General features: G+C 39.7%; 3 protein-coding genes, 3 long non-coding RNA genes and 1 pseudogene across 8 annotated transcripts; 3 read left to right on the top strand and 4 right to left on the bottom strand.

Moving 5' to 3' along the window:
• Positions 1–1,200: 1,200 nt before the first annotated feature.
• LOC105043845 (protein NRT1/ PTR FAMILY 7.3) lies at positions 1,201–6,699 on the bottom strand. Of its 2 annotated transcripts, none has more exons than XM_010921563.4 (5): positions 6,572–6,699; positions 5,597–5,786; positions 4,461–4,678; positions 3,695–4,254; positions 1,201–2,457 (listed from the first exon to the last, which is right to left on the bottom strand). In XM_010921563.4, the coding sequence occupies exons 1-5, from the start codon at positions 6,608–6,610 to the stop codon at positions 1,605–1,607; spliced, it is 1,860 nt and encodes a 619-aa protein (XP_010919865.1). In that variant the 5' UTR covers positions 6,611–6,699; the 3' UTR covers positions 1,201–1,604. The 2 variants fall into 2 exon arrangements, with proteins under 2 accessions (XP_010919865.1, XP_010919866.1); XM_010921564.3 differs by having other exon boundaries at positions 6,584–6,667.
• A 48,667-nt stretch (positions 6,700–55,366) lies between these two features.
• Positions 55,367–63,858, top strand: LOC105043849 (uncharacterized). The gene is made up of 6 exons (XR_003800700.2): positions 55,367–55,593; positions 57,757–57,916; positions 59,702–59,878; positions 60,002–60,081; positions 62,743–62,875; positions 63,671–63,858. It is a non-coding gene; the product is annotated as an uncharacterized lncRNA (long non-coding RNA).
• A 323-nt stretch (positions 63,859–64,181) lies between these two features.
• LOC114914091 (uncharacterized) lies at positions 64,182–66,049 on the bottom strand. Its single transcript, XR_003800702.2, has 2 exons — positions 65,913–66,049; positions 64,182–65,819 (listed from the first exon to the last, which is right to left on the bottom strand). It is a non-coding gene; the product is annotated as an uncharacterized lncRNA (long non-coding RNA).
• On the top strand, positions 65,939–70,819 carry LOC105043847 (probable protein phosphatase 2C 26). The gene is made up of 4 exons (XM_010921568.4): positions 65,939–67,429; positions 68,033–68,146; positions 68,251–68,515; positions 70,167–70,819. Exons 1-4 carry the CDS (start codon positions 65,939–65,941, stop codon positions 70,289–70,291), a joined length of 1,995 nt encoding a protein of 664 aa, XP_010919870.2. The 3' UTR covers positions 70,292–70,819.
• A 292-nt stretch (positions 70,820–71,111) lies between these two features.
• On the bottom strand, positions 71,112–72,903 carry LOC109505756 (uncharacterized; annotated as a pseudogene).
• A 958-nt stretch (positions 72,904–73,861) lies between these two features.
• LOC105043850 (uncharacterized) lies at positions 73,862–84,782 on the bottom strand. 2 transcript variants are annotated; one of them, XR_012140627.1, is made up of 5 exons: positions 84,554–84,782; positions 84,379–84,461; positions 79,381–79,618; positions 78,853–78,982; positions 73,862–74,197 (listed from the first exon to the last, which is right to left on the bottom strand). It is a non-coding gene; the product is annotated as an uncharacterized lncRNA (long non-coding RNA). The 2 variants fall into 2 exon arrangements; XR_831783.3 differs by lacking the exon at positions 79,381–79,618 and having other exon boundaries at positions 84,554–84,756.
• Positions 84,783–97,175: 12,393 nt separating this feature from the next.
• LOC105043851 (NAC domain-containing protein 96) lies at positions 97,176–100,489 on the top strand. The gene is given in 6 exon segments (XM_010921570.4): positions 97,176–97,504; positions 97,506–97,567; positions 98,625–98,902; positions 99,021–99,332; positions 99,514–99,787; positions 99,886–100,489. Coding segments are annotated over 6 exon segments (1,131 nt in total). The 5' UTR covers positions 97,176–97,415; the 3' UTR covers positions 100,002–100,489.
• The last annotated feature ends 27,038 nt before the right edge of the window (positions 100,490–127,527 follow it).

Genomic DNA, 127,527 nt, shown 5'->3' with positions numbered 1-127,527 from the left:
GCAGCGCAAGTAGTTTCTTTTAAGGTAATAGTTTGTACTGCCAGACCTGTCTCTAAGCATAGAAGACCATCACAGTCTTTGCTTATCTATCTTTAATTCGTCACTAATATAATGCAAAGCTTGAGAGCAGAGCTCCATCTCCAAGCTACTCTATTGATATTCTCAAGTGTGCATGTTGCATGCATGAGATCTGAATCGCTACTTCAAATGTGTATACTTTGCCCGCTACCATTAACATAGGATGTGACAAAATACATGAAAACTCGGTGGATTCTAAGTAATTGAGTGATGATGTTGGATTCGGCATCTGAAATTTGCCCCCCTTTCATCATGCTTTAACGAATGTCAAGGTTCTCATGTAGCTTTGCATGCTTAGCTTCTAATCCGTCATGAATGGCTGAAAAGAAAGGAATGGGGCCATAGAAGCAATTTTTTCTGCATGTGTGGTTCAGCATAAATAAGCATCAAAGTGTCCAATTTAGGTCTTGACTTCGCGAAAAGTGCAAGGTGACTTTCATTGGTGGTGGTCTGAAGTCACCTTTTTTAAAGTTGCAGCCCTTGTTTCCTGCCATCTGAAATGAACCAAAAACAAGCCAAATTGCTTCCTGTTTATTGAGCTATGAAACCACTATGATTTTTCTCTTTTCCAAAACAAAGCATCGAAGAAATTGCTGAGGATGGAAAACCAGCTTTTCTATGGCAATGGTCCAAAAAAGTAGCAATGTGGTGCCTAAATTTGGAATTACAAAAAAATCCATTCTTATGTAATTATGTTTTAGATGGTGTTCGATTGGTGAACAGACTAGGTGTGATGCCCAGATTAAACTTCCATCTACCAAACAGCTTTCAGAAATAGATGTGAACAAGCAATAGTCATGCTAGAAAAATTCGCTTATACCAACAAAACTATTCAAGAGAAAATTTGTCACAAGTTATTTTCGGTTTATACCAGCATTTTATTTTTCTTAAAGTTAAAAAATACGGTATCCAAAAGTTGTTCTAGAGATTATAGTCAAAAGAAATAATTGGCATAACTGGCATAAGTATTCTGGTAAGTATGAATTGCAAAACAAAGTTTGATCAGAAAACTGCTTTACATGGAAAAAGAAAACACATCGATGTAATTACCAGTGCTTAGGCTCCAGCCTTTTTCAGCAAATAAATAAATAAAACAAAGGACAAGCATGCAAAGTCATTGCATTTAATGAAATTAAGTATTATAGGTTCAATATGTTCAGAGAGATACATGAGTGGGAAACAAAAGGTAAGAGGTGCATGCTAGGCTGTTGGTGTTTTTCTCTCTGCCTCCAAACCTCTTGCTTACCCATTTCGTTTACCCTAAACCCAGAAACCAAAACAGCACCGGCTAGCTTTATGACTCCAATGTTATGCAATGCCCCAAGCAACCTCAGTTTCCACCGTCGATCCCAACCGAGCCCTCGTCATGGGAAGGTCAGGAAAAAATATGAAGAAAGGAGGGCATCACGTTAACATAAATGTTCCAGAGACTGACTTCCAGTCCCACGTTAATTTATTCTTAAATGACCATAACTCATGTAATGAGTGATGACTGCTGACTCCTGTGTTTATCATAGACTTTATTATCAGACCCCGGAACCCCCCTTCTCCTCCCCGGATTTCCCCTCCAGCTTGATGCATTTGTACCACTTGGCGCAGGCCACATACACCACAAAGTCTACACTGGTCAACACCGCCAGCAGGAAGTAGAACCTGTCCATATGACCGTTGTTAAGGTTTCCCGGAATCCACCCCGGCCGGCCGCCCTTCGCCGTGATCTCCATGACGATGGTCACGAGCACATCGCTGACGTAATTCCCCAGCGACATGGACGTCATGCACAGCGCGCTCCCGAAGCTCTTCAATCCGTCGGGCGCCTGCCCGTTGAAGAACTCCAGCTGACCCACGTACATGAACACCTCCGAGGCTCCGATCAGCACGTACTGCGGCACCTGCCACAGTATGCTCAACGAGCTACCGGCGTTGCCGCCGGCGTGCTTCAGCCTGAAGTGCTCGACGGCGCAGGCGGAGACCATGGCCATGACGGCGATCACGAGGCCGACGCCCATCCGTTGGAGCTCGGTGAGTCCTCTGGGGCTTTTCTTCAGACGGCAGATGACGGGGTTGAGGAGCCTGCGGTTGAAGAAGATGACGGTGGCGACGCTGAGGATGTCGAAGGCCGACATGCTGGCTGGGGGGATGCGGAAGCCATGGACGTTGGTGTTCATGGCGGCGCCTTGCTCGACGAAGAGGGAGGCCATCTGAGTGAAGACCACAGAGTAGAGGATGGTGCAGAGCCATATGGGGAGGAGTCTCAACACGCATTTGACTTCTTCCACTTGGGTGATGGTGCAGAGCCGCCAGGGGTCCCGGAGGATGGACCTCTCACCTTGGATGGTGAAGTCGTTGGAGTCCACGTATGCAGCACGGTCCAAGAAGCTTCAGTAGTAACACAAATTAATGAGATCATATATACTTCGATGAAATTTGCGATATATATGTATATTAATTCAATCGATCATATGCAGTGCAAGTGCTGGATGCTGGTTTAATTAATTAATTAGAAGTAGTTACATTTACCAAACTACTTAGCTGTGCAGAGTCTGTTAATTAAATTCGATTAGGATGCGTTATTCATGTAGAAACGATACTAGCTGGTTCTTTTCTGTAACCTCTATGGCTCTATATATTTTTCTGTAATTTTGGAGAGCATGTACGGGGTTATATATGCCATGTACACCAGTCACGCTATAGCACTTCAAATTTTTGCATGTTTAGACACATTGTACTTTGATCATTTAGATGTTTGAATCTATGGCATAAAAAAAAAAAAAAAAAAAAAAAAAGAAAGGGAAGAAGAAAGAACGAGTTCATTCGAGTAATAATCAATAAGAAGCAAAAAAGGGTGAATCAAGTATTTTTGAACAGTAGATTGAAATCTAGAAGATGTATGTTCGTTCGTTGTGAAAATAAAAATTCTAAGGACATCACATAAAATATTGGTGGCCTAGTCAGAGCTGTTCATTGAGTCACATCTCCCACAAGGTTCATTCAGGTAGTGGAGACAGGCATATCTTGCCTTCCCCATTGCAATAGGAAATATGTCCTAGTAACCAAGTGTCCATTCGATGGGACATCTCATGGACAAGCACTTCCTGAGGGGCTAGTGACTCTTGTTATTGGAAATGAGTCCAATCAATCAATTCTATGAGACAAAAACACCACAAACTTTCCCAAGCCCCACCAAACAAGCTCCCAGAAAACACACTAGTCCTCATCACGATTATTTTATCCTTGGAATCTTCTGCTGTCCACGTTAGAAATCGCGTGATAAGACCCTGGAAACCAATTTTGGCGACCCAGGAATCGAATGCTGTGCCACGATGTGCACTTGCAGCCACGTAAAAGAAAGATGGCATTAAGAAGAATAAACAAAAAGAAGAAATCCATGGAGCATGTTTCACCAAATAGGAAGCGTAGCTGAACGAAAGCCTCAGGTCTCAAACTTAACCTTGACCATAAATTTCATGAGTTTCATGATCTGCCAATAAATTTGCAATAACTTGTGGCTATCATATATATATATATATATATATATATATGAAAATAAACCTCAACAAACAATAGAAGATATATGTGTATATGTATGTATGTATAAAATATTTTGAAAACTTACTTGAATCCCTCAGTGTGAAGAATCTTTCTAGTACCACTAACTTCTGCACACTCCCCACCCACATACAAATCTTCTCCACCTGGCGGCATCCTGACCCTCGATTTTCTCGATGCGGCGATGACCACCTGGCAGATTCTCGACAGAGGATTCCCCCCTGGCTTGAAGTGTCTGTACCTGAGAGTCCAAACAAGGAAGAGGACCAGCGCCAACAAGGCAGATGCCCCAGAGGCCCAGAAGCCCAAGGCCCACATGCCCTGGTCCTGTAGGTAGCTTAAGAAGGTGTTGGAGAATAGGGATCCCAGGTTGAGGGCCAAGTAGAAGTAGCTAAAGAAGGAGACCTTGGAATGGGCTTCCCCTGGGTCTTCCTCATCAAACTGGTCAGCGCCAAAGGTGGCAATGTTGGGCTGGTAGCCCCCATACCCAAAGGCAACCAGGTAAATAGATACATAGAACACTCCAACTTCTATGCTGGAATGAGACCCACAAGGAGCGTGCCCATCACCACACCCTGAGGGTCTGAGTAAGAATAGATGTGCGCACAATGATAGTAGCACCAAACCCTGTTAAGCAAAAGATAAAGAGTCACAGAACTTTAGAAACATGTGGTATACCGTGGAAAAATAAGGTGTCCTATTCTGGTATAGGAGCATTTAGAAGATGGATGTCCGTCTAGGCCTAGTAGCTCATGCTCTCTTTTGACTAATTGTTTCTTAAACTTCCTCTATATAATTCATCTCCGCATGATAGTCTAGTATAGATGACTTACCACGACAAAGATGACTTGGAAGATGGCACAAGTCTTGTATCTTCCCCAGTAGGAGTCACTGAGGAAGGCACCAAAAAGAGAGAAGATATAGACGGTGCCTGTCCATTTACTGACGTTGTTGGCTGCGTCTGCGTTGTTCTGCTGCAGAACTCTCGTCAGAAATAGCACCAGGTTGACACCCACCCCGAAGAATGCTAGCGTTGCTAGGCCTTGATTCACTGGAATACAAATGATAATTTAACTGAACAACAGGAAGCCGTCGAGGAAATAACTATCACATCATCCATGAAGAGCTTAGGTATTTGTTACAACTCATGTGTTATATGTTCTGTTCCCCATTTTTATATGCACATGTAGTTATATATGTATGGTACATAATTTTGTATGAAAGTACATGAACCACCAGAGGCATGCTTGAGTTTTATGCGCGCACAAGTATGATAGATCATCATCGTGCCAACAGGAGAGTGTAACTTTGTCTCTGTCGCACTACAGAATATGGAAGAGCTTTCCGTGATATCACGTATATATCAAGACCTCGATGCCAATATTAAACAACATAAGTGCTGCTTTGATATCATGCACTAAAGTTATAACCTATATCAGTTACCTATGGATGTTATAAGGCAATAATTAATATTTTTTAAAACCAAAAACTATTGAGTTGATGGGAAAAATTGCTTTATCGTGCAATTATCTTTGAAGACCCTCCGAGTCCGAGACTCATATTCCAGTCTTTCTTGAACTCCTTTCTTTTTGGTTGCTCCAACCAAAATCAGAATAAGTCCCTTCCTCTTCTAACTTGGCCAGCAGATACGCATGACCAACCTTGGCCCAGCCAGAATCAAAGAAGAAACAAGGAAACTTCCCGAACCCACAGCTTCTATAACTAATTAGGTTTCTTTCCACCAGACGTATTGTCTTTTTCTTTTTTTTAAATATATATATATATAACAACAAGGTGGGAAAGTGTCTGTCAGTCATCATATCATACTTGAACCTAAAACAACCTTGTTATATGATCATTCCACCTCTCTTTCTATAGCATATTAAGACTATGTTCTTTATCCCTCCCTTTCTCCTCAGAAAAGATAATATTCTATAGATGGATAGATAAATAGAAAAGTGAGAATTACCAAGCAATAGGATACCGGTCACCCATCCACCAGAGCTTCCTTTGACTGCAGGGCGCCCTCTGAGGTCCACAGAGCCATCCAGTGTATAGTCACAACATTCTTTTCCTCGTGCCTCTGTTCCACCATCTCCTTCCATAGGCACCACTCCGACCCTCATCTCACCTTCTCTTGCTTCTTGTTCCTCCTTTGCCTGCAGTAATACCAACCCAACTCTGTTAGTCTAGTTTCAGTATCGCATGCAATCTCTTATATATACCAAATGGAGGGTGGTATATGCTAACGTTCACTAGTGACCATTATTCATAAGCATATCCACATCCAAAGAATACTTTGCGACTCTATTATAGCATTAGTGATTCATTATGTTCTTATTCTTTCGATAAATAATTGCACTTTGCTTTAATAGGAGTGCTTTTATGGATGCTCGGGTGGTTAATTTATGCCTTCTGGAAAGCAGACTAACTAGGTGTTCGGTTTAGCAATATGCTATTGGACCCAAACGATGTATCAAGAAAAGCTCCACGCTATATGGCATGAGGGAATTGATCCAGTTGATGGGTTTGGTATGATACAGCGTCTGGTCATGACCATGCGACGAGCAGTACTGGGGATGGAATGATAATTTTCCTGATCTTGATATTGGTGGAACAAGTAGGCCCTTATGAAGGGACATTTATGAAACATCATGGATAATATGATCAATCTGTCATGACTTATTTCACTTTTGTACAGCCAATAATTCTATTACTTATGCAAGTGAATGCAACTAGAAAAATATAAATTAAACTCCTTCCTTTTTGAAAGCAAGATATGTGAATGAATTTCTTAATTAGTGCAATCAGCAAAATCAGCAAAAAGATAGTTTATATTATCAAAGAAGGTTGATGGTTTGGATATGCTCTTCTGAGAACATAGGGTGTTGCAGGAAAAAAAAAAAAAAAGCATTAAGAAGAAGGAATACAGAAGCAAACTGACCATTTTGGATACCTCAGAGTTGGCCATTGCACCAACCATCGGAACGCTAGAGTGATACAAGAAGCTGAAAACAAGAAGAGGAGAGGGAAGTGCTGGATGGTTGGTGATAGAATGAGGGAGCAGCAGACGCATTTATAGGACAAGGAGAGATCAATGGATGGTTGGGATTCAAGGAGATGAATAATATGATATCTCCATATGGCAAAAGGAAGACCAGAAAAGAGGGAAAATAGAGGGTAGAAACTATTTCTTGGAGATGGGTGGGGGTGTCTTAGTTGGATCCATCTAACCGAGGGTCCACATCAGTGATGACGAAATAATCCTTGTTTAAGAAGGAAGAAATTTCCTTGAAGTTTGCTGAAATAGCCAGTAGCATAAAGACTAGCAGCATTGTAGTATATCTTTTGAGACCACCCCACTCACGTACTTCATTAATGAATTCTTGTGAAAAGAATCCTGCGAAAGCTAAGCATATTAAAATAGCTAAAGAAAAATCTTTCAAATTCCCCAGAGCAAATAAATAATGCTATATTATTTATCTTTCTCATTTCTGGTAGATTATAGCGAAAAGAAAGCTAATTAAGCTAGTTCCTCTAGCCAAGTAGGAGGGGAACGTACTAGCCCGTTCTTCCTACTCCGATGGAGTAAGCTATAGGCAATTTGAGAATACGTAATACAATCCGAAGGGAATAACCACATGCTTTCATTTATTTATTAGCCGTCTGAACTATTATATGCATATAATTGTCCAAGAGTACGTTCTACTTCACTACTTTATTTTAGTGCCCCCATTTGGTGTTTAACACCCTATATATCTCGCGTGGACCTTAAAATACTCGCACGTCTGAAGCACATAAAACAAAACACAGAGTCGGCTGTAGCTCAAAGTTGGGTCTACTTAGCCCTAAGAATTGATTCCCAAGTACTATTCTGCTCCTTAAAAGATTTGGTATCCTTTTCTCACCCATTTTTTCATAAAACAAAAGACAGCGTGCAGGGAGTCAGTACTAGCTAAAAGTTGGGTCTACTTGGCCCTAAAAGAATTGATTCCAAAGCACTATTCTGCGCCTTAAGAGATTTGGTATCCTCTTCTTATCCATTTTTCAATAATTTCGGCACCATCTCTTATCCTTATATGATCCATATCTAAGCACCTGATTCTTGTTGTAGTTACTAAGAGCATTGAATCCTTTCTTCCTTCACTCATTTCTAGGAATAATGGATCTTTGAAAGCTTTCTCCAGGGTGGGATATTCTAGTCTGGCTTTAAGGAGGTCAAGCAAAGAAAATAACCCATATACCCTTGCTAGCTAAAGTAAAGCGCCAATTTCTTTTCCTTAATTTTGGATTTTATATTTCTTCCAATCACAACATCGGTTCATATAAGTTCTTTGTGAGAGACAGCTATCTCCCACATGGTAGAATCCAATAGTTACAAATAGTGATAACTATGCACGCCAACTTGCATCTAATGTCATGCATGTAGATATATCAGCTGGTTAACCCAAGATTTACAATAGCCTATCAGGAAAGGAAAAGCACTATTCTGCTCCTTAAAAGATATGGTATCCTTTTTTCATCCATTTTTCAACCATCTCTTATCCTTATAATCCATGATCTAAGCGCACCTGATTCTTTTCTTAGTCACTGAGAGAAATCCTTTCTTCCTTCACTCTTTTTTTTTTTTTTTTTCTCGATGATCAAATACCTATGTTTAATTAGAATCTAAAACACACCCATTTAATATAAAAAGGTACGAAAGGCCTTCTGCAAGATTGTTTAATTAAAAAATTCAGTGTAACACTGTGACTATTAAAAAAAAAATTAGAAATAGGTAGAAGGGCTCCCCGAGAAGAGCCATTGAACTGATCATAATGATCAGACAAGTAGAGTCCTTCTATCATTGGGATCTATAAAAAGCTTGACTGCTCAGAAGTTTCTAAGTGATTAGACAACAAAGGAAACTCCATTTTAGGCACGAGTGATTGGATAGATATTTAGGACCAGTATGAATCATCAATGAACAACGATTTGTTCTACAGTTCCACTGTATGACCTAAATTCTGTGGGGCAATGTCCAACTATAGAGATCACCTTTTCTCTCTTTTCTTCTTTACTTATTATTTAAATGAGATAAAAATTCGATCAACTCCAATATACCTACTCGATAAGATCTGTAGCCATTGATAGATAGATAATGCAACTTTTTTGAGATAGAGCCGGGCAAGCTGAGAGACTGCTTAGATGGAAAATAGTCTTATCTTGGAAAGCACTCGTAGGCCTACTTTTATTTTGCCATGAGAACAAAAGCTTAGTTTTCCTTCTGCGACACATGGAACACTGCTATAGTGATATTGAATATTGGTGGACAATGGTGTGGCCATCAACAATGACATTTGCAACAGCAATTAGTTTCTTAAAGTCTTAACTTTTGGGTCATATTGCATTCTCCCCTACCATCCAAAATGCCTATAGCTTTCATATCATAAAATGTCAAAACATGTTCATATGCACCTCTAGTTTGTTGCTTAGCACAGTTTGACAGGTGAACAAGAAACTAATGTGTGAAATGGGCAGTGAAGTTCAAAATTCTTAGGAAAAATGGGCACAAGTCATGCATCAGCTCTGCCTTGATGGATGATGTGCTTAAATTAATTCAGATGGACCAACCTGTGTGGCGCTGAAATGGTATGCACATGAGATATAAAAACACAAGCAATATTCCCCCAAAACAAGGGAAATGACATGGATTTAGTTGTAGGTTGGCCAATTGCTTCGAGCAACAATCTCCTGTTTTCTAAGAAAAAGAGTGAGATGGAGACAGAGAAATTAAGAATTGGAACCAGTTTCTTTCAGGAAAAGGCTTTCCCTTCACAGAAGCAACCAATAAGATTCACATAGCCAACCCTGACTGGATGCAGCAAAGACTTCTTGCTTGTGTGTGTTGCCTTGAAAAAAAGAAGTAATTTCCTATCACGACCCAGCACTATTCCTGAAAGTCATATCAATTAGTTTTAATGGTCCCCAAGAAGCCAAATCCCCTACTTTCTCACAACCATCTGGTGGAATGGAATGCAACCAAGCGATGGTTAGGTGCAGCCGCTGTCCTTGTCGATGCGCCAAGGTCGATCACTACAAACAACAGTGGAAAGCAGATGCTCATATTGGCACACGCCTTATCAAACGCCAGCCTCTGCCGTCAACTTCAAACCTTTGCAAACATTTTTTGCATCAGCGAACAATGCATGTATAAGTGGAGAAGAATATCAAAAAATTTTCCACCTGTTGTTGGCTTATCGCTCGTGAGCCATGTCTCCTTCTCCCTGTCACATTCCACTTCCGATGTGAATCATCGGTGTCATGCCACTTATTCTTGTCCATAGAATGTCGATGCCTGAGATGGTGTTGCTCCGATGCTGACACCGATCATGGTCAGCTCCAGAGAACAAGCCTGGCTGCTGGCTGTCCTGCGTGACAGCTGAATGTTGGACTATTGCTCTATAGCTTCACTCCTATCATCACTTTTTGACCCCCTCCATTGCTTAATTTGGTCTTCTCTCTGGCGGCCGAAGAATAGTTGGTGAGGTAGAAGCATGCAGGTGTAGAAATTCCATCATCTATGAGCCCAGGATGGCAAAAAGAGAGTCTTACAGAGAGAAAAGACATTATGATGGGTGGTGGTTGCTTCTTTCTATCAAAATCCTATTCTCATGGATATACATATGTGGATCACATTTTTTTGAACTGGTCGTGCAGTATATGAGATAATCATCATGGCAGTAGCGTATCGGGACATGATATCATTTCATGCTTATGCTGCTCCTGCTCCGTAGAAACGCGCATAGTTTGAAGGACTGTGACCTGCCATGGTGGGTCACAAACAATACTTTGTCATCATAAGTTGAAGAGATCATTCGAGTTTTGAGATTTCTCATTGAAGTAGAAGATATCAGTGGCACAAAGTTAGGACAAACTATGCAATTAATAAACAAATTAGATTGTGTGACAGTGATGGCTACAAATCAATAAATTCTGGAGGCATTTGGCTTCCCCCATGTCAAAAAAAAAAAAAAAAGAAAAGAAAAGAAAAAGACGGATGGTTCCAAGTGCTTCTGATGTCGAAATCCTACTTACTAGTGCAAACTCTGGCATCTGAAATGCATAAATCTTCAGAAACCTGGATGCTCATCATTAGTGCACGATGCCATCTGACGTGCGAAGATCTTGTGATGTCAAAATCCTCTTCACTCGTGTAAATTAGGCCATTTCATACGCATGCGTCTTGTGATGTTGAAATGCTCGTCTACAAATTAATTGTATTAGTTTAGCACGAAGAGGTCATTATCTTGGCAACTTTAGTTTTACGTATGCTTTATGCTAGTTAGAGACATACCTAATTTTCGGTTTGCAGTGATCATCTGGGTCCGGTGTCCTAACATGTTCGGTGAACAAATGTCATCCCATATTAGTTTGAAGCTTTCAATCATCCGAGAGCTTTTCGATGTCCAATTTTGATTACCCACCACTACTGCCAGTATCTTCTCTGACTTGTAGCCTTCATGGAAGGATCGTTGCACAAACATCACGCCAAATGGCTCTCATGAATCGTTCAATCAATCAATTTTTTTATAGATGGTTGGATAAGTTGGAGACTGGTGTTGGAAAAAAGAAGCACATATGATGGTAACGGCCATGCTCTGTGGTGGGTTGGATTTGAAGCTTTTGCCCATCCACATAATGACCATGCTCGATCTGGTTAGTGGTATGCAGGCGTGGTTGGTGTTGTGGTTTCCCAAAGCGAGATAAAGCCTTCTCCAGATATATCATAATGGCATTGTAGTGGGTGTTATTTTTTGATTCTTTTTTGAGCTTCTTCCGGTTTTTCTGTCTCAGTGGACGGGCAAGTGCCAAATGTAACTAAAGAAGTTCAATGTAATTAGCTGGGATCTCATTTATCTATCTAATGATTAGGCCCATGGCTCTTCCACATTTACACCACTTTCTATTGGCCAAGTCGTACACATTGTGAATCAATAATCCTATAACATTAACCTTGGATCTCCTTTAACAAGTGGTCCGAGCCTTGGAATGCACTAGAGAAAATGAGTCACAAGTTCAGAAAAGACCAAAAGGAAACCCTCTATAAGCTAAAAAAACGTTTGTTATCGTATATATTAAATGTTCCATTTGTTTTTTTTTTGCCCCCTGTCATGAAAGGCTACGAAAACTAATAAAGCTGTATAAAGCTAGGCTTTACTCCAAAATAAAGAAAAGTGATAGAGCTACAGCAATACAAGAATCTCACAACACAAGTGATTCGTAACTCACCATTGCCCCTTTCCATGAAGGTGTCATGGTACAACTTGTTTGTGAACCTCGCAACTGGACGGCTCACGAACTAAGCCCAGGTGATAAGTGTGATGGTGGGCCTAATGGGTGTGCTTAGCCTGAGCCTTCTCTACGGAGCACGGTAGGAGTTACGTTAACATTCTTCGCCCATTTGATAAACTTCCGACTCTTGGGCTTTGTTGTTCTACTCGATGGCTCATTAAAATATCAATGCGTAATACCTAAATATATCTATATAATTATGATACTTAAAGAGATCCATACATATTCTAGATTATTAGTAATCCCTCTTTCTATACAAAAGATTTTGAGACAGAATGTGTCACGCCCCAAATCCGGAACATAACACGGCCATACTACCGAGGGATGAAGCCCACGATAACACGAAGCCAATCCATCATAATCATCTAAAATTCGTCAAATAAAAAGATTCAATTCCATTATTCATCAAATAATCGAATCAATATTGATTCAGAGCATCTAAATCCAAAAGCAAGTACCAATCCGAATCTCAATAGTTATAAATAACTACAAATCCGTGATTATAAAATAACTAAACTTCTGCTACCAAATTTTCAAGCTTGCTATGTAGATCTTCAAGCTTGGATTCCTTTTGCTGATCCTACCTTATTCCTCTGTTCAAACAAAAAGAAAAAAAAAAGAATATGAGCTACACTAGCCCAGTTAGTAGAATTTGCACTTTCTTATCGGATCAAGCATAAGTTTTTTCATGATAATGCAATATTTAAAAAATAACAGATAATAAAAAATAAAGCATTTCATAGAGCATATAACAAAACAAGTTATAAACTCATAATGCATGCATAAATCGTGTATATTTCACAATCATGAATCGTAAATCATTTTCATCATGTATTCATGTCATGTTTCAAAACATTGCTCATAGATATTCGTGCTAAGGTCACTATTATACCTATGACAAGATCATATTTCTTAATCGACAGAGTTCTTAATTCATGTGTCAACTTTATACCCGCTGGCAAGGCCATGTTTCATGTGGATAATAGCTCCGGATGTCGATCTTCCCGAAGGAATTCATTCATAGCTATCTGAGAGCCTTTGAAATCATTATATCTTTTTCTTAAAGCATACATATACGTAGATGGAAAAATAATGAAATTCATACTTCATAATCATGCTATTTTCATAAGATATATTCATGAAATCAATGTTCATAATAAAACATTCTTTTTTATATCACATATGCCGATCCTTATTTTATAAAAAATTATGATTTCATCAATAGCAATTCTTTGCATAAAAATATGATCATTTAAAAATAAATCAGGAGCATAAGATCTACTTACCTCGTTCATCTTAGATCTTAAGACTTCATTAGAAGAATTAGCTAATCTTATTTAAAATATCAAATCATTATCAAATTCTATTCCATAAATATAACAAGATTAAATCGTAAGGAAAGAGGACTATTGACTGGATGTGTCGGACCATCAAGATACCAGGACAATTCAGGATCTCTGATCTGAAAGTCAGATTCAAATGACTTGATCAAGTAATTGTGAAGCACAGATTAGATCAAGATCAATCAATAGAGTTCATTAATAATGAATTTGAAAGATACTTGATATGATCAAATGAGGTTGACATACAGCACGGATATCAAAGCAACTTTGGATCATCTTGTTAGAGTCAATATGAACCCCTAAAAGATGAAAGCATGACTTGATACAGGATTCATAGACCTTCTTAGAGAGAGAAAGTCAATCATGAGAGAGAAAGTAGAGAGAGAATCTTCGTATCCTTCAAAAGTGACAATCATGATTACGATCATCAGAGGTCATATCAGGATGACTTAATTGGATTAACCATGATTGATGTTATCAATTTTGAATAAGGATCGGATCGGGATCCAATCTACTGCACGAATTTCAGAGCAGTCTCAGATCATCATATTTTCATCTCAAGTTTATCCTAGGGTCTATGATACAATCAGAGAGAGAGAATGACCCTAGAGAGACAATCCATAAAATGAGATAAAAGGTCTAGAGAGAAAAAATAGAAAGAAAATTTAGAGAGAGAATTTAGAGAGAGAAAATGTAGAGAGAAGATAGAGAGAGAAAGTCCAATTCTAGAGAAAGAAAGACTTAAGAGAGAGATGAGAGAAATTTTCTCTCACATGTATTTATTATTATTATTATTATTATTATTTCTTTTCTTTTTCTTTTTTTTTTTTTTTCTTTTTCCTTTTTCTTTTTCTTGTTCCCGTTGTTGCTCCTTGAATTGATTTTGATGATTACAAAGTATTTGAGGGGATTACTAATGATTCTGGCTTGAGAAAAGACTTATTGCATTTCAGGGGCAAAATTGTAATTTTATCAAGATCTGATTCAGAAGCCTCAAGAGCAAGAACTGAAGACGTACAATCTATTGGAAAAAATTTTAATATTTTTGGAAGTGTATTTTCTTAGATTATACTCCATCATTATTTGAAGTTATATAAAGGGACTTAAAGGAGGGAATCAACAAGTAGAAGAATTAAAGAAAATTTTGAAAAAGATTCTTCAAGTATTCTTTTCAACTCTAAGCAAGAGCCTACTTAAAGCATTCAAGAAGCTTTTAATTCAAGTTCACCAACTCCTCAAGTGCTCATTCAAGTCTCCAACTATCTTGAGAAAATCAGAAAGAGCTTCCTTCAAATTGTGTAAAGTGTATTAAATACCTTATTCGCTCATTAAAGGAGCTTCATTTGTATTTCTGTACTATTAACTGTAATATTCTTTTTGAGTCATTATTTTTTTTATTTTGGAAGGGTTCCAAAATATGGGAAGGTTGATCCGAACCTTGAATCGAATTGTATTGGGTTGGCTTGTACCTGGAAAACAAGTGTTCTAGCTTGGAATAGCTAGAGTCAGAGGTTTCGACGAGTGTATTCAGGTTGAATACAATTTAGTGGATTAGAATTTTCAAGTAGGACTTGGGGAGTGGATGTAGGTGCAAGGTTGGCACCGAACCACTATAAATCCTCTTGTTTGTGTTGTGCTAAATTGCTTTCCTTTTAAACTTCTTTATTCTTTTGCATTCTTGCATCCAACCATTACCCTTGCATCAATTACACTCTTCTTACTTATCTTGCTATTGTTAAATATTCTTCATAAGTTGTAAGTTAAGTTTAAATTTTTAGAAACCCAATTCACCCCCCCTCTTGGGTTGCATAGCTGGGCAACAAGTGGTATCAGAGCCCGGTGCTCTAGCCCTACTTTGATCTAACCAATCAAAGAGCTAAAGATCTATGGCAACTCAAGTTGGCACTTCTCTAGCCGAGGGGCAGTCCACTAACCGACCTTCACTTTTCAATGGGTCAAACTATACCTATTGAAAAGCTCGGATGAAAATCTTCATTCAAGCACTTGACTATAATATGTGGAGTATCATAGTAAATGGACCACACACACCCACTAAAATTATTGACGGTATGGAATCAACCAAACTCGAAAAAGAATGAGATGAAGTTGATAAGAAAATAGCTCAACTAAATGCTAAAGCCATGAATGTCTTGTATTGTGCCATAGATGTAAATGAATTCAATCGTATTTCAACTTACATATCAGTTAAGAAAATATGGGATAGATTAGAAGTAACTCATGAAGGAACTAATCAAATGAAAGAATCCAAAATTAACATGCTCGTGCATAAATATGAACTTTTTAAAATGGAGCATGATGAATCTATAACTGAAATGTTTACTCACTTTACTGATATTATAAATGGTTTAAAAAGTCTTGATAAGTCTTATTCTAATAGTGACCTCGTGAGGAAGATTCTTAGGTCCTTACCAAGAACTTGGAAAGCCAAAGTGCTCGCTATCCAAGAAGCCAAGGATCTGAACATCCTATCCTTCGAAGAGCTTCTAGGATCACTGATGACACATGAGCTGAGCATGAAACAACATCAAGAAGAAGAAGTCAAAAAGAAAAGGACAATCGCCCTCAAATCTATAGCTCAACTTGATGAGAAACTGATGATATAGAAAATGAAGAGCAGGATGAAGAAATGGCTCTCATTACTAGAAGGTTTAAGAAATTTTTGAAGAAAAGGAAACAAGGAATGAGGAAGAGGCCACCCACAAAAGGAGAATATAGCAAAGAAAAGGATAAAGACCAACCTCTTATTTGTTACAAATGCAAGAAACTAGGACATTTTAAGTCTGAATGCCCACAACTGAAGAAGGATCCCAAAAAGTACAAGAAGAAGGTCATAATGGCTACCTGGAGTGGAAGTGATGAGTCAAGCTCCGAAGAAGAAGACTCAAATGAACAAGCCAACTTGTGTCTTATGGCACATGAAAATGAGGTAAATTCTGATACTCCTATTGATTTTACCTTTGAAGAACTTCATGAAGCTTTTTATGATTTAATTGACGAACTAAAGAAGCTAGGGGTAAAGAACAAAGAGTTAAAATCAAAGAATCAATCTTTACTAAAACAAAATGAGAACTTTTCAAATGAAAAATCTATCCTGCTTCAAGAAAATCTGAACTTAAAGAATAAAATTATCAAGCTAAAATCAATAGTTGAAAAATTCACCTTAAGTTCTAATAAACTGAATATGATTCTTGAAAATCAAAAGATTGTTTATGATAAGGCTGGTCTTGGTTACAACCCCTTAAAGAAATAAAAGTTTCTAAAAAATATCTATGTAAACTCTTCAAACAACAAGTTCTCAAATATTACTTATTTCAAATATGGTAAAATAGGTCACAAGTCATACACTTGTCTCTCTAACAAATTCTTAAATTATAATGCAAAGAAAATATGAGTTCTAAAAAGAACCATTGTGACTAACCAAAAAGGATCCAAGAAAGCTTGGGTACCTAAAGTAAAAATTTGATTTTTGCTTGCAGGTGTGTCTAGCATCCCAAGGAGCAAACCGAAAATGGTATCTTGATAGCGGATGCTCGAGACACATGACTGATGATGAATCCCAATTCATCACACTTGATGCTAAAAATGGAGGGATAGTCACCTTTGGAGACAATGAAAAAAGAAAGATCATCGGTATAGATAACATTGGTATTACTCCCTCCAAATACATTGAAAATATTTTATTAGTAGATGGTTTAAAACATAATTTATTAAGCATCAGTCAATTTTGTGATAAAGGATACAAAGTTATTTTTGAATCTTCTGTTTGCATTGTAACTAGTCATGTTAATGAAGGCATTAAATTTGTTGGACATAGACATGGCAATTTTATATGGTAGATTTGAATGATCTATCCAAAATAAACATGCAATGCCTAGTATCCTTGAATGCCAAGATTAATGAGACTAGTTGACTTTGGCATCGTAGACTTGCATATATTAGCATGCATTCACTTTCAAAACTCATTAAGAAAGAATTAGTTATTGGTTTACCTAAATTGAACTTTGAAAAGGATAGAATTTGTGATGCATGTCAACTAGGTAAACAAACAAGAGTTTCATTCAAATCTAAAAATATTGTTTCAACTACTAGGCCACTAGAATTATTGCATATGGATTTATTTGGACCTACTAGAACTACTAGTTTAGGAGGAAAACGATATGGTTTTGTAATTATTGATGACTTCTCTCGTTTTACATAGGTTTTCTTTTTGGCACACAAGGATAAATTTTTTAAGTTTTCTTTAAATTTTATCGAAAAGTCACAAATGAAAAAAATTTTTCAATTCAAAATATTCGAAGTGATCATGGAACCGAATTTGAAAATCAAGATTTTGAAAAGTTTTGTGATGAAAAAGAAATAGGACACAACTTTTCGGCACCTAGGACACCCCAACAAAATGGAGTAGTAGAAAGAAAAAATAGAACCCTTGAAGAAATGGCCCGTACCATGCTATGTGAAAGCAACCTTCTAAGATACTTTTGGACGGAAGCTATTAACACAGCATGTTACATATTGAATCGTACATTAATTAGATAAATTTTAAAGAAAACTCTCTATGAGCTTTGGAAAGGAATAAAACCAAACATTGCATATTTTTATATTTTTGGTTGTCGATATTTTGTGTTAAATAACGGTAAAGAAAGACTAGAAAAATTTGATACAAAATCTGATGAAGCAATTTTTCTAGGTTACTCCTCTTCTAGCAAAGCCTTTAGAGTTTTCAACAAAAGAACCTTAGTAGTAGAGGAGTCAATACATGTTGTCTTTGATGAAACTAACAATCTTCCTTCAAGGAAGAATGAAGGTTTTGATGATGCAGATCCTCTTATAGAAGGAATAAAGGAGATCAATCTAAAAGATTCAACAATTCAAGATGATGAAGAACTTGAAGACAAACAAAATGAAGAAGATGAAGAACGACAAGAACAACCTCAAGGTACAAATAATCTACCCAAGGAATGGAGGTATGATCACAATCATCCCAAGAAACTAATCATTGGTGATCCAACACATGGTGTAAGAACTCATTCCTCACTTAAAGATGCACTCAACCATTTTACTTTTGTTTCTCATCTTGAACCTAAAACTATAGACAAAGCTGAAAAAGATTATAATTGGATTAACGCAATGCAAGAAGAACTTAATTAATTTGAAAAAAATAATATATGGACCTTAGTATCAAGACCTAAAAACTATTCAATAATTGGCACAAAATGGGTATATAGGAATAAATTGGATGAACATGAAAATGTGATAAGAAATAAAGCAAGATTGGTTGCAAAAGGTTATAATCAAGAGGAAGGAATTGATTTTGATGAGACTTTTGCACTTGTTGCTAGATTAGAGGCAATCAAATTCTACTTGCATATGCTTGCTTTATGAAATTTAAATTATTCTAAATGGATGTTAAAAGTACTTTTTTGAATGGATATATCGCTGAAGAAGTTTATGTAGAACAACCCTCAGATTTTGAAAATCATACTTTTCTCAATCATATTTTTAAATTAAATAAAGCTCTATATTGTTTAAAACAAGCACCCAGAGCTTGGTATGAAAGGCTAAGCAAATTTCTACTTAATAATAATTTTTCAAGAGAAAATATAGACACAACTCTTTTCATTAAAAAAAATCAAGATGATATATTAGTTATACAAATATATGTTGATGACATTATTTTTGGGTCTACTAATGAAACTCTTTGTCAAGATTTTGCAAAGCTCATACAGGGGGAGTTCGAGATGAGCATGATGGGAGAACTCACATTCTTCCTCGAACTCCAAATCAAACAAACGAAAGAAGGAATCTCCATCATCCAAATCAAGTACACAAAAGAATTACTCAAAAGATTTAGAATGGAGAACTCCAAAGCAATTGGCACACCCATGAGCCCATCATGTAAGCTTGACAAGGACGAAGAAGGTAAAAGTGTAGACTTAAAATTTTATAGAGGCATGATTAGTTCTCTGTTATATTTAACTGCTAGTAGACCTGATATTATGTTTAGTGTTTGCCTATGTACTCGTTTTCAATCAAATCCAAAAGAATCACACTTGAATGCAGTTAAAAGAATCCTTGGATATTTAAATGATATACAAACTTTAGGATTATGATATTCTAAGGACTCACTAATTGACTTAATAGGATATTCAGATGCCGATTTTGCTGGATGTAAATTAGATAGAAAAAGTACTAGTGGAACTTGTCAATTTTTTGGAGTTAACCTAATCTCTTGATTTAGCAAGAAATAAAATTCGATAGCACTGTCTACAGCCGAGGCTGAATACATTACAGCCGGAAGTTGTTGTGTTCAAATCTTGTAGATTAAGCAACAACTCAAAGACTTTGGTATCAAACTCAATAAAACTCCCATAAGATGTGATAATACTAGTGCTATAAATCTTACTAAAAATTTAATTCAACATTCTAGGTCAAAACATATTGAAATCTGGCATCATTTCATAAGAGAACATGTCCAAAATAAAGACATAATTCTTGACTATGTTTGCACTGAAAAATAATTAGCTGACATCTTTACCAAGGCCTTAAGTGAAGATAGATTTTGTAAAATTAGGAGAGAACTAGGAATCCTTGATCCATCTGCTTAGGTGTCTCTCTGATTCCAAGATATCAGTACCAAAAATTTTTTAGCTTAATTCTCATCTTTTTTTTTTGAGCTCAAAAGCCTAAAATAAACATTCTCATGATCAATTTTTGGATAAACATCCTTCTCCTAATATTTCAAATTTTTTCAAAATTATTTCATCATTTTTCTGAATTTCTCTGTGCCATGAGTCGACCCCCAGGGTCGACCCTAGGGTAAACTTGTAATATTGACTAAATCCTTCGGACACCTTCTTTTTGTTGGAAAACCTCCCTTGAGCCGACCTAACTCTTCATCTTCTTCCTTCCACCAAGCCGAAAGACTCCCTCTCTTCTTCCTCAAACCCAAGTTTTTTCCCAAAACTCTTCTCCCACCATCTCTCACCCTCTAAATCATCCTCTTGGAACCAAGCTCCTCCCTTTTCTCCTTCTTCATTTGGAGCGAGTCGAGCTTATCCTAGATTCTACCCGTCTTCTCCAAATTGAGATTTTTCTTCTCCAAAATCTTTATCCTTCCCCTAAAAATCCTTTATCTCTCCCCACATTTGCTCTCCTAAGTTTCTTGCTAGCTCTGCTTGTGCAAATGGCTCCGAAGATGAAGCTTCCACAGAGGAGAAAATTAGTTCGCGGGTTGGAAGAAAGTGTGCGGCGGAAGAGACAAGCAACCGAGACCACTTCTGCTTCAATCCCTGTTCCTGTATCTGCTCCAGCTACAACTCGTTCTCCAATCAGCCCCAGTAAGGTACCCCTTTCGGATAGGAAGGTAGAGACTGGCAAAATCATTGATTTTAGATTTTTTGAAAATGAAGGATTCTCTATCGGATCAAAAATTAAGGACCAAGGTTGGGAATTCTACTGCTCCCTAAAAGAAAATATCTATGTGGATCTTGTTAGAGAATTTTATCTGAATTTGGGATACAGCAATGAAACAGTAAAATCCACAGTAAAGGGTATAGAAATTAGTTTAGATCTTATGCTTTGGGAAAAATTCTTCATTTACCCTGTGAGGGATACACAAACATGGAACTCCCAGTTAAGGAGGAGGGAATAAATACGATTCTAGGAAAAACCTTCACTGGAAGCCTAAACAAATTAGAGGCTAAGATTCTTTCCATTGAGATGAGGCTGCTCCACCAAATGATAACTAAGTTATTTTTTCCTAGAAGTGGTAGACATAATCTCCTCTCTGATCAGGACATCTGCATTATGTATTATATTATTACTCAAACTCCCCTGAACCTCCCAGCACTAATGATTGAAGCTATGAGAGAGACCTTGAATAGGTCCAAGGCACATTTGCCTTTCGGTATGACTCTCACTTTAGTATTTAGGAGGTTTGGAGTTAGCTTTGAGGGGGAGGCAGTAGCTAGGCTATCTCACTCCGACACTATCAACTGCCATATTCTGCACCGCATGAGATTTTTCAAGACTGATGGTGGTTGGACAAAAAGTGTGGAAGAGAGAGCTGAGGACACAGCAGAGGAGGAAGGACCATCATCACCTCTTCGTGATCACAGGACTGTATCTCCAGATATTCAGTTTGTTTTTGACCATGAGGCTGGGTCATCAGAGTCTGCGAGGAGGCACACTTCAGTTTAGCAGCCGGACAGCAGAGCACATCCTTCAGAAATCAGATTGGCTGATGATCAGATAGAGATGATATCTCAGCGTGTAGCCTCCATACTATCTCGTCAGATGGGCACTTCAGCTTTTGCTCAGGGATCGACATCTCACGATGTATCTGATCAGACACTGATCCCCCACATCTTCACTGTGTTCCAGATGATTTCTGATCAGTCAGTATGCATCGAGCAGCTTGAGGGTTGTATAGTAAGACTGACTGGCAGAGTATTTGACTTGCAGAGGTAAGTATTAGCTTTAGCACATCCACAGTCACATGAGGACATCACTGAGGTCTCAGACCTATCTGCGGAGGCAGCCAGACTGCGAGGAGTCTTAGAGAGTGGTTTTGACTTTCTAAGGAGAGAGATCGGGGCTCTAGTGAGCATGCTTCCACTCAATTCACTGCACTGCTACAATTTATTTCGAGAGCTCTGAACCTTCTGGATACCATCAGACTCTCTCTTGTAGCTCAGTCCTTTGCTTCTCAGGCTTCAGGATCTTCTCATCCCTCCACTCGTGCTGGCACCTTTACCCGTGATAGAGGCAGATGCGGTCGAGGTCGAGCTCGTGGACATGATCCTTCATCTCCTCACCCCATCTTTGATTCATCAGACTCCAATCCATCCAGTCATGATATCTATTAGATCCAGTGTAGTCTGTCTTTTCTTTAGTTTTTGTCTAGGATCTATCTTGTAGGCCATGTAATGCAATATTGACTGATTGACTCTTGGATAGTTTCTATCCATGTCTTTTGTACTCTAAGTCAACACTTATGTATTGAAACATCTTTGTACTCACTCATCCTTTGGATATATATATATATATCTACTTTAACTTTCAATGAATATCTCTGATCAAATGGAGTTACTTTTAAATTCTACAATATTTGAATAGCAACATCTTTTCAATGAGCAAATTGATATGTTTTTTTTTAAAATTGCTATATTAAGAGGGAGTAAAACAATAAGCAATAAAGAAGGAAGCTAAAAATGTAAAATTGATCCCATTAAAAGAAAGGAATAGAGAAAATATATTCAAAAAAAAAGTAAAGAATCTCAATTAATGCTGTCAAAAAGGAGTAGAGCATCAAGATTAAGGTTGAGCAATAAGAGCAATAAAGATTGAACATTAAGTAAATTATTTTGTCACATTTTTTTTTTCTTTCTTTCTTTTTCCAAGCAAATAAACTTATAAATAAATTTTAAATTTTTAGTAAATTTTAAATTTATTTTCAAACTGATTATGATGCATTTTGTTTCAATACTTGGCTATAATATCTAAGTGATGCATCTTCATAAATTTGAAATTCATGTTCAATACTTTATATATGCTTTTGTTCAAGTGTTTTGTCATCATCAAAAAAGAGGAAATTGTTGCTCCTTGAATTGATTTTGATGATTACAAAGCATTTGAGGGGATTACTAATAATTCTGACTTGGAAAAAGACTTATTGCATTTCAGGAATAAAATCGTAATTTTGTCAAGATCTGATTCAGAAGCCTCAAGAGCAAGAACTGAAGACGTACAATCTATTGGGAGAAATTTCAACATTTTTGGAAGTGTATTTTCCCAGATTACACTCCACCATTATTTGAAGTTATATAAAGGAACTTAAAGGAGGGAATCAACAAGTAGAAGAATAGAAAAAAATTTTGAAAAAGGTTCTTCAAGCATTCTTTTCAACCCTAAGCAAGAGCCCACTTAAAGCATTCAAGAAACATTTAATTCAAGTTCACCAACTCCTCAAGTGCTCATTCAAGTCTCCAACTACCTTGAGAAAATCAGAAAAAGCTTTCTTCAAATTATGTAAAGTGTATTAAATGCCTTATTCGCTCATTAAAGGAGCTTCATTTGTATTTCTGTGCTATTAACTGTAATACTTTTTTTGAGTCATTATTTTTTTATTTTGGAAGGATTCCAAAATGTGAGAAGGTTGATCCGAACCTTGAATCAGATTGTATTAGATTGGCTTGTACCTGAAAAATAAGTGTTCTAGCTTGGAATAGCTAGAGTTGGAGGTTCTGACGAGTGTATTCAGGTTGAATACAATTTAGTGGATTGAAATTCTCAAGTAGGGCTTGGAAAGTGGACGTAGGTGCAATGTTGGCACCGAACCACTATAAATCTTCTTGTTTGTGTTGTGCTAAATTGCTTTCCTTTTAAACTTCTTTATTCTTTTGCATTCTTGCATCCAACCATTATCCTTGCATCAATTACACTCTCCTTACTTATCTTGTTATTGTTAAATATTCTTCATAAGTTGTAAGTTAAGTTTAAATTTTTAAAAATCCAATTCACACCCCCCATCTTGGGTTGCATAGCTGGGCAACACCCGTGGCCTTCTTTGGCTGAAACGGGGACCTAGAGGTCCTCGTGCCTTTGACCGACTGATCATGACGGTGGCCGGCGGCAAGGAGCGATCCTCCCGTGCTCGGAGGTCGAAGCCGGCGGTCGGCGGTGACCGTCGGTGCCATAAAAAAACAGAAAAAGGGAGAGAAGAACAGGACTTTCTTCTCCGACGAAATTCGACGGCTCCTGTCACCGGCGGTCGTGTCCACAGGCATGGAAAAGAAGGGAGAGAAGAGAGGAAGAGGAGGAAGGACTTATCATGGCCTTCGATGACCCCCACTGGTGTGAAATCACGGCGAGCATGAGTCGAGGGGCCGCGGCTTCAATCGAAAAAATCAGAGAAGAACTCTGGCGATCGTCGGTGACTATTGTGTCCTCTCTTAGAGGAGAGGAGGGGGGTTCTTATAGGGCTCATCCTAGGATCTTTTAATAGCCCTAGGACTCCGATTCCTGATCAGAACTGGAGAAGGGAAAGACTCCGATCGGGAGTCTTCTTCCTTATTTTTTTTTTTCTGGATGGGCTTTGTGGCTTTAGGCCCAGTGGGCCGGGTTATCACATTCTATCTCCTTAAAAAAAAATTTATCCTCAAAATTTAACATACCTTTATTTTCAAATAAGTGTGGATATCTCTTCTTCATATCATCTTCAAGCTCCCATGTGGCCTCTCTCTCTCTTCATGATTATTCTAATAAATCTTCACATATGGAATGATGCGCCATCTTAGAACTCGCTCTTTTCGATCAATAATTCAGAAAAAAAAAATTTCATAGGTTAAATCTTCATAAACTTACAATGGCTCATACTTTATCATGTTATTTGGATTAGGTATAAATTTTCTTAGTAGTGAAATATGAAAGACATTGTGCACTTTAGATAATTTCGATGGTAAGGGAAGTTCGTAAGCAACATCTCCTACTCGGCTCAAAATTTCAAAAGATCCAATATATTATGGACTCGCTTGCCATGTCTCCCAAACCTCATGACACTTTCTGTAGGTGATACTTTTAGAAAAAAATGATCACCAAAGTGAAATTTTAATTCTCTTTTTCTTTTATCTGCCCAACTCTTCTGTCTATCCTGTACTGCTTTGAGTCTTTCCTTGATCAGATAGATTTTTTCTCTAGCATCCTTTTTATTATCAGTAAAATTATTCTTTATGTATAACTAACTTATTTCATAATATCTTTTGATTTAAAGGATTAATATTTTTAATCAATTCAGACCACCACGCTTTTGCTGCGCACTCTGATCTCAACTTACCAAATTATCTAAGTCTATCAAAAATAAAAGATATCTTTGTATATTAAATCAACCAAAGATAGATTCAACTTTCAGATTTTATATATAATTTAGGATAAAATTTAAGATTTCTTTGTCATTACTATCTTTTAGGCGTAGCACATCAAAATTAAATCTCCATCCATCTTCTATATTTGAACTTATTACATAAGCTTCACCACTCCTCAAAAATCCAATATATCTAGAATTAATTTGAGTTAACCTTCGATTTACCTTACAATCATTTAGACAACTTTCAAATCAATTTTTTTTTGCAAAGAAATTAACATCAAAATCAGCAAAGTTATCATGTCCTTTATCCGTATAGGTTTAGCATTCCAATGTCATCAAATATACCTAACATAATATATCAATACTTTCCACTTCATTTTAGGGTCAACACTTCTCGTACTCAGATCAATCTTACTAATTGAAATCTAAGATATAACTCATCAATTCTATTATAGACATCATATGCCATTTATACATAAATTTCATCATAATACCTATTGATTCGAAATCAAATTATTGAATCTTTTTTTTTTATATATATCTATCATGTTCCTCATGATCTTAGCCTCAAGTTCAAATATCACTAAAGTCACAATCCCGAATAATGATAACCTTAAATTCAAATACCACTTAAGTCATATTCTCTAGTGATCATAACCTAAACTTTATATCATTCTATCACATCCTTAATGATCATAATCTTAAGCTCTGATATTATCCATTATACTCCACTCGGTCACATCTTATTGATCATACATAAAATTTTGATATCACTTTATAATCTCAATGATCTTAAATCTAAGCTCTGATATTATTCTATCATATCCTAATCATTTATATCATAATCTCCAATGATTATAACCTAAGCTCTGATACCATAAAATGTCACATCCCAAATCCGAGACATAACACGATCATGCTACCGAGGGATGGAGCCCACGATAACACGAAGCCAATCCATCATAATCATCTAAAATCCATCAAATAAAAAAATTCCATTCCATTATTCATCAAATAATCAAACCAATATTGGTTCAGAGCATCTAAATCCAAAAGCAAGTACCAACCCGAATCTCAATAGTTATAAATAACTACAAATCCGTGCTTATAAAATAACTAAACTTCTGTTATCAAATTTTCAAGCTTGCTATGCAAATCTTCAAGCTTGAATTTCTTTTGCCGATCCTACCTTATTCCTCTGTTCAAATAAAAAGAAAATAAAAAGAATATGAGCTACACTAGCCCAGTAAGTAGTACTTGCACTTTCTTATCGGATCAAGCATAAATTTTTTTATGATAATGTAATATTTAGAAAATAACAGATAATAAAAAATAAAGTATTTCATAGAACATATAACAAAACAAGTTATAAACTCATCATGCATGCATAAATATGTATATTTCACAATCATGAATCATAAATCATTTTCATTATGTATTCATGTCATGTTTCAAAATATTGCTCATAAATATTCGTGCTAAGGTCATTATTATACCCGTGATAGGGCCATGTTTCTTAATCGACAGAGTTCTTAATTCATGTGCCAACTTTATACCCGTTGGTAGGGCCATGTTTCGTGTGGATGCTAGCTCCGGATGTCGACCTTCCCAAAGAAATTCATTCATAGCCATCTAAGAGCCTTTGAAATTATTATATCTTTTTCTTAAAGCATACATATACATAAATGAAAAAATAATGAAATTCATGCTTCATAATCATATTATTTTCATAAGATATATTCATGAAATCAATACTCATAATAAAATATATTTTTTCATATCACATATGCCGATCCTTATTTTATGAAAAATTATGATTTCATCAATAGCAATTCTTTGCATAAAAACATGATCATTTAAAAATAAATAAGGAGCATAAGATCTACTTACCTCGTTCATCTTAGATCTTCAAACTTCATTAGAAGAATCAGCTAATCCTATTTAAAATATCAAATCATTATCAAATTCTATTTCATAAATATAACAAGATTAAATCGTAAGGAAAGAGGACTGTTGACCGGATGTGTCGGACCATCAAGATACCAGGGCAATTCAGGATCTCTGATTTGAGGGTTAGATTCAAGTGACTTGATCAAGTAATTATGAAGCACAGATTAGATCAAGATTAATCAATAGAGTTCATTAATAATAAATTTGAAAGATATTTGATATGATCAAATGAGATTGACATACAGCACGGATATCAAAGCAACTTTGGATCATCTTGTTAAAATCAATATGAACCTCTAAAAGATGAAGGCATGACTTGGTACAGGATTCATAGACTTTTTTAGAGAGAGAAAGTCAATCATGAGAGAGAAAGTAGAGAGAGAGAAAGTGGAGAGAGAATCTTCGTATCCTTCAAAAGTGGCGATCATGATTAAGATCATCAGAGGTCATATCAGGATGACTTAATATGGATTAACCATGATTGATGTTATCAATTTCGAATAAGAATTGGATCGAAATCCAATCTACTGCACGAATTTCGAAGCAGTCTCAGATCATCATATTTTCATCTCAAGTTATCCTAGGGTCTATGATATAATCAGAGAGAGAGAATGATCCTAGAGAGACAATCCATAAAAAGAGATAAAAGGTCTAGAGAGAGAAAATAGGAAGAAAATTTAGAGAGAAAAAATAGAGAGAAAAAATATAGAGAGAAGGTAGAGAGAGAAAGTTCAATTCTAGAGAAAGAAAGACTTAAGAGAGATGAGAGAAACTTTCTCTCACATATATTTTTTATTATTATTATTATTATTTTCTTTTTTTTCTTTTCTTTTTCTTTTTCTTTTCTTTTTCTTTTTCTTGTTCCCGTGGCCTTCTTTGGCCGAAACAGGGGACCTAGAGGTCCCCGTGCCTTTGACCAGCCGATCATGGCCATTCCCCGTCTGGCGGTGGCTGGCGGCAAGGGACGACCCTCCCGTGTTCGAAGGCCGAAGCCGGCGGTCGGCGGTGACCGTCGGTGCCATAAAAAAAATCAGGAAAAGGGAGAGAAGAACGGGGCTTTCTTCTTCGACGAAATTCGACGGCTCCTGTTGCCGGCGGTCGTGTCCACAGGCATGAGAAAGAAGTGAGAGAAGAGAGGAAGAGGAGGGAGGACTTACCATGGCCTCTGATGACCCCCGTCGGCGTGAAATCGCGGCGAGCACGAGTCGAGGGGCCACTGCTTCAATCAGAAAATCGGAGAAGAACTCCGACGATCGTCGGTGACTATTGTGTCCTCTGTTAGAGGAGAGGAGGAGGGTTCTTATAAGACTCGTAATAGGGTTTTTTAATGGCCCTAGGACTCCGATTCCTGATAGGAATCGGGGAATGGGAAGACTCCAATCGGGAGCCTTCTTTCCTTTTTTTTTTTTTTCTGGGTGGGCTTTGTGGCTTTAGGCCCAGTGGGCCGGGTTATCATAGAATGGGAGTGCATAAAAGAGTAGAGAGTGTAAAGAACTTACACCTCATATTGCTGAGGACTCGGAAATAGGTCTTGTTGCACCATGTTGAAGGATTATATGGCCTATATATGTCTTCCTAGTATTTATCACTTGGGAGTGGACTAAAGATTGGGGACGGGAGATAGGACTAGCTATTACGTGGGTTGTTATGAGATATCGTAGTCTTGGATGACCTTCTTGCTCGCGATTTCCATTGGTTCAATAAGAAGATGCTTTGGAGCCCAACACTTCTTTAATGATTAGATGCCTTTAACCAGTAAAATGGAATCAAAGTTAGCTGCTTGGAAAGATAGATTCTTTTCTTTTAGGGGCGTCTCACTTTGGTAAATGCCATTCTCTCTACCATTCCTCTATACTACTTGTCCATTTTCAAAATTCCTGAACGGGTGGTGGAAAAGCTTGACAAACTGTGTCATGCCTTTCTATGGATGGGCTCAGATTCTGATCATGGTTTATCTTGCAAGGTGAATTGGACCTGGGTCTGTTTACCTAAAAATGAAGGATGTTTACGTATTAAAAATCTTCAATCTTTTCCTTCCTGCCAAGTGGGGCTGAAGAGTCATTCAACATCACTCAAGTCCTTGGCGCAGGCAGATAGCTTGGTTCTGCTTCAAAAGATGCAAACTCTCTCCCATTAGGAAATCACGGAGGAATTGTTCACCTATTTGGCGTGACATTTCTTTTGCTTTTCCTCCGTTGTGGAATAGAACTCACCGTTTGATTGGCAATGGGCTTAAGGCTCAATTTTGGAAGGATTGCTGGATTTCACATATAGCTCTGCCTGCTCTTCCCCAATTTATATCATTGCTCTAGACGTAAATCTACTGCCGTCACTGAGCATTTTAATTTCAGAAGGCATGTCTGGACCTTATTCTATCATTCTAACATCCGGATTCAAGCTCAAATGGAATTTGAGGTCTTTATGAGATGCTTCCCTTAGTTCCTAATCAAGAGGTAAGGACAAATTTGTGTGCAACCTCAATTCCTTGGGTGGCTTCTCCACTGCCTCCTTGTACAAATTTTTGATCTTTTGAGATGTTAGATGGGCCCCTACCAATTTAGTTTGGAATCTTACTGCTCCTCTGAAGGTTAAATGTTTTCTCTGGCTCGCTGTCTCCTACAAACTAAATACTAAAGATCTCCTTTAGAGAAAACTGAATCGGAACTTGGATGGTTGTGTGCTTTGTACCTGCATGGTGGAATGCATTTATCATATCTTTTGCTCTTGTGCCTTTGTTATTGAAATTTGTGAGGCTGTGATAGTAACCTTCAACACTCTTCCTAAACCGAATAACCTTCTTGACCTCCTTTCCATATGGAGAATTAGGAATTTTCACAAAGAGTTGCATGGTCTGGTTCTAATGCTTATTGCGGTGGTTATCTGGAGCTATTGGATTGAAAGAAATTCTCGCATTTTCTTGAAGAAGTTCTCCTCTACTATCTCTGTTGCCCACAAGGCTTTCTCCTTACGTGGTGATTGGTCCTCTCTTTGTGGCCATAAGGAGGTATTTGTTTTGCCTAAATTCTGGCATAAAGCCAAGGGATGTTGGAGATCAATTTAATTTTCTTCCCTGTTTTGGTTTTAGTCGGGCTTAAGCTACTTTTTATCTGGTCAAAAATTATGAGTTACCTTGCTTATTGAGATGATGTTTAATTCACGGTTTCTCTTTTCTCTTTGATTCGGCCTTACTACTTTATTCATGAGGCTATGACGATACTGGCATGGTTCCTGATATTGCTGCTACTCACTCTAACCCATGATGCTTTTGTATTATTTTTGATGATATTAGCTTATACTTTTCAGAAGTTTCCCTCGGGTTTCTACTGTCTGAAAAACTCAAAAGTCTTCTTGGGTTCCTGTCACAGTTACTTTGGATCTTTTGGTGCCTCTAAAGTTGCAATATATTTCTTCCTGCAACCATCTTTACTGATCCTCTATTTCTCCTTTCTTTAGTCAGGATTGGATGGCAGGAAAAACTTTCGCTTACAGCAGCTTGATTCCTGTTTTATCTCTGATCTCCATGCCTATTGGAGCCTCTATTGTTTCCTTGCTTTTTGCTATATTTTTTTAGCATTTGCTTTCATCTTGTTTCTTGTACATCCTCCTTTTTTTTTTTAAAAAAAAATATTTTAAAGAGAAAACCCATCTACAGTTGGCATGCCATATGATAAGAAATGGAGGCGCCAATGAAGGCCAATGGAGATTGATGACCTTTAGGACTCGTTTGGTTCATAAGAATTGGAGAGGCAAATGTGATTCCATGGAAGTAGAAAAAATCCTTATTATTTTGTTAGAGTTTTCAAAGAAGTAAGATTGGAAAAAGAATTTTCTCATGGGAATACAATTTTCATATTTCATGGAAAAAAAATATAGTTTGATTGGATTTAAAAACTAAAGAAATAATTAAGGTATTGAGTTGGTTTGGATTCTAAATTAGAACATAGTTAATTTGATTGGATTAAGTTTAGGCTTGAAAAAATCTACCCCAAAAATACCGAATTTCGGATTACATGTGTGCAGATACATGCATATACATGTACCTACACACATATATATTTTTTCAGTTATGCAAGAAGTGAATAGAAAGTAGTCAAACCATGGCCTATCTTATTCCACCATCTACGGCTTAATATGTATTGCCAAAGATATAATTTTCTGCACCCTATTATTTTGACTTGAAATTTAAATTAAATTTGACTATTGTAGAATTTTTTTACACTTCATTTTTTTTTTTGATTGTATAGATGCTTAGGCAACAAAAGAAATAGCTAAATTGGTACCTTCTTGTAGATGCAAATTTATTTCTTCATCTTTTTTCTATTTTTAGGTTTAATAGTTCATCAGTTACCTTTTGGGAGGATCAAATAACTTGACAAACCACTCCAAAATTATAGTAAAATAACTTGTTAAATACCCAATTAATATTCAAAACCTAGCCCTATAACTTTTGTTTCCCGTTCCAACATCAATGGGGCTTGATTTTGGCTGGCAGTGGTCAGAGGAGTGAGAACTGAGAAAGAAGTAAAGAAGGCTGGGAACTGAAGAAAAGTATTTGGGTTAGAGAGGGTCGAGTAGACCTGCATCGAGGGTCCTTTTAGGAATTGGAGCTTGACAGTCACATTCCACCATTGAGAAATTCTTTGTGCACTGCGGGTGGTGTAGAAAATCCGACGTGGAGCGCACCGCTTTATCCGATTGGTTTACATAGTTATCACTTTTCAATGTGTATTTAATGCCTGTAGGTCGGTGTTTTCGTTTAAAAATTTTGTATGGCGGAAATACTGTTGTCGTTTAGAAAAAATTATGATATTCTGTGGCATACTATGGCCCAAGATGTCATAATATGACCTAAGATATCATAATATAGAAGGAACATTTTTGTCCAATCACTTTTCAATGCCTGCAGTTTTATTTCTTCGTTTGAAAATTTTAAACGACAAAAATGCCTCTATTTTTTAGAAAAAATTATGATATTTGTGCGTATTATATCTTATGGACAAAAATTATGATTTTTTGAATGTAAGATGTCATAATATGGATATAGGATGTCATAATTTTATCAAAAAATAGAAATATTTTCGTCATACAAAATTTTTAAATAAAAAAATCGATTTACAAGCATTAAATATGTGTTGGAAAGTGATAACTATGTGGATCAAGACGATGCATTCCACATCGGATATTTTACACCACCCGCGGTGCACAAAGAATTTGCCTTCCACCACCACCAGGGTGTAGTCTCTCTGTTGGGCCTAAAGTAACTCGGCCGGCCTACATGGTTGCTGCTGATTAGGCCTATGATACTCAAACACCCTTGTCTAGGCAGAAAGGGCTATAAGTTCCGAGCCTTCCAAGGAGTCCAACGGGCAATGGCTAGTGTCGTATCCTTACCAGAAGGTGGGGCATCAAATGCTTCGGAGCCAAACCCGCCAGTTCGACAGCTTTCGAAACATCTGCACCACTCACTCCAGGACAAAGCAAAATGGAGATGATTTTTAAGCAGTTTCGTAAGCTGAGCCACATAACGTGCAAGCTGGATGTCTAGTAAAATGCAAATTGTCAAATCACTGAGGTGCAGCCGATTCCCCATATAACTTTCCACTAAAAGGGTTTCCATCTCAGGAGCCACCCTGAGCTTCCAAAACACTTTCCAGACTTGTGAGATGGTGCTGATGTTCATGGCAATATGTTGATATCTTGACTTAGTTGGCTGACCTCACCAAAAAGGAGAAGAGAGAGAGCTGGCAGTCTCATGGCCATCGGTTGAATGCAACCAGATACATCAATCTGTGGCGTGAGCTGCAGAAATCGGAGTATCAAAAACTCTATCTCTGCAACCTCTGGACCAAAGCTTTGGTAAAGCAACAGTTCGTTCCAAGCACTCTTAGAATAGGAAATGCCATCTGTGACCCTTAAGATACCCCGGCCTTATTTTTTCGCAAATTGCGAGAGATAAAATAGGAAATAAGGCCCATATTTTGTTAATGAGGGCGCCCGCTCGGGGTACGGTGAGGCTCGCGCGAAGCACCAACGGCTAAGGTGCATTTAAGAAATTTCCTTCTCCCAATGAAAGATTCGTTTTTGGGAGATGAGAATTTCCAATAATATAACGCCAGGGTAACCGCTTTTGTCCTTGTTGAGAAGAGCAAGACGATGTTACCACCCGACCGATTCAACCCACACACTTTGAGGATGACGCACAAGGTGATCTTATGCGCCAGAAGTCGTACATGTTCCACCTACTGTGGGTGACGATAGCATAAAACGACGGGCGGACGCGCGAGATTTATAATTTTATCTCTTGTCTAATTTTGGTGCGCAGGCAATTGGGCTGGTGGGGGTGGGGCCCCGAGGAAAGGAAAGAGAGGGTCGTTGAATAAAGTGGTCAACAGCCGGCGTTCGCCACCCCCATTCTTCTTCCCTGCTCCCCTCGCATAGCTCGTCGTCGTTGAGGTACTTTTTGATCCAATCCCCAATCCTTCGAACCTTCTCTTTGTTTTTTTATTAATCATTTTCTTTATATGTATTTGCGATGTGTTTTTCTTATTTCTTGAATGATTTATCTTGTGATGGGAATTGCCAAGATTTTGAGCTCCATGTTATTCTGTGATGATAATTAGATGATTCTTAATCTTGGTCTGGAGCTCGCGCTTTTGTTATTCTTCTTCTTGTAGTTGGTTTCCTTTTAATGCTTCTATTCTCTTTGCATCTGTTTCTTTTCCTTCCTTTCTTTTCCCTCCCCCCCCCCCCCCCCAACAACCCCCACCCGTTTTTTTTTTTGCGGGGGGATGGTTTTTAGGGTTTTAGCGATTTGTTGCAGTTCGGTTGCTAGTTTATTGTGATCAGCGTTTGGTTCTGCTTGGTGGGTACTGCCAGTTCTGTCCTGATGTGATGTTGAGATATGGTTATGGATAATTTCTTAGACATAGATGAAGTTTGATGCGTAGGTTGGTTTGATGATGTGATTAGAAGGTATACTGGATAGACTTATGTGGAAATTCTCATGGAAAGAGAAGAGGGAGTATGAAATCTTGACATGGTGCTTTCCTGAATACCTCCCGATCCAGTTATAAGGGCTTAATCACAGGAATTCAGGTCTAATCATTCCTGGAGAAAAATTCTTCCGTTTTGATGAGCATAAAAAATCCAAATTCCAAACTCTCTGGGGAACTTTGATGGTATTGAAGGTGAGTTGGCACCCATTAGTGGTGAAAATGTTGGGAATCATGGAAGTGCAATCCAGTTGAAACTGTAAGGTTTCTGAGAAATTCTCTTATATGGCATTCGTGTTTATGCCATCAGTTGGTGCCTGTGTTTTTTCTGCTTATTCTCATAAATTGCATCAGTTGGTGCCTGTGTTTATGCCATCAGTTGGTGCCTGTGTTTTTTTCAGGGTGCCAGAGATTAGTTGGAGAGATTGTTTCAACAACGAACTAATGAGTATAGATCGATCAGGGTATTCATATTGATTAATGAATTTGAGGCTGCAAAGCAAACTTAAGCGTAGGCAGTCAAGGTTATGTAACATACTTAGGTTTGCCTGTAGAATGCTTGCATAGATATGTTGAAATCAACGGAAGGTAAAAAATAAGAGTACAGAAATCTCATATCTGCATTTTAACAAGATAGATGCCGAAAGAAAAAATTTTGCCTATCAAAAAAAAAAAAAAAAGTAACAATGGTAATATTAGACTCAGAATGATTTGCTCATTTTCTAGCTATCTGAGTTGTGATTTTTTTGATGTTCCATTGTGCAGTCTTGTTAGTATCTCCTGAAAGAAGTAATTGGTCTTTGGAACTTTTGCTATTGCTTCAGTACTTTTTGAAGAAATTTAATAGGAAACAGGAAAGTTCATTTTAGAGCCAATACTTAAAAGTAGGGCAATGGCTCGGATTTAGGTGCCAGAAGGAAAGGTTTGGTTGGATGATTAGAATAATTTGTTTTTTAGTTGCATATCATTCTTATGAATGACTTGAATCTTCCTTTTCCTCTATATGCATCTATGAGAGGGTATTCTTCACTTGGGTGTATTTAGTGGGATATGTCTAAGTGCCGGGTTCTCTTTAGACAGTGACTGGCTGCCTCAAAGAATTCATGCAATAAGCCAATTTCATTGTGCTGTTAAAGTGTAGAAATCAGAATCACTTATCTCTTCACCTTGCATTGTGGAGGGTGATTGGTGATGCCAATCATAGGGCTATGTTTCAGGGTTTGTCTAGATACTTGAGCTAATTAGTTGACTTCATTCCTACCACAAGATTAGTTGTAAGTGAAAAATAGGAGAACTGACTCTCAAGCATTTGCAGAATCTTAGAGATATTGCTGCAATAGAGCTTTGTACAATAATAGAACAGGCAACAAGCATAAAAGCCCCTTGTGGTGATACACCACCTACATCTGATAAATCTTCTCTTTAAGAGATCAGTGGATGGAAACTAAACTTTTCCAATATAGCAGTGCTTGTTGAGTATGTTGGTGGGTCCAAGAATTGGTAGTCTGACAATCAGGCAATTATTAGAAATAATGCTTGATTTTAAGTCCTCTTTTACCTGCACTTAATTTGTACCTTCAGCAAAGCTCAGCAACGTCTTGCACTTTGACTTTCTCAAACGAAGTTGTAGTTTATTGCCTAAATTTCACTTATTGGTCCTTGCCTGTGTTTGGTATGAAACCTTTCAATTCAAGCAATTTGCCTTGTTCTAATATCCAAATTATTATCTGAAGCCTCTTTCCTGAAATATATTGCAATCAAAATTATTGAAATGACTGAAATCAATTTTTTTTTTTTCATTTACCAATTGATTAAAAACATGCATAATATATTCTTGTTGTCCATGATGCATTGGCCATGCGAATGTGCATGACTCTATGTGTATGTGAACATGTGTACGTATACTTTTATGCGCATAGACATACATAATATGTGTTAAATCTTACATGTGTCACATATTGAGAACCTCATCACATGAGATTTATTTGTATTTCCCCCTTTTCCTTCATTCCGTTCTAATTTTATATTGAATTTGACAGGCAGATAAATTGTTCCCAATATAGATAAAAGATGGCCCGAAATGCATATGAGTTTGTTCATATCCAGAAATATTTTATATCTGCAGAAGGTGCTTTCTGATTCAATTTTGGATGTGCTGTTGTTGGGATTTCTTCCTGTGGATAAGTAATAAATGGTGGTCTTGTTTGTCCTGATTTATTTCTGATAGTTGGACAGGTTAGTTCTGATCCTTGTACGGGTCAGTTTTTTCAGTCCATGGAGGAGCTAATGATTTTTTCTATCAAATATGTCTGATATGGTTGGAAGCCTGAAAGTGTTTAAGAATGTAAATTGGAGCTCAAAGGAAATGAAACCACAATCACAGAGTTTCCGGCACGGAGCAGTTGCACATTTCAATGTCCCCTCCATGCTTCACCATACTTTTTGAATTGCAGAACTGGGTATAGATTCTATATAATATGTACTCCTAGAAAATTTGTCATACCAGAGTGATGGGTATAAGATTTGAAAAACTTACCAGCGTTTCTTTCTGAACATGGCAGAGAAGATTAATATGAGGAACCATATTAATTAAGTAATTAATTAATTAACGTGGCAGAGGATGGTTCAGGTTGTGAAACCATATTTACATGTATTGTGCCCTTAACACATGCAGAATTTCATTAATATGAGCCAGCTACACTTGATATCATGATTAGTAAGAAGGGAACATTTTGTATTCTCATGTTTGACTAGTTGACAGTTGCTGGGACTGATCAAAAGAAAGACTTAACATTGTATTCCCAATCTATATAGTATTTTAGTTGTCAATACATGAAATGTAATAGTCACAGTATTGTAGGTTGAAGTTTTATAAAGACCATTTGAATCACAATTTTGAATTCTGCAGGTTGATACTGTTTGTATGGATTCCATGGCACCTGTGACAGAGGTTTCTCAGGAACTTGCCCGAGAGTACCTAATAGCGATCTCACAATCTATTCCAGAAAAGAACCTTCACTCAAATCCATTGCCTACTAACTATACTGATGCGAATGGTGTTAGCGTAAAAGAAAGTGGAGAGGCAGAAAAATATAGATCGAAGTTGATCTCCATTTCCTACACAGAGTCTTCAGATGTTCAACCTGCACCATCTGCTTTGGAAAATCTCCGCAGCTAGCCAACATATTGCGGCTGCTTGTGGAGATCTGTGTTGTTATCTTTCCATGTTTTTTCTGTTTTGGGTTAAACTCCTGGTTCTCAACCTGGTTCTCAACTATCGGTCTTTACTTTCAGTGATATAAATTTCATATAAATCCATATTGATATGTACAGTTGAATATTTTGTCCAACAGAATGCTACCCAGAAACAGCAAATATGAAGTCCCTTCAAATGTGACTAATATTTTCTGTATAAACTTCCATGATGGCTAATCGTGTGTACCATAAAGCTTTACTCTGTTGCCTACCTGCAAGTTGCATATATATTCTCTTGGATGCATGTAACTTGTTTGCATGTCTTGGCTTATTAGAACTGCGGTAAGTAGATTGTGTTCAGCCTATTTTATTATTTGGTGATGATTGATAAAAAATAAATACGAGTTGATATCTCTGCAGCTCGACTTGTTTGTTGGCTAGAAGTGAAGCTGTGCTTCTTTCATCATCACCTGCTCTGAGTTTAAACACTATGTTGTGAGGAAATCAGCTAATATTTATGTTTTTCTTCCATCTGAAATTATGATTATTCAAGTTAAACCTACTTGGTATAAATAATATGCTGACCTCGAATTCATTTGTTGCATGCCATGTGATCTAGCTGATATCTAACTGTTTCAATGGTGCTGTTTGTTTTCAAATATGATGCTTTTTGTATGTGTGTGAAATGCAATCCCGATTTCACGCATAGCTGAGGAAGTACTGCAATTATATATTGTATTTATCTTTTTCCTCAGCTTCTGGTCAACTTCCTCTCTTCGCCCGTGCATGAGTTATATTACCGCATATATTTTTTGGATGTGAAATCTCTGCAAAATGATGTTTGCTTTGTCGTTGTTTCTTTTGTTTCCGACCTTCAAATCCTTCTAAGCAATTAGCAATTTGGTCCCTTTTATCTTTTTCATCCTTCAATCTATAGATTGACATCCATGTGACTTACATCAGACGCTAAAATAAGATGGTGTTGATTCCAAATTTTTACAGTTAAATATAAAATACTAGTTTGATTAAAGTTAGTAAATTGAAAAAAATGGTGAGGGAAAGATCAAACCAGGGGAAACAGTGGATATGCATGACTTAAATGGAGGCGTATACGAGCATTAAAATTGAAGCTTCTGCTATCCAAGTTGAAGAAAATGGGGTGGGCTATTACAACGCAGCAATGATCTTAAAATAATATAAGAATAGATTGGAGTGCATGTAGTTAGATGGTTGATGCCTTGACAATAAGGAAGCACGTATTGAGTTAGTTCTGACCATTGAGTGTTCCTCTAATGGTGAGAAACCTCTTAGAAAATTTTGATATTCTTTTGAACCTGTCAGGGTGTGCAATTCCAACAGGCTCCTGGTTCAGACCTTGATCGTCCCTCCATATGAGTCTGAGCTGTTCTAGACGAGAGAGAACTAGTCACATAACTTGAAGAGCTGCAGTATTTAAAACTTGAAAATTAGTAATATATTATATATACGTTTAAGACATGGAGAAACCCAAGAAAGAAACTAAAACAATGCGTTAACAATTTTAAAAGTTTAAACTATAAAAATATCAAAGAAGGACAATAAAAGTGTCAAAACCTAGAGCAAAGGGCATGTGTAACATAATTCCATTTCGGTGTATAATTTATGTAGATAGGCATCATTGAATTGGATTAAACTATCTTGTTAAGCCTCAAGTATTGGAGTTAGCAACATTTTGGCTGTTGATGACAATTTACATCAAGATTATGTCGATGAGACCAATTTGATGCAAAGGGAATGAGGCATACACCAGTCTGAATGAAAATATTGGAATAAGCCTGGGCATATATTTTTGCGACCAACCAGTGAAATCAACCCTGAAGAATTCGACAAAGAAGAAATGCAATACGTCTGCTTCCATGCTATTGATATACTTTTATCTCACAAGATGGATCTGGTTTCTGCAGCAGTGGTTGGCCATTGAGATAATCATATGTATCAACTCTACCATTTATTCCTTGGAGCACCATCACGTCTCATGTCATTGTATGCAAGGGAAAAAAGAAATTACAGAAAAAGGGAAAAAAAAAAAAAAAAAGAGAAGAGGAAACACAAGAAGAATGAAAAAGAAAAGAGAGGCAAAAGAAAACAAAATATAACAAAGAAGAAAAAGAAAAAAGAAGGAAAGAAGAAGGGTGTGTTGTTTTATCTAACCTTTGGTTTTTATGTCAATTTGCAGGTTCTACGATCATCTGATTTTCTTAAAATGCTGGCTGTAAATTTGTCAGGTTTTAAGTTGTTTTATTGTTCAACCATCACCCGATGGTTTCCACTCTGAAGCAGTTTCGGCAATTACTGTTAAAGTGAAATTACTACTTGATGATCTCCAACATGACTTCCTGTCATATTTCTTAGTGATATTTCAGTTTACAGTTGAACCATATGCATACTATACAAAAGTTGTCACAGTTATATTTCGTACTAGAGATAAGGCTGCAAATGGGTTGGGTCGACCCATGATCCGACCCAGCTCGGCCTACTTAAATCCGATCCAATCCATTTTAAAGGACCCATGGGGCTGGGTCGGATTCTAAAATTGGATCCGTCCAATATCTCGAGTCGGGTCTGGATTTACTGAATTCGAACCCGATCCGATCCGATCTGATCCGAATTCAGTATTGAATCCAATATGTAAACTATAGAACAAATAAAGTAGGATTAGAATTCTAAATATTCTTATAATATTATTATATTTCATACAGTTTTACTTAATTTGACTGTGAGATTTTGAGAAATTACTTATAAATTAATAGTCAAGATAAAGTAATATTTTTTTTTTTTGCCATAAACTTCGCATATGTTGGTTTATCATATGAACAAGGTCTGACCAGAATTTAGATCTGAGCCGGATCCAAAATTTTTAGATTGGGACCGGATTATATATGGATCCGATCCGATCCACATGATCCAATGGGGCAGATTTTTTGATTGTGGATCCGATCCGATCTGATCTGATTTTCAATTGGGTTGGCTTTAGGTCTAACATTAGATTCCGATTAAGAGATTCGGTCGGATCGAGATCACTCATGATCCGGTCCGTCTCGTTCCATTTGCACCCCTAACTAGAGACAGGTCTTGGCAGAAGGTTTCATACTCAACAGCTCAAAGATTCTACACATACTCAACAGATCAATGTTTATATTTAACAGATCAACAGTAAAAAGTAAATTTGGCACTTAATTTTACAGTGAAGTTGCTGCTTGTTGACTTCCAACAAGGGCTTCTGTTATCTTTCTTGCCGATATACCTTCAGCCATATGCATACAATTCAATGTTTCCAACAGGTTTGTTTCATACAACACACAGGTTGTTACTGATGCTTTTATACTCAACAGTTCAAGGATTTCACGTATGCTCAGCAGATCAACATCTAAACCTCATTATGCAAGTTGTTCTATATCAGTTCTGCAAGTTTGGGTCTTTAGGTTTATGTTTCCATTTTATATCCTTGTTCATATTGTTTTGTACTCCACTTTTGTTCTCTGTTGATTATCAGGTCATATGTTGGTTCTTTTTGATAACTGCAAATTCATTTTGGCTTACATACGTCTGTACTGAACATTGCTTCTTACTGTTAAATTAATTTAGCTTCAGCCCTCTTCTTACCAAAAAAGAAAAAAAGAAGCGATACATTCATAAGATGCCTTGGAGGTACCACAGATTGCACCGTTGGCAGCGGTGCTTTTGAGTGTCCCTAACCTTGGGGGTGCCGTAGATCGAGTTCTAGGTGAGACCCGGGAAGGCAACCCGATTGGGAGTAAGAGGATGCATGGTACCTGCAGCCTTCGGTTTTAATGACTCTTGGTGGTTACACGAGACTTGGTTTTGAATGCTATCTTCCCCAAGGACAGGGTAGGCAAGGGGTATTGAGGAGGGCTGCACCCATTATGTGGCCCATTGCCTGTGGGCCTCTTCCACAACATCCACGAACAAAAAAAAAAAAAAAACCAAAAAATAATTATGTGGTGCAACTCCACATAATTTATTTAGATTCATGTGGAAGAAAGAAGGGTCTTGACAAACTTTTTTGTGCAGAGCAGTTTAAAATCATTTTGCCGATGCTCTTAGAAGGCCACGTCTGAAAATAACAAAGACAAGCAATACCCTACTATGTCTTCTCCTCATAGAAGAGAGGCATATCCACATTCTTCTGCATTGGTAACCACATCTCTTTATAAAAATCTAACCATTTCATAACCTTTTTCGGTTCCTTCCTGACAATTGGTTACTTAAATAACAAGTGCTGACATAGTTGTTATGCGACACAGAAGTGGAAACGCTCTAATACCATGTGAACAGCACCTCATTATAGAAGACTTTTCAAGAAGAGATATTCTTCAATGTTGTATAAGCCTCATAATTCTTCAACTTCAACATCCGACCCCTCATTTACATTCTTTCTACCCTACTTGTCCCTTCTCTTTATGAAATCCAACTATTTCATAATGTTTTTTCGGTGATTAGAAACTCATTCTACATACAAACCTTGTAAGGCAAAGCTTTCTTCAGCAAATCATCAACTTTGAAATCTGATTCCACATTCAAATTCTTTCTGCATCGGCAACCACTTCTCTTTATAACATTTAACCGTTTCGTAACCTTTTTCCATTCCTTTCTTGTAATTGTTTACCTAAACGACAAGATATCTAATATGTCTGTTGCGCCAGATGGAAGGGGAATCTTTCTAATACCACATGAACGACACCTCATGAGGAAGAGCATTTTTCAAATTTGAAATCAGAATCCTCATCCTTTTTCTCTGAGGGAAAAGGAAATTCGTTAACCAATATTCCCTTTCATATCTCACCCTTTAGTCCCCCATTAAAAAAACGAGGAACAAAGAGAAAAAAAAAGTTATATAAGAAAAGGGATCCGTTAATTACTAATATTTTCTTTTAGTTCCAACAAATTAATGACTGAGTGAATGGGAGGAGAAAGTTTCTAATAACACGTATGTCATGTAGTGCAGCTTCTTGTACAAAGCCATGTGGAGTGGAACCTTTTTTTGGGATTCGGATTTAATGGTTAACCTCATTCAGTCCTCATGATTACGCTTCCTCTTTTTCTATATATAACCTAGCCCACCACTCTTCTCTCCATCCTCATTTTATTTTACATGCAGAGTTTGTCTGCATTCTTCGTTCTTTCGTGGAAAATCCAACTATGAGGCGAACATCATGGTTTTCTGGCTTCAGAGTTTTCTCATACGTGAGATCACCCATAGCTTGCCTTGAGGATCCGGCTTAGTATCCTAGAGGTAATCATAAGTAGTATTTATTTACTGTTTTATATCTTATTCTAGTTATAACACAAAAAGGAGAGGATTTGTCTTTATATACCATGGTTGAACCAGAAGCACCCTTGGTATAGTCAATTGCTTGGGCTTTGGCATGTAGGGGAACCATGTTTTCCTTTTGGCATGGACAATGGCATGAGTTGCTAAGATTAAAACTCAAACATCATCACCAAATCCAGGAATCTTTAAATAGTCATAGAAATAATTATTCTGGATGGCAATTTTAATATCCTAGATGCCAAAGATTTGTAGCTGAAGCCTATGAAGGGTCCATTTTATTCTCCTTTATCTACATCTCTCTTGCATAAATGCATCATCTTGTTTTCGCTCGAGATTTGTCAACAATTTTATCTTTTTGTATCATGTTTTTAAATATTGTTTTTTCCTGCATATAAGTTAATAAATTTTACCATATCGGACAGATACGATGGAGTTTAATCAAGTGGATTCGTGCATCTCTTCATCCAAACTCAGATTCTAGAGGCAGGGAAAAGAAACAAAGGACTATCACAGGGGCAGTCCTCATCAGTAGAGTCAAACAATGGTTCTTCTGGGGTTGCTGTAGGATCAGGTCTTCCTCCAATGGATGGTAAGGTCGATGGTGACAAAGGCTCAAGCAGAAAGCTCGGTCCATTTCAAAATTACAATAGCAAGTAGCAGAAATCATGCGTGAGATGTTTTGAAACTTTGACGGTAAGTGATTTATGTGCTAAATTCTTTATGTTTCTGGTCTTTTGCTTAGCTCATTAATGAGGAATGAAGCCTGAAATGAAGGATGCCTTTCTTATTTGCCCCACCAAGATCCTTGGGTAGTGGCATGGGAGGTAACTCCTCGTCCTCTCTTTTTTGTATCCTAGCGTGAACAAAAAAATCATATGGTTGGATATTTATAATGTAGTTTGTGACATGCAGGACATGCGCCCTTTCCACGTCTACGTCAGGGTCCCACAGGTGAGATATCTTGTGGGGACTTAGAATGGAGAAACTCACCATCTGCTTGATCCCTTGGATCTACTGCAAGGGTCCAAAATCTGACGGTGATCCAGCTCTAAATGTCGAGTTCATTGCTAGGAATTGCAGCATTTCAAGGAGGAAAGTGTTGTATGCTCGCATCAATGTTTCGCAAGGTCAATCAAGGTTCATGTAGATCAAATATAATCTTCAAACGGTGTCCAATCCTGAAATGTAAATGACGAGTGTAATACAAAATCCAAAAATGTAAATGATAAGCGTAGTATACGTTCGTTTTATTTATTTATTTTTTCCTCCTCGACTACTGTATCCAATATAGCCTTCCCAATTAATTATCCTTGCTACATTTTGTATGAGATCATTTTGCAATTCTATATTGATTATGTGAGAATATATGCATCACGTTTACTTGTCCGTTTGTTTTACAATGTAATTAGCTAGAACATTTGAGGTTATTTGAATAAAATTATTGTTAAATTTAAATATACAAACAAGTCCATGTACACAGAATATTGGTCAGTGATCTGCAATCTTGATAACGCTCACATCCATGATGTGTTTGGAGTTTTTCTTGTTTATCTCCTAATAGCCTAACAGAGCAGGTATATCCGCGGCATGGAAGAAGAAAATAAGATGAAAGAGTTGGTGAAAATATGGATCATTTATGTTAGAAACCTGCATAGTATTTACGTCCTATGGGAAGGTATGTGAAAATATTTATATTAACGTTGAAACTGGTTCTGCAGGGATTTGTTCAGATTTTACGTAACTTTACCTGCACAAAATTCCGACAACAAAAGTGCCGAGACAGGTTCAAATTTAACGAAGCAACTTTTGTCCGTGCTTTCGATGTACGTCGGAGTGCTGGTCCTCAGAACCTTCCACGGTCTTCGTTATTCGTAGACAAGCAGCCGCGAGAAGAGAGAGACGGTGGCGGAGATGGGCTGTTGGTGTCCGTGGGATGCGAAGGGGAAAGGGACGGATTTCCAGCGAGAAAAGGGTGACAGCATGCCCTGATATATATATATATATATATATATATATATATATATATATATATATATATATATATATATATATCATTTATTTAATTAAAGATGTTGTTATCTGACATCGGGTGCGAATTGCCGCATACATAATATTATGTGTTATTAGATAATCTATATCACCGCATGAAAATCTAATCTAATCTAATATATATAATATAAAATAAAGCTTTCGTGTTAATATTTTTTTATTTGACAAATATATCATAAATAAAAAAAATTAATTTAAATTTTTAATTAAATCAAAATTGATTCAGAGCATCTAAATTTAAAATTAAATATCGAATTTATATTCAAAATTTATAATTATTTACTACAAGTTCGTGATCATCAAATAACTAAATTTCAACTACAAAACTTTCAAGCTTGCTGCATAGATTTTCAAGTTTAAATTCTTCATCGGTCCTGTTGCGGTCAATCCCCCTCGTCGCTTGGTCGTCGGGAACGAGCGCCTGCAAAAAAGGAAGTCCACACTGACCGGAGGCAGCTCCGGCGGGGACCCTCCGACGGTCAAGTCAGAGAGGTGACTGGACAACAGTGAAATGAAGACAGAGAGCTCAATCGAGAGAGAATGAGAAAGGGAGCAAGCCTGTTCTTTCGAAGGCCCCTAGCACTGTAGCCTTCCCCGATATATATAGTGGAGCGTAGTATGGTGCCGTCATTAATGGCGCCGATAATTGAGGAATTGTCAACTCGCCGTAGACTGTCAGAGTCATCGTGAAGGTGTCACATCGTCGTGGGACTGTCAAATCACTAGGGTTGACAATGCCCTAGGTGGGATAATGTCCTCAGACGGCAGTGCCGCATGCTGCTGTCAGGGCTAATAGTCTCTGGCAGCTGTACGGTGATCGGAGGAGTCGGCCGACCCTAGGTAGGTGGCCAGCGGTGTGGCGTCGGGTGGAGATTCGGGCCCCTCCGACGGTCGGTTGGGCATGTTGCGAGAGTCGGCCATCGGACTCCCTGGTGCAGTCGGTCGGGGGAGCAGAAAAGGTCTGCCCGACCGACATATCCTCAGTCGGTATAGAGCCGTTAATCGGTCGGTAAGGGCGTCCGCTGGTCGGTCGGTCGGTCGGTCGGGTATGCCCGATTATAAGTCGGCGCGAGCGGGGTCGGTCGGTATTCCCCAACAGTTGCCCCCCTCCACTCCTGAGTCGGACGGTGCGCTGGCCAATGCCTTCATTTGGGCAGCAACGCCGGGCGAAAAGGAGTGGATTCACCGTGTGCCGAATTTCGACCGTACCGCGGGTTGATATGATGTCAGGCATCTCATAAAAGCCGAGCGATTCGCTGGCGTCGGATATCCAGTCGGTGTCAGATGTCCCGTCCCATCGGCATCAGGTGTCATGTCGGCATCGGACATCCTGCAGGTGTCGGACGTCCCGCCGATGTCAGACTCCCTGTCGGTGTCGGACGTCTCGTCCCATCGGGAAGGGGAACCGCCGTTCCCGCCGTCCCTTCGGGGATACGAAACGTCATGGCTTTACGCCACATGGCGTGCGGCCATTGGGACGGGTTCGTTGGAGTGGATGGAGGTGACGTGACTCGATCTGAAGGCAGGTGCGTCGAACCGTCGGGCCGACGGACGGCTCGGATGACGCCACGCGGTAGGATCTGGAAAGTCCTCGTTGGTCGTGCCTCCATCTCGACCGTCAGGGGGTACTATATATACAGAGTCGCCCCCATTCAATTTTTTACCCTCCTCATTTTACTGTCGAGACTCTGCCCGCGTGAGTCCTCATTCCAAGTACTCTCCCGCTTCTCCTTTCCTTTGTAGTTCCTTCTTCTTCTCCTAAGGGCCATTGTCATCTTCACCATCTCCTTCTTCTTCTTCCCTGCCATTCATCTGAATCCATGGCTAGGATGTCTCCACGAGGTGGTCGGTCGGTACCGACGACACTCGGTCGACCCCGGAGGTGGAGGTTTCTTCACTTTCGGGGCCGAACGTCGATCGACTCCGGAAGCAGTACCGCATCCTGGAGCAGTTTCGACTGTTCGCCCCTGGTGCCGACGGTCGGGTTAACAGCCCGCTTGAGGGTCAGGTGGCCTTCTACTTGGAGGACCTCCGGACCGGCCTTCGTTTTCCGGTTCTGGAGTTCGTCCGAAACATCCTCGACTATTACGGGCTGTGCCCGGCACAACTCACGCCGAACTCAGTTCGGCTGAGAGCGATGATTTTTTCGTTCAGCTGCTGGACCTCCTTCTTGGTGTTCGGATGATGCATGTCGATGATCGCCTTTATTTTCTCACGGTTGGCCTCGATCCCTCGCTGAGAAACGAGGAATCCGAGAAACTTCTCCGAGGTCACCCCAAAAGCGCACTTAGTCGGATTCAGCTTTATTCGATGTTGTCGTAGAGTGCGGAAGGTCTCTTCGAGATCCTGAATGTGAGCCGAAATCTGCGCACTTTTCACCAGCATGTCGTCCACGTATACCTCCATATTGCGCCCGATCTGATCTTTAAAGACCTTATTGACAAGTCGTTGGTAGGTGGCGCCGGCGTTCTTCAGCCCGAAGGGCATCACTCGATAACAGTAGAGGCCCTTGGGGGTCACGAAGGCAGTGTGCTTCTCATCTTCGGGCGCCATCTGGATCTGGTTGTACCCGATGAAGGCGTCCATGAAGCTGAGCAGTCGAAATCCGGACGTCGCATCCACCAGTTGATCGATCTTTGAAAGTGGAAAGCTATCTTTTGGACAGGCCCGATTCAGGTCGGTGTAGTCGATGCAAATCCTCCACTTTCCGTGGACTTTCCTGACCATGACAACATTGGCGAGCCAATCGGGATATGTGGCTTCTCTGATGAAGCCCACCTCGAGCAGCTTGTCCACTTCTTCGTCGATGGCCTTCTGTCTTTCTGAAGCAAAAGACCTTTTCTTCTGCCTCACCGGCCTCATCGTCGGGTCGATGTTGAGTCGGTGGGTTATTGTCTCTGGGGGGATGCCCGACATATCTGCTGCCGACCAAGCGAATATGTCGGCATTGGCCGTTAGCAGCTCCGTCAATCGTTGCCGTTCCGGGTCGGGCAGTTGAGACCCGACCCATACCTTTCGGTCGGGGTCTTCCGCAATCGGGATTGACACGAGTTGTTCGGCCGGCGAGCCCCGTTCTTCCTCCTCCCGTTGGTCTAATTTGTCGATCGTCAGGGAGCCCCTCAACTCGTCATTCTGAGCAGAGATCTGGAAGCATCGGCGAGCGAGTTGTTGGTCTCCGCGCATCTCTCCGACTCCGTTCCTAGTCGGAAACCGAACTAGAAGATGGTACGTCGAGACGATCGCCTTGAGGGCGTTAAGTCCGAGTCTTCCAAGTATGGCATTGTAGGCCGAAGGTACTTGGATGACCGCAAAAGTTAAATGAACCGTGCTTTGCCGTGGTTCGGTGCCGGCCGTCACAGGGAGGGTAATTTCACCTTCCGTTGCGACGGCATCCCCGGCAAAGCCTATCAAGGGCGTAGAGACCCTCTTGAGTCGGTCGGTTGATAGTTGCATCCGGGAGAAGGTCGACTAAAATAAAATATTTGTGAAACTTTCATTATCTACAAAAAATTTTTTTACATCATAGTTTGCTATTGTCGTCGAAACAACAACAGCATCGTCGTGGGGAGTTTGGATGCCCCGAACGTCCTCCTCTGTAAAAGTAATTACGTCGTTCGGGCGTGGCTTCTTCAGGCTCCCCTTCAGCAGACGTCCCCGGGCCAAGTCGTTTGGAAATCATATTGATGACCCCGGCCGTCGGCTGATTGGTGGTCGCTTCCTCAGTCGGTTGGGGTCGTCGGTCGGCCACAGGTCGAATCGGCGGGTTCCTCTGGAATTTATCGAGATACCCTCGGCGGATGAGAGCTTCGATCTCATCCTTAAGCTGGATGCATTGCTCGGTATTGTGGCCGTGGCCCCGGTGGAATCGACAGTACTTCCATCGGTCGAGGCCTTTTGCCTTCAGAGGCGGAGGCTGTCGCAGGTATTCTTTCCCCTCGATCTCCATCAAAATCTGCGCACAGGGAGCGGAGAGAGGAGTGTAGGAGTCATACCTGGAGCGTGTCGGCCTTGGAGTCTGTCGTCGGGGCGACTTTTGGTTTCGTCGCGGGGGGGAGACCCGACCACCAATCGGGGGCCTGCTAGATTCGGTGGGGACCCGACCTTTCCTTCGTTTTTCCTTCGAACCCTTGAACTCGGTTGAGCGCCGTCGGAGGCTCCTTCGTCCGTGCGCATATACTTGTACGCGCGCTCCAGTAATTCGGCATATGTGCGGGGGAGGGTCTTGTCCAGGGAGTAGGTGAATCGGGATGCCCTCAGCCCCCGTTTCATGGCTGAGATAGCCATGTCTTCGTTGAGGTCCCGGACCTCAAGTGTGGCCGTATTGAATCGCATCACGAAGTGTCGGAGCGTCTCACTTTCTCCCTGTTTAAGGGAGAAAAGGCTGTCCGACGTTCGCGGTGGCTTCCGGCTGGTACTGAAGTGAGCCACGAAAGAGTGCTCGAGCTGTCCGAAGGAGTGGATACTTCCCGATCAAAGATCGGAGTACCAGGCCCTAGCAGCCTTGCGGAGTGTGGCGGGGAAGCCGATGTAAAAGAGAGCATCGGTTGCCCCCTGAATCGTCATGAGAGCTTTATAGCTCTCCAGGTGGTCAATTGGATCGGTGGAGCCGTCGTATGACTCTACGTGTGGCATTTTGAACTGACTGGGGATCGGTTCGTCGAGAATGAGTCTGAAAAGAGGTTGGGCAGTCTGGAAGTCGACGTCTTTCGAAGACTTCTGCCCGTCCACCTGCAACTGTGCAAGCCGACGGTCGATTTTCTTGAACCTGCGTTCGTAGTCGCCCGTCCGCCGGTGCTGGAAGACCCCGGGAGTGGAGTCTCCGAAAGATTCCGAGAGGGAGGCAGACGGCGTTCGTGATCGCTTCTCCTTCCTCGCTCGCTCCAGCTGGGAGGGAGAGAGCTGCTGGGACTGACGGACATCGCGCCGCAGCCTCCCCTCCTCCTCTCCGTGGGAGCGCTGTGGCAGGCGCTCGTGCGGAGATGACAGAGATCGACACGGGCGTCGGCGGATGCTCCTAGAGGGCATCGAACGTGCTGCCGGTTGTTGCTGGAGGCTCTTGACCGTGTCCGCCAGCACAGTCATCTGCCGTACGATTGCTGCGATCTGCACCTCCGTGGTCACCGTGGGGTGCGGAGAGCTGAGTTCCGCCGCGGAGGGTGGCGGAGAGGCCTCTTCCCAGCGGGAAGAGCACCTCGCCGATCCGTTGACTCTCGATCGTTGGGCTCTTGTCTTTGTCATTAGTATCTACTGCTTGAGAATGCCCGCCCCCCCTACCTGGCGCGCCAATCTGTTGCGGCCAATCCCCCTCGTCGCCTGGTCGCCGGGAATGAGCGCCTGCAAAAAAGGAAGTCCACACTGACCGGAGGCGGCTCCGGCGGGGACCCTCCGACGGTCAAGTCAGAGAGGTGACTAGGCAACAGTGAAATGAAGACAGAGAGCTCAATCGAGAGAGAATGAGAAAGGGAGCAAGCCTGTTCTTTCGAAGGCCCCTAGCACTATAGCCTTCCCCGATATATATAGTGGAGCGTAGTATGGCGCCGTCATTAATGGCGCCGACAATTGAGGAATTGTCAACTCGTCGTAGACTGTCAGAGTCGCCGTGAAGGTGTCACATCACCATGGGGCTGTCAAATCACTAAGGTTGACAATGCCCTAAGTGGGATAATGCCCTCAGACGGCAGTGCCGCATGCTGCTGTCAGGGCTGACAGTCTCTGGCAGTTGTACGATGATCGAAGGAGTCGGCCGACCCTAGGTCGGTGGCCAGCGGTGTGGCGTCGGGTGGAGATTCGGGCCCCTCCGACGGTCGGTCAGGTATGTTGCGAGAGTCGGCCATCGGACTCCCTGGTGCAGTCGGTCGGGGGAGCAGAAAAGGTCTGCCCAACCGACATATCCTCAGTCGGTATAAAGCCGTTAATCGGTCGGTAAGGGCGTCCGCTGGTCGGTCGGTCGGGTATGCCCGATTATAAGTCGGCGCGAGCGGGGTCGGTCGGTATTCCCCAACAGATCCTAATTTTATTTCTCTGTAAAAAAAAAAATAAAAAAAATACGAGCTACACTAATCTAATAAGTAGAACTTACGCTTTCTTATCGGATCAAGCATAAGTTTTTCATGATAATATAATATTTAAAAAATAATAAATAATATAAAATAAAATATTTCATAGAACATATAATAAAATAAGTCATAAACAATCATGTATGTATAAATCATGAGCCTTTCATAAACATATTTCATAAATCATTCTTGTCATGTGTCCATATCATATTTTTAAATCTTACTCACAGATATTCGTGCTATGGTCACTTTATACCTATGACAGGGTCAGTGTTCTTAATCGACAAGTTCATATTTCATATGCTAACTTTATACCCGCTGGCAGGACCTGTGTTCTTATGAATGCTAGCTTCGGATGTCGGCCTTTCTGAAGAAATTTGTTGGTAGTTATCTGAGAGCCTTTGAAATCTTTATATCTTTTTCTTAAAACATACATATACATAGATGAAAAAATAATAGAATTCATGCTTCATAATCATACTATTTTCATAAGACATATTCATGAAATTAATGCTCATAATAAAATAAGCTTTTTCATATTTTTCACATCACATGTGCTGATCCTGATTTTATGAAAAATATGATTTCATCAATAATAATTTTTTTACATAAAAAATATGATTATTTAAAAATAAATAAGGAGTATAAGATCTACTTACCTCGATCATCTTACATCTTTAGTCTTTTTTAAATAAATCAGATAATCCTATTTAAAATATTAAATCATGATTAATTTTTTATTTTATATATTTAATAAAATTAAATAATAAAAAAAGTGGTTGACTGAGTGACCAATCCAATAGACCATTTGAGCACTAAATCGATTCGAAATCATCTTATTGAGGTCAACATGGATCTTTAAAAGAGGAAAAGATGGCATGATACAAGATCTATCGATCATTCTTAGAGAGAGAAAAGAGGAGAGAAAAATTTTAGAGAAAAAAAGAGAGAAATTATAGAAAGAGAAAGAGAGAGAAAGAGGGAGAGAGAGAGAGAGGAGAGAGAAAATTCTCTCTTTTATTTTTTTTTCTTTTTCTTCCTTCTTTTCTTCTCTTTTTTTTTTCTTTTTTCTTTTCCTGGCCGAACAAAGGAGGGACACGAGGGGGGGTATGGGGGCTCGTGCTCCGACGAGGTGCGGTGGCACGATCAGAGGTCCGGCAGCGACAATCGATGGCGGTGGAGCCAGAGATGGCTGGTGGTGAGGTTCGACCGATGAAAAAATTAAAAAAATCAGAAAAACAGGAGATCGCCCCCTTTTTTCTTGAATTTCTCTGGTCATTGGCCAATCACCGACGGCCATGACTTTCGAAAAAGATAGGCAGAGAGGTGAGGGTCCAAATCTAGGGGTGCAGCACTATGGACGGCAGTGCTAGTGGCCGAAAAAGAGAGGGAGATGGCTCGGTTGAACAGAGCAAAAATAGGATCTTGCTCTTTTGTGAATTTTCTGACGAATCCGATAGTCGGTGAGGGTGTGCCAGGCCATGGAAAAGAGGGAAGGAAGAGAGGAAGGAGGTCGGGGCTTACCTCTGACTCTGGTAAGATCTTCAGTGAGAATTTGAGGCAAACATGAAGAGGGTGTCGGTGGCTTCAATAAAAGAATATGAGAAGGAGAAGGAAAATTTGGTGCTCACTGTGACCGACCATAGAGGAGGGAAGAGGAGTTTTTATAGGATTTTTCTTAGGATCCTCGTTGGCCCTAGGAGACCTTCTCCTAATCGATCTTGAGGAGGAAAAAGAAGACTCCCAACGGGAGTCTTCGTTCCAAACTTTTTTTTTTTGTGGGCCTGATGGACCAAAATTAGGGTGGGCTTAATTTTTAGAATAGGGTATTACAATTGGACCGAAGCTTGCCTTTGGAGAGAGGTCGAAGGTCGGGTGGCAGGAGGGATGGCCGTCGGGGAAAGTTGAAGAATCGAGAGAACTCCACCTCCCATTACTCTACTGCTAGCATTCGACGACATGGGATTTGAGGATGCAGAGGAGGGCAGGGGAGGCGGAGATGATCCAGGTGCCATTGGATCGGAGCTTGCCCTTGGGGAGGGCGACCTCCTGGCCCCTCTTCATCATCAGACATGTGGCGATGCGCAGCGCCTAAAAGCTTCTCCATTGAGAAATCTCCGTTCGCATGGACCCTCTACAGAGCGTGTTGAAACTCCTGAAACGTCGCACAGTTGCGCTCATCCTCTGAAGTACGTTCAGGGTACACAAATCCATGATGACCACCGTGCACTTAGGCATTCTTCTTGGCTTGCCATCTTTGGCGGTAATGCTCGGATGGTGGCCTGCGGTGAAATCAGATGAGCTGCAGACAATTCAAAATTGGTGGGTGTGCACGTGACCACGTCGGCGATGGGCGTTGGGCTCGAAGAGGATAGTCCTCAAGAGGGCAGAGTAGGTGCCGGATCTGCCTTCGCGGTCGTCGTCATCGGAGGAGGGGGTATCAAGGTGGTGCAGTGGCCGTCATTCATCGACGCAGGGATGCCATCATGGTCTGCAATCCATGGAGATGAATAGAATCTTCCTCCTTTATCTATTGCTCTAAGAAAGAGAATGAAATTGGGATTTGTTGGGGGAGGGGTTATAAAGAGAGAGAGAGATGGGAGGGAAAAGGAAGAAGAGAGGGGAGAGAGATGGGAAGGAGAATAAGTGTGGGAGAGCTCGCCGGACTTCGCGGCGTCAAAGGTATTTAAGCATGGAGCCATGAGTGCAAGAGAGTACCAAAGCCAAAACTCAGTAGAGTGAGGAAGAGGAAGAGTATGATGGAAGGATAGTCTAGAAGAGATAATTTGAAATTTTGAACAATACTTTTGTACTCTTAGTTCTGCGAATAGATCCTACCCCTGTTGTTATACAAATAAGCATAATGAGGGATGACTTTTTAAACCACAAGATGCTAGATAAATCATTTTATAAATAAATGAATAAAATTTCTCGTATATCGATAAATAAAAATGGTCTTCCATGATAGAATGAGGGTACATTTGTAAAATTTGAGAAGCTCAGTGCGTTGAATTTTTCATTCAAAACCTATATGCTTAGAAGTGCTCTAGGATAATTCATACAATGCCTCCTTTCATGGCTTTGCAATGAAAATCAAGGTAGAGATTTCAACAGTATCATCTTTTACTCTCCTACCTAAAGATACGTCTGCCGCTCACATACCCAGACCAACAAGAAATGGACACTTGATGGTAAAGATAAATAATTATAATAAATATGGATATAGATACTAGATATAGATTTAAATTTTATTCATATTCAGATGGATTCCAATACAACAATTGATCAATTTTTATTCAATTCATTTTCATCCTAGATAAAAAGATAAAAAAAATTTAAAATGTATCTTCTTTAAAGAAAAGGATCGGGAAAGAAAGAAAAAAAAAGATGAAGAATTTAAAAATAATTGAAAATAGTAAAATATAAAAAATTTAAAATAATAATATTATTTTACTAAAATTACATCTCATGCGTCATATGGATTATAACCTCTAAGCTATTTGATATCATCTATTATATTTTTTATATTATATTAAAATTTTAATTTATAAAAATATTATTTGAAGAAATAAATATATGTCGTATATCGCACGGGTTCTAAGCTAGTTATTACTTTATTTGTCAGGTTGAGACCCTCTGGAGTGTGAATATTTACCGGTGTTGCTTCAACATAGGGGTGAGAGTGGCATGGATAATACTGTTCAGATTCGTAGTCATATCTAAATATATCATAGATATAGATATGAATATAATAAACAACTATCCGATTGGTATCTGAATATTAGAAGCTACCTATAATTTATATAATTTTATTCATATTTATTATTTTTTAAAAAAATATACAATCATATAAACATATTATTGACTTAATTTATCATCTATTTAATAATATTTTTGATTTTATAATTATAAAATTTATTATCTAATTTATATTTATAATTATATTCATACTTTCAATATCCAAATTATATGTATATCATTTAAAATAAATATAGATATAAATTTTTATATCTAAATAATATCTGTATCTATATTTATATTTATCAAATAAGATAAATATAGATATAGACATTCGGTATCTCATTTGGTTTAAATCAATTTATGATGGTGTTGCTGCTGCATAAATAATTTGCCAACATCAAGTACTGTTCATGCATAATAATTTTTGTGCAGATCTTCTTACCGCATAAGAAATTTTATATTCAGTTTGTGGTTTTCTACATATTAATTTTGTATGGATCTATTTCATATGTGTCTATATATATATATATATATATATATTATTATATATTATATATATATATATATATATAAATTAGATAAAAATTTTATTTAAATTTTAAATTAAAAATGAAAGAGAATTTATTTTTAAATTTAAATTCAAATGAGAAGTTTTTATTAATTTATTTATATATATATATATATATATATATAATCAGACTCTATCAATTATTAGCTGGATCGGTCTACGCTCTACACTAAATAATTTATTTATTTTTTTTCCTCCTTGCATACGTATTACTATGTATTTAATACTTTTTTCCTCCTTAACAATACGCGTCACGGTATATTTAATCGCGTTCCCTCGTCCTAAGTACCAAATTATCCACGGTCTACTTTGGACCAGGTTCCGCCAATAATTTCTCCGACGGGAGGGGTGGACCCCGATGAAGCGACTGTCCAACCGGCTATCCCTCGTCCACCACCGCCGGCGGTCGGGATCTCGGCGGTCTCGCCTCTTCTTCTCTCAATCTTTCTCCTCTTTCTTCCGCCTCTCGACGGCCGCCTAACCCATTTAAATCGCTTTTTTATCCCTCTCAATTCGTTTTCGGTAAATCCAAGTTTCCTTTTTTTAGTCATTCCACTTCCAATTTTTCATATGTGATCTCTTCTTATTTTTATACTCGGCCTAGGATCTTCTATTGGTAACGTTCGATATACTTATAATCTTTTCTTTGTGATTGGTTGTTGAACTAGGCATCAGAAATGGGAGATTGTATTACAATACTTTCATTAGCCTCTGTTTTTCCATTTCTTTTCATGCTTAGAAGTGTGCAATTAATTTTTAGGTTAATCTACAAAAAAAAAAAAGAGGGGTTAATCGCTTGGTTTATAATGTGGTGCTTTGTATCTGAAGTTATCTGCCATCTTATAATTGCCGAGCTTGGAAAAGCTAATTATGCTTTCTTCTTATTTTTCCCCCTAATTTATGATCAATGTTTGTAATAATGTCCAACTTTTTATGTAACATACCTTTTCTCTCACATGCCTCTCACGCTTCTTCATGCTTAACTGTACTTCATGAACAAAATTCTACCAATGAATTGTGAGGCATTGTCTAAGAGTAGTATAACGAGACTGTATGTTTTTCCTTTTTTCACACTTATAACTTCTCATATTTGCATTTACTACTTCGCCAGGCAAACCCTTGCTTCTGCCTCTAGGTAAACCAGCTCCTTTTTGCTTTAACAAAACTGGGTTTACCAAAGAAGGAGATTAATATTATTGACATATGAGAAAGAACATGTGGTTATAGTTTCTATGATAACCTTATAAAAGTTGAGGGAATGGTTGTGAAGAAGCGGTAGACTTCCCCCTCTTTTTACATGAGAAACATCTTCCAATTAGGTCAACATGTCCTTGATCCCTGTGTTCATGACGTCTAATTGATTGTTGAATGATAAACATGGCCATCCTCTTTTCTTTCAAAGTAGTAGTCAATGATCGTGAACACTGGATCGTTGGTTTTTTTGTTTTCCAAGTTTAATCTGTAAGGAGGGATGAACAAAAGAAAGAGGCATGTCCAGCCTTATCTCAGCTGGTTGGTATCTCTCTTCACTTGGAACTAGAAGAGGTTCGAGGTTCAAACCCCAGTAGTGGCATCCCTACTATATTTCTCAATTTTTTTTTTTAAAGAAAGAGGTAGCTAGATACTTTGGTGTTATTTTCCTATGAAAATGGGTTCTACCTACATATTGGACTTAAATGTACATATTGTGAAAGATTTGAACTTCCACGAACTTGTCTGATTCCTATCTAGAGATTTTCTATTGACATATGGAAGGAGCTATAGAGAATAATGACATGAAGGCTTGCCAGGGTGCTACCCGTCAAACTAAAAAGCAGATGGCCCCAAGGGAAGGATGATGGAGGCTGAAGGAGGGGTTGGTTTTAGTAAGATGCACACCCCATGTAATAGAATTTCTTCATGTTGTGCACCTATACCAAACAAAGGGGTTGAGGATATAATGGGTGGTGTTGGTGTGGTCATTATAATCAGGTCTAGTCTAAGCCTATGTCAGGTCACCATGGGTTCAGTCTTACTGCAAATGTAGGTCTTTAGACTTTTTGTGTGCATGTGTTTTGGTCAAGGATTAGGTCAGTTGAACTTGCGTTAGACGAGGGTAAGCAAGATTTGGATATGATTGTCTATGATCAGGTATGATTAGTTTCTAGGTTTAGGTTGGACCAAGTGGGATTGGTTAATTGCAACTAACCAAGGAAGTTATTTCACCCTGTTGCAGCTGGGAGTATCTACATGGGACATTAGAAAACTTTAGTTTTAGATGTCAGGGGAAGATTTCTGACAACAGGGATGTTGCATACCATTGTCACTATTGAGCACAATGCCTGGTGACACCTCATTGTATAAACCTTGTGAAGAAAGGAATTCGTCAACTAATATTCCCTCTTTCTTACCAACTCATAAATGGCGAAGGAAATGTTACATCCAACTACTTAATGAGGACGTTATAGGGCTTCATTTTAAAAATACAAGTGACCTTTTTGACAAATGAACATTACAAAGACTTTGCACCTTCTACATTGTACAATGTCATGTGCAGGAGAGGAGCCTTTTTGAGTTTTTGGAATTAATGCTCACCCTTGTTCTGTCTGCACCAACAACCCTTCCTCTTTCCCTATACAAAACCCAACATAATAGCCAGCCTATCCTCAATCCTCTTCATTCCTTTGCATATATTCTTTATTGTAGGTATAGTGGAGATCAGTTATCAACATGTTTCTTATTGTCGAAAGATATCCGATTATGAGATGGAGGACTTCATAGTTTTCTGGCTTCATAACATAAGGAGCTGCCTCATGTGTGAGATCACCAATGCCTCATCTCAGAGGTTGTGCCAAGCATCATAGAGGTAACTAGTTTTAGTATAACATTTGATCTTGTAAATCTAATTTATAACTAACCTTTTCCATTTGGTTCTAGAATTTAGCATGAACGAATATTCTAGTATTGAAAAGACCATCATCCCAAATTTTAATTTGGGATGCCTATTTGTTTTAAGTATTCATGGAATTGATAAGCCTATACTTAATATGGTTTTACTATTGTAGTGCTCTGTAGTGGGGAAGATTTGTTTTCTCCTATTTCTTAATTTCATATTTCTTGATACAAGCAAATAATCATTGATGGTGATGATGATATGTAGGATTTTTCTACGGTACACCTAAGGATATTTGAGTCTTTTTATCATTATCCTATCCCTATCCATCCGACTTAACATGGACAACTTAGATTTGTCTACTGGTGACTGGTTGTAGCCGGTTACATGCATGGCTGGTGCGGTAAATATATTAACTTTCAAGGTTATTTTAATATTGAAGAGGATGGCAAATTTAGTAATTCTCTCGAACTCCATGGCCTTTTCTCAAACAACCTTCACTCTCAGCCCTGTTTGTTGATGCCTAGGAGGGTTATGCAAGGAGGAAGAGGAGTACTATCATGTTAGGAGGAGGAGGAGCAGATCTCCGAGGCTTGGGTGGTGGATGGCAGTGGTGGTGGCTACATTGTCACTAGAGAGGAAGGGTAGGGAGGAGGCAAGCTAGGAGGAGGAAGAGGCGGCAATGCTAAAGAGGGAGGGGAGAAGGGTGTGGAGGTGGCGGAGGAGGTAGGCAGGGAGGAAGCTCTTGCCAAAATTTCCGTAGAATTTGATCCTTAAAGAAGGGTGGAGAGGAGGGAGGACATTGATCCTAGCCTACCATCACCGAGCTTGCCCTCCTCTCTCATTCCCTCATCGAGATGCGCCACCAAAGTGCGATGGAGTCGTGATTCGAGGACCTCACAGTCCTCAACCTCTCGATGTACAAGCAAGTTCTCCTCATTGGTCTCCTTCGCCACCTCCACTCCCTCCTCTTCTCCCTCTCTGGTGTCGCCACCTCTTCCTCCTCGCCTGTCCTTTCCAGTGCTACCACCCACCGCTTATGTTGTCGGAGCACAAAAGGCATCAAGGCCAAGGTAGGAGAGAATAATAAAATAATCTCTTTCAAAAAAAAATAATAAAAAAAATAAGCATAGCAAATAATGGAATATTTTCTTGTTTAGAAAAAATAATAAAAAGAAAAAATTGATAACTTGTATTTAACCAGTTGTTAACCTGCTAAAAATGAATTCTCCTAAATAGCCTCATTTATTGGGCGGTCAAGATGTCTCCCATCTTTTTATAAAAAATTATAAAAAAGTACCATGACACCTCCTTGAATGTATTATACATGAAGGATACTAGGTGAATGATGCTAAGTCTGTATATCCACAAAAACAGTTTTTTTAGATGGCAATTTTTACTTTCTAGATGCCACTGACTCAGAGAAGCTCATAAGGGCTCATTTCATCTCTTGTCTCTCCACAACTCTCTTCCACCACATCAGTCACCTTCATTATAGCAAATTTGTTGAATATATTATTTTCTGGCTATAAATTGAAAAATTATTATATCAATTAGACGGCGGTTTTTATTTTCTAGATGCCACTGACTCAGAGAAGCTCATAAAGAGCCCATTTCATCCCTTGTCTCTCCACAACTCTTTTCCACCACATCAGTTACCTTCATTATAGTTTTACTAATAACTTTATCTTTTTTTATAGCAAATTTGTGGAATATATTATTTTCTGGCTATAAATTGAAAAATTATTATATCAACAGAGACTATGGAGCTTGGTCATGTGAGTTCATGCACCTCTTCCTCCACTCAAAGCCTAAGGGTAAGACCAAAGGTGTTTATCATCAGTAGAGTCAAGCAATCTCATGGAAGGATTCTGGCACGGGAGCTGCAGTATCAGGCTCTCCTTCGATCTGAATTGCAGAACAATGTTGAAGCAGGTTATGAAAAAACCTAGGCCCGATTCAAAATTAAACTACAAAACAGCCAAGGGTTTGAAATATTTTGATATGCACAATTTACATTCTACCATTACTTACCTATTTGCTTTTGTTTGTCCTTAGATCGTTGAGAATGAAGCATGCACAAACTAGAGGACAACCTGGTTGACTGCCGCAGCTGAATCCTTGTCACAACACCAGATGTAAGCCTAAGAGTCCCCTTTTTTTCTTATACTCTCTATTCAACTAGGTTCATTTTCTAGACTCGAGTCCACAAAGGGCTCACTGCAATCTTTTTTCCCTTGGAATCCGTGGCCCTCTTTTTCTTCTATAGTCTACGCAAACCACCCAGCTCCTTGTTATACTTTCCACCACCATGCTCCTTTTACATTTCTTAAGTATGAATTCATTTTTGGATTTTTAATATTTTAGTATTAGTACCAAGTTTAGCCATTAGGTAAATAGTTAACATTGTGGTTTGTGACATGTAGAATCTTTCTCGTTTCTCATGTTTGCCTTATCAGTCAAGTAGGTGAGGTTTGCTACAAGGACCTGGAAGGAGAAAACCAATAAAAGCCGCTGATAATGTTGGGCCTATTTTAAAGGAGAGCAGTGTCAGAAAAATAAAGATAACTGCACTCCAACCCTCATAAAATGAAAAGTGTAATATTTGCCACTCTTAGTTCAAGTTTCAGAATACGGGATGCTAACATTTCCAATAACCCTTGCTTCATTTTTGTATGGAAACATAGGGTCTGAAATATATATTGTACTATTATGATGGGTTAATATGTGAGATTCTATGGATCATGTCCTATTTTGTAATTTTATTTTTTGATAATGTTGGTATGGACTCTCTGCTTATTTTGATATAAATGGTTATGACTTCAAAGAATAAGATGTTAAGTTTATTGTTACATCATAAGTGTGCTCGTAATTTTTATAATTCATTGTATTTTGTTTCTCTTTTTAGCAAAGATATAAGAGAGCTAAGCCAAGGTTGCCATAATTTGGAAAGAATATCAACATCAGGAGACTTTATCAAATTATCCAGCAGGCAATCTTGATAAAAACCATGTATTCTTATTCTTGCTAGAGCATGAAAAAAAATGAGCAATGATTTCTTTCTCTCTCTTTTTTTAACTAATTTATGATGAACACCAGTAATGAAGATCCAACTCTTGCTTGCACATACCCTTAACTCTCACCTGCCTTACATCTTCTTCGTGCATCTTTGGTGGTACGATGTAGTTCTACTGATGAATTCCCACTAATTGTCTAACAGAATAATGAGACGGTAGATTTCTTTGTTTGTCAGTTAGCAAAGCAACTTTCAAACTTACATTCAGTCCCTTGCCCGCGGGGCACCTTGAATATTCCTCTGGATGTAACATCTTTTTCTACTATGAGATGAGGATTTTCATATGTAGAGTTTGTTGGCATAAAGAAGGATTATATGGTTGTTTTCATCTATGTTCTCTGAAAGGCATGGTTGTGGAAATGGGACTGATTTTCTTTTCCTTTTATTAGAGGAACAATCTCTGAACCACATGAGCATCCACTTGATTGTCTGCAGAGAGAGAGAGAGAGAGGAGTTGGAGTTTGATGGCTTATATCTTGGTGATGGTGGATAGGAATTTGTTCAGGTTTGATGTCATTTGTAATTTTTTTTTGGTAACAGATGTCATTTATAATTAAGAAGGAGAATATAGGACAATAGATGCTTTCAGGCTTGGGTTACTGAGGATTAAGATGGAGTTACAGTCTATACCTTACAGAGATATAATTCATATTGTACTGGGCTAGGGCTTCGGACGGGTCTGTTGAAAAGTTGTCATTTGTGCTGCCTAGGTCTGGTCCCATTATAACTCTGTATACATCTATCTTGGACATATATATCAAAGCCGACCTGCAGTACAATTAGGCTGGCAGAATTTTTCTTTAATTTTATAACACAGACAAATTTTGCCACAAAGACATGGGTTTCTATATCTGGTCAATTGGAATTTATTATTTTTTCAGGATTTTTATCGGTACGCTTTTTTATGTTTCTCGAGGAGAAAAATACTATGCATCAAGATGATTTTCCAACATATAATCCATGCGCACCCACAGGTATAAGCTTGCCCATTCCAACACCATTCGGGTCAAGTCATCGAGCCAATTTTGTTGATGATTTTGACAAATTATTATCTCAATCCTGTATGATTTTTAGTGCAAACTTCATAATTCTTACAATGTGCTTTCCATTGCTCTAGCCATTGCTCTTGCCACAAAATCTAGTCCGGAATTACAAGAGCCACCATGACCCTAAACAACTTCCTGATTTTATTCCAACGATAGCCATTGCTCTTGCCACAATACCCTTTCCATGACAAAGTTCTTTCCAAAGCCCCAAAGTATGGTCTTGAAATTATAATTGTGCCAGGACAAACAATATGTGGTGTAGTGGTGTCTGGCTACTTGCCACTTTTGCAGCAACAATAACCCCAAAAGACATGCCAAACGCCATGGTGACTCAGAGTTGAATTTTGAACATGAGCTTCTAGATACCACTTTATGCATGTAATATAGGGGCATTTTTAGCATTTCTTGCTCGTGGGAAAAATATCATTAAAGGCCAGTGGCAATCTCTAACTATAATTTTTAGCCTATCTTCCATTACTCTAGGTTAATTCACACCAATATCTCTCTTCTTCCCTCTATAAAGTCCACTATCACTTTCTTTTTTTTCCCCCCTCCATCATGTACTTTAACATTTGTTGCTGATAAGTTCCTAGTGTTATACTTTTATATTGTAGGGTGAGGACGCAATGATATTTTGTTATAATGGAGTCTGTTTGTTCTTCCTTTCCATCTTGCAGCTCAGGGAAGAGGCCAGGGGTGTGGAATTCGAGGATGACCACGATAGCTCTCAGGAGCAGACTTGCAGACGAGTGAGACCAGCTATGAAGGCCTTGGGACTGAATCTCATCAGTCTTTTGCTGGGTCCTCCAGGTTCAAGTTATCGACGAATTTGAGATGCTCAACTAAAATGGATGAACACATATGTTTAGTTTTGGTTCTTTTTTTGTTATTTAACAATAGACTATAAGTAGAAATTTGAATGATAATTATTATATATCATGATCTTTTTTTTTTTTTTTTTGAGAACAATGTGAATGCATTTCATCCAATACATTTACCATAATGCGCATGGTAGATTGAATTGCATCTGTATAAGTAATTAGATGGGTCATTTGGACTTATCCTTTATCAACAAGCAAGGACATACATAAAGGCCATGGTAGTTACTTTGTCTTGATATATACCTTCTATCTATTAGATATGAAGGAGACATTTGGTTGGACATTTAATGATTTCCTCAATATTTAGCATCACTAATGATTAATAGGTGATGATTACTTCCAATGAAATAAATAACTTTGTTGTTCCTACTACAAATGAAATTTTACGTTTATAAATTATACACCATAATTTTACAGAGGTGGGTATTTTTGTCATTTTAGGGATATAGTTAATGCAATAAATGTATCTTTGTCCTATATTGATTATTTCATATTCTAGTGCATTGATTGCATCTATCAAATAATAGAAATACTTTCACATATGGATGACTATAGTGCAGTGCATGTTTCTTTCATTGATTATGTTACTTTTTACGTGTTAACTGCATTTGTCAAACCATAGGAATATGCTTAAGAATGCACAACTAACTAGCACAATGTACTAATTACGTCAATTTATAATGCCTTGATTGTATTTATGAAATGGCGAAATATTCTGATGCAGGCATGGAAAATACAAAATCAGACAAAGATGTCATTTGCTGAAGAGAATTACTAAGCTAATTTTTTTGATGCAAATTGAAAAGGCCACTCCCTGTATATATGCATACATACATATATGTTCATGCGCTCGTACATAAGTGTATGCGCACATATAATATGACAAGTCAATAATTTTTCTTTCAAATATCAGATATGGTGTGATGAGAAATTAAACTGATTTAGTTACATTATTTTGCATCCCTTGATTACTTAATTAATAACAATTTGAATATTTCAAAGAGAATAGTGAGGGTCATTTGATCACTTTCTTTAGAAATATAATTAACGTGCCAGACATATTTATAGTTTTTGGTAAGTAAGATGTATATTCCTAAACCTCTCTAGTTTTTGACTATTATATATTTTTGTGAATATGGTAACGGTTTAATTGTGAAATTCTTTATGCACTAGTGCTGCCTATGTGGAAATTGTGATCTGACTATTTGCAATGCATAGCGACTGCAATGTTAGAATGAGAAAAGAAAAGCGAGCACAAAACTAGCTCTTGGTTGTCTGTCCTCAATAAATATACAATGCCCACTACATCTCACTAATTTATAAGGTCAGCAAGTTTGCAGCTCCATGACCCATCTGTTTTTTGTTTTCATGCTTATCTTATGCATACAAATCTAGCTTTTTTAAACGCTTCCTCCATAGTCTCCTTTTGCATTTAAACATCGTATGACAGAGTTTCTTGTAATAAAAGGATAGATTAAACACAACCAAGTCCTTCTTTCCTTCACGTGTATTGCACATGCCCAGCACTTTCTCCTTTTTTTTGGGTGGGGAAGCACTTGGTCCTCCGATTCTCCTTCTGCCCGTTGGTCCGCTTCCTCTTTTTTATTTGTTTTGGATGCTCTTCTATTAACACTGGTTCCCATCGTATAATCCTGCCATCTTTCAGAAACTCCATTTTGATATTCTAATGCTGTGACCATGGAAAGTCCAAGATTCCCCAATAAATAACGTTACTGGCGGGAAGCAGACAAAAAGGAAAGCTGTTCCATTGACACCTCCATATCCTATCTCCCTCCCACCCCTGACCGGTCAACCCTTTTGACCCCACCGGTGTGCCGCCCGGGCCCACCAAAACCCAAAAGCTCCCGCATTAGTTCACTTAACCTCCACTACTGGTCCACTAATTAATTCCCCCTAATCTCGAGTGGTGGGCGGTTGAAGCCGTGGGTACTGGAGGGCAGCTGTGTTCTACTCTTTACCCCCAATGTCACGTTGGAGAAACGGAAAGAAGGCCTGTAAGTCGACTACACCGTCTGCTCCTCCGTTTTGTCCCGACCTGCCCTCGGGTTCTCGTCCTTTTCCGGGCTTCCGCTCAGATCACTGAAACGAAAAGTACGAAACTGAAACGGAGTTCTGCGGTGGGGGCAGCGCAAAGCGGCCACTGAACTCAATTGACTTGCAGGCCTGCCAGAACTCACCGCGGTGGTTACCACCTGCTGGAAGGGAAACGGATTCGGGCAGGTGGCTTCTGGGAAACGATTTCTTCCAAACTGGCGCCAATTCCATTTTCTTTTTCGTCGAATTCCGTCCCGGATTTTTTTTTTTTTTTTTAGTTTCAGATAAGGATGCGACAAAGTCTCGTGCCCATTGACTCCGTGACCCCGACGTCGCCTCTGATCTCCCATCTCGGCCGTCGGATGGGGTTGGTACGTTCACACGTGCCGCGGAGATGCTGGTGCGAGTGGTTGGGCCCTGGGCTCCGTTTTCCTCCTCGGTCTCGTCGTCAGACGTAAAGAAAATGAAATACGGGTTCGGGTTGTATCTTTCGCCCGAAAGAATGATAGATCTTCTTTCGGGATGTCGACCGTTGGATCTCGTCTCTCAAAGCATTCTAACGGTGGATTCGCGCGAAGGAGGGAAAATCCTTCTTTCTCCCGAAAGATGCAACTCCTGTTCATGAAATACTGCCACTGGCGTAAATTCGTGGAAAGCCGGGGGCGACAAAAGCCGAACAACGTTGACCCCATGCTTCTTGCCACGTCATCGTACACCGCGCCACGTCGGCATCGTGCCGAAGAGGTGAACAGAGGAAGAGCAGGAAAAAACCAGCAGCGGAGAGCCAAGCTCGCACTCGTTTTCTTCTGCCATTTTTTCTAATTAAAAAATTAGCGTAAAATTAGAATAAATGATAAAATAATGAAGAGAAAATAAGGCCAATAAAGGACCACGGCTAGGAGGAGGAAAACCTATCCAGAGAGAACGTTCAAATGTGATGGGGAGCGGCGCCTCCCGTCTCATCCGCGTGCCGTGCCTGAGGCCCGCCGGTGCCCGCGAGGAGAGACCGCCGGAATTCTCGGGGCCGCTGGACGAGGCCCTAGGCCACTCTTTCTGCTACGTCCGCTCCGCCACGCCCGCCCACTCCCGCTCCTCCTCCGCCTCGTCCTCCGCTGGCGCAGCCGGCGCCGCCGCCGCCGAGACCGCCTTCAAGACCATCTCCGGCGCCTCCGTCTCTGCCAACTCCTCCGCCCCCCTCCCGGTCTATGACGCCGTCGCCGTCCGGTCACAGGCCGCCGGCTTCCGGAGCTCTGGATCCTTCTCCGCCATCCCCCTCCAGCTCTCCGGCGGCGGCGGGGGGCCCGCGTCGGGGCCGCTCGATCGGGGTTTCTTCCTCTCCGGGCCGATCGAGCGGCGGGCGCTCTCGGGCCCGCTCGATGCCGTGCCTTTCTCCGGCCCGCTCGTGAAGAAGAAGAGCCGGGGTATCTCGAGGAGGCTCCGGAAGCCATCCCTCTTCCGGCGGAGCCTCTCGGAGAAAAACCGCCGCCCCTGGGTGGTCCCCCTCCGGAACTTCACCGCCCGACGGAGCGAACCCGGCGACGCGCCCCCTCCGGCCGCCACTGCCGGGGGGAATGTCCAGTGGGCCCACGGGAAGGCCGGGGAGGATCGGGTCCACGTGGTCGTGTCGGAGGAGCACCGGTGGCTCTTCGTCGGGATCTACGACGGCTTCAACGGGCCCGAAGCCCCTGAATTCCTTGTGGGCAACCTCTACCGCTCGGTTTTCGACGAGCTCCGGGGGCTATTCTGGGAGGAAGTGGAAGAGAAAGAGGAGGCGGTCTCAGAAGAGGGGGCTGATAGAAAGGTCACCTCTCAGGAGGATTCCAAAGCTGGGAGGCGCCTTTGGGAATTACTGGCAGAAGCCGAAGGGGATGGGGATGGGGAACTGGACTTCTCCGGCTCGGGACGGTTCGCGTTCTCTCTGTCCAGGCTGAGGGATGGATTTGGGAGCTTGCGGTGGTTTCCAAGGTGGAGGTATGAATCAGAGGAGAAGCCGAAAGGGACTCGAGAAAGAGATGTCACCGAGCGTGGTAGCCGCAGACGGAGGAAGGCCGGGCCCGTGGCTGATCATGATTTGGTGCTGAGGGCTCTTTCGCGGGCGTTGCAAGTCACGGAGCTGGCTTTCTTGGAGATGACGGATAGGGCCATGGACTGCAACCCCGAGCTGGCGCTGATGGGCTCGTGCCTGCTGGTGTTGCTGATGAGGGATGACGATGTGTATGTGATGAATGTAGGAGATAGCCGTGCAATTGTGGCTCAGTATAGGCCTCAAGGAACAGAGGGGACGAGGGATGAGGAGGGCATTGCTACCGGACAGGATCAAGTGGTTGAAGGGAGTGAGATGGATGTGGAGATTGAGACACTGGGTCGAGAAGCCACAGAGTTGGTGGCATTGCAGCTTTCCACTGATCACAGTACGAGCATTGAGGAAGTAGGTTCGCATAAGAGAACATGCATTTAGTACATCATTTTTTACATATTTCTTTTTCCTTACTATGCTTATTGAAAGTGAGAGAAGAAATTGAGATTCATTAACGGAGAAAAAGGAATAACGTTTCATTCCTATGAACTAAACAAACTCAACAATCTGGTCTGTTCGTAAGGTGGGATACATCTAAGCGTGTGCTTCATTTATGTTTGGGTGAAAGTAAGAGGTTCTTTGAGAATTCCTTCGTAAAATTCAATAAAGACTTCACGAGTTACAATGTAGTTCATAGCTGTGTCAATGACCTTTCCATATATGCGAACATTACCTTTCACTTGTGTAGAATGAGAATACATAATTTATGAATGAATCTAGCACTCGTATAGAATGAGGATATTGATTTTGTGATTGAATTTAGCTTTTGTTTGATGCGTGCATGATTGTGATTCATGTTAATACTGGCTTTGGCTTGTGTCAAATGAGAATACGGAGTTCATGGCTATCTCTGGTAGCTCTTATATTGAATGAGAATATTGGTTTATAAATGTTTCCCGCTTTTATTCACACATGTACATAATCTCTTTTTGTTTCACGGATTGGCTCCTGCAGGAAGTCCTCAGGATAAAGAAAGAACATCCAGAAGACAATCACTGTATTGTCAATGACAGAGTGAAGGGGCGTCTCAAGGTCACACGAGCGTTTGGGGCTGGATATCTCAAACAGGTAAATGGACTGTCATAAGGATTCCCTTTGATATGATTCTAATATGGAGGATCTGACCCCGTAATGCAGAGATGACTTGATCTTTTATATGCATTTTATTACAGGCTAAGTGGAATGATGGATTACTAGAGATGTTCCGGAATGAGTTCATTGGAAATGAACCATACATAAGTTGTACGCCTTCGCTTTGTCACCATAAACTGGGCTCAAGTGACCAATTTCTAGTCCTCTCTTCCGATGGCCTGTATCAGTATCTGAGCAATGAGGAAGTGGTTTTGCATGTTGAAAATTTCATGGAGAGGTTCCCAGATGGAGACCCTGCACAAAGTTTAATCGAGGAGCTTCTTTTTCGTGCTGCAAAGAAAGCTGGTTAGATTTGTTTCTGAACTTCTCACCTGTTTAAAAATGTCTGTTAATTTTACTGTTTTAATAATTCTAACAATGGCTGTTGCAGTTCTTTTGGTAGAACATCTAGGTTTTGCCTCTGATCTGGTATTTGATTGATTTTTTATGATTAGTCTAAAAGTCATCAGTTTACTAGACATGTCTGTATCTGTTCTTGCATGAAGATAAATAACAATCTTTATCTTGTCCAATTAAGGCAGGCACTATGGATATATGCTCACCACCACTTCTAACTCAAAATGAAAAGTGTCCTCATTTTTTTTCCCTAAATTCCTCCATCCAAGTCTGTTATGGTGCCCTGTGATTTCAATCTTATGACCTAATCCAAAGACCTGCCTGTGTGTGTCTTATATATGTACATGTATGCATACCTTTAGCTCTGCAGAGAAAACCTTGTTATCAGAACTATTTGTTCTCTCCACATATTGCATCCATGGACACACTATTTCGCCACTCTGCCCAATTTTTCATGAACACAATCTGTGAAGGAAAAGGCCGTTCTATGTCAAAATGCTAAAGTGGTTCCAGTTTTAAACTGCTTCATAATGCAAATATATATCTTTTGGTCAGATATCATAATATTATCGGAAGTACTTCTTACAAGCTAATTTCTAACATTCCTGGTTATAGTTTTGAGGATTAACTCTCCTTAGCACAAGGAAATTGTGCAACCTTTTGTGCAACTCTCAGAACCCCTACCCTCATGCACGCTGCACCCCTATAATCTAGACCAACTTTTTGTCCTACTAAGCTACTACCTGCACATCCTAATTCTCCGACTCATGCGATCTAAAATTAGGCTCCTCTTCAAATTCTTTAGAACCTTTTCTGGAAGTTGGCCTCCTGTGCTAAAAGTTACTGCAAACCTGATTTTGTCTATTGCACACACTTTGAACCTAACTGTTTTGTTCATCTTGAATTTCAAACCCTCCCAAGTCTTAGCGACCTTTCTTGAGAGCCATCACCTCAAGCCAGGTTTATGCCCTTGTCCATGCTGAATATCACTTTCATATTTTTCTTCTATGAAATCCCTTTTCCTCCATCCTTATTGGTAATACGAAAAGGTAGATTGTCCGAGGTGAATCTCTTCATTTCTTGCTTGATCTTGCAATAAAATCACTCATACTTCTTCACCAACCCATCACCGGCATTTTTAATGCATTTTGCAAGGAAGCTTTCCAAGCAATACATCTGGCAAAAAACAATCTGTCCAAGGTACATAGATTCGATATTGAAAATTTAACACATTGATAGATCCATTGTTATTGACAAGTCCAGCCATATGTGTTTCACAATCCAAGGAACTTATTGTACTTAGATAATCTGATTATCATCAGCATTATCATGAGTAAAGCATATCATTCCAGAAAAGTGGTAAATCATCTCAAGTATTTAATATATTGTTCAGTTAACAATATAATTCAAATATTCCTCTTATGGATTCTTAAGGCCCTTGAGCATTAGAGACAGCCCTTCTGTCATCTGATTTTTTTTCATAGGAGACGATGTTACATCTTTCATGTTTAATAATGACAGGGGTTGCTTCTTGCCTCGGAGGTAGATGCTTTACCATCAGTTCCCTGCTGTATTTATCTAATGACACTCAAAATTGCAGGTATGGACTTCTATGAACTCTTGGACATACCACAAGGAGACCGCCGAAAGTACCATGATGATGTTACAGTTATGGTCATATCTCTTGAAGGAAGAATATGGAAGTCCTCAGGAAAATATGTGTGACATGCCAAGAGCTAGATGCACTTTGTTTTCTACCATATACAACTTCCAGTAGCATATTGCTGATTCAGATCTCGAAATGGTAAAGAAGCCAAGGGTCCTTCTGATCGTAAGGCATGATCTATCAGTGAACCATTTTCCAAGGGTTCTGGAAGTCATCTATTCAGGCGAAGGCTCCAACAGACAGATCAAATGCAGGTAAACCAGCGTGGCTTTTGGGTTCATGCTGGTTGATGTTGCCAATCAATCTGGAGGGAAATTGGCTTGCAGTGTAAAAGATGAACATACCTAGGGACAGTGCATAAGAGAAGTTTATTCTTGTTTATGGGAATGCTCGGCAGCAACCATTCTCCTGCTGCATTGCTTTGCCCCCCCCCCCTTTTTTGCTGCTTTTAGGTGAAAATGTTTTTTTCAGTGTGGGAAATATTTTTACAGGTGTACGACACTCCCTTTTGTTACATGTGATTCCCTGTAATCTGTTGGACATGTTCCATCAAAAGCAGATTTAATAGACCAGAAATTCTTTTGCCAGTACTTCTGGACAGGTGTTCAGATATGACATTGCAATGTATACTATAACAAGTGGCGACTTACTGCACTTTATAATATCAGAAACAATCTTCAGGCGGCATCCCTGAGAAGGAAATAGAACATTTTCTACTTCCATATTGGGTAATATAGTGAATTATCAGTTTAAAGGGTATATCTACCTTTTCTACTGCTATCTAATATGTAACATTTATATCGCAATGAGGTGTCTGCTAGAGTTCTGGTCAATCAAAGCAAATGGTAGTCATGAAATTTGAGCATCATCTGCATTAGATTTTGCATTTCCAAAGAAGATTGCATTCAGAAGCTAATAGAAAACAGTACAATTATGATTATATTTTTTTTATTAAACAGTAAAAAAATTGCAGACAGAGCTCTGGTCTTTACCCCATGATGTGAAATCCTCCCTCGGAGCAACAAAACTACCACTCCTTTGTTCATCCGCCTAGAAGCTGCAGCCAATTTCTCGGAATGTGAGGCAAAAGCAGTGGCCGATCCCTGCAAGAACCCATTGGTTCCAGATCGAGGCAACGCTTCCTTCTCCACAGAATCTGAGAAATTATTCATCCACTCTTCAAAAGCAGTATGGGCCGCGCCAAAGGTCAGTGGTTGCAGGTCCACCCATCAGATCTCTTTAAATGCAAGTTAGTTGGACATATCTCATGGAACGTTACAGGACACAAAAGTTCACGAGCCCACTTAAGAAGAAAAGCTGTGGTTCCTACATGAATCTATCAGGTCTGTCGGCCTCCGAGTCTCCTCGGTCAGCATCATCCCCGGAATCCCTTTTTAACTTCATCGAAGCTAACTCCTTCCTTGCAAAGCATTTTTAGCAACCCAATCAGCCTTGAATAGTAGCCTTCTCCAAACATGTGAGCACAGATCCCCGTCTCCCCTTCTTCGTGCGAACCCACAAGCGACAGCAAGCATCCACAAAGCCGGTCCTACAACGCTTCATGGAAGTCTTGAATTCCAGACTTCTCCAAGCATTGAATCAAACAGATGCAACTCATCGTAGTACTCCGCTCTCCTTGGAAGCCCCGGCCTCCCAGCCTTCCCCATCCATTGCTTTGCTTTGCTTCCAACAACGCGCTGTAGACTGAGGCTCTTCATCTCCCGTAACAGACACTGAATCCCATCATAGTCCCGAGCCTTACCGAATAATTTACGAAGCACCGAGAAGGCGACCGGGTCCGGCCGTCCACCCTCCAGCCCGGGTCCTCTCATACGGGTGACCACATCCTCCCTCTTGCCCAAATTTCAACATACGAGGACGGCCGAGTAGGTGACCTCATCGGGGATGACGCAGGTCCGGTAAATCCTCTCGAACCACTCGATGACCCTGTCGAACCGGCAGCACCGCCTGGCGGAGGTGACGATGGTGGAGTAGGTGATATTGTGTAGCAGGCGCGAGACGAGGCGTGCTGCCAGCCGGCGCGTACCGACTTCTTCGTGACATTGTAAAGAATGATGTCGATGTGGTGGCGGGGAATTGGCTGCCATCGGTCTCGAGCCAGTCGAAGAATTGGAGAGCTTTGGGCCGAAGACAGCGTTTTCTTGGAAGGGAGGGGGAAGGCTTCTGAAATGAAAGGGCGGCGGAGAAGGCGGGAGAGGAGGAAGAGATAGTTAAGGTCGAGGTTGAGAGACAAGGGGGGCGGCGGCAGCGGCGACGGTGGGGAGAGGGGTGGAGGGCGAGGGCGAGGGCGAGGGCGAGGGTTGGGGCGTGGAGGGGTCGACGCAGGTGGGATTGGACTTTGGGGGGAGGGAATGGGAGCTGGAAGGAGGCTAACTTTTGTCTTTTGAGGAGGGCGAGGCAGAGGGGCCGAAGCTGGTGACGATGGGGTTGGGAGGGGACGGTTTAATAGAGGAGGAGCGGCCGGGGATGGTGGGTCTGGGAGAGGCTTCGGAGGGAGGATGGGATTGGAGGGAATGTGGGACCGCAAGTGGCAGCAGATGAAGAAGGGGAGGGAAAGAAAGCCATGTGCAACACCATCATCCCAACTAAAAGTTTTGATAATCTGAAGGCTTCTGTTATTCTCTTCCTGAATATTTTTCTTATGGATAAATCATTTAGAAATATTATAAGAAAATATCTCAAAAGATTTCTTAAGGGGAGGCAAGTAGTGTTACAGAAATTCTTTGTGAAATTTTTTGTGCACCATGAGTAATATAAAAATTCGATGTGGAGCACATCATTTTATCTGATTGGTCCATATTATTATCATTTTTCAATGCGTATTTAATACTTACAAATCATCTTTTTCATTTAAAAATTGTATGATGAAAATACTCATATCCTTTGGTTATGACACTCCCCTTCAAAAAAATTATGATATTTTTATTTTTTTTAAAAAAAATTATGATATATTATAACATTTTTTCACAAAAATTATGATATCTTTTCAAAAAATTATGACCCTGCCTTCGATTTTTTATTTAGTATTAGGATGTCATAATTTTTATGAAAGATGTCATAATTTTTAAGAAAAAATATCATAATTCTATTTTTATGTATATTTATCATCTTTTTTTTTCCTCCATAATGTACTATAACATTCTGTCTATGATATACTATGACATTCTGGGAATCATAATTCAGACCACGAATGACAGAAAATATTGATAGGAGAGATTAATGCCTTCGATTTTTTTTTAGTATCAGAACGTCACAATTTTTTTAAAGAGATATCATAATTTTTATGAAGAAATACCATAACTAAAAGATAGAAATATTTTCATCATACAAAATTTTTGAACCAAAAAGATGATCTACAAATATTAATGTACGATGAAAAGTGATGACTATGTGAACCAATTAAATAAAATGGTGTGCTTTACGTCGGATTTTCTATACTGTCTGTGGTGCACAAAGATTTTTTCAGGAGTGTAATGGCATAAGTCTGAATCAAGTATAGCATAGGCCCATCTGTAGTCCCCTCTGTTCTCTAAAAACAGTAGGAAAGTGCCAGCCAAGAACATGACAAAAGAAATAATTCCAGAGACTTGCTCATACATAAGCATCAATACCATGAACAATTCTGAAATTTTATTGCTATTCGTTGCCAGTTGCAAAAGTCACCTACAACACACTTTATCCACATTCTCTTCTTCCAAGAGGAGGGAGAAGAGGAACAATTTGTAGCGCATAATTTTCTCCTGCAACTGAATTATTGTTGATGGATTGCTCCCTTATGCAATTTCTTGAATCATTGAGCCCTTCAGGAAGCTTTGCTAAATTTATGTTGCTCAGTTGGGACGGCGGTTGGCCTCCATAATGAAGTTTGATGGGCCCAAAGTTAGGTTCGTGTTAAGCCGCATCGATTCCTCCATATAACGGAGGCCGCACACGTTGCACAAGGTCTAACAATGATTTTACAACAACAAATATGAGATTAATGTAAAATAGGATATATTGACTAAGCAATATTAATTCTGCAGTAGTATATACTTTGGTAAGATCATAAAGGTCTTCAATTATTTGTTTCATCTAAAATTAGATGTTATTTGTTATATTTTCCAGGTACATGTATAGAAATCTACACAATCTATTTGAAGTAAGAACATGCTAATTAATATGATATACCTTCCAAAAAGTGATATCTAGGAAGAAAAAGAAGATATTAACTATAAGAAACAATTAAATGAATATAATAGGTTGATGGGTAATGACTATGTTATGAGTACTTTGGAATACATTTAGTTTGAATAACCATAGATGTCACAGTGTCGAAACCCTCCCAGGTAATTCTGTAACAAGCTTTAAATTACAGTAATCTCCCAAGGAAGGAATCTTCCCATGTTGACCCCATCTTTTTCGAGATTAGGAGGGGCTAAATTCCTTGAGGGCTGACTCCAACCAAAATCAAACCCTCAACTCTTCGCTCAAGTGGCAAGAAATAATACCATTTAAGCATATACACAGTGGTATGCTAACTTATTAAAATTATAAACATAGAAAATGAAAGAAAATCCAAGTATTTTGCTTTTCATTAAAAAGAAGTGGTAGGATTTCTACCATTAAAAACTCACCAACTATAATGGATCACAAAGCAAAGTTCATGTTCAAGTCCTAAAAACACTATTTAAGAAAGATATCAATTTAATGTTTGCAACGAATGCCACTTAGTGTTGAAATGAATAAATGAATACATGGATGGGAAAACAAATAAATAAAGAAAAATAGGCGTCCAGTTTCATAAGCATCACCTTTGGTCCTTTAGGACCATTCCTCCAAAGCGAAGTTCTGCTCACTCCACAAGCGGTGCATGTCTTCATAGGAAGGCACAAGGCAAGTCTCAGATCTTGCTCAATGTCCTCATAGTTTCTCCCTTCCAAACGGCCTATCAAATCCAATTCCACGACAGGTTTGGGAGGAGGAGGAGGCAGCAAAGAACTCCATTATAGTTATCTTAACTACTAAGGGATTGTACTTTGGAAAATAAAAATGCAAAACCAAGACGCACACTTGAGTGATGGAGAGAAGGGTGGAGGAGGGTGGCTTTTATAGCGGAGCAGCAGAGATAACAAGAGATGGTGGTAAATTCAATTCATTGATGGGCTCTACAAGTGTTAGTCCTTATGGAGGCAAGTATGAATTCTCTTGTTATTTCTCGAAGATATTTTGCGTTACAAATTGTCAAACCATTAATAGTAATAACAAACCTATTAATGTTCAAAACCAGATAACGATGACAAAGAAAGTTATGCTCGAAGCAAGACTTACCATCTTGATATCAGATCCTATATTGGTGCTATTGCGGTCAAGGGCTCCTAGCTCGGATAGGTCGGTCTCCACTTCTGCGTACGTGAGGTATTGTCCGCTTCAACTTCTAACCGCTATAGCACGGAGCCTTATGGTTTTGCCTTTTAAAAAACACCTCATGGGGGAGAGAAAGTCTGATTCTCTATAAGTCAGAGTCCTCCTTGACTTATAATCAATGTAGGACTCATGATGCCCTCCCTCCTACACCACATCAGGGACCATACCATTACGATATTAGTATGCCTGATATGGAGGCCAATTCGACACATCAAGTGTCAGTATGCTCCCATATTGCATGCTGGTTTAGTACAAACAGGATCTAGTACCGACTAGTACAACAAATCTTGACTCAAAGGTTCATATACAATTAACTCAAATATGGATTCTACAATGTCCATATCAAAGGTGCAAATGAGCAGAAGAAACTTGTGAGCTACTTGAGATCAACTTGAATCCAAGTTCAACTTGATTTACCTATTACCAAGCTCACGTAGCTTGAATAATTTTTCAAGTTGAGCTCGAATAACAAAATACTCAGTTTGAAGGCTTGTGAGCATACTCAAATATATATATTTTAAATAATAATATTTTATTTATAATATATATTATTAATTTATTTCTAAAATATTGAATTATGTTATATTTTAATCATATTTTTTTTAATTATGACTAAGACTCAAATTTGAGCTTAACCTCGAGCTTAAGTATAGCTTGGTTGATATTCGAATTGAGTTGAGTTAATTTCTAGTATTTTTTAAATTTTTATCGAGTTGAGCTTGAGCTTGAATGTTATGGCTCAATCAATCTCGAGTCGATTTTGAACCAAAGTATTTTGAATTGAGTCGAGCTCGAGCCTTTAGTTACTTAACTCGGCTCAACTCAATTGCAACCGGAGTCTATATAATCGCATTATCTAGAACGGAGAACTTTAATTGTTTGAACATAGCTATTTATGAAATAGATAATTTTCGTATTTCGCTAACATGACTAATTAGTCCTACAAAATTATCCAAGTCTAACATTACCGTATGAACACTATCAATTGACTGACCTTGGATCAAGACATTGCAATGTATACTTGTCTAGGATCACTAATTTTCAGCACATATTGGTATTTTGTATTTTCTATATCTTAAACATCCATATAATTGGCTTAGTTGTTAGTTCATGCAACTTGATACTAAAAGAACAAGTTTTAAATATGCAGCCATGTGATCACCCACTTCTCATGTGATGTTGTCCCTATGCTGCGACCTGGTTGAGTTAGACCGGGATGAGCATAACCCATATCCAATCCATATTTGAAATGGGTCAAAATATTAAAATCCAATCCAATTTTCATGAGGTTGGATTGGATCAATTAGCTATTAATTTCATCAACCTATGGATTTTCAGGTCGAAAATAATCCAAACACAAACCATAATAAACATATATAAGTCTATTGTTTATTAAATCATCACTATATTATACAAAAGAAAAATAGAAAGCAACATGTAGACACTATCAAAGCATATTCTACATAAGAGTTGATTGATAACCACATATAATTCAAATCAACAACATAGAATATTGACAAACTATTATTTAAACAGAACTAATTTCTTCAAGGAGGCTTTTTTTTGGTAAAGTCTTCAAGGAGGATTTTGATATATGGTATACTAGTCTCGGATCGGTTCTGGTTGGTTCAAAGTTGGATTAGGAATTACTAACCCAAATCTAATCCATATTTGAAATATGCCATGTTTTTGAATCCAGAGTTAACCTAAAAAGATTTGGTTCAGGTTTGACTTGATTAATTTTGGATTAGTTCCAAAATGGAAGTGAGTGGATCCAATCCACTTGCCATCCTCATTGTCTAGAGATCTGTGCACAAACATGTCTAGGTACCATCCATTCTATTTATGAAATTTCAAACAAGAAGAATAACAAATGACTAACCAGGCAAGAAGCTAAATGTGCTTGCTTGGATGGTATCATCTCTTGCCAATTTTGTAAGAGATAAGGGTTCAATTCTTACTAGAATCAGGTCCAAGGGTGGCCCACATATAGGGTAGGAAAGTGGAGATTAGCCTCCATGGTCTTTGAAAAAATAATAAAAAAAGAAAAGCCCCATTCATGGCTATGCATCAAAAGACTCATCTTGCTTAAGGTATGGTAAGGGCATTAGGAAGAAAAAAAAATATAGGAAACGCACTTAATGCTATATGCTTGGTTTTAAGTTTAGTTATACTTGCTTGTTTCTTTACTTTATGACCCAGAAACATTATTATTTGAGATTTGAAATTGAAAAACTGAAACATCTATTTTCCTCTCATCCAAGTACAATGCTATGTCATCTCAAGGACTCCAAAAGCCAATCCATCATGGATTCCAGCTCAACAAACTTAATGATACACCCTAGACGAGCATAGGTAGAAGGGTATAACCATAAACATAACCATCAAACCTTATTCCAAGGTTTGGCTGATAAGTTAGGACAGCAACTTCCTATATCGCCCACTTCCTTTCTTTATTTAACAGTTGTAAGTTTCTTATTGAAAAATGAAATATTACTTCCTTGAGATTCTCTCCGAATTCTAACTAATAAAGATAATTTCAATATTTTCCTGCAATGCATTGCATTTTTCAATTTTTTATCATGTATATGTTCTGTACATTTTTCTGAGCATTGTATGTAAACCATTTCTTGCATTGCAACCCCCTCCCTCCAAACCAAGAGAAAAACAAGTCTCACTGAGATCCAGCAAACTTCATCTTTGCACTATCCTCACTTTTCATTCCTGTTCGTGACTCTTTTATTATGCACAAACAAGTAATCTTCCTAAGACAAGAAGGCATGTTGAAAGTTTAGTGCTTATTAAATTTCGCATTATGGTGCTGAACATATTGCATCTATCCAAATTTACTCTGGAGCTTTTTTTTTTATAAAAATATTATTTTCAAGAAAATTATCTAGATAACCTTATTCAAAGTCTATGGAGCATTTCTACATGGACTACTTAATGAGACAGTCTCTTAGATCAGTTGATCGGTCATGTATTTTTTTCATTAATATGAAATCAACTGAATTTCATGCACTTAAATATCATTAGTGAGTGATGCCATGTGATGAAATATTGTTTCATATCAGGTGAATTACATTATGAGACAAATCTCATAAAATAAATGATGTGTCATACCTTTTCCACATCAATTGATTTAAGAAAAGATGATGTTTAAATATTATTAATCAATCTAATTGATGTCTCATACCTTAATATATATATAGACATTCTGGTCACCCATCATCACTTGTACAAACTGGATGTTCCACTGATCTCACGTTGAATCTCCAAGTATTGGTGGCCTAGCCATTCAAAGAATCTTGATGACACCAGCCAATCTGAAGAACCAGAAAAAAAAAACATATACTGAAGAACTCGGACTCTTGTTTAGTTTCATCCTAGATATGTAACAAATGAAATCCTCTTTAATACCTTCTTCTTCCAGCACACGCATGAAAACAAGAAAAAGAAGTTTAAATTGGTCCTAATGCCATAAACTCCCATCTATTTTCATTGCCAAGTAGTGTGATGTGTCAATGTTCCTACAGAATCTTGCTAAAGGGACTACCCTTACTAATGCCCCAAGCATACTAAAGCAAGATCATATGGCAAGCTTACCCATGAATCATTGCATAGGAAATAGAATCACAAGCTACAAGAACTTCTACAATTACCATGGTTAGGAATGAGATATAAACATCCATGACAAATTGGTTATGCCTTAAAATAAATGCACCTTTCAGAGCAGAGAATGTCCTTCCCCTACAACAGCTGCAACTTTTTCAGCCTATAGCCTCTTTTTTTTCCTTTCCTGTTATTGAGAAAATTATGTAGCTTCTTCTAACATCCATTTCCTCTCAAGAAGGCCAGACAACGGAGTTGGTAGCAGTAGCAATTAATGTCTCCATATGATGATCAGACTGATACACGTAAACAAATGACTTTTGAGATATAATAGTCTCATCATCTTCAGCCTGCCAGAACAAAAAGAATGGTCTCTCAATTTTAGAGTTCAATATAACACAACTAACCAAGGTTCGCTGTATCGGTATCGGACGGCGTGCCGGTACCGGACCGGTATGGTACGGTACGGGTACCGTACCGTACCGACACACGGTATGCCTAGGCGTACGGTCCGGTACCGGTACGTAATATTTTTTTTCGATTTTCAATTTTTTTTTGGATTTTTGAAGTTAATAATTGATAAATATAACTTCAATATGGCATTATATTGCATATTATTGACATATTTGGGTTCAATTTGGAGTTAGGTTGCGGTACAAAGACTCTTGATCCAAAATTTCAAACATATATTTATTTACATTATATTTCAACTATGTCATCTTAAAACTAAAGAAAAAATATATAAAATACGCATTAAAATATATCTAAATATTTAAGTACAAAGCGCAATAACTGATATACGAACCTTAAGATGTATTCTGCATTTAATTTCTTGTCGAGTGTCTGTGACGCTCGTAGATGTCTGGATCATCAACATAGTCTGAAGGGATATCAGTCCAACCCTCTAGCCAAGCTGCACCGTACTTTCGAATATTCATCATCCCATAAGGCATCCTCTCTAGATTGTAAGACATCTCAGACCTCTCGCTAAAATTCTGACTCTAAGAAGTATCCTCGAATGATGGTACGATTGTAGAGGAGCCCATCTAAATATGCCAGTAGCAAAATCTGATTCGTAAGATGCTCCAGACTGCATAGGATAGTAACCATTAGAAGATGATGCTTCGAATGCACCATATGCATATGGATCATAAGGTGGCTGTGGATAATAGGATCCATAATGCGGGATGATCCAGATACATCCATGGATCCTACTCCACGTGCAAGATCATCCGCAGTATATATATAATTAAAATATATGCAAGTATAACAAAATACGATAGTTTAATGATAATTAAAATAATTATATATAATTTTAAAATAATTTTAATAATTATTTTAAAACTTATAAATTCAAAATAAATATTTTATATGCTTCAAATAATATTTTTAAATTAACTAAAATATAACACTATTTTTATATATTTTTTATTTTATAATCAAATTTTTTAATTTAAATAATTAAAAAAATAATTTTTTAATTTCAAATATTTGAAAAAAAATTGAAATTAGATTTAAGTAGCTTGAATCATTCTAAACATGATTCCTAAACTCTAATTTTTTTTCCTAAAATTTAATTTTTTTAATTTTTAAATAAATAAATATTTAAAAATATTTTAAAAATATATAATTAACGAAAATTATCAATTTTGATGTAATCGTGTAGATCTTCCAAAGATCTATCACATATAATTAAATCATACCAAAATCATAAGATTTTGGCATGATTTTCTTCTATTTTTATTTTATCTCATTTTTATCCTATTTCTAACAACAAAAACAAAAAAAAATATTTACTAACAAAATAACAGATTATCTTACCTTCGACCAAAGATCAGCCTCTTCTCAAATCACTCCTCCAATTTCACGAAATTTTGCCTTCTTTTCTAATTTTTTGGAGGTCTCAACGATTAAGTTGCCCACGACCATGGGTGTTCTCTGAGAACTCTCAAAGAACACCGAAGGCCTGGTGCTTATTAAAGCACTAGGCTCTCCCCCCATGTGAAGTGGGCCACGCCCATTTCTCTCCCCCCTTTCTCTCCCCAACCACATGAAAAGGCCCCCACCTTCCCCCCTCCCCCCTTTCCTTGGGCGGTACGGTTCGATTCACCCCGAACCGATCCAAAACCGAGCCGTACTGTCTAGTTCCGGGCGGTATGGGCCTGAACCGCACCGAACCGGGCGGTTCGGTGCGGTTCGGGGTTGTGTTCCGAAAAAAAGGTCCGAACCGGACCGGTAAGGGACCGGTCCGGCTTGGTACGCCCCGTACCGGACAGTTCGGCCCGGTACGGCGAATCATGCAACTAACAATTGGAAACATGTTATCAATTCTATGTAACGTTTGTGGAATTAATGCTAGCATGGAAGCACAGGTTTCCACATCGGACTGAGACCACCCATATGGGGCATACCTACCATAGTGATGTGGTACAGAAACTAGGTATGCCCCTGTACCAAATGTCAACACCAACATATCTACCATATGAACACTCAGCATAGGGCATACTAATTGGGTAATGGTAAGGGTTCCAGTACCGAGACTGCAAACATTGCTCAGAAGCAACATTTGGGCATATTCATTTCCCTTTTCTGTACAGGCATACATTTCCTTCAGCACTTGTTTTTTTTCACTATTTAAGACAAATGGCTAGTCTTCAATATAATCCTAATTCTTTGTACTGCTTTATGAAATTTTGATGGAACATGACTGCTTGGATTATATATTCCTTCCTAGAAATAAATAATGTTAGAGAAGCCACAAAAGTGACACATCTTCAGTCAACTCTCTGCATGCTCGTGTTGTTTCTTTAATGCTTGATGCTTCTAAAGGATGGAAACTATGTTGGTTGCAAGACTTTCCAAAAACGAGAATAAAGCACTGAACTGGAACACAACCTTCAGATATTGTATTTATCATATGTGTGGATGGGTTACAGGCCAGTGGAAAGAAATTTGAAGGCATTTTGACTAGAAGAGGCTAATATTAACACAAAAAGGTGCTTATTGTTTATCTTGTGATGATAAATTATAACTCCGTTAATCAGGTACTCGTATAATCAGGCACTTGTAAACAAAGATGCCGGCCAATAGAATTGATGATTGTATATCAATTTAACAAACTTAACACCCAGGGACAGAAGGATGATTGAACAACCAACCTTAACTCCTTTGATGAACTGGTGGTGAAAAATTGCTAGAAAACCATTTTTGCACTTTATGTTCTACTTTGACATTGCATTCTACCCTGCTCAATGACTACGTCTCATTAATATGGAAAGATAATGGACAGGCTTAATTTCCAATAATGGAGCTCTCTGCAAGATGGATGTATCTGAGAGTAGGGTTCCATAAATTCCAGAAAGACCAGACAATGAAATAATGTGTTTAAGCAAGTGGAGTGAACCAAATACCATACTGGGGCCTTTTTTATTTATTTTGGTCGTTGAAATGGGGCTTAAAGCAGAACATGTTAACTGGAAATGACTCACGGGCTCAACTAAAGACATGTGGAAGAGCTCATGTAGAAAAGCAATACATGGATTATATAACATAATCCACATACTATCTTAAGACCAGAATGGCAGATTGCTTGAACATTATGTGCCATCACCTGTAGACAACAATATAGGAATTATGCAGTTATAAACGATTCCATGCCCTTAGATGCACCACAAAGTAGCACAATCTCAGTGGCTCCTACTGAGGTTAGATCCACAAACAAGATGTAGTTACACTCCGTAACAACATCTTTGATTGTATGAATGGTGGCATTGCAATCAATACTCAACAATACATAAATCTGAGAATAATAAATGAATGGCGAGAAAGAAACATGCTTTTCTTAGTGACAGATGGCAACATGAAAGCTAACAGCATTTAGTGCAGCACTGAGAGGCACATTGTGCATGCTTGTGTTTACACAGTTTCATACACAATGCATGATGCTTGCCTTTAGTGTGATTCCGGTTTGTCTATGTAGCACATTACTGCCAATTTTGCATCTTATGATTCTAAATTGTAAATAAAGTGTGCATTTTTGTTTGAATTATGCTGATCAGTGAAAGCATTGTTTGGATATTACAATTGTTTGAATTAAGGTGTTGCTTCAGAAGTCAAAAATGCTAATTCTCAGCTAACAAGCTGTCCAACTTAGTCTATGTCAGGAAAGAAGCTTCTATTGCAAATTGATACTTCAATCAACCTTGGTTAAATATAAAATGCCCAACCATTTTATAAAACACTTTCACTTGAAGTACAAAAGATCTTAAGAAACTGTTATTGGTTCAAGTTTCAGGGGAGTTTCTGATGCAGGTATGTTATCCCAAATAGAAGTTTCCAGTTACTAAGCATAACAGGTATATAGCATATCAATACATCACAAGAGTAACACCATAACTAAAATTCATGTAAGCACCGTAGGAATAAGCACACACCTAAACAACCGCATCAATGTTTTTCAAAGAATAACTCAACAATGAATGGCTCTTCCAACAGTCACATAGTGGATTCTAATTTTCAGCATTCCAGGTTCCCCAAGCTCGAGTGAACTTAAGAACTGCATTAGTAACTCATGAATCCTGTCCTAAAAAATAAATAAGTAACAAAATAAATAAAAGCTCAATCATACCATACTTAAGGCATAAATAACCAGCACCTCCCCTCTCTACACCTGCCAGCCAAATCCTAATTCACTCATTAGCTGCAAATTCTACCTCTATGCATAGAGTTTGTGGAACTTCAAGGATGGATGCAAAAGGGTTGTCTACCTTTTGACTACCATTCATCGACTTGCCCTTGCTAGGGGAAGTTCTTTTGAGGGGTCCCTTGGAAGACATGGAACTGGATACTGGAATCCAGTTATTGGAGCCAACAATGTTCCCAGTAACATGGCCTTAGAGGATGAAACTTGGACCCATATATTTGATACCATCGTCCCAACATCCAACACCACAAAATTCCAAACTAAATTGAAAAGGATGCTTATGCGAACAATCAATAATATGTTTCCAATAATGAACTGATAGGATTTACTATAATATGACATAAAAAGATAAAATTTCTACGAAATTTCAGAAAAGGGAGCAAAATCAAAGTAACTAAATTCACTCACCTATACGCAGAAAGAAAGAAATCAGGCATTGGCTAAAGAAACAAAGAAGGGCCTTGAGGCCGAAGCTTTATCGGAAAGTCGACCTGATCATGCATCATGTTTCCGATGAATGACATATAATTCAAAAAAGTTCCGATATATAACAAAAATTTTGAGAGGGCTCATGGAGAATTACCCTCCGGTCTTCAAGAATCCGATGGAGGAATTGAAGCCGGAGAATCTGCTCCTCCTTGACATCTTGACCTCCTCGTTTCTCATCTGATGATGGGACGGATCCCGCTTTATGAACGAAACCCTCACCCTAATCCGCCATGCCGAGCGTGGGGCCTTCCGCCTCCTCCGCTTCTTAGTAAAAAAATGGCTAATGAGTAAATTTTGCAACAGGCTCTTGCATAAATTCGTATTATATTTAAGTCCACCAAGGTCCCTAATAGCGCGCTAACATTTTCAGGCTCCCTGCTCGACCGCTTGCTATATAAGTGAACTAGTCTCGGCACACTAGATGCAGGGACTAGTTCCTTTTCATTTGCCGACAAAATTATTTATAGATTTCTCAGCGTATGCATGCATGTTTACTTTTCACTTCATCGGACTCGGAACTTTTTTCATTACTTTTCATCGCTAGCTTATAAAGTTCGTCATCTCTGTTGGGACTAAATTATGCTCAGATCCCTAATTTCTATTTCCTATTTTGTTGTTTCAATTCACTGCCGACTGCCACAGAAGTGTAGTCGTCCCATGGGCGGCATTACTGGCCTAGGGCATCCTCATTTGCAGAAATTAGTCACAGGTCCTTAGCATTTATAATATTAATTTCTAGCAAAGATTGAGGAAGAGGGCTAGGAGGGGGGGAGACAGGCCTAATAGCTTAACTAAATATATGAGCCTGTCCAACTAAAACTAGCGAGGCACAAAATTGAATCTTAGGCCAAGTAAGCAACTCTTTTGACTCTCTTCCTACTACAATTTTTGAAATATTGAAGTTACAATATTTAAATGTTAGGGTCTTGAAAGATTGTGCATGAATATTCAATTACAAAAACAAGCACCGATGCTCGTTGTTCCGGGCAGCACCCGAAAAAGTAAAGACTCATGCTCAATTCCATAGATCTATGCATTTTTGTAGTCAACTTATGCATGCCAAATTCTAGTTGGCATGTATTAGATTGACAACCCACTCATAAATCAGGGACAAAGGTTTAAAATAACTCACACCGTAGCAGCGGAGCTAACACATAAAATAAATGATTTGGGTGTTAGCGTGGCATGCTACGCAGCTCCAGCGGAGAAGCTAGTATTGGGATAAAATTTTTATAGTCAGATTAATCATAAAAAAAATTATGATCGATCCGCCATCATCTGCCACATGTCCACTAACCCACGAAGAGAAAAAAAAAGAGAGAAAAAAAAATGAAGAAACTTACACGAGGAGGGAGAGGAGGTTTGGTGGCATCGGAGTCAGAGAGGGAAAAGACAGGACTATAGCGGGGGTGGCACGGATGGTAGACGCGACGCAGATGATGGTGGGGTAGGACCCTGGTGAGAACAGCGTAGACGGCCGTGGATCGTCGAGGTGGGGAAGGTGGTGCATCGAGATGACGAGGGAGGAGAGGAGGAGGGCGTCGGGGCAGAGACGGTGTAGGGGATGCAGTCGTGGAGGCCATCGTGGGGATATGATCGTAGGCGGCGTAGGGGGTGTGGTCGTCGGGATAGGGGGCTGGGGTGGGAGGGGGTTCAGCATCGGGATGGAGAGGGGGGAGGGGTTCGATCGTAAGAGATACACTCGCAGATGGCACAGAGGGTGGAATGGAGGGTAGGATGGCGGACATGCAACAGATGATGATGGACCAATCATAATTTTTTCATCATCGATTCGATTATAAAAATTTTATCTTTAGCATTGCACGTATTTTTATGCCGAGTGCAACTCTGGCCGGCTGATCGGTGTCGCACCGGCTACGACTGCTGTCTTCCATTTTGAAGTGGAGCCATGTGATTTTAAGACACGCGTCACGTGAAGAAGGTTGCTGTTTGCTGAGTGCAACTTGACCGCACATCTATATTTGGTCCACTGTTCCCCACCCGCCTCTCCCTGTCTTGCTGGTTTGAAATCCCAAACTTATAGAGGAAGGAAAAAGCTCTGGCTGTGTGCCATTTGTGGCCATCAATTGTGGCGGCTGGATATGGCCTTTTGTCCATATTCAAATCCCAAAAAGAAAGGCTTACGACTAAGCCTTTGGAATTATAGGGAAAGAAGGTTCCAATGAATGATATAGATAAAAAGGGATCCCAGCATTTAATTTATTGAGGGTCTATTGGGCATCGTTGGTGCTCCATCGCACCATGGACAAAAGTCTTGCCGAAAGTGTGAGCGATAGCGACCGGATAGGGTGCCGGAAAACTCGTGTCTTGTCCCCATTTCCATTTTCTCCCCTTGTCTTTTTCTTCATTTTAATTATTATATATATTGGAAAATAAAAAAATATTTTTAATGTCAGATGCTGATGGACTTTCGGCTGGGATCACAATTTGGTGTAAGCATCAAACAACTGGCATCACAAACCATGGATGATACTAAGCTAGCAGTAGATTGACTGCTATTTTGCTCTTGGATGCGACTTTATGGGATGATATATTGCAATATGTATTTCTATCAAGCAACATTTTCATATAACTGCCACCTAAATAATATCAACAATGATGTCAAATAGTTTCACTAGATATGATGAATGAGGACATGCCCCACAGTGGTCGGTCCTTGGTTTCTGTCGGGCAATCAGATACTCTGTATTTGAGTCTTAAGGTATATTCTTAAATGTTTGGATCTAGATAATTATAACACAAGTGAAGCTCGAGATCTTTTTTATAAAGCAAAAAAACACTGGTTGATGATGGAATAGGGATTCATAATTCTTTCCAATGGTTATCTGACACATCTGCTCGTAATATCGGACTTGAAAGGAAATATTCGAAAACGATTTTACATCTCAAGTCCACATACTGCATAATTGCCTGATGAAACCTCCCTTCTTCCTCTACTGCGTGAAGCTAATCAATGTTATAGACTAAACTATAAGTGCTCAGAATGCTAAATGATTCCCTCGCCACACATGAGCTTGAATCTTCCTCTCTTTGTTGCTAAGGAATTTTGCTAGCTTTTGAAATCCTATGGACTAAAATGAGTTTTTCCTTTTTTTTTTTTTTTTGGTACTAAATGCGTTTCTAAGATAAGAGTTGGTTTGGCAAGAGGTGCATGAAGTATACGTAGAGCATGGAAAGACGTCTATCCACTTCCATTTTGCCTATTGGATTTACATGGCTCAGTGCCTTCTTCCGTGTTCCGTGGGAAGGCGTCCAAGTAATTACATTGTGAAGCCGGTGCTATCAGATGACAAGTTCCACAATCATGACAAACGCTGGTCCAAACTCCCAAGCTTACGATTGCAGCACTTCCAGCCCATCGCTTTTAATCTTAGCAAGCGCCGACAGCGCTACAACAAGGACGTTAAGGCTCCAATCATTCTCAATAGCACCAGACTGCCCGTTTCTTTTTATAGATTGATCATTACTTCAATCTTCGTCTAAAACATGCGCGTGGGTGGAGAGAGATCACTCGTAATCGCACGGTGGATTGTCGGTAGGGGTTCGGATTGTAACTTCGGCGTGAAAGAATAATTGGTTTTTCTTTTTTTTTTTTTGGCTGGCTAAATGAATCATTGGATCAAACTTTACATAGTTTTCAAAGTATTCTAATTTTTTATCTTCTATCCGCATAACAGACGGCGAAGCTGATATCGTATTTTAAAAGCTATATAAAATGTGATCCAACGGTACACATCGTGAATGAAGATTTTATTATTCTTTCACACCAAAGAATCAACCCAAACTGTGTTGGTAGTCCCACGAAATGGGAAAAAAGAAGAATGATGGAAAAGATTAATTAAAGGTAATCTTGGTGCTGTCTGACAAGGCTATGATGTAAAACCATCATCCTACACTAATTTTCTCGTGCGCAAAACAAGAGTTCGTCAAGGTGTTCATAACTGTGAATGGTAAAATTCAATCTCAAAGGCATTGAGCTTAAGCATTAATATATTGCTGTTGCCAAAAACGGTAGGAGTTGGTGGCACATCTATATATCATCTAGTCTTTATCGTCAAAAATTAGTGAGGGTTCCAGCGGGATGTGCTTGTTTGACTCCAATATGTACATAGCCTCCATCCAACCGTGCTTTACATGCTTTGCAGGCAGCTACTAATTTTTTATTGCACCAATCCGCCTCGTATCTATCACACCAGCAGGGCCACACATCACGTCCATATTCGAAGTTCAGTGGTATTAGGTCTTCTCACGAATCAAAGACCCATCCACCTTGGAGTTGGTTAACCTTGAGTTAGGTTGCAAATTTAAGCAACACTATTGATTAGTCCCAAAATGGTGTATCTCATATTATTTATGGTCGTCATACATTTTTATGGGATTACGCACGCACCTATATGGCTCCTCATGTACTCTCTGTTTAAACTCTGGTGTCCTCGTTGAGCTTTGGATCCAAATTCAATCAAAATATTTGGCCTACTCTTTGCTCAAAAGAACATGTGTTGCAATGTTTTTAGTCTATAATGAGCTATAGCCAGGTTCATAACTCTAGGATTTCATTCAAAAAAGCTGCTATTTATATTCTTTAGCCATATATATATATATATTCAAGATCTATTCAGTATATATACAAGCAATATGGGATTAAACATATAACTATAGCTTGAGTTTAATTACAGTTTTTCTTTGTTTCATTTGGATAACTAATCACCCAAGTATGCTTTTATGTTTGTGGTAGGATGCATCATTTGGATACTGTAGCTAGGCCTTGCTTGATCGTCTATTGACTATGTCTAGTCAATTGCATGTGATATCTTAATTACTGATCATGTTGTCTTGTCAATAATACATATTTCATTCGGTTGGCATTTGTCTTGTCAATAAAATATATTTCATTTGGTTGGCATTTCTCTCTAAAAAGATGGAGTTCAAACTCCATTGGTGCTCTCTCTACCGAATTTTTCAAAAGATGGAATAAGATAAAGTTTAAACTTGCTGAAAAATGTACCCGGATTAAAATGGTAATCCATGGGACTAGAATTCCACTGCGAATATTCTATCAAACTAGCAGTATGCTTTATTGGAGTCGATCTTGTGTATGCATGGGCCACCACTAGGTAGAATTCGAGTCCTATCACTATTTTTCAATAATAAACAAAGTAATTCCTTTTTGTGCTCTCATCCAAAGACCTTGTTCACCCTTCTCCCGTACTCATAGGCTACACACGCAGCAAACGTGCTTGCTTCTTGTACATATCTGGTTATAGATTAATGTATGACACATCATGCATGTTTCATGTTTTATCAGGTTCTATTTGACTATAGGCAGTCCATCTGGAGAAAAAGACTATAACGTGATATCCTCAGCAACCTCTCGGTATACCTCCCAAATAGTATCCAACTGGTTGATGCATACTTAGTTTATAGACATAGAAACAGCGGTTATTATACTTTGGAAGCTGTTAATAACTAACATATATTCCCATGAAAAAACTCTTCTCCTCAGTATATATAGTTCCATAAATTTTAGAATTTGCACCGAATGATAGCATGAGTCTTGACTGCTAGTATAATAATTCTTCCACACCTTCAATCAGCAGTCTAAGCTCCAAAACATCTTCCTCCCCTTGGACTGTTTTGTAAAACATCTATTCGATCTGTTGCTGCAACACAGCGCGAACTCCACACAAGTAGGCTATATGGACTGGTGTACTCTGGTTATTTATTTTAAAAAAAAAAACCTTCCACACCTTCACGCTTGAATATTTTACCTCTACAAGAAAAGGTCCTCTAATGCACAATTATCTAGATACATGAACCTTTCTAATATCATATTTGGGCGCAGCATCCGTCAAGGCAGCTGGCCATGCTTGAAATATCAATCAATGGTGTTGGGGAATACCCACCGATCGACTTACGGTCGAAGGGGCCGACCCCAACGGACGACTCCGACTGGCCGACCCCGACTGGCCGACCCCGACGGCCGACCGACCGACTGGCCGACTCCGACGGCCGATCGACCGACTGGCCGACCCCGACGGACGACTCCGACGGCCGACCGACCGACTGGCCGACCCCGACGGCCGACCGACCGACTGGCCGACTCCGACGGCCGATCGACCGACTGGCCGACCCCGACGGACGACTCCGACGGCCGACCGACCGACTGGCCGACCCCGACGGACGACTCCGACTGGCCGACCCCGACGGACGACTCCGACGGCCGACCGACCGACTGGCCGACCCCGACGGACGACTCCGACTGGCCGACCCCGACGGCCGACTGACCGACTGGCCGACCCCGATGGACGACTGGCCGACCCCGACGGCCGACTCCGACTGGCCGACCGACCGACTGGCCGACTCCGACCGACCGACTGGCCGACTCCGGCCAGGAAGTCTGATGGCCGACTCTCGCAACATGATGCTCGCCGACCAATGGAGGGGCCCGACACCACTCAGCTGGCTACCGACTTTGGGTCGGTCGGCTCCTCCAACCACCGTACAGCCGCCAGACGTTGTCAGCTCTGACACGGACATGCGGCGCAGTTACCTAGGGACATGGTCCCGCCGAGAGCCGGGTCAACCCTGGTGATTGGACGGCCACACGGCGACATGACGTTTTTACGGCGGCTCTGACAGTCCACAGTGAGTTGACAGTTCCTCACTTGTCCGCGCCATTAATGACGGCGCCATACCTAGCTCCACTATATATACCGGGGAAGGCAATAGTGCAAAGGGGGGGGGATCCGCCCGTCTCTCCCACATACGCAGGCTCGCTCCTCTCTCTCTCTCCCTCTCTCTTTCTCAGAGCTCTCTGTCTGCATTTCACTGTTGCCCAGTCACCTCTCTGACTTGACCGTCGGAGGGTCCCCGTCGGAGCCGCCTCCGGTCAGTGCAGACTTCCTTTTGCAGGTGCACGCTTCCCGGCGATCGGGCGACGAGGCGATTGGCCGCAACAGATTGGCGCGCCAGGAAGGGGACAGCATGACAAAGACAAGAGCTCAACGATCGAGAGTCACTGGGTCGGCGAGGCGTTCTTCCCGCCGGGAAGAGGCCTCCCCGCCACCACCGGCGGCGGAGCCTAGCTCTCCGCGCCCTGCAGTGACCACGGAGGCGCAGATTGCGGCCATCGTACGGCAGATGACCGTACTGACCGACGCAGTCAAAAGCCTCCAGCAGCAACCGGCGGCCCGACCTATGCCTTCCAGGAGCAGCCGCCGACGACCGCGCCGATCCCTGTCGCCTCCATGCGAGCGCCCCCAAAAGCGCTCCCACGGAGAAGAGGAGGGACGACCATGGCGCGACGACCGACGGTCCCAACGGCCCTCCCCTTCCCCGTTGGAACGGGCAAGGAAGGAGAAACGGCCGCGCACGCCGTCGGCCTCTCTCTCAGAATCTTCCGGAGGCTCCACCCCTGGGGTCTCCCAGCATCGACGAGCGGACGACTACGAGCGCCGGTTCGAGGAAATCAACCGTCGACTCGCTCAGTTGCAGATGGACGGCCAGAAGTCTTCAAACCACGTCGACTTCCAAACCGCCCAACCTCTCTCCCGACTCATCCTCGACGAACCGATCCCCAGTCGGTTCAAGATGCCGCACGCGGAGTCTTACGACGGCTCCACCGACCCAATCGACCATCTGGAAAGCTACAAAGCTCTCATGACGATTCAAGGGGCAACCGACGCTCTCCTTTGCATCGGCTTCCCCGCCACACTCCGCAAGGCTGCCAGGGCCTGGTACTCCGGCCTCCGATCGAGAAGTATCCACTCCTTCGGACAGCTCGAGCACTCGTTCGTGGCCCATTTCAGCACCAGTCGAAAGCCGCCGCGAACGTCGGACAGCCTTTTCTCCCTCAAGCAGGGGGAAAACGAGACGCTCCGACACTTCATGGCGCGATTCAACGCGGCCACGCTCGAGGTCCGGGACCTCAACGAAGACATGGCAATCTCAGCCATGAAGCGGGGGCTGAGGGCATCCCGATTCACCTACTCTCTGGACAAGACCCTCCCCCGAACTTATGCCGAGCTACTGGAGCGCGCATATAAGTATATGCGCGCGGATGAAGGGGCATCCGACCGACGTTTGGCCGAACTCAGAGGCCCGAAAGAGAAGCGAAGGAAAGGTCGGGAACCCACTGAACCAAGCAGGCTCCCGACCGATAGTCGGGTCTCGCCACCCCGACGAATCCAAAAGTCACCCTGACGATGGAGTCCGAGACCGACGCATCGCAGGTATGACTCCTACGCCCCTCTCTCCGCTCCTCGTGCGCAGATCCTGATAGAGATCGAAGGAGCGGAGAATCTACGACGGCCTCGGCCTCTGAAGGCAAAAGGTTCCGACCAACACGGCCGATCGTCGATCGCCGAATCAACGGCTGGATCATCGATCGCCGAAATCGACGGAGAATCTACGACGGCCTCGGCCTCTGAAGGCAAAAGGCTTCGACCAACATGGCCGATCGTCGATCGCCGAATCAACGGCTGGATCATCGATCGCCGAAATCGACGGCCTCGGCCTCTGAAGGCAAAAGGCTTCGACCAACATGGCCGATCGTCGATCGCCGACTCAACGGCTCGATCATCGATTGCCGAAACCGACGGCCTCGGCCTTTGAAGGCAAAAGGCTTCGACCAACATGGCCGATCGTCGATCGCCGAATCAACGGCTCGATCATCGATCGCCGAAACCGACGGCCTCGGCCTTTGAAGGCAAAAGGCTTCGACCAACATGGCCGATCATCGATCGCCGACTCAACGGCTCGATCATCGATCGCTGAAACCGACGGCCTCGGCCTTTGAAGGCAAAAGGCTTCGACCAACATGGCCGATCGTCGATCACCGACTCAACGGCTCGATCATCGATCGCCGAAACCGACGGCCTCGGCCTTTGAAGGCAAAAGGCTTCGACCAACATGGCCGATCGTCGATCGCCGACTCAACGGCTCGATCATCGATCGCCGAAACCGACGGCCTCGGCCTTTGAAGGCAAAAGGCTTCGACCAACATGGCCGATCGTCGATCGCCGAATCAACGGCTCGATCATCGATCGCCGAAACCGACGGCCTCGGCCTTTGAAGGCAAAAGGCTTCGACCAACATGGCCGATCGTCGATCGCCGACTCAACGGCTCGATCATCGATCGCTGAAACCGACGGCCTCGGCCTTTGAAGGCAAAAGGCTTCGACCAACATGGCCGATCGTCGATCGCCGAATCAACCGCTCGATCATCGATCGCCGAAACCGACGGCCTCGGCCTTTGAAGGCAAAAGGCTTCGACCAACATGGCCGATCGTCGATCGCCGAATCAACGGCTCGATCATTGATCGCCGAAACTGACGGCCTCGGCCTCTGAAGGCAAAGGGCTTCGACTAATGCGGCTGGCTAACTTGCCGACTTAGCTTCGACTAAGAAGGGCAAAATGCCAAGACGACCGCAGTCGCATTCGCGACATACCGATCTGGTCACGACCGATCGAAGGATATTCGGCTTGCCGCCGTTTATCATACATCCCGACGCATACGTCCGACCAAGGGCTGGACAATGGATATTCGACTTGCCATCGTTATCCTATCCGAATACGTCGGATGCTACTCGACTATCAGATTCTGCAGAATGATCGTGTCGACGAGCAACGTTCGGAGGTTGGACGACCTCCGACCCGACGTGCATGCTCGACCTACAGTCGGGACGATCGATATTGGATCGTTCGTTGATATGATCGCCAGAGTCGGGGCAGGAAAAGATGGAACACCACTCCTTTCGTCCGAAGCCGTCGCCCACGTGTTCACGCGAGCCAACACGACATCGGGCTCAGGAGTGGAGGGGGGCAACTGTTGGGGAATACCCACCGACCGACTTACGGTCGAAGGGGCCGACCCCAACGGACGACTCCGACTGGCCGACCCCGACTGGCCGACCCCGACGGCCGACCGACCGACTGGCCGACTCCGACGGCCGATCGACCGACTGGCCGACCCCGACGGACGACTCCGACGGCCGACCGACCGACTGGCCGACCCCGACGGCCGACCGACCGACTGGCCGACTCCGACGGCCGATCGACCGACTGGCCGACCCCGACGGACGACTCCGACGGCCGACCGACCGACTGGCCGACCCCGACGGACGACTCCGACTGGCCGACCCCGACGGACGACTCCGACGGCCGACCGACCGACTGGCCGACCCCGACGGACGACTCCGACTGGCCGACCCCGACGGCCGACTGACCGACTGGCCGACCCCGATGGACGACTGGCCGACCCCGACGGCCGACTCCGACTGGCCGACCGACCGACTGGCCGACTCCGACCGACCGACTGGCCGACTCCGGCCAGGAAGTCTGATGGCCGACTCTCGCAACATGATGCTCGCCGACCAATGGAGGGGCCCGACACCACTCAGCTGGCTACCGACTTTGGGTCGGTCGGCTCCTCCAACCACCGTACAGCCGCCAGACGTTGTCAGCTCTGACACGGACATGCGGCGCAGTTACCTAGGGACATGGTCCCGCCGAGAGTCGGGTCAACCCTGGTGATTGGACGGCCACACGGCGACATGACGTTTTTACGGCGGCTCTGACAGTCCACAGTGAGTTGACAGTTCCTCACTTGTCCGCGCCATTAATGACGGCGCCATACCTAGCTCCACTATATATACCGGGGAAGGCAATAGTGCAAAGGGGGGGGATCCGCCCGTCTCTCCCACATACGCAGGCTCGCTCCTCTCTCTCTCTCCCTCTCTCTTTCTCAGAGCTCTCTGTCTGCATTTCACTGTTGCCCAGTCACCTCTCTGACTTGACCGTCGGAGGGTCCCCGTCGGAGCCGCCTCCGGTCAGTGCAGACTTCCTTTTGCAGGTGCACGCTTCCCGGCGATCGGGCGACGAGGCGATTGGCCGCAACAAATGGCATGACTAAAACCAGTTTCTTAGGAGCTCGCATACTTGGACGTGACACCTTGAACTTCTAAAGAATAAAACCTATTGATGTCAAATTCATAGGTAGGCTACGGCATATTGCTGGGTTCCTTAACCAACACTTAAAATTGTGAGGTTGTCCTACGGTACTTTTTTTATTATTTTTTTAATAAAAAGATGAAAGGATAATTTCCTCTTTGATAGGTTAGGAATTGATTGTCCTTTGTTTTTGAAATCCTTTTCTTTTCCGATGATGGCAGCGGTGACGGTGAAAGAAAAAGGAGTAGAGGTGGCAGAGAAGGAAAGAAGTGATGGAGAGAAAGAAGGTACTGTAAATATGAAGACGAACTCACATAGCCAAACTCGAGTAAGGAAAGTGAGCATTGTAGCTATCACAATCATCATGATCACCATGATGACCTTCCTCTCCTCCCTCTCCGATATTATTGCCGCCACCACCTACCGCCTACACCTTTCCTGTCTTTCTCCTCCTTAAATATCACTCATGACCCAATGCTACCCTCTTCTTTCTTTTCAATTCTCACCTATGATCCAATACTGTCCTCTTCGCCCTTCTCGAATCTCTCTCATGATCCTCGACCCACTCTCTTACTCCTCCTATTCAGATTTCATCCACAACCCCGACATTGCCATATTCTCTTCTTCTTTTTTAGATCTCGCTTGTGATCTCAATACCAATCTTTTTCTTCTCTCCCTTCTCTGGCATGCTACCATCACTGTTCATCATTTCTATCAAGATACAAGGAAAGAAGACATTTTCCTCAAAACTCCTAAACCTTAAATATTTTTTCAGGAGTGACATTGCTTTCGATTTCAAAATGCTCATGAAGTTGAAAGTATTTATCGCACCAACCATATATGTAACCAGATACAACTAATTGCTGGTAGATAAATCAATAACATTCACGTTGAATCGGATGGCCAAAAAAATAAATAATTAAAAAACTTAAAATCTCTTTGAACTACCGTGGTAAAAAGCCAAAATCCTATCTAGATCAAGGCAACCCAGACTAAATTGCTTCCATACTCTATCAAAACCATATCTTAGAAGCATCCTTCTAAGATTAAAGAGAATGTGAACCGCAAACCGTGCAAATTAAGTCCCATGAAATGATGTCTCCTAACTCTAAAGAACTTTGATGCGAAGGGAAGTGCACTTGGACTGTTTTTTAAATCCAAGTCCAGGGTATTTCGGTCATTTCACGGTAGAGAGTTTGATAACGACTGCGGGCTTTCCGACATGATGACCTGGAGGGAATTTAAGCTGGCGGTAGAGCTAGGGATACCACCATTAACGGTAATAAACTATTGGCGGGAAGGTAGCTCCCGTGTGAATGGTCCGGGGCCTTTTTGACGGCTTCGGATTGCTTCATACGGCCAAATCCGACCTTCGGTTGTTTCGACCGCCTCCTTTTTCCTTCTATAAAACCCCCACCACACACTCTGTTCTAACACCTTGGCTCCATAATATCTCCACCAAACCCCTCTAGGTTCACTGCTTCTCTGTTTCAAGCTTCCAAATTCTAACAAAATTTTTGGATTTTGTGTGCTGTTTCTGCGAAACACTCAAAACCTCAAATTCTTCCGGGGTTAAAAAATTCCAGTCTTTTGCCTTCTAGGTGTGTCCTGTTTTCTTCTCTGGCTGGCAACAGTTGCAATACTAGCCATACATCTTTTTGCTTCTTTTTCTAGCTCTTCCTAGTTTTAGGTAATACCAGTCAAGTAATTGGGGAGTTTAGTATATTAATAAGTAACAACAAACTTGAGTGTTTTGAGGAGAATGATTTTGTTGCACACAAGTTGCATCCTCTGGAAGTTCTGTTTGGTTTTGGAAAAACTTAGTGTTGAGAAAAGCTTCTATTTCTGGATATTCCAAATTTTCAATAGGTACGGTGTTGGCTTCACCATGCTTATTCTTTCAAAGAGGTAGCTTTTTCTTGTTCTTCCTCTTTCCCTTTTTGTTTTCTTTGGGGAGGATTTTGATTGTTTTTAGGTGCCAAAAATGAGTTTGTCTCTGCCTCCTGGTTTCCGTTTCCATCCCACGGATGATGAGTTGGTGGGATACTACTTGAAGAGAAAGTGGATGGGATTAATTTGACCTTGAGGTTATTCCACTGATCGAGTTATATAAGTTTGACCCGTGGGAGTTGCCAGGTAATATGTCCCATTCTATGTTTGCTAGAATGCCTTTGGTTTATTACCTTGTTTACTTTAGAATTTGAACATGTTGCAGTGATGTGTGCAATGCTATATTTATTTGTAGATATATGTTTTCAGTAGTAAGCTATAAAATAACCGTAAAAGTATTAATGGAACTTAATTTTTATTATACTATGAACTCGCGATAAGTACTCTCATTAAGGTACTTGAATTGCATATGAACAACTTGTGCTACATTGACTTAGAGCTATGGTTGATATTACTTCACATTAATTGAAAGAACTAAATTTTAGCAAATTAGGCACAAAACTAAGCATTTCTTGAAAAATGTCAACTCCAGGCTGAGTTGTTAAATGCTAAATTTTGGAATATAGGTTTTGGTCTGAACCTTAGGATACTGATAATAGTACCAATAAGTTATTTGGGTGCTTTAGTTAGAAAGTCGATCTATAAGCTTCAAGTAGATCTTGAGGTCATGACGAGCCATGACAAATTAAACGGAAAAGAAAAATATGTTTATTCATTTCTTTCATGCCTTTTCAAGTGATAACATTATTTTATATCATGTTTCACTTTGGAAAAAAAAAAGTGATTCAGCACCTGTGTGGTATTATGCATGCATTTTTATCTGGTGATGGAATCAGTTAAGTCTTTGATCAGAACTTTGTGAATTCAAGTAACTTATATGGCACCTTGATGTGCACAATAGAGGAACAACCATCTTTTTCAAACATCTAGGCCTTATCTCCAGAAGTCGGTTGTAAAAAGGACTCCTTTTCTTCGTCCAAAGGTTATGCCGGTGTAGGATCGAATGTTGGAGTTTATATGCTACCATTATATTAGAAAGTAATGCTCTTAATTCACTCTTGCATCAACATTATCAAAGTGGAATCTTTTTGCAAAGAAATGAAAACAACTAACTAGAACACGCTTGCTTAGATAAGCTTAGCACATGACTCCCTGGAAATGGTTTCCAAATGATTTAACTTTCCAAATACTTTGATGATTTAAGCCATAGTAATTTTTCCAGATATTCTATGATGTGTTGCAGACAAATCATTCCTGCCAAAAAGAGACATGGAGTGGTTTTTCTTTTGCCCACGAGATCGTAAGTACCCGAATGGTTCACGCACTAACAGAGCTACAGCATCAGGCTATTGGAAAGCCACTGGTAGAGACAGAAAAATTATCTGTGAGTCTTCTGTGCACGGGCTCAGGAAAACCCTTGTTTTTTATCGTGGAAGGGCTCCTGGTGGAGAAAGAACTGACTGGGTGATGCATGAATATCGTCTTTGTGAATATCGTTCTGATGGATCTTCCAATTTTGTGGTATATATATGTGTCCATGCCTTTACTAAGATTTGTGATCCTCATATGTTTCTCTCTCTCTAAATTACTAGGCATGTTTAAGCATGCATACTTTTAATTTCGAATACTGCTTCTCTAGGGAGCTTTTTCTTTGTGCCACATAGTGAAGAGACATGATCATGGGCAGAAAATAGGTGACCTCCAAGGAGAATCCAGAGCTAGAAAAGGTCACTCTTCTGCCATGACAGATTTCAGCCCAAAAATGTGCTTCAGCAATGTCTTGAGTACCTCAGAAGAAAATCAATCTGTAGTAATAGATCTGAACAGAAGCAATGGTTCAACTCGAAGCAATTCCCTGGAAAACTTAAGGGGGAATGAACTACATCAAATTATGATTGATTCTGATCAGACAGACCTCTGCAGATCACGAGTTGTTTCAGATGCCTCAAAGGTATAAATGAAAGAGTAAAAGTAGATAGCTTTCAACTTGACTGAAGCTGTATATTAAATGAAGTTACATAATGAGTTCAACTGCTTAGAAAGCAGTGGATATTTAGAAGTTATTGGCAAACAACTTGCAGGTGGATGGCGTTTTGCATTTGTCCTTTGACATTATTTGTGATTTTTTGCAGGTTTCTTCACCAAAGGAAGGCATTTCTGAATCAATGATTACAAATGTGTTTCCTAGTTCAATAGAAATTTGCACACCTTGTAATCCTTCTCCTTTCTCATCCTGTGAAAACTTCAGAGAGGAAGCTTACATGATTGATGAGCTTAATGGTCATGGATGCTCTTCATCTTGTCCGAGTCCTGTATACTGCATGGACATGTTCAGCAGTGTGGAAGACATCACATTGCAGAGTCTCGAGTGGGATACACCAAAATATATGAATGCATCATCAAGTGGTACTACTTGGGCTTGCACTGTTCAGCTTAATGGTTATTCTTTAATCCCTTTTCACTAGTCAGTGTACTAAGGTATTTGATACAATTTTACCCTTCAGTTGCAGGAATCGAAACCTGGAATCCAGTGTTCCCCCCTCCAATTTGTAGGCAGGCAAGCGTAGGAGAGGAAGTCAACCTGTGGTTTCAGGATGACAGTATGGTCATTGTGAATTAAAAGTTGTCTCTAGATGGAGGCTACAAGACTCCAGCTGGCCTTAGTTATAGTAAGAGGCTGTTAAGAAATATCTGTTATAGATAATTACATGTCATAGTTTGTTATGTGTTTGCAGGATCTCTGAGGCAACGTCTTTTAGTATTTGCCCTCAAACATATTATGACAGTTCCTACGTAAGTATATCAACAATCTGATCTCCAGAACAACCCCATTTAATGTCTGTGGCTGGAGACCAATAAATTAAAGTTTGAGATTATCTACGAGATGATGCCACCACTACATTGATGTCTTCATTATTGATTTTCAAGATGTTTCTTAGGCAAAAGACTTGTGTAATATGTACTGTAAGGTTTGCCAGTAACTTCTATTATTGTATCAACAGTAAAGAGTACTTTCAAGGTGTAATGAGTACCACTAAGAACTCTCTTTCTGTACATTTATTGTTTTGAGAAATCTGTAGTGTAAAAGCTTTCTATCATTCTCAGAGATAATTCTGTCTTGGAAATTTGTTGTTGTTAATAGCTTCATCATCAGTCTTCTCCTATGTCAAAGGATCTTTAAGCAAGTGTCCTATGTATTGTGCACTGCAATGGTATAATTGATAATTTCAAGTGCTGATTGTTCAGGCTCCTATCTTAAATAATTTTAATGGATGAGCTGGTCATATGTCAATGTATATATAATTTTGATACCAAGATTGCTTCTGACTTCAAACATTGCCAAAATGTTGTCTGATGTTAAGGAAGCCATGTTTGGAAGCAACTGAGTGATTCTAACCTTCTACATATAAACTAATGTAGCACAAGAAAAGCACAAGAAGCTCCTTCTTGAAGCCTTACAAAAGGATTAAGGGCCAATGGAACAAGATGAAGAATATGCGCTATTTGTCAGCTGCTCCCCTAGAAAAGAAATCCAGCACCACCACCCTGAAGAATCTCAGAAAAGAAACAATTTGCTCTCATGAAGGGCTAGGCATTTTACTTTGAAGAGGTTCCAACCAAAGTCTACCTTTTCTTATATGCCACTAACTTGTTCCTCATAAAGTCTAACCAGGGAAAATTTTTAACACAACCACTGAACAACCCCCCTTCCAGTATGTAATTGACTTAAAAAATCAGTGACAGTAAACACTAGATTGCATCTATGCACAGCAAATACTACATATACATGAGCAAATCCTTGTAATAAATGAGTTTTTTTTATTTTTATTTAGCAGAAATAGGAAAAAGTGCAAATGCTTGAAATGGGTTTATTGAGAAGGCACAAGGAAGCTGCAAAACTTTGAAAGTTTGGAAGCTTTTCATATCTGAAGTATTTTTTGTAATATAACTGTCAAGTGAGGGCTGGTTTCATAGTTCCAATGCTTTTAGCATAATCTGAATTACTATGCTAATATTAGACCAAAACCGAGTGCGACTCCTCCATTCGTCCGGCAGTTCCATGCCCAATCACAAGTGTTTTTCCCACTGCAGCCTTTTCTCCTGATTGCCTCAACATCCCTGATATGATTGCTGTTGGGAAAAATTCTGTCGGGGCCGAAGATAAGAAGGGACCGGAAGCCCAGCATGGTAACAATCTAGTCAGCTCACTGTCAGCACTTAAAGGTCTCCATCGGCCATACGGTCCCATGTATTTTGCTAATTCCCGATTGCGCATCATCCTCTATACATATGTTACAAGAATTGTCCGGGTCATTTGAACTTGGCAGAGACATTGATTGCCTTTTCCCCTCTCATCCATCCTCTCATAGGAATCACAACAAGACAAAAGGAAGATGTAAAAGAGCTACCCTCCACCGAGTCAGCTTTTAGTTCGGAGATGGCTCTCGATCTCAGGCACCGATTCAGGGGATACCGCGATTCAACTTCTTCAAAGATCTTTGACCGATCCTTACTTCTAATCATATATCACACCAGTGACTATATCAAATAAATATTCTAAGGTACCCGATTTTTTCCTACAGATGCCCGTGCTCCCCGCACTCTTCGATCCCCACCTTGACCTACGAGCCCCATGTAACCTTGGCCCCTGTATGGCTGTCGACCCACTCTGACCGACTAATCCTCACCTCTGACCTTGGCATTGGCCTCCACTCCCGATTTTGGCCATTGACCTATAGATGGCCTTCTTATTGCCCCATTACATCCTCCCATTTAAAGATGGGAGTAATTAGAGAGCAAATATGTTGGGGGCGGTACTTCAGCCATATCAAAGATGTCCCAAAAGAGCTTCCAAGGCTATAGCACCGACCCCCACCTCAGCTGTTGACTCTAGTCATCAGCCATCAATCTGGACTTCGGCAAGTGATCTTAGTTAGGATGGAATGACACTCACCTCGCCCGAATCTTTAGTCACCGACCCAGAAGCGACACCCAGACATCGAGCACCGATCCAAGGGAAGCCCCAGCTCTGACGTCTTCACCGAAGATCTTTGGCCGATTCTTACTTCTAATCGGCCTCGGAGCCATTCACTACTACAACCCATCACTCTGGGGAGAGCAACCCTCACACGATCCCATCAGGCCGTATCTCCCATGTGGGAACAGGCCACTTCGGCCAATTGGACATTGGCGACCTGGACTTCAGCCGTCAGCCTCGACCTTAGTATTTGCACCGAGTTTGCTGTCAGTCCCTGAGGCCTATTTCTTCCGATCCTTGATCCAATTGCCACCAGCTGAACCCTCCATGCAACAGTTAAGCCGAGCCATAAAAATCATGATGACCCTGAGAGGCCCCCCTGCGGCTCCGTTGTCACATCATTCATCAAATAAGGCAGGCGGCCTTGTCAGATGACTCCTACCTTTAACGGTGGTGGCCCCACATGCTATGAGATGACAATACTCACCAACTCAAGAAAGTCAAAAGGCCAGGCATGGCGTCGCTTACATAATGAGAGACAAAAAGGTCCTCTACAGCATCCCTCTTCTCCTCAAGGCTCCGACCTCACCTATAAAAGATAATCTGGGGATCCCAAGAAAGGTACTCCTCCTCTCCTTTTCATAGACGCTTGTTTTTTCACATCTATTGCGGAAAATCTGACTTAAACGTCAGAGGATCCATGCCGGAACCATCTCCGATAGAAACTCTTTTTACAGATCCGGCCACCGTTGTCACACCAGGCGTCGTCTTGCTCCGACGCCTGTAATTCAGGACGGATTCTAGCCGCAACAATGTCTATATCCTACAACCTGCAATTTCTCTCTCAAGCCTGGAGTAAGTGAGTCACTTATAAGATCAGAGATCACAATGGTCCATAATTATAAAAAAAAAAAAACAAAAACCTTCATCCTATATTTGTCATGTGGATAATTCTGCTCGTGCCAATTTCTAGTTTCTATACAAATTTAAACATAGATATTTTTTCTGAAAAATAAAAAAACATAGAGCCAACCTCTCCATTGAATAAGCAAGCACAAGAGGAAAGCAGAGCCTCTGTATTGATCCACTAATTCTCACGCAGTATATTCCATAACGGCCTGTGAGGCAGGGAACAAACCATCCATCTACCGGCAGTGGAGAATAAACTCGCAAAAATATGTGGGCAGATGCCTAATGAAAAAATATAAAAAATTTCACTTAAAAGAAAATAAAAAATCATTGTAGCATGATATCATTGGTCTGGAAGCTATTGCTTGATATTATTGTCTGTTTTTTTGGATTTTTGATGTGTAAATTTTAACAAACAACAGATCTATGGTATTTAAAAAAAAAACTCTTCTACATTTATTTTAACCAATCTTTTTCTCCTTTTTCAATCCTATCCTGCAAGTTCATATAGGATTTATTGATTATTTTTGTTTCTGAACAGGCACTATTATGTGCTTGTATATTAGTTCATAACTATACCTTTCACCCAAATCTTTTGAATGAAGTGAACAATATTGAGGGCAGCCCTCCCTAGGTAGGTCCAATGTGTAGTTATCTATTTTGCAGATCACCATGTGCCAACAAATGTTGCACATTTGTGGTGCCATAACAACCATTTAATCGCATCTACACACCAATACAAGCTATCAAGAAAAAATGACTCAATCACATTAGCACACCAATTATATTTCATCCATGCTTCATGTTTTTCATAAATTGTGCATTTTTAAGGTCCCAACAAATCATCCATAACATGCCTTGAACTCACGAGCTTCCCCAAGGATAAGGAAGGTACAGACTACTAAGCCAAAGCGTGATGGGTCGTAAATAGATTGGTCACCCATATATTATATAGGCTACAAAATAGCAGCATACTCGAAGCCCTACCTTGGATGGATGAAGGCATAGACCTCTTAGGCCACGCCATATGTGTCACAAAGCGGTCATCCATATATTATATAGCCTACAAAGTAGAAACATGCACAAAGCTATGCCTTGGATGGGATCGAGGCATAAACTATCTATAAACAAGCTAGCTTTGTACTAATATTAAGCTAATCCCTTTTCCTCTTTTCAATAATATTACTACTACTACTATTAAAAGGACAAACAATGGATCCCATCGGTTGGCTCAAGAAAGGCCGAATTGCGCCGAATCGACTGAAGGCATAAACTGTCTATAAATAAGCTAGCTTTATATTAATACTAAGCTAACCTTTCTCCTCTTTTCAATAACATTACTACTGTTGTAGCTTGTTTCTGGCGAGGTAGTCAGCCAGGAGCCGAATTGCATCTGAACGATGAACGGCAGCAAACCTGCAAAAGAAGTCCATTTGCTAGAAGTTATCATGCGGGAGATCCTCTGATACTTAAGTTAGTCAGAGAAAGGAAACAGTTAGAGAATCAAAATCGAAAGCTTATCAGGTTTTTTATTTTTTACCGATATTTATAGGCTAAATGATGCCGTTACTGTGTAACTCTCGTCCTTGAATATTTGGGATATGGGAGTTATGGCATTTAGTGGACAGTTATCCCATTAACTACCATTAAGATCGAGTAATGAATCACTCGTGGGTGACAATTACGCTACACATTTATGTGTAATTAATGTCCATATCGAATAACCGTCGTTGATTCAGACAGTCAGTACAGAATCGAAGAAGTAGTCGGTTAGATGCCAAATATTATCAACTAGTCGTAGGTTGCATGTCAAACCAAATCAATTAGACACTGACTTGATTAAGTCCATTGTCCTTAGTCGAACGAACGTCGATTAGATCCAGATTCATTGATCCAAATCAGGTTGAATCACCGCAACTCATTTAGTGCGAAGATGAGAAAGAATCGATTGTAACGCATTTGGCCGGTTAGAAGGTGAGGAAGAGGGCTAGTCGGCTAAGCAACGAGGATTTATCCCAATACTTGCCCCTCAACTCCTGAGTTCGATTTTGTAGCTTTTAATCGGACGAAAGAAGTTAATTATTGTATGGATCCAAGTTGCTTTTTTCCGACAATCTTCACTTATTGTTTCCCTGAAAGCTGTACCTAACTATCCATCGTTTCACAGAATGGGTCATCATTTTGTACAATATCTCGTTGAATTTGAAGCATAGTCATCGAATCGGAGCATGGTTGTAGATCATTCCATCGAATTGGAACATAGTCGTAGATCATTTCATTGAATCGAAATATAGTTGTAGATTATTCCGTCGAATCGGAATATAGTCATAGATCAATCCGTCGAATCATAACATAGTCGATCAAAAAAAGTTTCTCTAGTTTATTTCGAACCATTCGATCCTTAGTCAGTGCGGTGCAAGCTGACTAACTACATCTATGTCTGCTTTAGTCTGCATGCATACCATAGCTGATAAGCTTGCGGCCTTTAGGCCGTAGCTGATACGCTTGCGGTAGTCAGACCTTACGGCTCATTAAATTATTTTACTTTTTTGTTAATCGGATGTCAGCCGAATAACCTTTCGTCGGATACTAGCCGACGATGCAATCATATGGCTGGGTGTCAATCGACTGTGTTATTCGGTAAATTACTGAATATTTGAATTAGTCGGTATAGATTTGTAGAAAAGAAAATTTTAATTCATAAGGTAATCTTACTAGTAGTACGTCTGTAGATTCTGGCATTCTAAGTTCGAAAAATTTTTGTACATCTAAGTTCTCAATTTTGTATGCCCCTAGTTGTAGAATTGTTAAGATTTTGTAGGGATGTTCTGAATCGTCTGCCTCCCATAGTCTTGGTCTTGCTGAAATCATATTGATCATGTCTACCGTCGGTTGAGTGTGAGGATCAGCAGGCAGCTGCACAAATCGGTCCTACAGATACTTTTCGAGATATTCCTGCTGGATCAAAGCTTTTATCTCATCCTTCAATTTGATGCATTGCTCGGTATCGTGACTGTGATCACAATGAAACCGATAGTAGCACTTCTGTTATGAGATATCGGCTATGACTTCATTGGTTAGAGTCATCGAAGGTAGCTCTCCTCTTCTATCTCTATGAGAATCTACACATGAGGAGTAGTTAAAGAGTTGTAAAGAGTCATACTTGCCGTCGAAGTTTTTAGACTTCGGACTTGGTCGGAAAGGTGGAGCCCCTCTCTCAGCATGGGTTTGACTAGATTCTGTGGAGGTTTCCTCTTTCTTTATCTTCTTCTTAATTTGACTTTTGCCCTCAGATTGACGCCAGTCAATTACACCCTCCTCAGTGCAAATATACTTTTGTGCATGCCCGAGGAGTTCGACAAAAGATCGGAGAAGATCTTGTCCAGGGAGTAGGTGAACTTGGAGCTTCGCAACCCCCTCTTTATGGCCATGATGGTCGTTGATTCGTTGAGTTTCCGAACCTCTAGGGTGGCGGCGTTGAAACATATCATAAAGTTTTGTAGAGATTCTCCATCTTACTGCCTGATGGAGAAAAGGATGTCAAAGATTCGTGGCATCCTTCGGTTGGTGCCAAAGTACGCTATGAAGAACTATCTGAATGCTCGAACAAATGGATACTCCCTGATTGAAGTTCAGAGTACCATGTTCGGATAGTTTTTCGAAGAGAACCAGAAAGGCTATACAAAAGAGGCATCGGATGCCCTCTGAAGATGTATGAGAGCTTTGTAGCTCTCAAAGTGATGAGTGGGTCGATGGAACAGTCATACAGCTCAATCTGCGGCATCTTAAACTGACTAGAATCGGTTCGTCGAGAATCCATTGAGAGAAGGGTGGACGGGTGCTGATGCCGAGCTTCTCGATGGGATCCTGATTATTTATTTAGAGTTGATCTAGACGGCGATTAAGCTCCCTCAGCTTACGGTCGTATTATCCAACCATCGCTGAGATTCATCGAGATATTGGGAATATCCTAGAGTTGAACCTTCCCCAGAAGAACTTAATGGTGGTCGTGGCCTCTTCCCCTTTTATGAGGCTCGTCGAGGGGAAGGAGACTGACGATCATCGAAATCAGTATGCGGGGCATGCCAGGAGTTAGGACGAGATGAATGTCGGATGGATCGATGACTCATCCGATGGAGTGTCGAGTCGAGTGCCTGGAGGGCGCATCCCACAGCGTTGGATTCTCCTGCTGCTGCTACTCCACAGTCTGTTGGAGACTGTGAACAGCCTCCATCAGAGTCTTTACTTATTACACTAAGATAGCAAATTGCTACTGGTCTGCGTAGCACAATTAATAACGAAAGCGATGGAGAAAAATGCATCATTTTATCGGGTTGGGCCACATAGCGCAATTAATAATGAAAACTATACTAGTTTCTAATGCCGCAGGGATTTAATACAGCTCAATTTTTTTTCAATTTTTTTTCGATGAAAATATCCTTTTTCTTCAAGACATCATTTTTTACTTTATTTTACTATTATCATAGATAATAATAAAATATTATAACAATTAACAGGATGTCATAAAAATAACAGGACATCATAATAAGAACAGAATGTTATAGATAATAATATGAAGTGATAATAATCAATAAGATGTCATAACAAATAATAGAAATCATAATAACTAATAGAATATCATATAAAGACACAAGAAGTCATATATATTATTCATGATATCATAGAATAAACAAAAAGAATATTATTATTTTTTAATATTTTATATGACTTTCTATTAAATTTTATGATATTTAGATAATAATATGACATCCTACTACTTGGTAGACATTCTATGTCAGTAATATTACTTTTTGATAGTTATTTATCAGATACAAAAGAATATCATACTATTATTATGATATCTTATTATTTTTATGATATTTGTTGATTGTTATGATTTTATTATTATTTATGATATCCTGATTAAATATAAATAAATAGAATAAAAAAAATATCTTAAAAAAAAATATTTTATTAAATTATTAAAATTTTTATAATATTAAAAATTAATATTATTTTTTTTATTTTTATGCTATGCGGTCCAATCCGGCAAAGCGGATTTTTTTTTTTTTTTTCTGCCAAAGACGGTGATATAGGATTTCCCCATAAGTCAAAAGAGATATCGAACTCTTATATATATATTTTTTTGGCTGTCATGAAGACCTGTTGTACCTTCTCTTATTGTGCATGCATGGTCCAAGTGTCGGCCAAGAAAAAAAGATAAGGATGAAAAAAAAAGAATTATGTTCCCTTGCAACAAAGGATATAGAAATGGAACAGCAAATTCAAAAAGAAGTATAATTATAGAGTTGTTGTCATCCATTAAAACATTTTATGCAAATAATAAAATATCATAAAAATCATGGAAAATCAAATCATGTTGGCAAGGACATAGTTAACAAATGATTGTGAACAAAGCTTTTCCGTTACAAAAAATATTTGAAATTGAAATTTTACTATCTAAAGTCAACCAGTGCTTAACTTAGAACATCGATTTGTTACAGGAACTTGCACTATCATATTTTACTCATAATTCAAAAATAATTGTATAGGAAAAAGAAATATCATGTATGATAACCCTGGAGACTTGGCTAGACAAATTAAAAAATAAAATAAAATCCGCAACCTGGTAGCTGTTGTCGTTTTAGCTTCGGAACCATATTTGAGTACTGCTATATGATTTAGGCATGAAGCAGGCATAATAGGCTCAAATTGGAGCCTGGGCGAGTCACTTGCATCCTTACCCATGCAACATTTTCCTGATGAGGAAGACTAAAATGCGATAAAACATATAGAAATAAAACAGAAGTTAAGTTTCCCCCACTTTTTTTTTTTAAAAAATTTTTCAGTGAAAGCGAAAACATAGCATAACTTCTAAGCTTTTTTGAGAACAAAACTAAGCATAACCTTACCAACCTACGACATCGATATTTCTTGAACGATTGCGGGGGAAACCGAGAAAAACATACCTGTGCCATAACTTCCTCTTCCTCGTTTCAAGTGCTCGATAAAAATCCAAGAGTTCATATAATACATACACGATGTCTCTCTTGTTTTTGAATCATTTAAAAGTGTTCTAAAACCAAATATTTAGAAGTTTGCTCTGTACATTGAGAAGCCCTGTAGAGAGCGAGTCTCCACCCCCTCCACGTCTTGGGGAAACGCTGATGGGATTCAACAATCCTCCCTATTCAGAGCTGTTTCCCCAGCAGTTTCAGCATTGTGACGACGAAACGGGACCCGGACGTCCAATATGAGTTGGTAATGCTGATTTTAATTATCAGGGGCACCATTAAATAAGCATTGGAACTTAACTAAGAGAGCAATGCGATGTGGCCGGGATTTGGCCCGCCATGTAAGGAAGAGATGGTCAGTAGGTGGTGAAGAACGAGTCTCGTTGTGTAAGATGATCCGGATTCTACTCTGGAAGAGAACTTGAGAAAGAATGGGAGTGATTTTTGCTGACAATGTCTTCCGAAGACATGGATGGGCTCGTGGGAGAGCGTTCCAAGTCTCTTAGATGGTTAATTAGGTCATGACGTGGCTTCCATGGTATTTCTTGCGCGCTTGAAGTCCCCTCGTCACTCACCTCGAATTGTATTACAAATAACTGTAGAACCCAGGGAAGACATATAAGAATGCCATTTAGGGTACTGCCACCGATCACCTTGACTTGCGTACCAAAAAAAAAAAAAAAAAATTATAGACTAAATCTTTAATTTGTAAGGTTTAAACTATATAAAAGAGGTTTAAATTTTCAAATTTTTGAATTTAAAAAATAACTCTCGTTATATTCTTCTTCAAAAAGTTTAAAATGCTACATTTTTGTAGAAGAAAACTGCTAAAAAGATATGCAGGTATGTGTGGACATTCAGATCTTTCAATAGAGGATGAAGAGGGATACTTTGAACCTAGAATTGCAACATATGATCCGATCCGTCAATCTGATCCGTGTTCGATCCGTCATAAACAGATTTAGATTTAGGCTAAACGGATTTGGATCATAAACGGATCAATCCGTTTAATAATAAGTGGGTCGGATTTGGATTTTAGATATCTGACCTGTTTAATCCATTTAACCCATTTAATATTCAGATCGGTTTGAGTCAGATAACCCATTTAACCTGTTTAACCTATTTCTGATCCATTTAACCCGATCTTTTTAACCCATTTAAGATCCGTTTAATCTGTTTAAAATCTGTTTAACCTGTTTTTGACCTATTTAACCTGACTTGTTTAATCTGTTTAACCTGTTTAATCCGTTTAACCTAATTTGATCTATTTAATAAATAGATTAAATGGGTCAGATCAGGTTACCTTTTAATAAATAGATCAGGTTTCGATGATAATTTTTTGATCCGATCTGTTTATGATTCGATCCGACCCGATTGCTACCGCTATTTGAACCCAAAGATAAAAATGAGATATAATCATTATAGTCAATATGAATTAATTATTTTCTTTCAAGTGTTTGGAAAATTTGTTTTTAGTTTAATTGTTTTGGATTTAAAATGTTTTGCAGTTATTTGCAACAACTTGTCCATTGTAACCAGTTCATACAAAAGTCAGCGAAAAAATAAAACTGGCTTATCAACCGAAGAAGTTTAACAATTTGTAAAATGAATCTCCTTGTTTTTAAGAAATAGGCAACTTAAAAAGAGTGCGCATCAACCATAACTAATGAATACACTTAAACTAAAGCTTACATGTATAATATTGCAATAAAAGAGAGAAATACAAAATTTTGTTGAAAAAATAATGCGCAAATTATCAAATAAATAATCAATAGGATATCATATAAAACATAGGGAGTCATATATATTTTCAGGATATCATATATATTCACAGAAAGTCATATATATTGTTCAAAAAATCATATATATTGACAAAAGTTATATAAGGCATTAGAAAGCCATATATATTGTTCAGGATGTCATATATATTCACAAAAAGTTATATAAGTCATCAAGAAGTCATATATATTATTCATGATGCCATATATATTTTCACAAGAAGTCATATATATCGTTCAAGATGTCATATATATCCACAAAAAGTCATATAAAATATTAAAAGTTATAATAATCAATAAAATATCATACAAAGATACAAAAAATCATATTTATTATTCAAGATATCATATATATTCACAATAAGTCATATAAAGTACCAGAAAGAAATATATATTATTCTTTTTTTGTTCTATGAAGAGAAAGGCTTTTCATCGAAAAAAAATTAAGAAACAAGGTTAAGCAGTATTAAATATATATCGTATTATTAATTGTGCCATGGGGTCTAATGTAATTAGGTGGTGTGATTTTTTGTATCGGGGATGGTGCATAAAGAATTTCTTGAGAAGGAAAGCCAAATATTTCTTCCGGCTGACACGAGCCATCGATATGCCTACTATGACTCTTCCTGTTGAGGATCTACGGGCCTTCCCAGCTTCAACGCTAAACAAGTTGCATCCTTTTGCTTTTGACTATGTTGTCGGGGATATATTTGTGGTGAAATTATGGGTTTCACATGTGGTAAAAAAGGGAAATTCTTTGTACACCACGGGTGGTGTAGAAAATCTGACGTAGAGTGTACCATCTTCTCCGATTGATCCATACTGTCACCATTTTTCAATATACATTTAATGTCTATAGTTTTATTTTTTATTTAAAATTTTAAATGATAAAAATACTTCTATTTTTTGAAAAAATTATGATATCTTATGTCCATATTATAATATCCTGCATCCAAAAAGTCATAATTTTTGTTTACAAGATTCATAATATAATACAGAATATCATAATATATACATAATTCATAATTTTTTCAAAAAATATAGATATTTTCGTCATTCAAAATTTTCAAATGAAAAAGTAAAGCTGCAAATATTAAATACGCGTTGGAAAGTGATTGGAGAAAAATTTCCTTCCATATTATAATATCCTGGAATATATTATGACATCTTGGACCATATTATGGTATCCGTATGTAAGAAGTCATAATTTGACACAAGATGTCATAATATGCATAAGATGTCATAATTTTTTGGGCCATATTATGACATCCTGTGTATAGGAAGTCATAATATATCACATGATGTCATAATTTTTTTTAAAGATAGGAATATTTTCGTCATACAAAATTTTTAACGAAAAAATAAAATTACAAACATTAAATATGTATTGAAAAGTGATGGCTGCGTAAATCAATCATATAAAATGATATGCTCCACATCAAATTTTCTACCTCGCTCGTAGTGCACAGAGAATTTTTCAAAAAAAAATGGTGGATGGTCCTTTGCCTTCACCCGTGCTAGTCTCCCATCAGCTTTTGTAGTTGGTTAAGAGGTTCAACGTTTTGCCACCTGGCTCACCAAGGTTTTCAGATATAGCATCTCCCCAGTTCATGACATTGGTGACATTGCTAGCTTTTTTACTTTTTCAATGGAAGTTGGTACTGCTGGTTTTAGATAAAGATGGACACAGACCCGGCTGCCCATGACATAGCCCAACCAAGCACGAGATGAACCATACCAGGCATGGCCCGTCAGCTATAGTGCCTGGCACGGCCTATAAGACAGGGGTCGGGCTGGGCTAGGGTTTTCTAGCCCGTGGCCAAGCCGGCATGGCCCATAAGAGCTGGGCCAACATGACCCGTGGGCCAAGCACGGCATGGCTCGCGTGCCAGCACTGCCCCCTTGAAACGAGCCATGCCATGGCACCACCTGTTTGGGTCATACCAAGGCACAACCCATTTAGGCACCTTCCGTTTAGGATTTTTTAAAATTTATAAAAAAATATGCATAAATAAATTAAAAAAAATTGGAGACTAAGGATTTAAATATAAAGCCATCTTGTTAGGTGAGAGGTTTGGCATGGATCCCTTCTAGTTTATTAATAAATATCAAAATGGTATAGAGAGAGAGAGGAGCTAGGTCTGACCTCTAGAGTATAATGAGGAGGAAAAAAAAAGAAATAGAATTATAGAGGTGACTCACCTCAACAATTAAAAAACTTAATACAATTAATAAAAGAAGAATAGATAAAATCGTACCAGCTTGTCTCTGCTCTCATTGAACACCTTCAAGATCCTCTCTATGCTCTTTTGTGCTAGCTTGATAAAAATTCTACTAATTGTCGGTCTCGTTTGTGTCGTTTTCATCAGAAGATGTAGTAGAACATCCAACTTTATCTTGAAGCCTCACCTCTGTTCCAACCAATCTTTGAAGCAGAGTAGCATCTCCACCATCTCGCCAGTCATCCAACTTTTTTTTCGTCAAGAATACGTCGACCTACATTAAAAATAGATTTCGATGCTACTATGGATATCTACACAGCTAAAATATCGCATGCAATGATAGATAAAACAAGATATTAATTTTTAATACTTTTTCATCAAGCTAACATATTTAGATTATCTATTTGATTTTCATCATAAGTAGAATGAAGATCATTTCGTAAATAAAATTCTAGTTCACTACTTAAAGCAGATAAAAAAGATGCAGATGAACTTGAAGTATGTGTCTGACTCCTATGTGTAATAAAACTAAAAACAGATGATGAACGAGAACTACTAGAAGAAGCGATAGAAATTTATGCTGGTAATCTAGATTCATAAATTTTTTCATCATATAACATATAAATATCATAAAAAAATTTTATTATCTCATCTTTAGTGGGCTCAGGATTCAGTATTATATTTTCACAATATGCATCAAATAAAATTAGCACACCACTTAATTTAACTTATGGATCAAATACAGCAGCTAAATTATGCACAAGACATACTCGTCTCAATATTTATTCCATTTAGATTCATTTGTTTAATAATAGGCATTAAAACATCATCCAATCTATATTCTATAAATTTCCTACTAATATCAAATGTTTGTTGTAAAAATGAACATGAAGTTGGATAATAACTATCAGAAAGAACGTTAGTAGCATTATAAAAAATAATCAAAAATTTTTCAAATATTATCTTTAGTCCAATTAGTTTCAGTCAATACAAAACTAATCCACGATCATTATTATATACACTTAATAAGTTTCTATATGGATGTTCATCATGTATCATGTTATATGTAAAATTCCAACGAGTCATTACATCAAGTTTAAATTTTTTAAAATATTTATCATGATCTATACACAGTTACTTAAATTCTTGAAGTCTTATTCTTGAAGTATGAATAAAAAATTATATTTTAATTTTTAAAATTATATCTTAGACCATGCCTATGCAGCTTGTATAAAAAGATTTAAGATATGACATGCATATCTCATATGTAATAATTGATCATTTAAAATGAGATGCAATGAGTTCTTCAATAATGTAACAGTAGAATTATTATTAGATGCATTATCAAAAGTAATAGACATCATTTTATCATTAATTTCAAATGAATATGCCGTTTAGTTAATAACATTTGAAATTTATTGTCCCAAATGTGAAAAATCAAAAGCACAAAAAATAAAAATATATTATTTAAATTTCAATCATTATCAATATAATGAGCAGTAATAGAAATAAAATAATTACTATCTACCGAAGCTGACCAAATATCAGAAGTTAATAAAATTTTTAAATTTAAAGCAAAGAGAGTTTTAATTAGATTTTATTTCATTACTAAAAAATTTGCCATAGCTACCATTCTAAAAGTATGCCTACTAGTTCTTTTGTAAACAAGCTGTAGGATTAATTAAATATATTTTTTAAAATTAAAAAATTTACATAAACTAAAAGGCAGTTCATCCCTAACTATTTATTTAACTAGTGCTTTTCTTTGATTTTCATGATTATATGCAAAATTATCTATAAAAAATCCCCTTATACATTGAGGGTACTTTGGAGATTAGAATCACTTATCCTATAACTCTCTTGATGTCTCCTCAAATGGCCAGATCTCTCGTTATTGGCACGACTATAAAATTTGATATATTTTTTTATATTTTACTTTCTAGACTCCGTCAACAAAATCTCTTTCAAAATCATCCCAAACTATGCTAGTCCTCTTACGGGAAGAGGTTTGACCTTCACTAGTTTCAGAATGAGTAAGAGCAACAGAAATAGTTTTCTCTCCCTAAAAAATAGAGAGAATGCCAAAATGACTCTCATCATAAGATGTCATTTTTAAATTTATGAATAAAAAAAAAAACTAACCGAAGGTGGAGGAATTGAGTAGAGGCAGCATCGAGATTTGTGAGCTTCCTCTTATGCTTCTTGACAAGGACCTCCTCTTTTGTAGTACTCGAAGATTTGCTAAATACAAACTAAAAATTAAATTGCTAGAATACGTGCAATATTGCTAGAAGAGAGAAATAGTAGTAGTAGAGAAGAAGAAAAGAATAGATTTGGTGTGGTAAGAATGAGAGAAGAGGGGGCTATTTATAGAATTTTTAAATTTTTTTTCTAAAATAACCTTAAAATAGCCGTTTAATGGCTGTTGGGAGGGGTAAAAAGGTAAAAAAAAATTGAAACTAATTGTTTTCGATCGTTGTGGGCCGAAACAGGCTGTGCCAAGCCCAATCCGTAACGGACTGAAACGGACAGTGCCATGCACGGCCCGTAATGGCCAGAAACAAGTCGTGCCTGACATGGCCCATTTGTAATTTTTTTTTTAAAAAAAAGGCTCGCCGGCCAACAGGTGGTGCCAGGCACGGCCCACCATCCACCTGGCCTAAATCCATGCCGGGCTGAGACCTGATGCTAATCGTGCCGTACTGGGTATGGTCTATTTAATAACGGGCCATGCTGGACATGATCTGTTTAGTCTTAGGCCTGATGGATCTGGGTCAGACCGTGTCAGGTATGGCCTAGTGCCGTTCACTAGTTTTAGACTCCAATTGTCCTGACAAATACACACTTGTTTTGATGCTCATCTTTGTCCATGAAGATAGGAACAAGGAGAACACATTATGGAAGGCAAGAACATGAATGTGTAAATTGCCATTGTTATGTCTTTTTAAAATATTAGTTACAACGATGTTACGTGCAGATGCTCCATGTTCTGGAACAATTGCACTTGTGTCTTTCTCCCTTTTTTTTTTTTAGAACACCCACTATTAGCAAAGGAACTCTTTTGTGCAGTAGTCTAGCTTTCAAGGAAGAGAAAATAAAAAGTTTTGTACTTTTAAAAATCAGAAAATCTTTAGCTTCCTTTGAAGAATTCGTAGACCCTTATCTTGGTTGGTCACCTACCATCCAAATAACTAGCGCATGTCAACGAGATTGAAACTAAGGACATCAGCATGTAGGTTTTCTTTTGTTTAGTTCAACTTGGACAGAAATTTTTTGTCCACCACTTTCGGTGGAGAAAAATATATCATTTTATTGGATTGAACTACGTAGCATAATTAATAACGAGATAGGCAATTAATGCAGTTCAATTTTTTTTTTTAAATATCTTTTCCTTCCAACAAGACATCATGATAATTGACACAATGTTATAACAGATAATATAACAATCAATAAGATATCATAGAAAATAATAAGATGTCACAATAATGGTATGATATCTTTTTGCATTCTATGACATCTTTTTACATCCTATGAACAATTATCGAAAAATAATATTACTGATACAAAATATCATACCAAGTAACAAGATGTCATAATATTATCTGGGATGTCATAGCATTCAGCATAGGAAATTATATAAGGCATCAAGAAATAATAATAGTCATTTTTCTTTATTCTATGATATCTTGAATAACATATATGACTTCCATGCCTTTGTATGATATCATGTTAGTTATTATGACTTCTTGTGTCTTGGAGAAAAAAAATATTTTCATTAAAAAAAATTTGAAAAAGAAAAATGACCTACATTAAATGCATGCCCCATAATTAATTGCATTATGTGGTCCAATTTGATGAAGCGGTGTGCTTTTTCTCTACCAAGGACGGTGGACAAACAATTTCTCCAATTTGGAAGTTACCATCCACTGGGTAAAGCCCACGCGCATTACCTGTCGGCCCAACTTGAGGCCCAATCAAGTTGGGCCTCTAGTTTATTTTCATCAAAAGTCCTTCATGCACGATTGAGTGACTGTGGAGTTGCAAGTGGGTCAGGTAAATCGGGATGCTCCGGGTCTAGCGTGACCCATATTTTTCTCTTCTAATTCAGGTTAAGATCAAAACCTAACACTAGTTTTCAACGTTGTGGTACCGGACACAAGTGATGTGATAAATTTGTGTTGATACTTGAGGAAGAAAATATCATCAGGATGGGAACACCCATTCATGAAATGTAGCCAGCTACTCCTGTATCAACTTTGATCATCAACATGTGCTTCGCATAATTTAAGAGAGAGATTGGAAGCTAGATCACGAACTATCAGGTGTCTGAGAAGTGAGAAAGGAAAAGGAGGTCCAGTTCTAATTGATCTCACGAAAAGAATTATGGTAAGTCTGCTGAAGATTTTATTTGCGCATTGTAGGGAGCAGGGGCGGCTCAATATATTTGGAGCTTAAAACTAAAAATTAAAATATAATTATTTAATTAAAATTTATATAAATTTTTTATTAAAATTTTATTTTTTTAATTTTTTGAGATGTAAAATTTTTAATCAAATTTTTATAATCAAGTTCTCCTAATATTTTTTTTTCAATTGATAATATAGCCAATCCATTTAATCTTTCTTGAGACATTGTTGATCTTAAGTAAGATTTTATTAATTTTAATTTTGAAAAACTTCTTTCTGCCGAAGCAACACTTACTGGAATTATTAACATTATTCTAAAAGCAATATATGCATTTGAAAAAAGTCGAGTTGTCTTATATGATTGAGTATATCCATTGGACTGTTATCTTCCACTAGTATAATTTCTTTTAAAATTTTTAGCTCTGAAAATAAATCTAAACCATCAATATCAGAGTAGTTATTATATTTTAAAGAACACTCAAGATTAAGACAATATTCTTTCAAACTATCATTATCTAATGACTTCAATTTTTTATCACTAAATAGAAAATCAAAAATATTTTCATATATCTTAAATTGTTCAAATCTATTTTGGAGTGAAAAAATTGCTTGATCTACTATATATAAGAAATAATCAATTCTAAATGATTCTTCAAGAGATTTTGTTATTTCATTGTCAACATTCTCATCAAATTGTTTCTTTCTGCGAATGATACGCTTATCATAAAATTTAGGTTCTATTTTCATTTCAGATGCAATTTCTTTAGAAGAAATCATAGCGGATGTAAATCCATCTTCTCTATATTTGTCAAAAAAAGAAAGAAGACCTTTTAATTGTTCTATAGCAACATCAATATGCATATCTGTTGATTGTAAACTTTTGCTAACTGAATTAACAGCAAATAATATATCATACCAAATAGTCATGCCTAATAAAAACTCAAAATTTTCAAGCTCATATGTTGCTAAGCAATTAGCTTTGCTTTTAGTTTTAGGATCTTCACTAACTTCTGCTAATTCCAATAAAGCATCTCTTATTTGTGGAGCTTGAAATCTTATTGCTTTAATACTTTCAATACGACTTTCCCAACGTATTTGTGATAATTATTTAAGAGTTAGACCAGAAATATTATCTTGCAAAATTTTTCATCGTTTAGGAGAAGAAGAAAATAGTGAATAGATACGTTGTACCACTCCAAAACATGATATAGCTTTAGTACAAGAACTAGCCATATCACAAAGTACTAAATTTAAACTATAACAACCACATGGTGTATAAAATGATCTAGAATTTATATCTAAAAATTTTTTTTGCACTCCTTGCTGTTTGCCCTTCATATTAGATCCATTATCATATCCTTGTCCTCTTAAATTATTAATATCAAGTCCAATATATTTTATTTCATCCATAATGACATCAAAAAGATCTTTTCCAGTTGTATCATCTACTTTTAAGAATTCAAAAAAATATTCCATAATTTTGATTGGACTTGATGAAATATCTACACATCGCAATATAAAAGATATTTGCTCTTGATGACTTGTATCTGGAGTGCAATCAAGTATTATTGAAAAATATTTTGCTTCTAAATTTTTTTTAATAATTTTATTTTTAATTTCATTTGCTAACAAATTTATCAATTCATTTTGTACATTATGTCCAAGATAATGGGTATGAATTTTATCATCTTTAATACGTCGAATATGTTCTTGCATTATCGGATCGAATTCTGCAATCATTTCAATTAGACTTAAAAAATTTTCATTATTTGTTTGATAGATCTTTTCATTTTTTTCACGAAAAGCTAAATTATTTTTACCAAGAGTTTTTACTACAGCAAAAATTCTTAATAAGACTTTTTTCCAATGTTCTTCATCTTTATTTATTTGTTCTTGAATACTTTTATCAATTATTTTATTTTTTAATAGTCTCATTTCTAAATCAATCCATGAACACATATTAATAACATGCTCATTCCTCATCTCATGACTCTTAAGTTTAGCACTAAGATTTCTCCAATCTCTACTACCAATATTAGCTAATTTACTTATACTAGAAGCAGAATTAAATAATTTACAACAAAAATAAAATACTCTGTCTAAGTCTTTTGAATAAACTAGCCATCTTCTTTCATGTTTCTCTCCGTTTGTCAACTTTTGAATATAGTATGTAGTAGAAAAATATCTTAAAAATTTATCTTTAGGAAAATCTATATCATCAATTCTAATTAGACTTTTTTCTACTAATAAATCTCTCAAATTTGTATCAATATTTGTCCATTGACTTGGATCATAAATATTTTTAGGAATGCAATCATTTAAATTAACTGATTGATTTTCTTCACTATGACTTTGAAGATTATCTTGAATCTCTTCGTTGACTTTTTCTTGTTTTAATATTTTATTATCATTTAATTCTAAAAAATTATTAACTTGTTCATTTAAAGAACATTCATCAATATTTTCTAATTTATTATTTTTATTACTTGTAAAAAATTTATCAAGAGCTCCTTTTTGAGATTGTATTAAACTTTCAATTTTTCTTTTTTTTTGAAGCTTTGAATAACTAGATTCATATTTTTGAGTTGACATATTTAAATTCTTATTATGAATTATCAAAAAGATATAACTATTATAATTATTTTATATTTCTTAAATAGCCAATACAAGATCAACAATCAAAATTTTTAATTCAATGAATCAAATATTAAATAAAATAAAGATAATATATAATAATATAATATAAATTTTAAATTAAATAAAAAATAGATAAAGATTAGAATAATAGTATCCGATTGTTCAATGCTGATTACAAATGAGAATAATAGCACCCGATTGTTGAATGCTGTGTAAAATATGGAGCATCCACTGCAACACTATTCCATAATATTTTTATCAATTGTCTAAATATAATAATATAAAAAAAAAAAGCAATTCAGGTTAGTTTTATAAAAAAAAAAAGTGACCGTTGAAATTTTTTCGTTGAAGTGGTTGGATCGTATTAATTACCGCTGTAACGCTGTTAATCTGCAAGCCGCCCGCCGCCCCTTTTTTTTTTTCTTTCTCCCGCACTCTCCCACCATCCCACGCAGCCACGCTACCTGCCCATCAGCCACCGGCCACGTGTTTTGATTTTTGAAAAAAAAAAAAAACTGATGCCACAGCAGCACAGCCCTTTCGTCTTCTGTGGCTGTGACCGGTCACTGGCCGATCGGCCGTCGGCGAGCCGCGACAGGCGACCTCACCCTCGGACCGAGCGGGAAGGGGGGACTTGGGGGCTGCGCAGGCCGCAGGGTCCGCAGGGGCCAGGGAGGGGCCTTCTTCCGGGCTTCGGCTTTCGAGAAACGAAGGCGGACCAGCGGCCGCCGGCCGCCGGCCCGGCGCACCAAGCGGGGCAGAGGGGGAGTGCCGAAAAACAAAAAAAAAGAAGAAACTTACTGGTGGTGGTCCTGGATGGCTGTGCCGCTCAGGGGCGGCTGAAGGGTAAGGCCACCGAAGGCGGGGAGGCCTTGCCGCCGCCTTGCCGACCGGGGAGGCCTTGCCGGGCCGGGGAGGCTCCTGATTTCTGGTGGTCTTGCTCTTGCCTTGCCGCCTTGCCGGTCGGGGAGGCCTTGCCGGGCCGGAGAGACCGGGACTGGTGGAGTCATGGAGCGTGGACTTGGAGGTGGGGCGGGACTGGGACGCCGGAGGCGGAGACATGGAGGCGGAGCGCCGGAGGCGGGATCGGGACGCTGGGATGCGCCAATCGGTCGATGCGATCACAGTCACTGATGGAGCGTGGAGGCGGGATGCCGGGACCGAGATGGCGGGACCCCGGACGGCCGGAGGTGGAGGCGGAGGCTGGACCGCGACTGGACTTGGAGGTGGGATCGGGACGGCGGGATGCCGGAGACGGGATCGGGACGCCGGGATGCGGTCACTGATGGAGCGTGGAGGGCCTGGAGGTGGGACCAGGACGTCGGAGGTGGAGGCTGGACGCCTGGACCGGGATGCTGGAGGCGGAAGCTGGACCGCGATGCCGGATGCGAGTGAGCGCCGAGCGGGGGGCCTCCTGGGGGCGGGGGCCTAAGGCAAGGGCTTCGGTGGCCTTGCCCTTCAGCCGCCCCTGGTAGGGAGCATGGGCCTGGTGAATGGCCTATCGACACGATGTCTGATTTCTGACGTGATCTTTTTCAGACCAACCAATAGACTTTCTCAAGACCCCAGTGCAAGGTATGGAGTTCATTCAATGTTTCACTGAGTGAAACGACCAAAAGGAGAAGTTGCCAATAAGAAACATTTTTATATGCTACATTGCTGGCTGGTTAGTTGTTTCTTGGCTGTTTCTTGATGATTTACTAACAGAAATTAGCAGGATATTAAGCAAGACCTAACCCAATATTTCTTAGGTCCAGCCTAGCTGAGCCTGTAACTCTCGTAGTTAGATGAATCAAATTATCTCTTGACATCCCATGGCGCCACAAACTTCCATTGAACAGGAAAAGTGAATTATTTCCTCGAATTATGTGCTTATCTCAGTGATTTCTTTCTCATTTAATTAGTTGTTTCTCATATTGCTTTGCATGCTTCAATCGGTTGAAGCACTATTCTCACATGTGCCATGGTCTTGAGCAGCTAGAACTGCTAGTTAAAGTAATCAATAGATGACTCTTTGTAACTGTAGCTCGCTGAATGCGCAAGGGCCCCCTTTCAGCTGCAGAGTGGGAGAAAGAAACTGCAAAGGCAATGAGGAGGTTAGATGCCATTGGTTTGAAGTCTACTGTGATTATAAAAAGGTCTTCACTTATTTAATGCCGCCATTGGAACAATTTATACGCTATCTATGCGTCACATAGATCTTGACATGGTGTCTATACTAGTATATTCACCCATACACTTTGGTACCCAACCTATTGGTTACCTTGTCTTTATCTCTCACCAATGTATTATTTTATAAGATACCTCCAACATATTCAGATAATGAAGGTTCGTTGGGATTTCCCCTTCCTCTTTTTCTTAAGAAAGGATTGAATTGGATCACTAATATATTTTTATCTCTATCGTCTGTGTATTGCGTAATTGCAAGTGACCTAAGCTGGTGAGTTTCTATGTGACAGCACTGGATTATTACCCGGTATTTCCCCTTTTTTGTTCTTCATGATTCATGATTAAAGTCCTCATTTGCAATCCATGAAAAAATTTAAATCCACACCTCATAGTACGCAGTGTATCAAAGCAATGCCTTGTCCATGATGCACTGCAACTTTTGTAAGCAAACAATTAGCAAAAGTACTTGTTGCTTGTAAGGATTATTAATGTTCCCATCTATATTACCTACCACTTCCACAGTTTCACATACCAACAACTTGGCTGTCAAAGGTTCCAATGACTTCAGCCCTCCCCATGGTGAAATTTCTCGGTGCATCCATGTGCCTAATTGACCTTGGGACATCTTATCCATTAATCTTTTCAGCTTGCTTGCGAGACTAAACTAGAAGGTGTTCACACAGAATTTAAAAACGAAATCCATGACATTTCTACACCAATCACATGATTTCCTCTCTTCCATCTCTTCCTCTTCTCCAGTCTATTCTAATATCGAACTTCGTCATCCCTTCTGACTAAAACTCCCTTAAAACCATAGATTGATCCACTCCCAATGCTTACTTTTCTTAAGATTGCCACACCAGCATGGAGACCGAGCCCACAAAATCTCAGTAGAAGTTAAACAATCTCCATCTAACTACTAGTTTAATAACTCTGACATTGCCCTATGAGGTCTTACCTTATAAATAATCCCATGTCAACTAGCTACTTTGTTTTTTAAGTATTGGTATGATTGTATCGAGTACCTGAGAGGGAGTTCCAATTGATCCGCCGCTTGTCGTCTTCTGGTCGGTGTGAACACATTTCATCCAGCAACTGGATTTGGGTGGCCCAATTTGACTTTTGGATTATTGCAATATACTCCTTTTTGCTGATAGATGTGCTGAAAAGATGATTCATACCGGATGCAATACATGTCTACTTTGAACACCCCTTTTTTTTTTTTTTTTAAAAAAAGAAAGGGTAAATTACGACAGTAATGAAGTGATGGCTGCGAGCAGATCAGGTTAGGATTGGGTCCTATATTTAGACTATGGGTGCAAACAAGCTGATGTGAGCCTTGTTGCGTGGTAGCTTGTGCAGGACCTTCTTTTAGCATTGAAGCCTGAAGGGGTATTCGAGCTAGAGCTGAGCTTGATAGTAGCTATTCAAGTTAATCCTCAAAAAAAGATAGTAGCTATTCAAGTTTGGCTGTTTCGTTGACCAGAGGAACTTGATTAAGCTTGTTTTTGAGCGAGCACAAACTCCTGTTTATTTTAGCCTAACGTGTCCAAGCTTGGATCGTTAACCGGACAAACTTCTCCGTTTCTTCTCAAATATCTAACTTTTTAGTGAGCTAATATCAAGCTATTTGTGAAGAGCTTGATTCATTATACCAACAGCTTGTCTCATTTGCTGATCAAACTCTGAAGGATATTTAAGCCTGGCTTGTTTTCTAATTGAAGCAAAGCAAACTTGCTATCAAGCAGAAGCAAGTGATTTAAGAATGACTCAATTCATTTGCTACCCTAGTTTAGATCCAGATCTACTCAATCACTTCGCGTGTATCATATTTTAGCAATAAGTTTTATTACGGTTGAGTACGGTTCAGTTGGATTCAACCCAATTTTATTAGATCTACACTGAATCCAACTATTCAGGTCTTATTCTGGGATTCGCATCTCACCCTTGGGCTTTGAACATCCTTTGGATCTACATCAAATTGGGTACGATTCCTTTCTAGTTTTATATGATCCACATGCAGCTCGATTTGTGGTTGTTGCAATCTCAAAAATGCAGATAAAAAATTGGGATATATGATAATACGATAAAGAAATTTTTCAAAACGTAGGTTTGGGGGCTTATAACACTAGTTTATGGTATGAGCCTTGTCAAGAATCAATCAACGTAGTATAGTGAATTACAGGTAAATATAGAAAAGTTGGTGACAACATCTCTCTCTAATGCCATGGAGTCTGGGAGTTGACTTTGCACTCCTATCCATATAAGAAATGGTTATCATGGAGTGCATGATGTGGTTCCATGACTTTTTTCCAAATATAACAAGTACAATTAATAACCACATAACTTTTTTCCAAATATAACAAGTACAATTAATATAGGTATCACAGCATGGTCATCATCAAAAAAAATCACACTGACAGAATTATTGATTTTTTTTGTGCATTTTTTCAACAAACCATTGCACATAATACAGAATTATAGGTCAGTTGAGTATAACATGGATCCTTATCTGTTAGAGGAGAGTCTCATGTTCAGAAAATGTACATGGTTTTCTCGAGTGTTTTATATCGACAAATTTTCCATCGTTTCTTTGAAATGTATAGATTCTTATTGCTATTCTTGGATTAAAAGGGAAAAAGAAAAAGATTTATCGATTAGCGGTTTGCATTTGTCATGATGCAGTCTTCACTTTTCCAAAACCGAATACTGAAATTTTGGCTTTAAGAAGGCACTTTGCTCATTTTGATCAATATTGTATCATCATGGGCATAATCATATGAAAAATGAATCAGTGACATTTATTTGAGTCTAATTTTGCAGAACCTAATTAAGACATTTAAGCACAATAACTAATAATACGTCTTTATCCACAGAAATCTTTTTTTTTTTTTTTTTTTTTTTGATAAAATGGAAGCCAGAGGCCACTGAATTTATTAAATGGAAATAATTACAGTGAGTATGTACAAAGGAGGGAGATTATGAGATAGAGGCTTTGGGTGTCAGAGCAACCACCCTATGACGCTGGGGAAGAAGTCCGGCGAATGTGAAACAAGGAAATAGAGCGGATGTCCCTATGATACGAATGAATTTGGGAATATGTCAATAAATTATTCAGTTTTAGGAGCCTTTTTATCAATCAATGTGGGAACCGTCGTAGCTCCAACCCAAACACTTTGATTATTGCCAAATCTCCTTTGATAATCATGTATTAAAGCTGTTGGTGCAAAAATTGCTTGCGCCGGAGAAGCTGGAGTCGGAGAAGTCGCGGTCGCCGCCGGAACCTGCAAAGGAAGTCTAAACCGGAGGTGGAGTTGCTCCGGCAAGATCCTCCGATGCTCAAGTCAGTTCTCTGCCTCAACAAGAATGGAGTGTTCGAACGGAGAATTTAGCAGAGTTTTGAGATGAAAAAAAGAGCTTAGAGAATAACGTATCTGGGTCCTCCTTTTATAGGTGGAGAAGGTAACGGATTGATGGCGACGTTTGTAACCATCTGGTAGTGGGCCGCCCATAGTCAGGAGGAATTTATTGCGAAGGGTAGTGGAGCGGAATCGTGGCTATCGTCGTAGCTCGCCACGTGGAATCAGTCGCGAGGAGTGGAGCAGCGTCCGTTGTCGTGACTTGCCAGCGGATGGGAGAATCGCCCAGTATCCATCGCAGGAAGTGGAGCAGGATCGTGACCGTTATTGCGGCCTGCCATGGAATAGTGGAGCTGCGCGGAATCCGTTGTAGGAAGTGGAGCAGGGCTGCGACCGTTACTGCGGCCTGTCAGGGGTGATGGAGCTGCGTGGAATCCGCCGCAGGAAGTGGAGCAGGATCATGGTTGTTATTGTGACCTGCCAGGGGGCGCAGATCCATCGGCTGAAGTTCGGCTGCGGTCGGAGTCCGGCCTCTGTAGGGGTCCGGGCGGAGTCCTCCTTGCGGTTAAAGTTAAAGGCGAAGTCCGGCTCCCGTAGGAGTCCGGACGGGGCTTACCAGCAGTTGACGTTGAGGACGAAGCCTGGCTCCCGTAGGAGTCCGGGCGGAGTCTACTTGAGGTCGAAGTTGTTGGCGGAGTCCGGCTCCCATAGGAGTCCGGACGAAGTCTGTCTGCAGCCGTTGGAGTCGAGGACGAAGCCCGGCTCCCGTAGGAGTCTGGGCGGAGTCTTCCTGCAATTAAAGTTTAGGCGAAGTTCGGCTCCCGTAGGAGTCCGGACGGGGCTTACCAGCAGTTGACGTTGAGGACGGAGCCCGGCTCCCGTAGGAGTCCGGACGGAGTCTACTTGAGGTCGAAGTTGTCGGCGGAGTCCGACTCCCGTAAGAGTCCGGACGAAGTCTGTCTGCAGCCGTTGGAGTCGAGGACGAAGCCCGGCTCCTGTAGGAGTCCGGGCGGAGTCTTCCTGCAATTAAAGTTAAAGGCGAAGTCCGGCTCCCGTAGGAGTCTGGATGGGGCTTACCAGCAGTTGACGTTGAGGACGGAGCCCGGCTCCCGTAGGAGTCCGGGCGGAGTCTACTTGAGGTCGAAGTTGTCGGCGGAGTCCGGCTCCCGTAGGAGTCCGGACGAAGTCTGTCTGCAGCCGTTGGAGTCGAGGACGAAGCCCGGCTCCCGTAGGAGTCCGGGCAGAGTCTTCCTGCAATTAAAGTTAAAGGCGAAGTCCGGCTCCCGTAGGAGTCCGGACGGGGCTTACCAGCAGTTGACGTTGAGGACGGAGCCCGGCTCCCGTAGGAGTCCGGGCGGAGTCTACTTGAGGTCGCATCGTGGGCAGAATCGTTGATTCTGTTGAGGACTTCGGCTGTGGGTGTTTTATACCCAACACCAGTCCCCCTACTTCCGAGTTTGAATTTCGAACGAAGGAAGTACAGAGAGATGGGTACAGCCGAAGCCGTACCCTCGAATCCCGCGCACTGCTGCCCCCAGATATTTTGGGCATTAATTGCGCGCGTGCCGGAGTCTTTTCGAATTGGGGTGGTATGAAGGGACTCTTCAAAATTCCCGCAGGAACGCTGGCCCAGGTACGGTGCAATAATGGCCCTGCCAACCGCCAGCCGCTTTT

Source organism: Elaeis guineensis, chromosome 4 (assembly GCF_000442705.2).
Source record: "Elaeis guineensis isolate ETL-2024a chromosome 4, EG11, whole genome shotgun sequence".
Lineage (NCBI taxonomy): Eukaryota > Viridiplantae > Streptophyta > Magnoliopsida > Arecales > Arecaceae > Elaeis > Elaeis guineensis.
The sequence above is the reverse complement of the archived record's forward strand: the minus strand, read 5'-3'. Positions and strand labels throughout refer to the sequence as shown.

Excerpts from the sequence above, each read along its gene's own strand:
- LOC105043845 (XM_010921563.4), bottom strand. The coding sequence starts at position 6,610 with ATGGTTGGTGCAATGGCCAACTCTGAGGTATCCAAAATG. Across the intron at positions 5,787-6,571 it reads ACTCTGAGGTATCCAAAATG|GCAAAGGAGGAACAAGAAGC; the intron begins GTCAGTTTGCTT and ends GTATTACTGCAG. Across the intron at positions 4,255-4,460 it reads TCCAAGTCATCTTTGTCGTG|GGTTTGGTGCTACTATCATT; the intron begins GTAAGTCATCTA and ends TTTGCTTAACAG.
- LOC105043847 (XM_010921568.4), top strand. The coding sequence starts at position 65,939 with ATGGGGAGCGGCGCCTCCCGTCTCATCCGCGTGCCGTGCCTGAGGCCC. Across the intron at positions 67,430-68,032 it reads ACAGTACGAGCATTGAGGAA|GAAGTCCTCAGGATAAAGAA; the intron begins GTAGGTTCGCAT and ends TGGCTCCTGCAG. Across the intron at positions 68,516-70,166 it reads TCGTGCTGCAAAGAAAGCTG|GTATGGACTTCTATGAACTC; the intron begins GTTAGATTTGTT and ends TCAAAATTGCAG.